This window comes from Erythrolamprus reginae, chromosome 1 (genome assembly GCF_031021105.1).
Source record: "Erythrolamprus reginae isolate rEryReg1 chromosome 1, rEryReg1.hap1, whole genome shotgun sequence".
NCBI classification, from domain to species: domain Eukaryota; kingdom Metazoa; phylum Chordata; class Lepidosauria; order Squamata; family Dipsadidae; genus Erythrolamprus; species Erythrolamprus reginae.
In genome coordinates this window covers 225,524,329-225,643,740 of record NC_091950.1, presented here as the reverse complement: position 1 = coordinate 225,643,740, position 119,412 = coordinate 225,524,329, and the positions used below count along the sequence as shown (strand labels likewise).

The window sequence follows — 119,412 nt, the reverse complement described above, 5'->3', positions numbered from 1 at the left end:
TTGTATATACAAACCTTACCTTATTTCACAGCAGAAAGGCCAGTCTGGAAGAAAATGCTGCAGAAGAGTATCCAAGTGTTCTCTTAAGAACAGATGACATCATAATTGTGTAGAAACATTCTAAGCTTCATAATTTCCTCTGAATCTCTTGAAACACTGAGGTGACCTGTCTAGTCAAGGCTGTCCCTAATAAATTAATCCTTCCTCACCAGTGAGGAAGAGGAGGATGACAGAGGAAAGAGAGTGGATAAAAAGAATTCAGGAAGAAAATGCACATCTCAAAAATCAAATTAAGCTGCTCAGAGAAAATTATGAATTACGCACATTGTTGAGTCAGCAATCTGAGAACAACATTCAGCCCCAGTTAATAGTATCTCAGATTTCTCCTTCATATCCTGAAACTGGTTCATCAGTAAAAACAGGTAAGTAACATGCCAAGTGAGCTTGTTAAAAGCAATTGCTATATAAATGTTGTAAATATGTTTCATTTGTATCCAAATTAATACTGTATATACAATTCAATAGGATGTTTGTGAATTCACCTATTGGAGCACGACACTTTGGTCAAATCTGTATAATGGGAAGTATATTGGGCCAACGAGGAAAGGCTAAACATGATTTAAATAGCAGCAAGACAAATTATCCTGATTTGCTCATTTATGAATGTGCATATGCACATGCACACCTTCAGGATTTTCACAATTTTAATTTCAGCATTATCATAGTATTCATTTTCAGGGTAAACACCATTATGGAAAGCATAACAATGAAATAAAACATTGTAAGCCAAAGAAATTAAGGACACAAAATAAGGCAAGGAAGAAATTGCACTTATACTTCCCACATCTTTTTATACTTTTCTAAGACATATTTCCTGTAATTGGGTCATATATTACCTTTCTTTGGGCTTTTCATCTCTTTCTTTTTGAGGACTATCAATTACTGTACATCCAACCACAACTTTTTTGGTATTCTCTTCCTTTTAAACCATTTACTCTTCCTTCATTTTTTGCAGGTAAGACCCCATCAAAATGGGGTTAAACTTGTTTAATATTGGTCTGTCACTTTGGCATTCAATCAACATTCATCCAGCATCCTTTCATTCCTATGGTCCATGATACCACCAAGTTGTCCTTAGGCCAACTGATACTTTCACATAAAATGTTTTGATAAAACTGAAAAAGTGTTTAAAACAGCTTCTACATACATACATACATGCTACATGAAGCATTTCCTGTGAACAATATCATTTTCTTTCATACTCATAAAGTTGAAATGTACCTTGCAGTAATCTTATCCAATCCACTTTCCATTATAGGATATATTACTGTACATCATATCTGACAGTTGGCCATCCAGTCTCTCTTTGAAGGTTTCCAGTGAGGGAGAACTCACAACTTTGTGGGACAGCCTGTTGCTGCAGTGAGGTCTTGTGTAGTCCAGAAATCGAACTGATCAATAAGAACACCTGGATCCCCTTTTACACATACTACTGTCAAACTAGTTCACCTAATCCTATACTGGTACCTTTCCTTTATTTCCCCAGTTTTGCATTTCTTTCTGTTAAACTTATAAGGCAGTCTCCAATTTAGGACAGCTTATTTAGTGACTGTTCAAAGTTACAACGGCACTGAAAAAAGTGGCCTATAACTGTTTTTCTCACTTACGACCACTGCAGCATACCCATGGTCACATGATTAAAATTTAGATGCTTGATGGTTAATATTTATGATAGTTGCAGTCTTCTGTGACCTTTTGACAAGCAAGGTCAATGGGAAAGTGCTTCACTTAACAACCATGTTACTAACTACACCAGTGATGCACTTACCAACTGTTGGAAGAAAGGTCATAAAATAGGACAAAATTCACCAAATAAATGTCTCACTTATCCACATCAATTTTGGGCTCGATTGTGGTTGTAAGTCAAGAACTACCTGTATTACTGATTCCAACACACTGTTCAAGACAATTTAGTTCTATTTGAATGTTCTCACTTTCTTCCAAATACTATCCATCCTTCCCAATTTTGTATCATCTGCAGACTTGGTATTTCGTCCTTAGTTCTGACAGAAGTCCATCAAGGTCTTGCAGAACTCTGATCCAACCCATTTGTTGCTATTTTATTTTATTAAGGAATATCATAAGGTACCCTTGCCACAAGCTTTGCTGTGGACCAAGCACACTGGATCAATGGCATTATTCTGCTGGTAATAATTATTACCATAATTTGCTTTATCAAACTGGCTAGCTTTCATTAATTGTAGCTTTTATCCATGTGCTCAACATGCATGTTGCTAGACCTAAGCTTTTCCTGATTTTTGAATTTTTTTTTCCACATTTCTGTCTGTTCTGGAGAGCTTCAACACTTCTATTTATTTATTTTATTTTTATTTATTTATTTTGTCCAATATACAATACACATTGAAGAGAATAGACAAGTAGTAATATATATAAAGAAAAGGATAGAAGAAAAGATAAAAATAGAGGAGAAGATATATGAAAGGAAGAAAAGATAACGGAGATAAAGGAGAGACAATTGGACAGGGGATGGAAGGCACACTAGTGCACTTATGCACGCCCCTTGATCAGGACTTTCCTGATGCATTTCAGTAGACCAATTATCTCCTCAAATCTCCCACTTGATGCTCTTGCCAAACTCCTATTTGCTCTTTCTGTTGGTTTGCTCAGAGGGCTTAGGGCAACTTTTATTTATTCATCCATCTCTCTCTCTCTCTCTCTCTCTCTCTCTCTCTCTCTCTCTCACACACACACACACACACACGCTTCTCTCCCCACTCTATACAAAAATATTAAAAGTTCCCAGATAAAATGATGATAATAATTGCTTGTAGTAATGTCCTTGCTTTAATCTGCTGTTCAGTTGGGATACAAAAGTCACATTCAATATCAAAAAGAATTCAATACAGCTTATTGATGTTCAAGAAAGCATGTTTGGACTGTGAAGATTATTTCTGCATATATTTTGGGAAGATATTTTGAAGCATTTCAATCAGTACAGATAGACCTGTTATCTCAATTAATTTTCCAAGGACAGGTTTATCAATAGACACCATACTAGATATGTTCATTGATAATGTTTTCTAGAAATAGCATACGCTCTGATGATGTCAAAAATGTTTTGCTAAATCATGTCAATTTCTAGATATGTTCATGATATACATGACATAAGTGTAACTATTTCTATTGTTTGTTTTTCTTTTCAGCTCAATCTGTCAGAAAAGATTATAATTATTCTCCCCACATTCTTTCCAAAGAGGCCAACATGTCCTATCCTAGCACCCAGTCACCAATTAAATTGTTCCACGTTGATCCTGTTATTATTCAATCAAGAAACGAAGATAGGAAATCGGCATACATCTCAAATATACCGTATTCTACCATGCCTGGAAAACAGCGTGAAGAACCCACAGACATGTCAATGTTAAGGAAATCTTGGGCTGCAGATGCTCCTTTCCCTAGTGGTGATAAGGTTCAAACATTTCCATTTAGCGTTGGTGAGAAATTATATTTGATGTCAATCAAATTGTATGTGTATATTTTAGGTACATGTTTGCAGAGTTAATGGGATAGAGTTTGTTCTAGAAGCATCTGAATGTTTTCCACTTTCAGTCCATGAGAACAAATGTATAGTGTCAAAGTAATTATCATGAGTGACTAAGTTCTATCTGTGGACAAATCTAAGCATCAGCTACCCAACTCCTTATTTTAGTTGCTATTTTTTAGATCTTCATGATACAATTTAGAGATGAGATAACCTGAAATATTAACACATTCCAATTATGGTTGCTCGAGATTTAACATACTGGCTGTGATTTTCAATTCTTTATCTAAAACTCCTAGAACAGCGATGGTGAACCTTTTTTGGTTCATGTGACAAAAGGGTGGGGAGCATGGGTGGGGGAGCATGCATGCATGCCTACACACATAATTCCATGCATCCCCGTGCATGTGTGTGGGACCTCCCTCCCTTTATTCCTGGCACGAGTTGGCACATCTGTTTTTCGCTCCCCCCAGGCTTCAAAACTTTTCTAGAAACCTGGAGAGGGCAAAAACGACCTTTCCCAGCCCCCCGGAAGTCCTCTGGAAGCTGGAAACTGCCCATTTCCCAACTTCCAAACAGGGTCTCCGGGGGGATGGAGAAGGCCATTTTCGCCCTTCCCAGGCTCCTAGAAAGGCTTCTGGAAGCCTGGGGAGAGCAAAAAAAAAAAGGGACTTCCGGTCCAACTGGAAGCCGGCAAACAGAACGTTTCTGGTCTCTGAGGGGCCTCTGGGGGGGATGGGGAAGGCCGTTTTTGCCCTCCCTAGGCTCCTAGAAAGGCTATGGAGCCTGAGGAGAGTGAAAAATGGACCTTCCGCACCCCTTCCAGAAGTTGGAAACAGTCTGTTTCCCAACTTCCAGTGGGTCCAGAAGGCCCAAAAATCAATTGGCTGGTACCTGACCCGAGCTCATGTGCCAACCAATATGGCTCCACGTGCCACTTGTGGCACATGTACCATAGGTTCACCATCACAGTCCTAGAAGTAGAACTGGTGTTCACATCAGATAAACACATCAAATTGCTCTGTCAAGGTATCTTTAAAACATCAACATTCTGTCAGTCACATTTAGTATACATTTAATTATGAGCTTTCCTCTATAAATAAACTTGTTTAAACAGCTTATATAAAGCTACATCTACAATATTCTTTCCTTCTATTTGGAAATAACTTTTTGAAGGTCTTCATCATTTTTAAGTAATATTGGACTTTTAATTGCTTAATAATAAGCTATCAATTTTAGTAAACAAATATGTTAAAAGCAATGTCCTGATGTTTTAGGAATTTCACTATTTGACCCTTTATTGTCAAATTTATCCATTCATTCATACTCTGAACTTAAAAAAAAACCATGTTCAGATTGCACAAGAAACTGTAATGCCTCACCACTCAAATCTTTTGTCATAACTTCACAAGGTTTAAGCAGTCAACAGTCCAATTTTTTTTAAAGAGCCCTAATGAAAATGAAAAGATCTATTTCATTTGAGATATCTTATAAAGAAAACCTATCAGATCAAAAAGAAATCACAGCACATGCCATCAAGTCATTTTCAACCCCTATCAAACACATAGATAGATTTTCTTCATTAGGTTTTTCTCCAAGATATCACTTCCATTACATTGGGCATTCTCTAATAGATAAATGTGAGATTTATGCTCTATGAACGGCACACTGTACTAATAACAATTTCAACACGAGCCACCTCTTTCTCTCTCTCTCTCCCTCCCTCCCCTCCCCTCTCCATTGTAATTCAAAGAGGACAACAGGACACAGCCTTTATGAAGCCCCGGTTATTTATGGCCTATTTTATGTGATGGTGAACCACCTTTTCCTTGGGTGCCAAAAGAACATGTGCGTGCTCTATCGCACATGTACGACTGCCCACACCCATAATGCCTGGGAAGAGCAAAACCTGCTTCCCCCCACCCCACAGAGGCCCTCTGGAGGCTGGAAAAGGTCTGTTTCCCAACATTTACACAGTAGGCTCATGTTTCACCCTCCCCAGGCTCCAAAAGCTTCTCTGGTGCCATGGGAGGCTCTATTGAAACCAAAAACATCTTTCCAGAACCTCTGTGAGAGCCAAAAATAAGCTGGCTGACACACACATGCACGTTGGAGCTGAGCTAGGGCAACAGCTTGTGTGCCAGCAGAATGGCTCCGCGTGCCACCTGTGGCACCCGTGCCATAGGTTCGCCATCACTGGCCTAACTATTCACAGAAGATATGGAGAACAGTGAGAGGGAAATATTTATTTGGGGTTGACGTGCCCAGTAAAACGAATTTGTAAAAACCATTTGCTGTTTTATTACTCTTGACGTAACCTGTTGCTAAATCTGCTTAGCTGCAGCTCATTACAAAACAGGAGGACTTCTGAATCCGAAAGAAAAGCTTAATTCCTCAACATTGTGGCCAGAAGAGTCACCTTCTTCAAGGACATACAAAGAGGATGCCCAAGCACAGACCACATTTTCTAATGATGCAAACACCCCAAAAGGAAGGTGTCCTGAGAGACAGCCCTATTGCTTAGGAGGTAATGCTATGGAAACCAGTACAGACAAAAACCAGCTTGAATCTCAAGAGATGCCTCGGAAGAAGAGAGTCTGGTTCTCCGATTCACCTGCTACAGACAAGTTAAGGAAGTTCCATACGTTCTACCTGAATGGTAATACGGAAACTTTGTGGTTGTTTCATGTTGCAGATGTTGTCAAGCGAAACCCTCACTCCCCTGCCAAAATCCTTTTAGAGTTTTCACATCTCTGTGTGGTATAAGAGAATAAGAAATTTGAGAATTTAAATGTTAATATTTTATTGCTCATTAGACATTTTAATTAATTAATTAATTAATTAAATATATACAGTAAAACTACTGAATGAACTCTCTGTGGGAAACAAAATAAGAGACTATACAGAAAAAACAATCATTCTGATGATTAGAGAAATTCAATTTAGTAACTGAATTTAAAATGATAATCTATTTGAAAAACAGTATGATAAACAGTTTTATAAGCAGTTATCAGTTTGATAACTGTCCTGTTTTCATTCTGATGATTAGAGACTTTCTAATTCAATTTAGTAACTGAATTTAAAATGATAAACTACAATGAGGCACCAGTAAAAACTCACGGATCCATTCACCAACCATCCATGTCAGATGTATAATTATTTTCTTGCTTTTTAAAATGTATTATATGCAATTTAGGTATACATAAAATGCTGCTTCCAGAAATAAATAGGGAATCATGCAGCTTTTCTGAGCACTTTAATTCATATTGTCCTTAATTCAATAGAAAAATGATCTTATCATGCAGAGCCACTCTAACACACAGTCTCTCAGACTATCCCGTATTTGGCATTATTTATTTAGAGTATAGTATATCATACATGGACTAGTGATTTTTTAAAAAATTACTTCTCTTTTCCTCCCCAGCACTCAAGATTATAGTTTGCTTTGTTTATGTAACAATCGTTGCATATTTTTGTCATCTCCTTTACTCACTGTAGATGGTGACATGAATGTGCCTGAATTTGTTATGTTATATTATAGTTATTGTATTGATATGCAGTGACCATCAGTTTAAAGTTATGATTAAGCAATTTAAAAAACTGTCCTCGTTTCATTCTGATGATTAGAGATTTTCTAATTCAATTTAGTAACTGAATTTGCTTTTTGTATTTTTTTTTTTAAATCCTGGAACTTTTTTTTAAAAAAGAATTCGATTACTGTACCTGTATTTTTCAGAGTATAAAATGCACCAGAGTATAAGACACCCCTTAGTTTTGGGGGAGGAAAATTGGGGGAAAAAAATCTACCTACCAGGTATTCTTCTGGCTAGTGTCCTTAGTCTGATCAGCTTCAGCACATTATTTTATCCCCTGGTTAGGGTTGGAAAAAAAATCAACTTTGGAGGGAGTAGCAATGAAAATAAGTCTGCAAAGATTTAGGGCTGGAAAAAAACTTATTTAGGCTAGTAATGAAAAAATCCTGCAAGCCAGGAAGATAATTAGTGCTGGGGTGGGGGGGGGGAGCATCAAAAAAGAGCTACATTCGGAGTATAAGATACACCCAAAATTTCAGCCTCTTTTAGGGGGGTGGAAAGGTATGTTTGCAGACATTCATTGTATCTTTTATTGGGAATCATTCTTCAACATTATAAATAAATGCAGGAATTTTAATATGTGATTCAACAGTTTACATTTCTGAATGGTCCCTAAAATATTCCATTGTAGGTAGATGTGCAAGTTAATTTCTCTCTCTCTCTCCATTTCCCATTCTAGCATTTACAATTAAAAGTAAAATAAATAGATAAGTAAATGTAAACTGATGGCAAACACACCTTGTGAATTCTTGATATTCTGACTTTTATTTGGGTCATATTAGGAGTTTTCCCTTCTGGGGGAATGCTATGATGAAAAAGAAGTGGTGTTCCTTCTGCTATAGGTTATATTTTATACCCAAACAAGCAGGATCTGACCATTGTTATTTCCCTGGATATCGTTAAATTTATGATATATTGGTTGACAGGATTATTACCGTATTTTTCGGAGTATAAAACGCACCGGAGTATAAGACATACAAAAAGTATTCTGAACCAAATGGTGTAGTAAAATATTATTTAATAAAATACCAGTGTAGCAGAATACTTTTTACAACCACATACACTTTTTACAAACTTCAAACTTGACAGCTTTAAGGCTTGTGGACTTCAACTCCCACAATTCCTCTTCCAGTCATGGTAGCTCAGGAATGGGAATTTAATGTCCACATGTCCTAAACTTGCCAAGTTTGGATACCCTAATGCCAGACTTTTGAATACCCTCCCCAGACTTCAGGAGCCTTGGGGAGAGCAAAAACAGTAAAAAAGAAGGCCGAAAATCAGCTGGCCAGTGTGTGCATGCTCACTGGAGCTGACATAGTGCAACACCTCGTGTGCCCTCAGATATGGCTTTGTGTGTTACCTGTGGTATGTGTGCCATAGATTTGCCATCACTGCCGTATACTATTTCAGACAAATGGTTGTCCAATCTCTTTTAAAAAACTTCCAGTGTTGGAGCATCTACACTTCTGAATGCAAGTTTTTCCATTGATTAATTGTTCTAACTATTAGGAAATTTCTTCTTAGTTCTAGGTTGTATCTTTCCCAGATTAGTTTCCATCCAATGTTTCTTGTCCTGTCTTCAGTTGCTTTGGAGAATTGACTCCCCCTTCTTTGTGGCAACCCAAACATGGGTTCCTCCTGGTTCGGACTGGTTCACCTGAATCAGTAGCAAGCCACAGGTGATGTCATGAAGATGTGACTGAACCATTTCTATTGGTGCTAGTTTGTGGGTATTACCAGTAATTGGCAGCCAAAATTTTTACTGCTACACTGTGTGTCTGGCTTTTTTTGTGGGTGTGGCTTAATGGTTATGTGACTGGGTAGGAGTGGCTTGCCGGCCATGTGATCAGGTGAGAATGGCTCAACATCGTTCAAGTGAACTGTTAAGTTCTCGACTTACAACCTTACCAGTGTTGCTCGCTGGGGTGACAATTTGATTTGTGTTTCCCGCGCTCTCCATCCTGGGTCACCCCCCACCTCAGGCTGGGTAGCTAGGCGAATGGGTGCTGCCAGAAGCATAAATGCTGCCAGCGCCCCTTCCACCCATGCCTTCTGCTTGCACCTCAGTGGGAGGTGGCCGCGTGAGGCTGGAGGGGAGGCAGGCAGGAGAGAGGGAAGCTTGTTCAAGGCCAGGAAGGAGGAAAGAGGAAAAAAGCAAGGAGTGCAGACGCAGCAGCAGCAGCAGAGAAAAAAAAGGAGAGATGAACTGAAACCAGTAATCCAGGAAGTGACAGCCGCTGATCAGTTGGAGCTGCACATGCATCTTCATTTCTGCCAGTGGAATTGCATTCCACCCCATTCTGCCTGCTGCCCATCCCTGTGTACCACTATCTTAAAAAAAAACTTTTAAAAAATTATTATTTTTTATTATTTTAATTTATTTTTTTCTTCTGTGCATGCTCAAAAGCAGAGTTTCTGGCACTGTGCATAGGTCGCCATCTTGTTTTTGGCATTTTTTTGGGGGGGGGGTGTTTGATATTTTAGCACCGTGCATGTGTGCGCATGCAAAGCGTGTGCATGCCCACAAGGTGCGGCAATGCGGCGTGGGAGGAAGTGAACTGGCAGCAAGGTAAATTAGAAGCCACCCCTGTTCTTTATATATTAACGTAATAATGTATTTATATATTTATTGATATATCAGCCATAATTTATTATAAGCAATATATATATTCTTTCTTACATTGAAATGAATGCTAAAAATATATGTGATCTCCTTACTTCTTCAATATGATTTCAGAATTGCTTTCTTCTACCATTAATAACATATTATTAATGAGAGCCAAATTTGTGTGGTGGTTAAGCTGCTGTTATACAAACTGTTGATCATAAGTTCTAGTCCTACTTGAGTTTATAAAAAATAGACAGGATAAATCAAATAAATGAATAAATAAGAAGTATTTATTACATTTCAGTGAAATTAAATTATTTAATAGAAATCTGATTTTTATTCTGCTATAAAAACAAATATAAATTATTTTTGATGCCATTGGGCTCCAGCAAGACTATTGATGTGCTCAAGATTTCTGGTTCAAGTGATTTTCTCTCTCACTGTCTTTCAATATTAATGTGATGATGAGTATTTATTTTAATCTAATAAGGGAAAAGTTCATTACAGACAGGCTATTTCATAGAAGTGTTTTGGCCATTCCTAGCTAAGATCATATCTATCTCTATTTTTTCCCTTTAGATATAGAAATTGCTCAAAACAACAAGAAAAATGGGCGCATTGTGGGAGAGATTGCTTTCCAGTTAGACAGGCGTATCCTTGCACATGTGTTCCCTGGAATTACACGGCTCTATGGATTCACGGTATCCAATATCCCTGAGAAAATAAAGCAAGTAAGTAATGTAAAGTAAAAGTGTTTTATCCGAACACTTAGAGATAAATGGATATTTTGTCAAGATTGTAGACCTGGATAAAATTTAGAGGTCTAGCTTTTGTGCCACTTGGCAGCATTATTGAGTAGAAGAAGGCAGCCTCTTAAGGTGTCAGAGAAGAGAACTCTGGTCATAATAAAATACTGTTACCACAAAGAAGAGGGTCGGTCAAATTATTCGCCAAAGCACCAGAGAGCAGGACAGGAAATAATGGTTGGAAACTGATCAAAGAGAGAAGCAATTTGGAATTAAGGAGAAACTTCCTATTAGTAAAGACAATTAACCAGTGGAACAGCTTGCCTTCAGAAATTGTGGGCACTCCATCACTGAAAGTTTTAAAGAAAAGACTGGACAGTTACTTGTCTGAGATTGTATAGTTCTCTTGCTTGAGCAGGGGGAAGGATTAGAAGACCTCTAAGGTCCCTTTCAGCTCTATTCTAATACTAATCAAACCTTATTTCTCTTCTTAACCAAATAACTTTCTAAACTTTGTATGAATGTTGATTTAGGTAAAAGACAATTACTAATTAGAACTAAAATAGCATGTTTGCATTGTGATAACTAGTGTTTCACTTGCAAAATATCCTTTAATTGTCTAGTAAAACAGGCCAGCAATCTCAAAATGAATTATTAAAATATAACCTAAATTATATAAAATATAACCTAATCTAAAAACATAACCTGTGTCATATGTATTGTGAATGATCCATGTACGTCTTAGCTGGTCACAGATTTTGAAGATCAAGAGACGGATGAGTACTGGCATTGCAGGCCACTGAGGCCAGTGTTCTTTTCACCCAAGTCAGAGAGTGAGAGTGAGGAAGAGTTAGGGACTGGAGGTCAGCCAGAGACTGTAAAACCTCCAGTTAAGGAATGGACCGAGTCAGAGAAGAATGGGGAATTAGGAGGAGGACCCCCTGTTAGATGCAAGGGTCAGGAGAATGTGATCTGACATAAATATCTGAAAAAGGGGGTTCTTGGCATTAGTAGATCTATGGGACAGTGGTACTTCTACTTACGAATTTAATTCGTTCTGTGACCAGGTTCTTAAGTAGAAAAGTTTGTAAGAAGCAATTTCCCCATAGGAATCAATGTAAAAGCAAATAATGTGTGCGATTGAGGAAACCACTGGGAGGGTGGAGGCCCTGTTTCCTCCCAGAAGATTCCTAAAGAGGCCTCATGAGAGGCTCCACGGAGGCTTCTCCCTGCCTTTTCCAGCCCTGTTTCATCCCAGGAGATTCCTAGAGAGGACCCACGGAGGCTTCTCCATGCTTTTTCCAGTTACAGTTTCAGAGGCTCAGGTTTGTAGGTGGAAAATGGTTACTGAGAAGAGGCAAAAAAATCTTGAACACCTGGTTCTTACCTAAAAAAGTTCGTAAGTAGAGGCGTTTGTAGGTAGAGGCACCACTGTATAAGACAGTGTTTCCCAACCTTGGCCACTTGAAGATATTTGGACTTCAATTCCCAGAATTCCCCAGCCAGCTGGCTAGGGAATTCTGGGAGTTGAAGTCCAAATATCTTCAAGTGGCCAAGGTTGGGAAACACTGGTATAACAGACAGCCAAAAGGAAAGTGGGTGTGGTGAACAACGTTCCTCATCATGGCTGCTGGAGAATCAAAGCTGAGAGGACTTTCTGAGTTCAAATCCTTTTCCTTCATGTCTGTATCACGCTTTGCAAAGTTTTACTGAACCATAAGTTTTGTCCAAGCTGCCAGAAATACTTCAAGGACTAAGATTTATAGCTCTCTGGCTCACAGCTGGGCTTTCTTATCTCCAACTCATTAGAGAAAAACCCTGCCAGTATGAAATTCCTGAGAATTAACTAGTAGATAGATTTTGTCTATGATCAAATTTCGAACAGTGTGCGTGGCTCTGTATTTCTGATCATTGCCCTGCCTGGACAGAACAATATGAAAACTTTTTTCTATTTCCATTGAAGCCACCATTTCCAACTCAATTTCTATGCTTTCTATGTTTCTAAACTAATCATTAAAACTGTGATATTCAGTTCTTAATTTTTATTTTGGTCACTGATCAGCATAAAATATGTGTATAAAAGGAGTGCATATTTCAAATTTCAGTAGAGAACTAGAAAGGCTTTTTAATGCATTTTTAAAAACAAATATACCTGAAAAAAATCAGAAGAATCAGGATTCGTTGCTGCTACATTAAATTTTTAGGTCCAGCTACAAATCTGAATCTTCTGAGTCTTGGCTTTTCCCCAAGGTGCATTGTATTATTATGAATAAACATTCATTCATATTCATGCTATAAGTGACTATAATGATGTTGCAATGATGTTGCAATATAGGATTCTGAGTTTATGTATGTGTGCAGGGGTTGTCTGGTGTGTGTGTGTGTGTGTGTGTGTGTGTGTGTGTGTGTGCATGGATTTAGACAGAACAATCTTTTCTGCATTTATAAGAACTTTTCTTGGACTATCAAAACTGAAGGTTTGGATCATGCTTGCATGGGGAAGCTTACACCAATAGTATAAACATCCACACAATTGCAAAGCTTCAGAGTTGTATCAGGGGAATAGCCAACTTAAAAATTAAAATATTTCAGAAAAAATATTATAAGATGTAGTTTACAATTTTTTTAAAAAAACTGTACAATTGTCAATTTTTCTCTCCTGCTTCTATTAGTATTATGCAAAATTCAAGCAGATTTACACTTCCATAAAATATTAACCATAGGTTTATATCTGACAATTCTTAGGTCTCCACGAGATCTTTAGATGGTTCTCTAGATGAGAAAAAATATCGAGCTATAACCCAGCGTTATCATAACCTGATTACCCACTTGGAGAAAATGGGCTACCGCACCGATGTCCACCCAGTGTTTAGTGAATTTCTTATCAACACATATGGGATCTTGAAACAAAGGCCTGACCTCTGCTCTAACCCTATGAATGACAATCCTAATGATCTCAGAAAGATGGTGATAGACATTGTCCCAGCTAAATTCCTTGGCGATACTTTACTGCTCTTGAACTGTTTGTGTGAACTTTCCAAAGAAGACAACAAGGCCCTTTTTGCCTGGTAATGCCTCCTGCAACATCTCCATTTTTAATAGAAAGAGCACCTAAGCACAGCATATATGTAATAAAGAATGCTGCTAAAAGAGGGTGTGGGGTAATACGTGTATGATTTTTTAAATTAAGCTGTGGCTGTCCAAATTACTGCTTCATGTTGTATGTAATTTGGTTTTGGCAAAGTTTATATTTCATGATATTTTTGAAAAACTGGTGATGTATTGATAATGTTTCATTGGTAACTGCTATGTCAGGTATATTTTGATGGGAATATCAATAAAGTGGAAGTGGTTGTTTGTTGCAACAGTTCACAAATTCCCAATTAAATCCTGCATTATTTCTGTGTGAGAAAGGAAACGCCTGTCAGACTATAATTTTATTTTGCTTGTTCCACTATGAGACCTATAAATCTCACATGACTTACTGTAAAATTTAAATGCTCAAAAAACACATATTTTTGTCATGTCTATAAAAAACCTGGGACATTTTGCTTCAATGGGAATAAAATGTATATACCATAGCTTCCTTTGGGTTGATAATAGCACTGTATATCACCATTTACCAGCATTGGTGGTACAAAACATTTCCAGTAGTACTTCCAAAATATTGGATTCAGGAATCCTGTCACTTAGTATGGCAAATGTTCATTCAAATGTTTGTCAATGTATTCAAATGTTTGAAAGTATAATAGACTTTCTTAATTAGTTTTAGACTGACAGAGAAAGGATTGACTTTTACCATAGGCTTAATTCCAATAAAAAGTCTGTGCATTTTTTCACAATGAACATAACTGCAATTTCAAATGCTATTGCAAAGCTGTACTTAGCAGAGTGGTTGATGGTTATCAACATTCTGTTTATGCTTGTAATTGATGATTAGGCCCCTTTTGAGGCTGTACACCACTAATGGAGGGGCGAATATATGGCTCCCCACATGCTGTTAAACCAGATGTTCCCACCACTTCAGCCAGGATGGCCAATGATTGGAAATGGTGAAAGCTGTATGCAACTACTCCTGAAAAAGCCAGGGATTCCCTAGACCCTAGACCTTTCATCAAATTTTATTTTCAGAAATGCTAGGCAGTTATTAGAATAATTTGTCTTGTTTTTCTTCTTTCTTCAAAGAGTTCTTCCCTCCCTTTACATATTATTTATGTGCCATTTATCTATTTAGTGAAGCATGAATTCTGCACAATTTTGGAAAGGATGAATTATTGTTGAATTTAATCAATTATTTCAGTCAAATGACATTAGAATGCTATTATATCTTTTCAAGGGAGACTCAGCTTTAAAACTATACTTAGCCAAAGAAACACGTTGGGTTCCTTTTGCCCACTCATTCTCTCTCAGCCCAGTTTACTTCATAGGGTTGTTGTAGAGAGAGTGCTATGATCACCACATTGAGAATTAATAAGGAAGTAAGTTAAGTGTATTCTAGAGAGCAAAATCTTACCTTGGCAAAAGTGTGAGGGGTCAAGAGACTGGGCAAAGCTTAGCTCTGAGAAGGTACATAACCTTCTAGGCAGAACAAGACACGGGCATTTGAAAGGAGCAAGTGAGAAAGTGTATGCTGCAATAAGTAAATTCTGCCCCTTGCTTCTTTTCATGTAATATCATACAAAAGGTAGAGCTTTTTTCCTCTACTGTGATCACAGTTCATTGTTTGACATTTTGGTATCATCATGTTGATAAACTAAGGCCTGTGAAAAGAAAGCAGGAAATATCCTGTCATTTAGCAATCTCACAAAGAATAGGCAGAGAGAAGGGTAAAGATCAAGATGTGTGACCCCATTTCATTGATGCATATATTTCTAAAGCAGGTTGTAACCCTTCTATTGTTACTTTTTTGCTCCTTTTTAGACTTGTATTTTTTCTCTTGTCTTACTGTTTTTTATTTATGTGATATTATGTGCACTGTCTAGATTTGCTAAGGTAATAGAGGCAATTTTGAAGTTGATTAAATAAATAAATAAATGTAAAAGAGAAAATCCCTGCTTATTTACATTTCAAACCTTGTGGTCAGAAAATTGTGAGGTGCTAAAGAGTCACATTTCCAATAAAAATACGGGAAGATTCTAAAAAAAATGTGTTGTCATGCATATTCTAAGATAGGCTGATTTAAACAAGGCCTAATTGAATAATACTGTAGTGCATTGCCTCTAAAATTAGCACACCTTTCCTGCTAATTAGTGCATGGAATCTGTTCTATTTGTAACTTTGATGGGGATAAAGTTCCTTTTGTCAATCAGAAAAATTACGAATTCTATTTATCTCCATTCAATTTGTTTTACAGAGCAGCATAAATGTATATTTTTAGCAATACTCTGCTTTTTCTCTGCTGCCCAACCTCAGCATTGATGAACAGGACTAGGGCTAAATTTTTTTTAAAATAAAGGTCAGTCCAAAGTGCCAGCAAAATTCTCTGTAGCTGGTGTGCCTTGGTTAATGAGAAACAATGAAGATTGAGAAATCCTGTTAGATACAACTTATAAAGACTCAAATCCTACCTTACTTTAACTTTAAAACAAAAAAAGCAGCAGGAAAAATACATCCAGGATTCTCATAACTCTGAAACAAGGATAAACTTCCAACTAGAATAATGTCAAAATTAGTGGAATGTGTTCCCAATTTTTCGGAAGGAAACAATAAAAAGGTAAGTTCTACATAATTTTCTTTATAAGGAAACCTGTTGTGTTGCTGTGTAAAGAACTAAACAATTATGAAATCCATTTTTATAAGAGATGTTCATAGTCCTGAGCTATTTGAATAAACTATAAAGTGAAAGAAAATGATCTTGACAGAGTTATACAGGAATAAAGGCAAAAGACAGTGAAACATTTTTAAGATCCAAAATAATTAGATAACATTTGAACGTGACTCAGCAGACACCTTCCTAATTCAATGAGCTCTAAGAAGGAGGTGGCAACACAACACAATCACACTTGCAAGATTTTATTATTACAATCAATCACAATAAAATGTCATTCTGGTCTTCCTGTGGAGTTGATTTCCTGATCTGCTTCATCTAGTGGAGCTGACAGAACCATACCTATCATCTCTATGCGATCAAATACACTTGAAATATTTCACAAGTCACCTAAAATAGGCTGTCTACATCTCTACACAGAGATAGCTGTGCAACAAGATTTTAAATTAGCATGTGTTAATAAATTGCATATACCATGAACTAGCAAGTGGGTGAAAGCTAACTGCTGGTAAACTGCCCTCCAGCATCATCTTCCTACAAAGTTACTATGAAAAAGACTATGAGGTAAGATTAAACTTTTGATTTTTGTGTAGCATAAATATTTATTTATATATTTTTCAGTTAAACAGAACACAAAAATAGAAATCAGCCTTCTCTTTAAAACTATCCAGGGGAGAGATACCAAACTAGGCGATCACTGCTGCGCACAAGAAACAGGTTCATTCACTAGATTAGGTAGATTAGGAACAGCTATCTTTTGTAAGAGTTCCTCAACTTAATTAGTTTACTCCTGAATTGAGTCCTAATCAGTGGGTTCTACTATAATTGTTTGAAGTGATAAGGGAAAGTTTGTTCCTAAGTCCTTCAGGGTAAAATGAGTTAGAATAATTGTAAGAGCATGGAAATCTAGTTCCCAATTAAGGCATATGATTGGAGTTTACTAAAGTATATCAACATGTGCTTCCTTTTCAAGTTCTCTGTCTCTTCTCTGCTACAGGTGATAGATGAGATTGGCAAGGCCATCTCTCAAACAAAGGGTTGCCTCCTCTTGGATGTGGATGCAGGCCCTTCCACTAATCGGACTGTTTATACCTTTGTTGGAAGTCCAGAGGATGTTGTTGTGGGTGCACTGAATGCAGCTAAAATTGCTTTTCAGCTTATTGACATGGCAAAACATAAAGGTAATCAGAGAAGAGGAGACAAATATATATAGGTGCAGAAAGGTTTGGGATATAGGTAATGCCTTTTAGATAATGCCATATGAGGGACCAGTGATCAAACTTTTGGAATCCAACCTCAAATCACTGCTCAGAGAGGAATCTTGAATAGTTGATGAATCTCATGAAAATATTGTAAAACTAAAATGCAGCATTATACAGATTGCTATTTGGAGGTTTTGTAATAAGATAAATATAAGATTTTATACAATGCGTCTTTATATTTTTGGAAAGATTGGAAAGTGCCACACTTACAAATATTGACCAAAAGGTGGATTGACAGGCGTAAAAGGAATGTGGATTTGTGTGGATAAACAATGAGACTGACCACCTCTGCCTGGCATGTATGAATGTGAAAGAGACCAATGCAGAAATATAGAAATTTATATCATCTCCAATTTGGCCAAATCTTGCCTCAAAAGGGCTCCGTCAAATTTCAGAAGAAAGATATCCATGCTTTGCTTCTTTTAGTAAGAGGGTATGGCCCTTAACAAGCTACATGCTGCCTGGAACTAATGTTTTTGCAAGCAAAACACAAAGATTAATCAGTTACTTTTCTCAGACCTCAATGATCCTCAATGTTAACTTAGTCCTTTAGTAGAGCTTAGGGGTTCCCCACCCCTGGTCTGTGGCCTGTTAGGAACTGAATCATGCAAGTGGTGAGCAAGCAAGTGAAGCTTCATCTGCACATGTGTGGGATCTAAATTGGGTGCAAAACCACCAATACCTTGGTCAATGGAAAAATCGTCTTCCATGAAACTGGTCCTGGTTCCAGAAACCCCCTGGTTAGGGACCACTAATGTGGTTTACTCAATATTTCCCAACAAACGAAAACAAAACAAAACATGCTCTATATTTTATCTGTTTTATGACTACATATTCCTGATATTCCTTTGATTCTGTTATACATTTTAATGCTTTGCTTTTATATATAGGTGAGCACCCCCGAATGGGAGCGCTCGATGTTTGCCCATTCATTCCTGTGAGGAACGTTACCATGGAAGAATGTATTTGTTCTGCTAATCTCTTTGGGAAATACTTAGCAGATGAACTTCATGTGCCTGGTGAGCCAGCCTTGGAAAAATAAACTGGGTCTGAAAGACTGCAATAACCAATCAATTTCAGTTTAAAACTCAGCTTGACCATTCACAGAAAGGAGCCTTTGTTCTAGTCTGTGATCTTCTAGTCTGTGACAACATGCCTATCAAATTTGAGTAAAGGTCTTGATACACTCTATGCAGACCTATTGAGGAAGTCTCTTACTCTGCTGTGATGAAGTTCTGAACAGACTAATAAAACTTAGTTCCTTTTCCTATGTGAGCAATAATTAGTGCTCAGTTTTATTCTGAAGCTGTCACTAAGTGTGAAGCCAGAAGATGGCAGTAAAATTCCACTTCTACATCCATAATAGGCAAGCACTCAGCAACCAGCCAAAGAAGGACATTCCAATTCATGCTCCCCTCCCCATTTCAATCCACCAATTCCGTTTCAGTGAAGCAGTTCTGTTTTCCCATAGGTAAAATTATTTTAATTTTCAATCTCTAAATCTTCTCCAGGCAAGGTCTAGCAGATGGAATCCCTGATTGTTTTTTTTAAGCTTTGCTCTTTCCTGTAAATTATGATATGCAGTTGTAGATAGAAGCCCAGGGAAAGCAAATGACAGATATAAAAATGATTAAAAAAAGGAATGGGATCCTGAGAGAAAGGAAGGCCCTCACTATCTTAACTGGACTATCAAAGCCTAAAGCTAGCGCTAATTATGCAGCACAGGTTTGTACAGCTACTAGGCCTTCTATTCATTCTTTTGATTTACCATTAATTTCTTGCAAACTGGGCTCTTTAGATTTCAAGATTACAACTCTCAGTGAATTTAGCCTTTATTTGCAGTGTACCTATATGGTGAAGCAGCTCTGAATGAGAGCAGAAGATCTTTGCCTGCTATCCGAGCAGGGGAATATGAAACCCTGCCTGAGAAAGTAAGATAATAATAGTATTTTTAACATTAGCTATACCAGGGGTGTCAAACTCAATTTCACTGAGGGCTGCGTCAGGGTTGTGGTTGACCTTGGGGGCCTGGGTGGACATGGTTGGGGTGGGCTAGTCAGCTCATCATTCATGTTTTGGGGCGCCTGTAGACAGTGTTCCCTCTAATTTTTTTCCGGTGTGGGCGGAAAAGTATAGTGTCTGAGTGGCAGTCCCTTCGGGACTGGGCGGCATAAAACTCTAAATAAATAAATAAATAAAAAAGTGTGGGCACACGCTGTTACGCATGCGCAAGTTCTGACATCCATAATTTGCTACCCCTCCTCTCTCTCTTTCTCTCTCCTCCTTCCTCTCATCTCTCTTTCCTTTCTCTCCCTCCCTCTTTCTATCCTTTCTATCACTCACTTTCTTTCCCCCCCTCCTTCATTTCCTCTTTCTCTCATTCCCTCTTTCTATCCTTTCTCTCTCTCACTCTTTCCTTCTCTCCCTCCCTTTCTGTCTCTTTCCTTTCTCTCATTCCCTCTTTCTCTCTATCCTTTCTATCTCTCACTCTTTCCTTCTCTCCCTCCCTTTCTGTCTCTTTCCTTTCTCTCATTCCCTCTTTCTCTCTATCCTTTCTATCTCTCACTCTTTCCTTCTCTCCCTCCCTTTCTGTATCTTTCCTTTCTCTCATTCCCTCTTTCTCTCTATCCTTTCTATCTCTCACTCTTTCCTTCTCTCCCTCCCTTTCTGTCTGTCTCTTTCCTTTCTCTCATTCCCTCTTTCTCTCTATCCTTTCTATCTCTCACTCTTTCCTTCTCTCCCTCCCTTTCTCTCTCTTTCCTTTCTCTCATTCCCTCTTTCTCTCTATCCTTTCTATCTCTCACTCTTTCTTTCTCTCCCTCCCTTTCTGTCTCTTTCCTTTCTCCCATTCCCTCTTTGTCTCCTGGTGCTACCTGCGCCCCCCACTGCGGAGGGAAAGCATTCGGCATCGGCACCACCAACCCCCCCTCCACAAGCAGCAAAAGCCTCAGCGACGGAGCCGAAAGGCAAACGGCGCGCCCCGCCGCTTAGGCTTTTGCTGCTCCTGGAGGGGGGGGCGGATTTTCTCCTCCCCACCCCCCGCCAGCCAAACATTGCTGAGGCTTTCGGCATCGGCGCCCACCCCTCCAGGAGCAGCAAAGCCTCAGCAACAGAGCGCGCCGTTTGCCTTTTGGCATCAGTGCCCCCCCTCCACGAGCAACAAAAGCCTCAGCGACGGGGCGCGCCGTTTGCCTTTCAGCATCGGTGCCCTCCCTCCATGGGCAGCAAGAGGCTAGGCCACTTGCCTTTTGGCAGCCCGTGGTCGCCCCCCCCCCCACAGACGCTTAGAGGCCTAGCGCCGGCTGCGCCACTAGGACTGTTAACTTTCCGCGGCCACCAGTCGTGGCCCCCAACCTCAGTGCCCCACCCCACGGATGGTTAGAGGAGAGGCCTGGCAGCGAGCTGCACTGCCAGGCCCAGCCCCCCCCCCCCGGACGATTTTCTTACCTTACTCGCCGGCTGCTAAACAACGTTTGGCTGCCGGGGGGCGGGGAGGAGAAAATCCGGGATTTAAGGGGCGGAGAAGAAAGCGGGCCTGCAATTGGCCCCTTTGTTTCCCGCCTTTCCTTAAGGAACTGTTGCTGCCCTATGTTTGTAGAGCAGCAACACTTCTCATTTCAAATTCAAGTGCGGAGGTCAGTCCTCCGCGCTGAATTTGAAATTTCCTGGGCTGAGAGGTAAAAACCTCTGCGCCATAGCACACTGCGCAGCTTAGAGGGAACTATGCCTGTAGAGGTGGGGCTGGGGCAGGATTGGGTTCTAACTTACCTCACTGCCGGTTCATTTTCTCCCACGCCTCGTGCCTGTGCAGCCATGCCTTGCAGCCACTCACTGCCCACACATGCAGAGTGCTGAAAACTCGGCTTCTATGTATGTGTAAAAGCAAAAGCCAGGAAAAAATAGCAAAAAAAATAATAATCTGAAAACAAAGTGGTGGGGCATGTGCAGTGCTGAAAACTCGGCTTTTGCGCATGTGCAGAAGCAAAAACTCTCCTAAGATCTCACAATTCAAGAATACCAATGTTAACTTGGATTGCAAACGAAGTCCTGTCTGTGACCAAATCTCAATGGATCCAGGACTGATCTGCAGATCTCCATGAACTGGGGCATCTCCAACCAAATTGCCTCTCCTTCCTTCCTCTTTCCCTCCCCCACTTCTCTGCATTTCTATCTCCTCCCTCCCTCCCTCCTTCCCTTCCCTGCTTCTCATTCCCATCTCATAATAAACTGATTCCAGATTTTTAAAAAATGATTGTAAATATCAGCGGTGTGTCTTCATCTTTGATGATTTCCTCTTCATTGTCTATGCCAGTGTTTCCCAACCTTAGAAACTTGAAGATATTTGGACTTCAACTCCCAGAATTCCCCAACCAGCCAAGTTCAGCAGTCTGTAGAAAATATATTAAAATCTTCTCGGTATATTTCTTATGAAGAATCAAAGTATAACAACCATAGGACACATTCAGTCTAGAATTCTAACACCTAAGACTTGATACAATATATTGTTGTCATCCATAGAACAATAGTCTTTTGCGATTTTGAAATCACTTCAATGTCAAATCAATTCCATAGAATGTTATTGCCCAGCAAATTATAAAATTTGACAAAGAGTATGTTCATAGTATTAAAGTAAAAGCACTCTTTACCTTCTTTCTCTCAAGCTAAAAAAGGCAGAATGGACTCCTGATTTTGGTCCTGCAACTTTTGTTCCAAGATGGGGAGCCACAGTAACAGGAGCACGAAAATTCCTCATTGCATACAACATCAACTTGCTGTGCACAAAGGAACTGGCACATCGGATAGCACTTAATATTCGGGAGCAAGGCCGTAGTAAGAACCAGGTACTCAAGGGAAGGCTTCTAGATCTTCCTATTCTGCACTCCAATAAAGTCTCAATACAAGGCAAGGCAGACATCAGATTTGTGGGTACTGCTTTTTTGAAAAAAATATTAGCTCAACAAATTGGAATCTAGTACAAAAGGCTGAAGTTGTTTGCTTTTCAGAGTCTTCTATGTTCTCACTTACAGCCTGGGCGATTGAAACAGGTGCAAGGCATGGGATGGTATTTGGATGAGGAAAACATTGCTCAAGTCTCTACAAATCTGTTGGATTTTGAAACCACCCCTCTTCATGTGGTCTATGAAGAAGTTTGCAAGGATGCCAAGGTGAGTGGCACAAAGATGATCAATTAAATGAACCTGAGATTGGGCTGAAGTGGAACAACCTCTTGGCAGAGGGTAGCCCCTTGAAATGGACTTGCTTTGAGAATAAGGGGTCAATCAGGAGTGGGATTAGGGGGTTCTATGAACTGCACAAAGTCATAGCTAGAGGTTCTCCTGAACCCCTGTGAGCCCCCAGCAGCCCACCCCTGGATATACAGCTTGGTTCCTTTCCAGGCCAGGCCATCTTTAAGGATCATGACTTCCTTGTTGTCATTGAACCAAGGGTCTGTGGAGAGGGCTATCTTCAGCACTGCTGTCATCTGATTGCCTTCTGTCGATGGTTGTCACCAGGCTTGGCCTCAGTTGGTGACTTGGGCTGCTGGCTGGGAGGTGGGGATGACAGAGTGGATGACCTCCTCTCGGCAATTAATGAATTGTGGCTTTCTGGACAGAGAATCAGCGAGTAGGTTACTCTCCCCTGGGATTTATTTTATTTTATTTATTTATTGGATTTGTATGCCGCCCCTCTCCTTAGACTCGGGGCGGCTAACAACAATGATAAAAACAGCATGTAACAATCCAATAATAAAACAACTAAAAACCCTTATTATAAAACCAAACATACACACAAACATACCATGCATAACTTGTAATGGCCTAGGAGGAAGGAATATCTCAACTCCCCCATGCCTGGTGGTATATTTAAGGGATGTATTTAAGGTTGAAGTTGAACTATTTGAAATACTACTATACAGTCCATAACTGTTTCTTCCCATGGCCAGCTGTACTAAGCTACATGTTGAAGCAAACTGGGGGGCTTCCCCAGTCTTATCTAATTTGTAGCATACGTGGCACAACTTTTTATATCAGCTTTCATCTTTTGGCCACCAAAACTGCCTTCTAGTCAGATGAAGAGAAATCTGAAGAAATCTGAAGTGAGCAGCTAATTGAGAATCATGGCTACTCTTGAGCCTCAGAAGTCTCATGCTGTTGGGGACATAAATCTTTAAACCTTTCCAGTCTAGTCTATCCCAGATCATCAACGTATCTTGATTGTTGGCCAGACATTCGGCAGGAGACAGTGCTTCCTTCAAAACATCAGTTAGCTTTCCATTGATGGGATCAGGCCTGGCTCCTGGTAGTGACTTGTGCCACACTCTGTGTGTCCAGGATGGTGGTGTGGATGACTTTCTCTTGCTGGCTGTCACATTGGGATTTCCTTGACAGGGCGTGGGCAAGCAGGTACTTCCCCCCAGGATATATTTCAGCTTGAAATCAAACCGACTGAAGTAGTGCGTCCAGCGGATTTATTTGGGGGAGAGCTTTCATGGGGTCTTTAAGGTCTCAAGGTTCTTATGGTTAGGCCAGGCCTTGAGAGGGATCTTGGCTCCTTCCAAAAAGTGCTAGAAGAGCCCAATGAATGGCAAAGGCCTCATTCTCCTTTACTGCCCTCCTCTGCTTGATGTTTGTGAGCATTTTGGACACATATGCACAAGGCAGCAGCTGTCCATGGGGTCTTTCTGGAGGAGCAGAGCTGCCACTGCCACATCAGTGGTGTCGCCTTGGACAATGAACTGACTGTCTGGATCTGGGTACTGAAGAATGGACTGTTCTGCAAACAGCCATTTCAAGCTTTCAAACACTTTTTGACAGTTTAGCATCCAGGCCAGGGGTTGTGTTGGCTGCAGCTTTGCAGGGGAGGAGTCTTTCTTTAACAGTTCCATAAGCAGCAGAGCTATTTTTGTGAAGGCTGGGATGAATTACTGAAAGAAGTTAGTGAACCCCAGGAAGCTCTGCAGTTGTTTTTGAATGCAACGGAGTTGCCAGTCAAGTACAGTCGACACTTTCCCGAGATCCATTTCAGTTACTCGTGTAGCAGGGCTGCCACCTATTAAAGTCCCATCTACCAACTCAAAGTATATGGGGTGGTTTAAAATATGTGTCTTTATGCCTAGCTGTTTAACAATGGAGGAGCTAATCGGGTATCGGGTACAGCTGGTACAGCTTTATTACTGCTGCTACCTCCCCTTGCAGCCCTATTTCTGGCACTATCAGTTTGACCTTGACCTCAAATGGGCGGATGGTTTCACTTACCATCGAGACATCTTCACCACTGCTACTGCTGGCCAGCCTGGGCAGAAGGTCTTTAGCCAAGATCTCTTCACTCTCTCCAGGGTGTAGGGAGGACCTCCATTGCATGCTGGGTGAATCAGCCAGCATCTGGAGGCTTTTGTGGAGCCCTTTGGCCCTGGGTAGTCATGGTGGGACTTTGCTGTGGAAGTGGCACAGGTGCTAGGCATTCAGAGACCTGATGACCCCCTTGTCTACAATGGTAGCATTTGATGGCCCCTGTAAGTTGAGCAGAGGGAGCCTCTGCAGGTTTAATCAGAGGACATCTGGCCAAGGTCCTCCTCAGTGGTTTCTCAGTAGAGGGTCTGCAACATGGATTTCTCTATCCAGAGCTTTTGGCATGGTATCTCAGTCTTGTAGCTGCTCTGCACCTATCTGATGCCATAGGCCAGTGATGGCGAATCTACAGCACAGGTGCCACAGGCATATCTGCTGGCATGCAAGTCATTGCCTTAGCTCAGCTCCAACATGCATGTGTGTGCCAGCCAGCTGATTTTTGGTTCACACAGAGGATCTGGGAGGCATTTTTGACTTCCAGAGAGCTTGGGGGGGGAGGGCATTTTTACCCTCCCCCCGGCTCAAGGGAAGCCTTTGGAGTTTGGGGAGGGTGAAACACGAGTCTACTGGGCCCACCAGAAGTTGGGAAACAGTCCATTTCTGGCCTCCAGAGGGCTTCCGTGTGGTGGGAGAAAATATTTCCACCCTAACCAGGCATTGAATTATGGGTGTGGGCACTCGTACATGCGCACTAGCATGCACCCACGCTCTTTTGGCACCTGAGGAAAAAAAGGTTAGCCATCACTGACATAGGCTATTATGATCTCTGGATAAATGGCTTCTTTAAAATAGTGCAGAAGTATTCTGTCTGGCCAATGCATTAGTTATCCTGTGACTTATCTAAAGTCCCATATAAAGTATTTTATTGATTGATTACCTTGCTTCATCACCTTTATTATGGCCTCATTTTCATTTATTTGGTCAGGGTTGTCAAATCTGGAGCAGTTCAACAAAACCATTGGCATCATTTAGCTCAGCAGTCCCCTCATTGTGTAGCTGGGCCACCCAGTCTGCAGCATCTCCTTCATTCATCCCATCTGTAATAGCAGATACCAAGTCATGCTCTGTTTTGTTCTGTTCTTCATTCTGATCTATCTGAGCCCAGACATGGATGAGAAAGTATGCTAGCTTGGCAGGCTTATCATCAAAGGTTTCCCTGAGCCTAGACGGCAGTGGCCTCACTGGTGGAATCACTACAGCAACTGGCTATTGGGCAGGGGCCTGTTAAGTTGCTGCAGCGGGCAGTGCTACTTGGTTGCTGGAAAGTGGCTGGTGTTAGGACTGGGGCTGGCCATTGAGCTGCCATGCTAAATGCTAAATGTCAGGGGAAAGGGGGGCAGGGCTCCAGCTGGCTGCTGGCTCAGACCCTTCTGCTGTGTCAAATTCATTGAGACATATTGGGCCCATGAGGATCCCAAAAAAAGTAGAGCAGGAGGTGCTGGTGTCCACTTACATTGTACCCATCTGTGGCCGAGATAGAATCCCCAGCCAGAGGGAATGCATTCTGCAGGGGGCAACAGGGGGGCATTGTTGAGGAGGGGGGACTGGCAGTTGTAGCATTCCTCATGCTGACTACATCTGCTGACCCCCTCCTGTTGTTTGACCCTGCGGTGGTGATCTGATCTCATGATTACCCCTGGCTGAACAGAAAGGTGCTGACACCATGCTAGTTCCATTGCCAAGTCCTGGATCAGGAAAAATGAAGGTGGGTTGATTTAAGCTCCATTTCATTTGTGGGAGCTGCATAATGTCCCATTTCAAGCCGTTCAAACTATTCCAGGAACCTGGATAATGATTGACTTTGAGATGGAGGCAACAGGTTCCAGCCTTGTGATATTTGTCCCCACCTCTCTACATTCTGGCTCATAGAGTGACTTCAGGGGGCTGGCAACGGAACAACACTCAGGCAGTCATTCTCCCGGTTCCATCTCTGAAGTTGGATCAGACTGGCAACTCTTCCAGAAATCCATCTCTTTGGGCCAAGTACATAGCCCTTAGACTGTCTCTGCAGCCTCAGGGGCTTGCACCACGTCTTCATAAGTAGAATACCAGGTCTTGATAAGGTTCTCAGGATCCACTACCATGGCTCCTTAGACTTTCTCCACCCTCTTCTCCATCTTCCCTGATTCTTCACACTACGAGGGGGTCAAGTCAGTGCTGGAGATCAGCTCTCCAAATAGTCCCCTTTTGGGGTGCTGCTTAGTTACCTAGGGATTCAGGTTAATGTCAGCATTCCAGTAAACACACACAATGAACTAAAACTCCAAGGCTAGAAGTTCCTCAAAGTTCCAATTTATTAGAGATATCATGTTGCCACATCTGGAGATACTCGAATCTGAAAGCTTCCAGGCAGGGGCAGGTTGCTCTTACCTGCCTATCAGTGCACTGCGTGCGCATCATGATGATTCACACTTGTGCACGCATGCCACGCTTGTGCAATTTTGCTTCTGTGAATGCAGGAGAGTCTCCTCATGAGATTTTGCTTTTGCACAAGGAAGCAAAATTAAAAATTTTTTTTTTTTTTTTAAAGATAGCACTGTGCGACAGACCAGCGAAGACAGCACTGGAGCCGTTGTGTGCAAATTGCACAATTCATAGGGCGCTACCAGAATGGAGCGCTGGGGTGCACCAGTCAGAACCCACCATTGCTTCCAGGGTTTCCCCACCCAGCTGAAAGTTCACAACCCACTAACTCATCACGTGGTCCAGTAATGGCAAATCTATGGCATGTATGCCACAGGTGGCATGGGGAGCCATATCTGCCAGCACACGAGCTGTTGCCCTAGCTCATTATCATGCTGGCCAGCTGATTTTCGGCTCACATGGAGGCTCTGGGGGGGAGTTTTGGCTTCCAGAGGGTTTCTGGGAGGAATTAGGGAGGGCATTTTTGCCCTTCCCTAGTTTTCACTGAAGCCTCTGGAGCCTGGGGTGGGCAAATAATGGGCCTGCTGAGCCCACCAGAAGTTAGGAAATGGGCCATTTCCAGCCTACAGAGGGCCTCTGGTAGGAGGGAAGGGGAGGCCGTTTTCACCCTCCCCAGGCATTGAATTATGGGTGTGGACACTCCTGCACATGCGATAGCACTTGTACATGTGCTTTTGGTACCTGAGGAAAAAAAGGTTCACCATCACTAACATAGCCCAATCAAATAGCCATGCTCAAGTTGATACTGTCTCCATGGAGGTGCAGGCACTTTTGTCCTTGAGTAAAGAATTTTGTTATGACTAATTTTCTACTACTCCAACAACAACAGAAAAAAACCCTTCCAATTTTCTAGGCTAAGATATGTGGCAGTTGAAGCAAACAGAAATAATTGCTTCCAGAATTGATATTAAGATTTTTTTCATTTCTTCTTTAGGGGAAATATACCATTCTTCCTTTTAAAAATATTTCTCAAATATTTCATTCTTCTTGGGGTGGGGGTTTCCCACAATTATGATAAGAAAGAGGTGATATAAACTAAGCTACTGGTATTAGTTGAACGTAGAACTCATGCAGCATTTCCTGAATAGTAAAATTGTAACACCAGAAAGTTCTTTTGTCTGATATGTTCCTAATGCAGTGTCATTGAGAGTGTGGCAAATACAAAATGGTGCTTGTCGATGTGAGACAATATTAGCCGCTCCGAGTCTACAAATACAAATCTAATAAATTATTATTATTATTATTGTTGTTGTTGTTGTAGGTCCCTGGAAAAGAGAATATGGAGGACACCATCTTTAAAAATTATATTATCATGTTTAGGACCTTGAGGACATAAAAGTATAGAGCAAAATAATCAATTCATATTGCAGATATACAAGATATATACATGAGTCAAATATTCTGTTTTCCAAAGGAATGTATGTATGTATGTATGTATGTATGTATGTATGCATGCATATATGTATGTATGTATGTATGTATGTATGTATGTATGCATATATGTGTATGGAGAAAATGGACTTAGTAAACATGTTATTATTTAGTTTTAGCTACAAAATCTATAAACCATCAATGGAAATTTTTAGATAATACTTGAAAAATGGCATTCAAAGGTATGCCACTATGGCAATAATATATAACAATGTTGTGGTAATGATCTATAAAGTATCTGGTTTTATTTCTAGGATCTCAATCTTCCAGTGGTAGGATCTCAGCTAGTGGGACTGATTCCTAAAAAGGCCATGTTAGATGCAGCAGAATTTTATATCAAGAAAGAAAATATCTTCATCCTTGAGGAGGAACATAAAATTAGACTGGTAACTTTTATATCTTGGTTTTACTGTATATAATAGAAAAGTTTTTAAAAACCTCATATGTCCTATAAAATGTATTAAGTTGGATGTTCATTACCTTTTCAAAAATAGTTCAAATTGCAGTGAATGGTTTTTCTTTCATTTCTCAGGACAGATATTTCTAAGCTCTGAGTTTGAAGATACTTTTTATTCCTTTGTTATTACTCAACATACCTTTCTGGAGAATGGGATCTTGCACTGTAGTAAATCACAATGTTGTTTGTTTGGTTTGATCATGTTGTGTAAATCTAGTCAACTGTGATTTATCTAGTATGTATGCTGGGAACCCATAGCTCTGGAGCTGCATGTGGCTCTTTGACCCCTCCTGTAGCTCCCTGCTGACCTAGTCATGTGACCTGCTCTCCACCCTGAGACACTGGCCCAACCCAACTGTGGCTGATGCCAACCTCGCTAACACAAAGGCTGACAGGGTGGGAATGGGATACAATGGAAAGGGGGACTGAGGAGCGAGCAGGAGTTGTGGCAGTTTCCCTGAAGATGACCCTCCTCCTTCTCCTCATATGACCCCTTAGCCAGCTGTTGTGGGGCTGGGAGGGCACGCGTGAGCGGGTATACCCTCCTCAAGTGAGTGACCGGGCTTGGCCAAATTGCAGCGAAGGTGCACAGAGTGAATGGGTTAACTGGCTGACAGGTGAGTGTCTTTGGTGAGGGTGCTCCGGCTTTTTCTGAGCCTGATCCCCAGGGTGAGCATCCGAGATTTGTCAGGGCCAGCCCCTCTTTTCTGCTTGCCCTAAGGGTTTTTACTCCTCCAGCTGAGTGGTGTTGGTTGATTGAAAAGCATGATTTGAGTGGCAAAAGTACTCCATGCGAGATTTAAAGCCATCCAGAGGACACTTTTCAATCAATTCAGAGACAGATGAGAGAGAGAAATGAGAGAGAGAGAGAGAAAGAGAAAAGAAAGAGAGAAACGGGGAGAAATTATGGAGGGAGAGAATGAGAGAGGAAAAAGAGAGAGAAACAAATGGGAGACAGAGAAGGGGGAGAGAAAGAAAGAAAGACAGGGGGAGGGAGGGAGAGGAAAAAGATAAAACTAGAAATGAGAGAGAGAGAGAGAGAGAGAGACCCATTTCTTACAGAAAATATTGGGAGCCACAAAACATGGGTAGGTGTGGCTGGGGTACGTGTCATATGACTGGGTGGAAGTGATGTTGTTGGCCATGCCCAACCAGGTTTTTTGGTTGCTGGTGTTTTCTTCTCTGTGGCAAACAGGTCCAAATGGCTCTTTGAGTGTTTAAGGTTGCAGATCCCTGATCTATTAAATCTTTATTATGAGTCTTGGCTTAGGCTTCGAGTAAACTATATCATCATTCTAGTATGTCACATTTTGATATTTCATGCAGAATAATTTAAATCTGTTAAAGTATTTTTTGTAGTATGTTTACAAAATCCATGTGTGCTTTCCATGACCCTATTCATAGATCGCTGTCACCCGATATTGTTCATCCTCTTGCCTATGTATAATTGACCTCACTTTCTTTGGTTTTAGGGAAGAGATAACTTTCATTTTCTGAAAAATTTATTACTAGATTTTTCCTGAAAACCATCAGGCCATCTGAAAACAACTTGAGATCTTAGCAATAAAAAGAGCAAAAGTGGACTATTCAAAGCAGCTATTTTCAGAGGATAGAAATTTTCATCCTATTCTAATTCTAACATGGTTTTTGAACAAGTTAAGAAAATAACCAGCAATCTCATTTTTTCTGAGTACAGTGGAACCCCGACATAAGAGCTGCTCTACTTAAGAGCAACTCGAGATAAGAGCTGGGAGGGGAGAGATATTTTTGTTCTACTTACAAGCCCAAATTCGAGATACAAGCGCCAAGGAGCTGTCTCCTGAAGCCAAACGCTAACTTCCGCGTTCGGCTTCAGGAGACAGCTGCGAAGCGGCGCGCGTGTTTTAAAAGGTTGCAGCCGGCCTGGGGGGCTCGGGGGGGTGCTTGCAGATTTCTTTCTTGCTCTTTTTCTTTCTCTCTTTTACCTTCCCTTCCTCTATTTCTTCTTTTCTTTCTCCTTCCCACCTTCTTCCCTCCCTCCCTCCCTTCACTCATTCCTCTCTTACTCTCCCCTTTCATAAGTTTCCTTCCTTCCTTCCTCTGTTCCTGTCCCTTCCCCCTTTCTTTCTTTCTTTCTTTCTTGCTCTTTTTCTTTCTCTCTTTTACCTTCCCTTCCTCTATTTCTTCTTTTCTTTCTCCTTCCCACCTTCTTCCCTCCCTCCCTCCCTTCACTCATTCCTCTCTTACTCTCCCCTTTCATAAGTTTCCTTACTTCCTTCCTCTGTTCCTGTCCCTTCCCCCTTTCTTTCTTTCTTTCTTTCTTGCTCTTTTTCTTTCTCTCTTTTACCTTCCCTTCCTCTATTTCTTCTTTTCTTTCTCCTTCCCACCTTCTTCCCTCCCTCCCTCCCTTCACTCATTCCTCTCTTACTCTCCCCTTTCATAAGTTTCCTTGCTTCCTTCCTCTGTTCCTGTCCCTTCCCTCTTTCCTTCCTTCCTTCCCACCCTCTGTCCATTCATTCACCCATTCCTCTCTTGATCGCTTAAAGCCAGTCCCTGGTGCAAAAAGGGTTGGGGACCTCTGTCCTACAGGATTGGGTGGCAGAGAAGTTGAACATATGTAAATTTAAAAGTTTAAGAAAGTTTACAAGTTAAGTGAAAGAAACTTCATTATTCATTTATATGTACATGTACATTTCTTCATTAAAAACATGTCTTTCTGCATAATTTAGACTAACTTTGTGAGTTTTTTGAGGGCTGGAACCAATTAAAATTATTTACATTAATTCCTATGGGGAAAAGTCGTTCGAGATAAGAGCTGCTCGACTTAAGAGCCCAGGTCCGGAACGAATTAAACTCGTATCTCGAGGTACCACTGTACTGTATTTCTCACAGTCTAATGCTAGTTTTGTTTATTTGTTTCTTAGTCAAATGATGAAGAAGAACTAAAATATGATCTGTGGTAGAGAGATCAGCTCTGAAACTTGTATTTCTGAGCTCTTAAGACCTTCCTTTCCTACCTATCCATTCTGAGTTTCCATTCTATATCCGGAGCATAAAGGTTGCTAACTATGCTCAGGAGGGCAATAGTTATCAGGGTGAATACATTGTGATTTTACAACTATGGATTACTTGCTTGTCACATGGATTTCATGAAGAAATGAAACAGGTTGCACTGGACTGATTCAGAAGAATGAAATCAGTAGTTACCGATCTGCAACATCCAGGCTACTGTTCCAATATCTGTCCTGATAGCGTAATGTAAACTGAAAAATAAGGAACAGGAGACACACATTTGTTTCAAATGCTAATTTCTATTTAGTAATATTTGTATTCTTGAATCTCAGGTAATTAATCGATTGGGCTTGGATTCTTTGTCTCCATTCAGTCCCAAGGAGCGCATAATTGAGTATGGATATTTTCATTTTCTCAAGAGTTGGTTTTATGTTGATAGTGTATGTCTGAAGACTTTGGCTGCATGGGTGATATATGGATTTTTAATCTATTGAAGTCATATTTTATCAATTTATATTGTATATAGCTAAGTCTTAAACTATGGAGCCAAAGATAAAAGTGCAATTTGGAAAAACAAACACTGTCTCTATTCCTTAACTTTTTCAGAAAAATGGCCAAGTTTCCAAAAAAACATATCGTGTATCTTAAGCACAAATTAAAAGATGAAAATCATTCCATTTCCAGTTTATAATTATGCAAATGTGTTACACCTGTTTAAGATTTAATTAAATAATTACTGGTACTTAATTTAATTAAGTACTATTTAGTTCACATAACGCTATGATCCCAAGAGATCTGCTTTTGTTTGGGAAACTCAAAACCATATTCCAAGGGAGCAAATTTTTTACATTTTTCTGACTCACATAATGTCTTGTTACTTTGGATCATTTCCTCATCCAAAAATCTCTATTCCTATATTTGGCAAAGAGATGTCTGAGTACACTCATTTCTTGACTTCATAATCAGCAGCATTTTATAGTACCAACAGAAGAGAATACAGTATTTGTACATCAGGGTTGAACTGTAGGATCCTCGGTATCCTCTAATTTGGTGGTTTTCTTGCAGTCATTTCTTTGTCAGACTAGGTGCACTTATGACGTTGCCTAGTCTGGTAATGAAATATCTGCAAGAAAACTCCCAAACTCAGAGAACACCAAGGACAGTGTTTCATAGTTTGTGAAATTGATTTTTTTCAAATGCTTTTTACCTTCGGAAGGGACATGGTGGAGGATGACAGAGAAAAAGGCTATCTAGTGTCTTTGCCTCTTCACAACTTTGTGCAAAAAGTTGGTGCAAGATCAGCTGCTCCTGGAGGAGGATCAGTATCAGCAGCAATATCATCTCTGGTATGTAGCTACTCCAATGCCCCATTTTAAAAGTACTATCCTAAATAGTGATTCCATACAAGACTTCTCCTGTAATGCTGATATACAGTAAGCTCTGTCAGCAAGATGTGAAATTTGAAAGTAAATTGCTCTCAGCTAATGTTGAGTGAAAACGTTTTCTGTTTTTGATAATCCCTGGAAATACTTATTCTGTATTTTTGGTTGAATGTAGTTAAAAGGTTTCTTCTTGATCTGCCAGCCAAATGACATTGAAACCAGCACCTGAGGAATCCAATCAATTATGCTGTAATTATGCTTATGCTCTTCCTTCAGCTTTTCTTTACTTTACAAACCTGTGAAGGTAATAATAAAGTTACTTTTTCATCATCATTTTAACTCTAAACTGTTGTTAAAGGGTGCATGCATAAGCACACCAGTGTGCCTACCTTCCTTGTCCTACTGTCCCCATTTATTTGTACTCATTTCCTGTGTTTCTGTCTATGTTTATACTTATATCTGCTATCTCATATATGTTTGACAAAGCAACTAACTAACTAACTAAAAATAAATTCCGCAGTTGCTAAATGGGAACTATATGTAATTAAAAATAATATGAATATCCAAAATATGTATTAATATCTCAAAATCAGATTGTTACATGCAGATATTTCTCCCCACAATTTATATGATAGATAGATAGATAGATAGATAGATAGATAGATAGATAGATAAAGACAGATAGACAAACAGACAGACAGACAGACAGACAGACAGACAGACAAAAGACATTCTGGTTGAATAAGATATTAATTTAAAATCTACTGAAATGTGTCAAATGAGGAGAATTTCAATTCCAATTTATAACAATGTCAATAAAATTTTATTTGGAGTAAAATAAAGCATTATTATTATTATTATTATTATTATTATTATTATTAATTAGATTTGTATGCTACCCCTCTCCGAAGACTTGGGGTGGCTCACAGGATATAGTATAAAACAGTGAATACAAAACAAATCTAATTAATTAAAAAACTATGTAAGCTAAAAAAAGAGTATAAATAAAACGATCAAAAATTCAGTTGCAGCCATACATCACATTTATTGGCCAGGGGGTCTAGATCTAATTGCCCCCAGGCTGGCGACATAAGTGAGTCTTGAGACTCTTGCGAAAGACGAGGAAGGTGGGGGCAGTATGAATCTCCAGGGGGAGCTGATTCTAAAGGACGGGGGCCCACACAGAGAAGGCTCTTCCCCTAGGCCCTGCCAAACGACATTGTCTGGTTGACGGGACCTGGAAAAGGCCAACTCTGTGGGACCTAACCAGCCGCTAGGATTCATATGGCATTATACAAGTTTAAACAAAGAAAGTGGCCTTGTTCTTCCAAATTTTAAACTGCATTCTAGAACAAGCTGTTTGGCAGCAGAATGTTACTAATGGAAGGAACTGGTCTAGCTAGTGGGCTCCATATGGTACAGGGACACAAAAGAGGAACACAATCTGAAAAGCAAATTATAAAATAAAGCCTAACAAAAATACAGAAAATAATGCCCATTAATTTTACAATTAGCCTTTTGTGAGAATACTATTTGGATATGACTTGAGTTAGAAAAGTATAATTACATGTGCAAACATGCAATAGGCTAAAGAAAAAGGAAGAATTTGATGTACCTACAAATTGCTGGAAGAATAAAATCTGACCTCAGAAATGAGGGACATTAAGAAAATGAAAGAATTTGAAATCCTTATCGAAAATCAATATCACCTATATATAACCTTCTAATTAATTCTGATTCGATTGGATGCAAAGTTGGATGCAAAATTTCAAAGACATTATCTCTACACAACAATGGGAAGACTTAATGAAGAAGGTATGATTTGAGAGAAAACTGGTGTAAAAAAATTTACAGATCGTATACAAGTCTACCAACAATGGCCAAAGCAATCAAATTATATGGTAATCAGTCCTGGAAATGCCACAAGATAGAAGAAACATTCTGCCATATGTGGTGGACGTGCAAAGCTTTAGAAAGACACAACAGTCAGGATCAGGGGTGGATTGGGGAGCACCCCCCCCACTCTTCTTCCCCTTCCTCATCTCCTTCTCCCTCTCCCCTGCAAGCAGTTTTTCTCCCCAGTATATTGTTGCAACATGAAAAATCCCTGCTGCCTAGTGATTGGTGAAATTAGGAAAGTGTAGACATCTTGTTTTCCTCCCCTCCTGTGTGACCAAGGCATCGCAGAACATCAGATCTCTCCTTCTAGGGAGCAGCACTTAGTTGCATGGTGGGATTAATGACATATGGAAAACGTCAATTTGAGGACCTGGACCCAGTTATGAGGCAACTCATACCTCCGTTTCATCAGGCCATGAATCAGCTAACTGCTATAATAGACAAGGATTCCTTGGCATTCAGCAGCTACATGGTGAGTGAAGTGTTCATGCTTTCAGCAACACTGTACTGTATTTTGTGCACCTTGTATCTTTGGATAAGAAAAATGTGGGATGGAGTTGGCGAGTTTTTTTATTTTTGCTAGATGAAGACAGTACTTTTGGGCAAAAGGTGGAGTGCATATGAAAGGTCAGGTGAAAATAAGTTCTGGGAATCTATCTTACAGGCTCATTCTCCAAGCCTTTTCCCTAGTATAATAGCCTAAATATGTGTTTGTGTTCTCTACAGGATGCTATGAAACTTCCTAAGCAGACCCCTGAGGAGAAAGAGAGGTATTACTGGGCCTTTTGTTCACATGAAACAACATTGCTCGCTTTCATAGCAGTTCAGAACTTGCTCGAAGTGTTCCAAGATGTACATTTTGATGGAATTCTAAGGTTGCTTCTTAAAGGTTCTAAGTACATAAATCCTAAGTGATTTATGAGTGACTAAATCTTAGTTCACCTCATAAATCCAGTCTAAGGCTGTTTTAAAAACCTGTTTAAAGTGTAGCAGGAGAGGGAGGGCGATATTTGGCCAGCTGCTTGCAGATTAGTTGATCAGCAGAGAAATGCAAGGTTCTCCTTCGTTTCCTTCTCTCTCAGTATTCAAGTTTCCTGTGTGGATGGAAGTAGAAATGGACTTTGTTCCCTAGGGCTGATGAGAAGAAACAAAAAGCCTTAGGCTTCCTCCTTCCTGCCCAAATTCAGGCCACTTTAGGAAATAGTGCAAATGATTATCTTGGGGTGGAAAAAACTCCATGAGACCGCTACTATTGAATATTGTAATCAATGTGATATTTGAAGACAAAACCTTTTCTATCCTACTCTGAGTGTCAGATTGCCTTTTATTAAATTCTGTAAAGAAATTCTCAGTGTGTAAAATGTTTGTTCATCCGTTGATCTAATACATTTTATGCTGTATTTGGGACTAATGCTGTGGTCTCCCGTGTTCTAGCCTGGTGTTTCAACCATTGCACCAAACTGGCTCTCATGTCCCATGTAGGGCCATGCAAATTTTCTAACAAGGAAGAACTGATAATTTAGCTTCATGTGTAATTCCTACTTTGCATGATAATTTAAAAAAAAAACAATGAAGACAACAATAGGAAAATCTTATAAGGGTGAGCAAATGAGGAGATCTTGCTTCAAAGAGGGGAGAAATAGTCACTGAAAGATGTAATGGCTGAATGGATTATGAGTTTCCTGACACAAGGATGGCTCAGACTACTGTTGCATTAATTGCACAATTATAAAAGAAAAGAAACCAAATAGAAAACATAGCTGACCTTCAGCCCAGGAGGAGACAACTGCATAGGACAATGACCTAGAGCCGGAGCCAAGGACAGGCGAGGTCCCCTAGCCAATCAAAACTGGGGCTGTAATTAGAATGGAATGGAGTGATGAAGACTATCTGCTCTGAAGGATTTAAGAGCTTCGATTGAAAAATAGCATTTTTGAAGTGAAGCTGGAGAAATGGCTGTGGATGCATTGCAATGGGCAGAGAGGTGAAAGAGGATGAAATCATCCATTTCTGCACCACGAAAGTGGTGGGTGGCCTGCCCTGGTGGTAGCAAAGCAAAAAAATATGAATCTGCCCTTTTAAATTGGGGTGGGGGAGAGAAAGAGATATTGGCTGACTGAACATCTTTGGCAGGTATAGTGAACCTGGGTCTATTATTACACTACCCTGGCTTTGCTTAGATGGTTGGCAATCTATTTTCCCCCTCTTTGTATTGAATACATTTACATTTTAAACAGAGTAAAAGAACATGGCAAAAGTAGCCTGGTAATTCTTAAACTGTTTTTATTGCAAGATACTGTAGATGCTCTTATAGCTGCCTCTTTTTGGGATTCCTTGGGTTGGGATTGTCTTCCCAGATTTCTTTCTTTTCTTTTCTTCTTATTCCCTGTCTGCAGGCGTACAGCAGCTATGCAGTTAAGCCTGAAGAATACTGTTGATGTCCCTTTCTCTTTGGCAGAAAAGGTTAACTCTTTATGGCCTTTTTTGAAAGAAATGGCACAGCATGGAAACATAGCCTGCAAATCAGATATCCAGGTATTTGTGCTGCCCTGTCTGAAGACAGAACTGATCTTCAGTTGTGCAACTAATTGTTTCATTGAACTGAACTCTTGACACAAATTGATTGAGGCCATAATTGACCGCATGAAGTTGCTAGGTTCCATTTCCCCTGGACGCCAGCATCTCTTCTCCTGTTACTGTTTTTAGGTGGCAGCTAAAGCTTTAGAAGCAGGTGTGTTTGGGGCCTATTTCAATGTCATCACCAACTTGAAAGATATAACAGATGAAGATTTCACACAACAGGTAGGAATTGTTCACATTTGCTTAGAACTCTGGGCAATTTAGCAGCTGTGTTAAGAATGATTCTGTGTGGGGTGAGTTGGACTGAGGGGCTGGTGACTCCCTTGCTAAACTCTGGGTTTTTTACATTTTTCTCCAAGATAAGAAACACTTAACAGAAGGTGTTTCTCAGACGACTTTGATCAGGGGTGTCAAACTCATATCGTCATGGCGGCATCATATGATGTATCATGACTTCCCCCCCTTCCCTAAACCAGGCATGGGTGTGGCTGGTGTGTGATGCATCCAGGGCCGCCATCAGGAATTTTGGGGCCCCATACAGCCTAAGTGTCTGGGGCCCCCCTCCCTTCTTCCTTCCTTCCTTCCTCCCTTCCCTTTTTCTTTCTTTTTTCTCTTTTGGTTTTTTTCCCCTTCCTTCCTTCCTTCCTTCCTTCCTTCCTTCCTTCCTTCCTTCCTTCCTTCCTTCCTTCCTTCCTTCCTTCCTTCCTTCCTTCCTTCCTTCCTTCCTCTTTCTTTCTTTCTTTCTTCTTTTTCTTTCTTTCCTTTTTTCTCTTCTTTTTCTTTTCCCTCCCTCCTTCCTTCCTTCCCTCCCTCCCTTTTAAATTTTCAAACTGTCTTCTTGATATTCCTGGCTGAGGAATTCTGAAAGCTGCAGTCAACTGTCTTCAGCCATTGTCCAGCCCTGTGCTACGGACCCCTCCCTCCACCCCCTGAAGAGGCCGGGGGCTTCTTTCCAAAGCCAGTGGCAGTGATGCCAGAACCCCCTTCCCTGGGGATGAGAGCGGGGGGGGGGGCTCCACTGGTCTCCCTCGACAAGACCTTCTGCAACACATCAGCCCTGCTGGGCAGGCCTCTTAGCCCCACCAAAGAAATGGGGGTTAAGGAAGACCCTCACCCCCCACCTTGCCCCAAACACTGGCACTCTGCATAACCCATGCGGGGGCTTTGGCTTCCCCTCTGCAGAACAGAAGCTGGGGACCTCTCCCTCCACATACACTGGATCCCTATGGCCCATCCGAGGGCTGGCAAAATAGATGTGCCCCCCCCACCTGCTTTTCTATCTCTCTCTTTCTCTCTTTCTCTCCCTCTCTTTCTCTTTCTCTTTTTGTCTCTCTTTCTCTCTCTACTTTTCTTTCTTTTTCTCTTTTTCTCTCCCTTTCTCTCTCTTTTTCTCTTTTTCTCTCCCTTTCTCTCTCTTTCTCTTTATATCTCTTTCTCTCTTTTTTCTCTCTCCCTCCCTCTCTCTTTCACTTTCTCTACCTCTTTCTCTCCCTCTCTCCCCTTCTCTCTTTCTTTCTCTTTCTCTCCCTCCCCCTCTCTCTTTCTCTTCCTCTTTTTATCTCTCTTTCTCTCTTTTTTCTCTTTTTTCTCCCTTTCTCTCTTTCTCTCTCTCTTTCTCTCCCCCTCTCTTTGTCTCTTTCTATCTCTTTCTCTCCCTCCCTCTCCCTTTCTCTTTTTATCTCTCTCTTTCTCTTTCTCTCTCTCTCTTTCTCCCCCCTCTCTCTGAAGTGGGGAGGGCCAGGTTGGCACCAAGGGAGCTCAAGACGGGGTGCAAAAGCAAACTACTCTGCCGGCCCAGGCCCACATCGGAAGGAAGGAAGGAAGGAAGGAATGGTAAAAGGGGTGATCAAGAGAGGAATGGGTGAATGAATGGACGGAGGGTGGAAAGGAAGGAAGGAAAGAGGGAAGGGACAGGAACAGAGGAAGGGTGCAAAGGAAGCAAGGAAAGGTGTGAAAGGGAAGAGTAAGAGAAGAAGGAGTGAAAGAAGGGAATGAGGGAGGAAAGAAGGGAGGAAGGAGAAGGAAAGCAAGAAATGGAGGGAGGGAGGCAAGGAAGGAAGGAAAGAAAGAAAGAAAGAAAGAAAGGGGAAGGGACAGGAACAGAGGAAGGAAGCAAGGAAACTTATGAAAGGGGAGAGTAAGAGAGGAAGGACTGAAGGAAGGGAGGGAGGGAAGAAGGTAGGAAGGAGAAAGAAAAGAAGAAATAGAGGAAGGGAAGGTAAAAGAGAGAAAGAAAAAGAGCAAGAAAGAAAGCAAGAAAGAGAGAAAGAAAGAATGAAAGAGAAATAAAAATAGAGAGGGGGAATGAAAGAAATGGAAGGAGGGAAGGAAGGAGAGAAAGCAAGAGAAAGAAAGAAAGCGAGAGAAAGAAAAAAGAATGAAAGAGCAAGAGAGAAAGAGAAAGAGAGAGAGAGAGAAAGAAAGAAAGAAAGAAAGAAAGAAAGGCAACTTCAAAGAAAGGCTCACTGAGCATCTCTCTCTCTCTCTTTCTATCCCTCTTTCTTTCTCTCTCTTCCTTTCTATCTCTCCTCTTCCTTTCTCTCTCCTCTCTCTCTCCCTCTCTTTCTACCCTCCTTTCTCTCCCTTCCTTCTCTCCCTCCCTCCCTCCCCTCCCTCCCTCCTTCCTTCCTCTCCATTTCTCTTTCCCTCCCTCTCTTTCCCTTTTCTTTCTTTTGGTCCACTTCTCTCTCTCTCTGCTTCTCCACTTGCCTCCCCCTCGCGCCTCGCCCTTCCCACCCGGCCACCCGCGCGCGCTTACCAGCAGCAGGAATTCGAGTAAGCCCAAAAGAAGCCATTGGCTCCGGGCGGCATTCATGGCCCCCCCGAACCCCTGGCCCAGCACTTCCGGAAGCCGAAAGGCGCGGCTCTCTTGCCCTTGCAATCCTTGGGGGGACACAAGGCCGGCGGAGAAGCCGGCGGGGCTCAGCCCTCTCCCGGCTTCCCCAGTTCCACTTCCCCAGCAGCGCGGCTTGGCTTCCAGAGGGCTGAGCCAACCCCGCGGTCTTTCCTCCTTCCGCGGCTGCCATCGGGGCTCCCTGCCTCCCTGCCAGCCTCCCTGCCTTCTTTCCTCGTGGGGGTGGGAAGAAGGTGCGGGCCGCAGAGGCAGAGTTTGTCTCAATCGGAGTTGGGGAGTTTTTGGCGGGGCCCGGGACGCCGCTACCAGTAATACCCGTCTATCGGCGGCCCTCGATGCATCCAGCCCACAGTACATGAGTTTGACAGCCCTGAATTAGATGATGACATTCAAGGGTTTCAACCAGTTTCACACTTAAGGAAAGTCTAAGAGATAATATATGATACAATTTTTAGACAAATGTCTCTAGGTCTATCAGACATTGTCCCCTCTCTCAATTTTAGCTTGAGTTCATGCCCGAGAACCTATTTTTTACTGTGTCTTACTTAGTTCAAGTATGGTAGGGAATGACTACTTCACCACAATGTGTCAAGAATTTCACTAAACATCCCCCTATGAAGAAGACCTGACTTCCCCGAGCACTGTTTCTCTACTTGGCAACTTTACTTCAACTTCCATAATTCTTAAACCAGCAATACTTGGTTGAGACATTCTGGGAGTTGAAGCCCACATATCTTAAAGTTGCCAAAGTTGGGAAATCGTGCCTACTTATCAGGGATTTGCCAACTTTAGCTGGTCTTTCGAGTCAAAATAGTTTTAAAAGGGAAAGTTCCTGCCTCATCCTGTTATTGTCTCCTTCCTCATCCTCCCCATTTTTTCCTGGCTGTTATTTTGCTTTATTGCTTCACACTGATTGGCTACTTTTGAGATATAAACCGTGCTTAAGCCATATTCTATGCACAGTAATCACTATGGCAGCTGACCATTCCATTCTGAGAATCTGATTTTCCATTGTTTATTTTGCTGTACTTATGCATTGATACATTTATCCTATAGTTTTTGCAAAATCTTATCATATATTATTACTGTTTGAAATCAATCCACTAAAAATCCTTTCCTTACTGCATGTGTCAACTGAGTTGCAGGGTCCTTACATAATGTGTCCAAATAGGATAATTTGAGGCTCACTATGCAAAATACCACTCCTTCATGAGTAATTCAGGACTAAAGTAATTTATTCTCTCTCTCTCTCTCTCTCTCTCCCCCTCTCCCCCTCTCCCTCTGCCTCCTCCCTTTCTGTCTCCCACTCTCTCTTTCTTTTGCAGATCCATAAGAATATTTCCTACTTCTTGGAGGAAGCCCAAAAGAATACAACAATTATCCTAGATCATCTGGACAAGCGAGCAACATGAAATATTGTATCTAAAACCAATTGTTAAACATAAAATTCTTATCTACAGTACTGTTCAGCTACATTCAGACAGATTTGACACTTTTGAAAAAAAAAAAGGAGAAATATATAACTTACTTTCTATTGTATACATGCATAAATTTTGTTAAAAATCCAGAGGTTTTCTGGTGTGACTAAAAGGGATATCTTTTTGCTGCCTGTTATTCCATATAATTCTATGAAGCAAGATTTCAATGCCCCATCAATGTTCAAGTCTTCTGTAGTAAGCTTTAAATCTACAAAATATGAGCTATATAGCATATTGTTTCAGCCATTATGCCAAGATTGTTAAATTAAGCAAAGTTACTGGTAGGAAAATACTGAGCCCTCCAGCACAATCCTTTGGTTCATTATTTGAATGACAAGTGTATCTTGAGGGGAAGTTTGTAAAATGGAAATAAATTATGTCCTCAATACACACCAGCTGTGAGGAGGGTTTTTTGTGACCTAATACATGCATCAATGCTTAGATATATATACTGTAGTGCAGGGGTGGTTTCCTCCTGGTTTGGACCACTTTGACCAAACTTCTAGTGACTCACTGGTGACATCTCAATGATGTCACTGACCTGGTTGCATGGTGCTGATCCCTGGGAGCTGCCACTTAAAACAAATCTGATTGTTTTGGAATTTTCTTTTCTTCTGTGCATGCACAAAAGCTGAATTTTCTGGCACTGTGCATGCAATCACCATCTTGTTTTCGGCATTTAATTTTTTTTTTAAAAAATGGGGGTGGGTGGGTTGCACTGGGCATGTGCGCGTGTGGCCACTAGGCATGGGAGGAAGTGAAGCAGCAGCAAGGCTCCCTTGTGCTCGCCAAGAGGGAACTGAATGCTTATACCATGCACGTTGACTCCAGGATGTTAGAGACTGTGAAAATGGAAGGTCTTGATGCAAGCAAGTGGAATACAGTGATCCCTCAAGTTTCGCAATCTCGATCTTCGCGAAACGCTATATCGCGATTTTTTCACCCGATGATGTCACTCCCTTCCTTTCTCATCTTTCTTTCTCTCTCTTTCTCTATCTTCCTTCTTCCTCTCTCACACTCTCTTCCTCCCTCTCTCATCTCTTTCTCTCTCTCTCTCTTTCTCTATCTTGCTTCTTCCTCTCTCACACTCTCTTCCTCCCTCTCTTATCTCTTTCTTTCCTTCTCTCTCTTTCTCTAGCTCTCCCCCTCTTGCTCTCGAGCGGCGGGCGACACCCAGGGAAGGTTCCTTCGGCCGCCCAGCAGCTGATCTGCTCGGCAGCGCAGTAGCAGCGAGGAGCTGAAGATGGGGTTTCCCCTTTGCGTGGGCAACGGGGAAACCCCATCTTCGGCTCCTCGCTGCTACTGCGCTGCCGAGCAGATCAGCTGCTGGGCGGCCGAAGGAACCTTCCCTGGGTCTTCAACTCCCAGAATTCTCCGCCGCCCACGCAAAGGGGAAACCCCGATCGTGCACCGAGCGGCGAACGAGCGGCGGCCGGACAAGCGGCGGACAAGCGGCGGGCGGAAAAGCGGCGGGCGGAAAAGCAGCGGGCGGACAAGCGGCGGACAAGCGGCGGGCGGACAAGCGGCGGGCGGACAAGCAGCGGACAAGCAGCGGGCGGACAAGCGGCGGGCGGAAAATGGGCGGGCGGAAAAGTGGCGGCCAGACAAGCGGCGGCCAGACAAGCGGCGGGTGGAAAAGCGGCGGCCAGACAAGCGGCGGCCGGACAAGCGGCGGACAAGCAGCGGGCAGAAAAGCGGTGGGCGGAAAAGCGGCAGACAAGCGGCGGCTGGACAAGCGGCGGACAAGCGGCGGCCGGACAAGCGGCAGCCGGACAAGCGGCGGCCGGACAAGCGGTGGACAAGCGGTGGGCGGAAAAGCGGCGGGTGGAAAAGCGGTGGAAAAGCAGCGGGCGGACAAGCGGCGGGTGGACAAGCGGTGGGCGGACAAGCGGCGGGCGGACAAGCGGCGGGCGGACAAGTGGCGGCTGGACAAGCGGCGGCCGGAAAAGCGGCGGACAAGCGGCGGGCGGAAAAGCGGCGGGCAGGCGGGCAGGCAGGCGGCTCCTCAGCTGCTGGGCGGTGGAAGGAACCTTCCCTGGGTCTTCCCAGGTGCGGAAGTAAAAACACCATCTGTGCATGCGCGGCCATGGAAAAAGGGGCACGCATGCGCAGATGGTGTTTTTACTTCCGCACCACTACATTGCGAAAAATCGAGTATCGCGAGGGGTCTTGGAACGTAACCCTCGCGATACTTGAGGGATCACTGTATTTACTACGACTCAGAAAGCGAGCAGACCAGGGGGTGGGTGGATGCTATCAGTGACTGATATATGGAAGGAGCCCCATAGCTGCCAGCACTGCAGCTGTCCCCTCTCCTTGCAGCTCCAAGTGGAAGAGATGCTCGGCTGTTGTGAAGAAGCGGCAGTTCTGGGTGTGCTATGCTTGTTTGTTGTCTTTGAGAGCCGCTTTGCAAAGCAGCTCTCAAAAAGAATGAAACTTCTTTACAAAAGCTGATAGAGAAATTCCCCAAGACTTTCCTGGAAATGGGAAGCCCTGTGGCGCTCAGGAGCAATCAAAGGGGTACCCGAACTAAGGCCTTGGTTGGTGGGTGGGGGAAAAGTGGCTGGGAGCAGGTGGCAGGAGCACCACAGGGGTCAGCAGGGTCCTATGAAGGCCAGCCAGGCCCTTCAGGTGAGGCAGCTGAGACCCTCCCTGCCTCTGCCAACCTCTAGTTTTAGCAATCCCGGAGGCAGATGATAATGGGACTGGAGGCTCTGCCTAGCTGGCAGCTCCTCCAGCCCTGTGGATCTGGCTGGGGGGCTGGGTAGCCTTCCACCCTATGGGGTGCTTGTCATCGTCCCATGGCCCTCCATGTAAGCTGCTTGGGCTGCCAGGAAGGTGAGGATCTGGAGTGCTGCGGTTTTCATGAAGGTGTCCTAAAACCCAAGTAGGAAAAGGAAAAGGAGCCTGAGTTGAGCCAGTACTTTCCAGCCATAGCCTGCTGCCTTGGGCACAAAAAGATTTGCCACTGTTGCTTCCTTCCTAAAGTGGCAGGGAGAGAAGAAGGGCAAAACCCAAAAGGCAGATGGGCCATAGTCCTTCACATGCATACTGGCAGTCCAAAGCCTCTAACTCCACATGATGGCTTTCGGAGATGGCTCTCTCTCTTGAGAGAGAGAATTGGAGTGGAACCTGATTTATTTCTCAGATGCTATTTGGGGCATTGACACATACTGTTGCCAACTGTGCACTCCCCTAAGACCAACAAGGTGCTGCTACTGGGGGCCACCAGCCACTACCTGGGTGAAGAGGAGGGTGAAGAGCCAGTAATAAACAGCATGGAGATAGAAAGGAAGAGCTTTATGCGCTCCCAGCTTGTTTGCTGCAGAAAGCAGGTGCTTGGAGGAGTGGGACGAGTCTTTGCTGGTGCGAGAAGCTTCCAGCCACTGAAAGGAAAGGAAGGTAAAATCAGAAGGATGGAATGAAGGAAGGAAGGAAGAAATCAGGATGTGAATGGAGTTCATGCGACTGGATGGGAGTGCGTGATGTTGGATTGGCCATGCCCACCCAAGTTTTGTGGCTCTTGGTGTTTTATTTTCTGTGGAAAATGGGTCCAAATGGCTCTTTGAGTGTTTAAGGTTGCTGACTTTAGTTTGACCTAAACTAACAAAAAACAAATAAACTGTCAAGGATTAGCTCAATTCTAGGTGATATTCCATTATGTTGCTATATAAGGTAAAACAAGATTGTAAGCATGTTAAACAGTAATGAATGCTGAGTCATAGGGAGTGAACTGCAATCTGATTGGGCCAGAGCATGATAAAATGTAAAGCAACTTTACAATGGGTGTTGTGTTTTAGATGATTGCCAGTTGGCTGCGTGAAGCAGTTTTGAGCGCAAGTTGAGTGCTGAGAGTCAGAGCTGTGGAGAAACCTGGATTGTTTTAGTATCCACATGTAAGTAAGGTTTACTGCATATAGCTAAAGTAAAGTTTGTTCCTGTAAATAGAAGGCTAAAACAGAAGATATTTGCTTCCACTGAAGAATAAAACTGTTAACTAAGTTTTCTACTAAAGTGTCTTCATTATTTATCTGTCTTCATTATTTATCTGAAGTGTCTTCATTATTTATCTGAAATGATTCCTGAATTGCTCCACTATAAATTCTGTTATCTAGACAAGTCCTATCCAGCTGCTGCGTATCACAATATGTCCAGACAGGTTACGGACCCAGAGCCAGGTCAAGGCTGAGGTAGCCAGAGACTGCCAGACTAGAGCTGGATCAACCAGACAGAACCAGGCTAGCCAGGAGTGGCAGAACCAGAGCTGAAGTAACCAGTATTGGAATAACCAAGATTAGTAACCAGTTAGGAAAGAAGAAAGATGAAAGCTGTGTTGAATTAGGCTTCTGATAGCAAAAAAATAAACAATAAACATGGCATTTTCAGCAGCTATTTTTTCTTTTGAGAAACTGAATGTAAAACAATTATCACGCCTAGAATTTGAAGATACAAAGCTTGTTAGTAAGAGAAGGGTTATGGGACATTGTTGTAACATCAGTCTACGGAGAAGGGCGGCATACAAATCCAATAAATAAAATCACCTGTGGATGGGGATCCAGCTCAAAGAATTTTAAATGATAAAGCCAAGGCCACATTGATGTTAATTCTGGAAGACACTCAACTTGTAAATGTAAGACCGATGGAAAACCGAGTCTACGGGGAGGGGCGGCATACAAATCTAATTAAATAATAATAATAATAATAATAATAATAATAATAATAAAACACCTGTGAAACGTGGCAAAGATTAAAGGAATTGTTTCAAAGAGAAACGGTCAGAGCAAAAGTAATTTTAATGAGGCAATTATACAATTTGAAACTGCAGCCAAACAGGTGTGTTTGTGAACATGTAAATAAAATGTTTGTTTGCAGAGTTGGAAAGCCGTGGACTGACATTCCCAGATGAGCAAAAGACATATCCTGTCATCATCTTTAGATAAGAGTTGGGAACCATTTGGCTTAAGCTTGCAGAGTATGCCAGAAACAACTTTGAATTTAGATTTTGTAACCTCAAAGGTTTGTGCAAAGCAGAGACAGTGTGATAAGGAAAGTCAGTTAAGCAGTGTAATAAAAGATGAAAACACTGGAAATACTTTTGCTGTTATACGTTGCTAGCATTGTGGAAACAGAGGACACACTGCAAGGAATTGTCCAAATAAAAGCAAACTACAGTTTAAAGCCAAGAAGGGGGATGTTGGTGGACTTAAAGTAAATAAAGATGCAGCCTTCATGGTGTCAGCGAAGAAGAAACAGGGCAAGGTAATTTGAATTCTTGATTTGGCTTGTTCAGAGCACATTGTGAATTGCAAGGATTTGCTTAACAATGATGATATAAAGGCATCTGGGTTAAAACATGTCAATGGTAGCAGATGGAACCACTTCTAATATACAATTAGACATAATCATGGATAGCATCCACCATCTGGTTTACCTGGGGTGCCTGGATATTACCCTTCTGCAGTCTATGATCATCCTACAAGTCACCCTCAACATCTTAAAAAGAATAAGCATTATAAGGAAAACCATAGAAAATAACAAATGGAAATGAAACAGTTAATACAGAAGTTAAATAAATAAGGAAAATCGATGCAAAATAAGCTTTAATAATTTCTTTTCTTTCAGCATAGTTGCAGTTCCAGCAGCAGTTCAAATTCAGATTAAAGAACTTTCACTGCAGCATGAGTACAAGCTCTTCAAGAACTCTCATTGCTCAAAAATATTTTAAATTTTTTCCAGTCTTTCTATTGTACATTCTTATGTCCATGAATCATAAAACATGTAAGTTAGCTTATCCCAAATTGGTGAGCTCTAAATGTGCTGAGCTACCATCCAGCAGAGCTTTTGAATTAAAGGCAACATCTATATTCACTACAGTGAAGAAGCCTGATATGATATATTGTTAAATTCATAACATTCCTGGAAGAAATACTAATGAAAAATATTTTTTGCATCAGCTATTCGGTTTATCATTTATAGATAGTATAATTATTAAGAGATTATCATTGAATCCAAAGGTATGGACTAGATGTCCAAGTCTAAAAATTTAGACAACTATATAAAGTGTCAGTAGCAAAGTATTTCTGTATTTTTCTCATAATATCAATGGAACTTGTTCTTATAGTAATCAGGAACTGAGCTGCACTTGAGGGAAGCAAAGACTGTAGAATAGCACTTTGTGTCAATTAAAAAAAAAGCTTTGTTTAATAGGAAATTATGATTTAGAACTTATATTGCATAAACATTTGTTTTACATTCTTGTTTATTAATTCTAATAATTAAGAAAATAATAAAAACAAGCATATATGGTAAAAGAGCTATATTGGTTCTTCCAACACTAAAATTGTTACAAAATGAACGACATTAATATTAAGATATTGTGAAAAAAGTTTTTATTTTCAGGAGTGCAATTTTGGCTCAAGTAAGGAAACAGTATATTCCAGAAACAGTATATCAGGAATATATTGACATCGGGTATTCATTGCTTCTCAATTAGTATGGCTTTGCACAGTGGCCCTTTGGATAGCTCACACTATATTTCAGAGAAAGTATAATCTATGATTTATGAAAGAATGTGATTATTAGTAATTAGAAATAAAATCAAAGATATATTTTCACTAGAAGTCTCTGTGGTGTGGAAAACAAAACAAAACCCCCAAACTACAATAAAATGTGCAAACCAGTAAAATGTTCTCCATGTTAATAGGGCAGGATTCAGAATTAAAACCATGTTGGTAAAACCATATTTTTGATTCCATATGTTCATAATGTATGGAATTTTTATATTCATCATCTTTGTTATGTTACACTTCAATTACCCTTCCCCAATCTCTTTAAAAATGTTGTCATGCTTTCTTTCATTTTTTCATGTAAATTTGCAGGCTTTAATGCAATTTGATGGTTGTTATGCAATTTGATGGAACTGTTTATTCTAAAAAAGACCTAATAAAAGCAGAATGCTCAAATACAGTTCCAATAGACTCCTTTATGTACACAGTAGCACACTTTAAATTTGCATTCAGTTCAACGGTGTTTATCATTTTTACTGTGAAAAAAATAAAAATGGTCTGCTAAGTCAAGTCAGGGACATTCCAGATTTATACATGGGACATTGAAATCTGTTGGCACTTGGCTTCAATTAAATGTAGCAGGAAATCTAGAAGAGGATCCAGTAGAATCTTTTTAGATTATATTGATGTCCCCTTTCAGTGACTCTTTCCTTAGAACAGTACTGGCACAGGAAGACTGGATGCCATGTCTTATCCATACAAGTACAATCAGTTACCACAGACTGCCCAAAAGTGACTTACGACCAAGTTTCAAAGTCCAATCTCACCCCTCCCCTGGTGCTTGTGAACTAGTGCATTTTTATGACTATTTGTAATACACTGCAATTTACCTTTTTGCCAGAAATGGGCTTTACTTCCAGTTTCCAACAAAAACTACCTCATAGATAAAAAAGTTTGCTTAAAGGCCATGGCACTCACATTATGACTGATGTATTCACTTAATGACTGCCATAAAAGGTAGTAAAAATGGGTAGGTCACGTAGTGAGTTATTTTACAACCATCATGACTTATGACTATAATTGCTAGACTTAATCATAGCCATAAGTTGATGACTACCTGTGTAGGAACAAGGCTTCTTTTCCTAGACCTTTCTAAGATGACATAGCGACATGTATCTTTGTGAAGTCCATTTATTACATGCATCATGATACATGGGGGACCATCCAGTGCTGCAACCCTGAAGCAGGTACATGGAAAGCAAGCAAGGAATACCAGGTGTTTACTAATGAAATAGGCCAAGTGCAAGACTCAGTACTGATAAAATATTTCCTGTTCTTGTTTCAACTGCAAAGTATCTCCTTGAAAGCAGAGGAACTGTTAGCATCACAATCAAGGCACAATGGAATTACCCGTCTACCAGTAAATGGATGAGTGGGAAATAATGAGAGAGGAGGGTTAAGATGGATCCTTGGGGCAGCTGGAGATGATAGTTCTTTATGCTTTATGTTGAATGCACAGTTCCTCTATTCAGCACCAAAAATATTACAATATAAAGATCTTAAACAATGTTTTAAAGCATGACAAATGATACTGTGGTGTTCTTTGGCCTCCTATTATTTCATTTTTAATTAGCACCATAAACATTATTTGAAACGAGCCTACCAATTTGGAATATAAAAATAAATTCCCTTGAAAATTTGTGCCTGCTACCTTCTGGCAGCATACTTTTGCTAAAAAAAACCCATATAACAATATCAGAGTTTAAAAGCTTTGCTGTGTACCTCACAACTAACAGATCCACTTAACAAATCTATCAAAGAAGTTAGGCTGGGAGAGGCTTAGGTAGTCCTTCTCCCGGAAAATGGCTGACCGGTCTCCTAGACTGATTTTTAGCAGGACATCCATGTCTACATCACTGCCTATGGCCACGGCTGTGGGCATAATATTCTGCTTCTTCATGGAATCAATAGCCTCTTCCAGGTTTTTGTTGCTTGTAATACCATCTGTAATGAAGACAAAGGACAACTCTGCATTACGCCGAGCTGCCTTTTGCCTGTCTTGTGTGTTGATGACAAGGTTGTTGACAGCATATATGATGGCAGACCCAATGTTGGAAGAGGAGTCCAAATATTTGATCTGGGCTAAACGATCTGTGATGTCACTAATATTGTATGACAATGGGAAAACTATGTCATGTTCATCCTCATTTCCATATTGTAGCAGGGCAACGCGTGCATTCATGTCATCAGTGTCACTTCTGGCCAGGATAAGTTGATCAGCCACTGCTTCTATAAAACCATGGGCCCTGCGGAAGTTCTGGCTGCCAATTCTTTCAGAACCATCCAGGAGGAAGACAAGGTCAACTGGACGCTGTGTGCACTGGGCGACAGAAAGCTCTATGAGTAGGGAAAGAAAAAAAAACACCAATCAGGACTCTAGGATACATAACTCAAAAAGCTGGGGAAAGGCTTTCATTCCATTATGAGATTCTAAGACTGGAGATCAGCTGGGGGAATGTTTACTATTTTCTCATTTTCTTCACACTATAACATAAACCCATTTCTGTAACTCCATAGGGGACACTGAGACATTAAACTCTGAGAATTGCAAAGTTTTAAAATCAAATGCTGTATGGAGTGGAAATCCATGCAACCAAAAAGAAAACTACAAATAGAACAGAGAAGTTGTATAGTTAAAAAAATGATTTTTGGGGGGTTGGGCCAGTATATTTGTGGTAAACGTTGGTATTATTATGGCATAGAATCTATAAAACAATTCAAATGGTAAAAATACTTAGTTTTGATTAATTTTGTGGTGTGCGGCATTTATCTTAAAAAGCATTTAAAAAAGAGGAGGCTTGAAGACAAATGTAAATACTACTCAGCCATTAAATTCTTCACTAAAACCTCTGAACTCCCCTGGGTTTAAAGAGTGAAACATATTAAAGGGGCATTGTTTAAGAGGGTGGTGGCTATATTGTCTAAATGTTTCTTTAATGTGATGAATTTGGAGAAAGTTTCTCAAATAAGAAAGGGATGTATGGGGAGAGCACTAGAGTTAGTCCTTGTTTGCTGTTGCCATTACAATGGTAATGAAAAAGTAGTAACCTTGAGACCAATTCTCACATTCATGATTTTCACATGTCTGTACAGCAGAGGAAAACTGAAGGAAGATCATAGTCAGTTTCACTTAGTGACTACTTTAGTTAATGGCTGTGTTCAGTGAAGGGCTACCAAAATTTTTACTACCACATCGTGGGCATGGCTTATGCAGGGTGCCCTGCATTTTCTTTCAACATCTTTCAGTGCAAATTGGGTGCTCTGGGGTGCAGCTCCATTTTCGCTACCCCACTGTTTTCCCCTCCATCTGGGCAGTTGTCCACCCCTGGCTGTGTTGCTGGTCTCAATTGTGGCTGCTAAACAAGGATTATTGTTACTTAGAATAAGGCCTAAGCCTAGCTAGATTATTGTTTGAAAACGTATATTAAAGTTACAATAAATAATACTCTATTAGCCAAAGTTTGCACTTTTTATTGAGATTTCATCTCTTTTGCTTTCACATATGAAAGCACATTGCACATATTGCTATTGACAGGATTACCAAAAATGACAATAACAAAAACAGAAAACATATTCATATAACATTTTATGGAAAATAAAACTTTTACTGCTAAATAAATTAATTGCAAACTTTTACCTAAAATAAAAGCATTTTTTTACACCAATGTCTCCTTGGAAAGAGCACTGTAAAAAGTTTCTAAATCTTTCATTTGTTTTCTGTTCCATCACAACTAAAACAGATTTACACAGGGAATAGCGAGCTTTGCTGAGGTTTCTTACCACTGGCCATGAATTGCCAAAAATGAAATAACAAGAAACAATTTCTATTAACTTCTTAAAAAGCAGTTAGGATTAGACACATGGTGCTCATGCCATTGTTTCAGTAGAGAAAGAGACACACATTAAACACAAACAAATACATTCCATATAGCAACTTAATTGTAAACGCTGTGTTCTAAATACAATTTGGGAAGTCAAAGAGCAGAATGTTGTCATTCTTCTTAATTTGAGTAAGAGTAATGATGTAAAATGTTTTCTGAAGGGGAGCCACCATTGGTCTATATTCCAAATAGAGCAAGCATTTCATATGCCATATTAATTAAAATATAGGTGGCCCTTGCTTAACTTTGGTAACTGGGACTGTTTTACATTTACAACCACATCATTTAGCTATGGTAATTGGGGCTGGCAATTCTATTGCTAAGCAATGTAGTTGTTAAGCATGACATCACATGACTATGCCAATTTATGATGACAGTTGCAACTGTCCCAATTGCTGTTGTCAGGCAAATCCTGCAAAGTTGCAGCATCCTGTTGCCATTTGATTGCCATTTGTGATCTCCTGTCAGCTTTCCCATTGACTTTGCTTTTTGAAAACTGAAAGTGAAGGTCAAAAATGAGGATCTCGTAACTATGAAATGTTGTGACATCATAATTGTGAACCAGTTGCCAAGTACCCGAATCACAATCATGTGGCTGTGAGGAATACTGTAATGGTTGCAACAACGAGAATCACTGCGGTCATTCAGTGTGGACAACCTATAAAAATTAATCTCCTTTTTCTCTGGCCATCTCTTTAATGCTTTTCCTGCTTCTTGCCAATTGGTAACAATCTCTTGGAACAGACAAGAAGATTCTTGCAGAAGTATGTTTGTGTGTGTGTGTGTACATCATGATCTTAGAATCTCTGATTTATCAAATATGCCAATCCCTCAGCCCAGACAGGTTTTAAGGGAAGAAATTAAAGGATTACACTTTCCTGCCTTCTTTGTGTCTTTGTTTGGAGATGCAGTGGCTGGAAAAATGTCTTGGCCAGGGCCAGGGAGCTGGTTATTAAGTTAAGCTGCAAGTAAGCCTTAGCCACACCAGAGCAGACATTTGAGAACATTCCTATTCTAGAAGCTTCTTTGTTATAATCTGGAATTAATAAAAAAAGTAAAGGAGAAATCCTTCAACTCAAAAGGCTGTCCTTTTAAATATCTTTAAGTTCTGAAGGCCAAACCATAAGTTTATTTTTGTCTTAGAGGCAAAATAATCATTTCAGCAAAGTCCTATTACAGTCTCTGGATCCCCCACAATTTCTCTGTGCACCATTTTAAAAGTATCAATGAATAAGTCCATCCACTCCTGCCGCTCATGTCCAGTGGCAAACTTGGCTTTTTCGGCGGTATAGGCCAAGGTGGCCACCAGTTGGGTATACATGCTGGGGTCCTGGATCTCCCTCGTGGAGTTCAGGAACTGGGCGATCATAGGTTTGGTGCTGGGTAAAGTTATCTCGACCTCCACAGGGCGGAAAGTAACTGCGTACCTCCCATCTGTAAGTGAGTGTCAAAAGAATATTTTCAGGGCTATGCTCGGATTTCAGATTCTGCTGGTTTTATATACTGATACTGCTGCTGAATTGCTGGCCAGTGAGTTTAAATATGGTAGTCTCTGGATAATATCTTCCCTATAGCCCTGTATGCTATTGTTTGTTAAGGCCATAAAAAGTCCTTTTATATCTTCCAAGGCATTTTAACATATCTTTAGTGCTTTTAAAACTTCATATTGTTTATTCTGCTGCTGGCTTTAATGTGATTTTATGTGCTGCATTTATGGTTCCTTTGAGATTATGCAATTATTGGAACATTTAAAAGTTAACAAACAAAAATAACATTTCAAAGTAGCCAAAATTTCCATTACTATTTAAACATGAGCACTACAAAAAGATATTTAACTAGAAATCCAAATAGGCAGTAACATTAGTCTGTATTGCAGCACACACAATTAAGAATGTTGTAGTTCCTTAAAGATTATCAAAAGAGTGATGGCATTTTGTGGACCACAGGAAATGGACTCTAGCCCACAAGCACCCATGTCACAGGTAGGCAATATGGTTTCTATTGGTGCCAGGCTGCCTACAAGACCCTTTAAGAGACCAGCAGACTCTCAATTTCTAGAAAGTTCCAGAACATTCAGGTTCAATTCAGTTTGATTTGATTTTTACCATGGATGTGTTAATATGAACTTGTTGTTGTGAGTCTTTTTAGTTACTGTATTACTACAGAGAGTGTACATGATTATGACAGGCATTAATATGGTGAGTAAACAATGCTGAAAATGTGGTAGTTTTTAGGAAGGAAAAAAAATCTTGCCCAGTACAAAGCCCAAATGACAATACAGCACATTTTTCTCAGTATCAACTGAAAAACATTAATACACTTAATATCCTTCTTTCTACTTTTCATCCAGGCATTGTTTTGATCAGGCTAATATATTTGTTCCCTGACCAGCCTGCTTTCTACTGAACCCATACTTTTTTTTCACTCTACAGTGCTGAATCCCTTGATCCAGATGGGGAGAACCTTATCCTTCCCCTCTGATGCTCCATCAGTCTTTTCTATTCATTGCAAAGAGATGGAAATCCAGTATTTTAGGACTAAACTGACCACAACACGTACAAGTTCTATCATTCCTTTAAATCAGTGGTTCCAAAACTTTTTCAGTCTACCCCCTGCCCCCTTGATGCTACAAGCACATCCTCAGTGTTCCCCACTCCCACCCCCTATAAATAGCATTATTCGGAACAGCAGTTTGCACAACTCACTAAAGAAGAGAACAGTAACATTTAAAACTGTAACAATTAATTGCACATTTATTCAAAATCCAATTTAAAAGTGTTAATTCAACAAAATTGTTGAACATGATCCAGTGATACCAGGTTTTTAAAGTCTGATAGTGATTTATAAAGAACCTTAGTAACTACTAACTTAGTAAACTCAATAAAATTTAGTAACTACTTCATTGTTCAGTAAATTTGTAATGTGGTGGATGGGCTTGCCTTTCTTTTTCTTTCTTTCTTTCTTTCTTTCTTTCTTTCTTTCTTTCTTTCTTTCTTTCTCTTTCTTCCCTTTCTCTCTCTCTTCTCCTCCCTCCCTCCCTTTATTGTGTTTATATTGCCACTCATTCTGAAGCAGACTCAGAGTGAGTAACAAGTGGGATAAATACAACAATATTAAAATACGATCAAAATACACAGTGAAATCAGTAATACAGTGATACCTCATCTTACAAACTTAATTGGTTCCGGGGTGAGGTTTGTAAGGTGAAAAGTTTGTAAGACGAAACAATGTTTCCCCTAGGAATCAATGGAAAACCGATTAATGCATGCAAGCCCAAAACTCACCCCTTTTGCCAGCCGAAGCACTCATTTTTGCGCTGCTGGGATTCCCCTGAGGCTCCCCTCCATGGGAAACCCCACCTCCGGACTTCCGTGTTTTTGTGATGCTGCGATTTCGCTGAGGCTCCCCTCGCTGGGAAGCCCCACCTCCGGACTTCCATTGCAAGTGAAGCCCCCGTTTTTGCACTGCTGGGATTCCCCTGCAGCATCACAAAAAGACGGAAGTCCGGAGGTGGGGTTTCCCATGGAGGGGAGTCTCAGGAGAATCCCAGCAGTGCAAAAACGGGTGCTTCTCTGGCAACAGAAGTCTGGAGGCGGGGCATCCCAGTGGCGGCAGCTTGGGTTTGTAAGATGAAAATAGTTTGTAAGAAGAGGCAAAAAACCCTTAAACCCCGGGTTTGTATCTCGAAAGTTTCTATGCCGAGGGGTTTTTAAGATGCGGTATCACTGTATAATAAAACAATTAAACAATATCCTAAAAGAACTATACATACCCAGCAGTCCATCTAATTCCAGGCCTGCCGGAAAAGCCAGGTCTTAACGGCTTTCTGGAAGACCAGTAGGGAGGAGCTAGTGTGAATCTCTGGGGGTAGTTGATTCCATAGGGTCAGAGCCGCCACAGAGAAGGCTCTTCCCCGAGGTCCTGCCAACCGACATTGCTTGACGGACAGGACCTGGAGAAGGTCAACTCTATGGGCCCTTACTGGCCACAATGAGGTATGAGGTCGGAGACGGTCTCATAAATAATCTGGCCCTGAGCCATTTAGGGCTTTAAAGGTGATAACCAACATCTTGAATTGCGTTCGGAGACCGAGTGGCAACCAGTGCAGCTCGCGTAAAGATGGAGTAATATGGGCATACCTTGGTATACCTGTTATTGCACCTGCAGCTGCATTTCTCACCAGCTGAAGTCTCTGAACGCTCTTCAATAATAATAATAATTTATTAGATTTGTATACCTCCCATCTCCCATGTAACCAGCCAGGAGGGACAGGGTCCAACAAACAAGTGGAGGCACTCTTCACTCCAATGGCCTTGTCCACTTCATCAGGGAGAAGGCCAGAAGGCTGGCAGATGGGTGTGCCAAATGGTCTCCAAGCCTTGCTAGGAAGGTAAGCCGAGTGCTGGCTGGGCCATGCACCTACCCACTCCTCACTCTGGCCATCTTATAGGAAGTTTGCTGGAAGTGGTGGCAGGGGGAGCTGGGCAGGGTGGAGCCACCAATGCAGCAGCACTCTGCAAGGAAGGCCAGGCATGTAGGTGCAGCCTATTGTTCCCTTCACAGCACCGTGGGGTAGATGGGCTGGAAGAAGCACAGTTGAGCAGGGCTGGGGCAACACAGCCTATTGCGCCTTAGCTCAACCTGCTCTCCATCCAGAGCACCACACCCCAGCCAATCCTCTGTACAAACTGCCCACCCCATTTCTGCAAAGACAGAGCCCTGCAAGGCGATCTAAAAAGGGGAGAAGGATGCTGTAGAAAAGGCCACCTTCCACCCATGCCTCCCTTGCCGGTTCCATGGGTTTTGGGGCTGTGAAGTAGCGCCCTGGCTTCCAACCCAGCACCATGGGCCAAGTTCTCAGAGTGGCGCTGGCAGTCAGCCAGCCGATCTGCAGAGAGAGCAGGTAGGTGACCAGGCAAGAAGCCAGTGGAGCCAGCACGGGTAGAAGGCCGTCTGCAGCATCCCCCTCCCCTCTTTGGACCACCCTGCAAGGGATTGGCCTCTGCCTTTGCAGAAATGGGGTGAGGGCATGTGCAGCAGCCCCAGGACATCTGCTTGTCCTTCTGCTCCTCTCAATGTCTGCATTTCCACCATTTCCCCAAACAGGATGCTGACCTCCGAAGGCAAGTGGGTGTGGGGGACCACCGGGAAGACCATGTGGAAGGCCACCAAGCATGGCAGGACTGCGGGGAAGGGAGTAGGCTGCCCCCTCTCTTTCTGGCCACCCTGACACGCTTTCTTGCCTTCCACATGGCTTTCCGCTTGCCTTCACACTGGCTTGCCTTGAAGACAGAGCTCCAGGCAGAATTGTGCCCTGCAAGGGGCCCACCTCCAGCAGTCCTCTGTCATTCCCCTTGCCTCTTAGTGCCCCCTTGCCTTTTAGCACCCCCCCTGTCATTTCACTGCCCCCAGGGGAGGGTACTGCCCACTTTGAGAACCACTGCTTTAAATGAAGACATGAAGGAGTAATATCAACAATTTATGGTGTGTTATTAAAGGTTTCTGGAATGCAATTGAATTTATGCGTAGGTAGCCAACAACACCCACCCACCCCCTAATTTAAAACTTAGAAGCTCTGTGTGGCAAGACATCTTAATCTCTCATCTGGCATAGTTCTTGCTCCTGGCGTAGTTTGAAAAGAGCATTTCTCCAGCCAGGTGTTCTGTATACATCCTCTGGAAAGCAGCTGTATTTTTTGATGAGCCTCTGCCTTCTGTTCCCCCACCCCACTCTCCCTTATTCCTCCACACTTTTCTACTCTTTTTTCTTCAATGAGCCTCTGCCTTTAACATAAATGCTAAACACATACCAAACCCAAGGTCAGTTAAAATCAGCTTAAAATCAGAACGGGTGGCAGAGGCACATCAAAAAATACAGCTGCTTTCAAGACAATGTATACAGAACACCTGGCTGGAAAAATGCTCTTTTCAAACTAAGCCAGGGTTTGTTTGTTTGTTTTTTGCTACCTACACATAAATTCAAGGTAATTCAGGATGCAAGAAAGAAACGGGACAAAGCAGAATTATTTCACACAGCTCAACGACAGGTGGGGTAAGAAGGGAATGCAGAGGCTCATTGAAGAAAAAAGAGGAGAAAGAGGAATGGAAGGCAAATATTTACAGGAATAATCAATAATCAGAGTGGGGTGGGGGAGAAAAAAAATCCTGGAAACAAGCAAGGAGGAAGAGGGGAAGGCAAAAATATAAAAATCTCACTTCTTCTCCTAAAAATGCTGCTTCCGGACAGGAGGGCAGGCAGAATGGAAGGGAATGAAAAGTGACGAATCCTCTAATTGGCTGGTGGCTAAGTGTCCCCTGCGTCCAAAAGGCCAGGGCTAAAGTGCTTTTGAGCCTGTTTGTTGAAAGGACCAGGGAGAAAAGGCAGAAACCAATGGCTGTGGGGCGGAAGGCTGGGGATGGAACAGGCTCGGCCAAGTGGAGGAGGCTAAACGTCCCATTCTGCCTGGAAGGGCCATGCATGCCCCCCTCACTCCATTTTCTCTGGCAGAGGCCAGATGAGGTGGCCCTTCACTGTTTCCATGGTGGCCCCATGAGCCAAAGCTAAGCATCTCATAGGCTGAATCCGGTCCATTAGGCTTGAGTTTGATACCCCTGTCATAGAACACAAATTGCAGGAGAGGAAGCATAACAAATCTTTTAAACTTTTATGGTTACTGATTAGAGTTGACAGCATCATGATTTTCATCACCAGTTTCAAATGTGTCAAAGCATAAACCAGCATTTGATCACTGATGATTAATGACAATTTTCCCAAGTACTTCTTTTAAGACCTTCAGTTTCTTATGGTTAGTCACTAGGCCAGTGATGGCGAACCTATGACACGCGTGTCAGCACTGACACATGTAGCCATTTTCGGTGACACGCGGCCACTGAGAAAAGGGGAGCTCTAGGGAGTGGCCAAGATGCAAATCTCCCCGCTTTCCAATTTCCCACCGACTGCAAGCAGGTACAGCAGGGCCGCCGATAAGCCGGTACTACCAGGACTGGCGTCAGGGGCCCGGCGAAACTGAAAATTGGGGGGGGCCAGCCCGCCCAGGTTTTGGCCCGCCACCGTGTGCCGGCCCCCTGGCGCCCGCAGCAGTCATTGTGCCACAACGTTCGCTGTAGCCTGCGCACGCCTGCGCCAGCGCACCCCAAAACGCCGCCCACCCCGCGCACCCCACCCCCCCATGCCTCTAGCCCCCTCACGCCCCTGGCTACTCGCCGCTGCCCCCTGCCTGCCCGCCCGCTTCGCCTCTCTTTCTCCTCCGCTGCAAGAGAGGCGCGGCAGGCATTCTCACAGCGGGGGCCGGCGAAGGTGATTTTCAGTGTCGGGTGCGCGACCTGGCGTGCGCTCTCCCCATCGCCCTGCCAGCCCGCCAGGAACATTCAAAGTAAGAAAAACCTTCGCTCTTACTTTGAATGTTCTGGGCGGGCTGGCAGGGCGATGGGGAGAGTGCGCGCCGGGCAGGGGGCAGCGGCGAGTAGCCAGGGGCGCGAGGGGGCTAGAGGCACAGGGGGGTGCCTCTAGCCCCCTCGCGCCCCTGGCTACTCGCCGCTGAATCTGACCAGTTTGGGGGGTCGCCCTCCCCCAGGAAAGAGTTGCAGCAGGATAGCAGCGCATATGAAAAGCGCGCTGCTTTCCTGGAAAGCCGGCTTTCCTGGCTGGCACAGGGCTTTCTCGGGCAGCTGGCTTGAGCCTTGTGCCGGTCAGCAAAGCCGGCTGCCCGCCGGAGACGTGGAGAGAAAGAAGGGAAAACGAGGGAGGGAAAGAGGAGAGGAAAGAAGGAGGGAGGGAGGGAAGGAAGGAAGGAAGGGAGAGAAAAGTGAACGAGAGGGAGAGAAAAAGGGAGGAAGAGGAAGGAAGGAAGAGATAAATATAAAGGGAGAGAGGGAGAAAGAGAGGGAGAGGGAGGGGAAGAGGGGAAGGAAGGAAAAGAGAGAGAGAAAGAGAAAAAAGTGGAAGGAAGAGAGAAGGAAAGAAAGGAAGGGAGAGAGAGAAAAAGAGAGAGAGAGAGAAGATAGGAAGGAAGAGAGAGTGAGAGAGAGCAAGAAAGAGTGAGAGAGGAGAGAGGAAGAAAGAAAGTGAGAGAGAGTGAGAGTGTTTTTTTCTCAAGGTGACACACCACCCGAATTATGCTCGTTTTTTTGGCGAATTTTGACACACCAAGCTCAAAAGGTTGCCCATCACTGCACTAGGCTAATATTAGGTTGCTATTGTCAAAGGGGGCATGTCAGAAGAGATTTTTGTTACTGTTACTGAAGAGGTTACTGTTTCAGAAGACTTGGGATATTTACAACATATCCATAAAGCATTGTAGCTATAAGAATGTACCTACCTGTAGAATTAAACATTAGGAAGAAATAACATTTAGAAATAATGTAAAAATATGAGTTAGAATGCCATTCTTTGTTTAGCTCAGAATTCTTTTACATATTACACTTAAATTGGAGTGGAAGGGGAAAGAGGATCATAGTTAAAATTATTTTTGTTTTACCTGTTTGGCAGGGCAGTTCAGGGCAAACAATCTGAGGATCTGAAAAAAGAATAAAAAATACATTCAGATCACATTTAGCTTACAATTACACCAATATGCAACATATACAAATCAACAATTAGGTAGGATGTTGCAAATACTAAATTTTAAACTAGTGCAACAAAGAGAAGCTAATTAATCCTTTTCCTTGGGTCATTTATGATTCAAAATGATCTTTCATGTAGGGCCTAGAAACTTTATATACTCTTTTAATCCCTTTTCTTCACTTTCATACCAAAGGGGGGGGGAGTTTCTAGGCCTTATGTGAAAGATAATTTTGAATCATAAATGACCCAAAGAAAATGATATATATATATTTGTTTGTTTGTTTATTTGAGTTGAAAGCGACCCTGCAAGTCATCAAGTCCAACCCCTACTCAAGCAGGAAATCCTACACCTCTCCAGCCAGATGGCAGTCCAATCTCCTCTTGAAAATGCCCAGAGTTGAAAATACTCCATCATTAACAAAAAATCAATTGAATCTCATTTTCATTGAGGATTGTCAGAATGTAGAAATGGTATTCAAACTCACTCTAAGATTGGCAATGTCTACATTGATCAATTTTTGAAAACTGTCCTTTAAGATTTTACTAATGGTACTAATGGTACTAATGGGTACAAAATATGGTGAGTCTGTGCTTTGTGCTGCACAGGCCTTTTTAATTAAACTGCATGGGCACTTTTCTTAATAGTGAACTATAAATGCAGTTGAGTATGAATGTTAACTTATTGAAACAATGCAATTTTCTCCCACACAAACTATGATTTAAACTTTCAGTCAATAATTGAAAACGAAAGCCTCACTACTGGACCAGAGTATACTGTACTGGCCATTCTTTCCAATTCTGAACATCACTAGACCTTGACAGTTATACTTTTTAAAATGGAGATGCCATGAACATAATACTTAGTCCAAATATATGAAAACTCTGATATGCCATATTACTTTCTTGCAATTAGCCTTAGTGAAGCTTGCATTGACTGACCTGGACAGAGTTCAATCTCTATTTTGTCAAGGAACTCTTCAGCCACTAAATCAGTGAACACTTTCATTCTTTGGACTCTCCCCTGGTCATTACAAGCAATTGCTTTCAGAGTCTCCGATTCTTCATCTACATTGAACATGTCTCCAATCCCAATGGCATTGACCACAACATTTCCATCACAGAGGGCTTGTAGGTTTGACTCTTTATCTCGAGGATCATGACGTCCATCAGTCACCACCACAGCAAACACCCGGGCTTTATCTCTCCGGCTTTCTTTAATGAGTGTTTCGTAGGCAAACTGAAGTGCAGAGGGAGTCCAGGTGCCCCCTGCAATCCACTCTAGTTTTTTCACTGCTTCTTTGAAACTAGAGAGTGAGTCAATGCGCTTGTCATTGAGCTGGATGGCTTCAAAGGTTCCCTTATGACTGTACTGTACCACTCCAACACGGGCACCTGCCAGGAAAATAAACTCAGTCATAATTCCTAGATTTTGATATTTTATATCCTCTTCATCACAGTGATCTCTAACCCCCAAGTCTATTTGAATGCAGATTCGCATACTGTTAGTACTGGACCAATGGTCTGAAATCATTTTTAGAGATCATTAATACTGTAAAATAAGAAAAAGTATCATTTTTGATCTTTAGAGAAATGGATGGTTTCTAAGTCAAATAACAATTGATACTGACATAATGTCACATCCCAAGTGGCGGCCACAAAGACATCAATTGACATTGATATTTCCCTCTAGAACAGACCTAAAAGGACATTTTGGAGAATCTTCTCCAATCTTCTCCAAATCTACTCCAATGAAGCTTCCAATGCATGTAGACATTGATCAGAAAGGGCTCTTGGTATGTTAGAGAAAACTGGGTCCAAATACATCTTTTTCTATATATCCTTTAAAAAAAATTAGACCAGTGTGGAATATTGTGGGTCAAGATAGCAAATATTTGCAAATAGTGACATGGGTCAGATATTGCTTCCTACGTTACAATTAATTAGTGCTTGAAAAAAGGCATGTCATCATATAAGTATCAGACACCATTACAGCTATGGAGAATATTCAGCTGTAAGAAGAAATCACCAGTCACTCACCTGTCTCAGATTTTGGATCTTTGGCAATGGATCCTAGCCTGCTCACCACATTGATAACAAAATTTTTCTCCAGGGAAAAGTTGGTATAGCCGATACTCTCTGAACTGTCTATGACAAAGACAATGTCCAATGGACCACACCGCTTCTCACAATCTTTGAAAAAGGAAGACAAAATTATTAGAAGTTGTACCATAAAATGAGTCTAGAACAATAACAACAATGCACTGCAAATAACTGAGAAGTATTTAAAGTATGGAGCCTCCTGAAGCCTATTCCAACCTTGCACATGTGAACAAACCAGGGGTTAACATTTTAAGTGGTTGCATACATTATGCTAAACTATCATTTCCCAACCTGGCATTCTCTAAATATATTGGCCTGTTCCCCCTATTCTCCCAGCCAACATGGCCAATAAGAATGGTGATAGTGATGTGAGGGCACTAACATACAAAATGCAGAAAGTCAAGCAATACCATAGATTATCCTAGGCCATATGTTCCCAGGCAAAGCTGTGCTTCTAAATTATCCCTTCCAACATAGTCTGAAGCTTGGCATTTGGAAGCTTAAACTTCTGGTACAACTAAAAGCTGGATTGCATTAATTAAGCAGCTTGGTCAGCCATTGTTAGTTCAGAGTGAGTAATAATGTAAATCCAGATCCCAGAAAAAATATAGTAAAAGTACATTCTTTCACTTCCAAATGCATCTTTTCTAAATTAATAGCCATTAATTTTAAAGGAACCAACAAAACAAAAAAAATATCCGTCTGGGTTATTTTCCACCTTAGACACACATCCCTGGTAAGCTGTGACTATTTCTGCCTATTTGCAATGAATTAAAAACAAATCTACTGTTTAGAGTCATCTACAGTTCTGCAAATCCTTTTTGATGTAAGGGCTACTAGTCCTACCTTAAACTATCCAAAAATTAGCCTAGCCATCAAATAATAGAAGAACACCATGATATGATGGCAACTTTCCCCTATCAAATTGGTATAATTTCCCTTTTCTCAGAGAACCCTTCTGCTCTAAATGAAGATCATCCAAAAACTCAGAACAAACCGCAGCAGCCACAGGTCTCTCTGATGTAGGTCATCACGTCACAGTCCTATCAATAAGAACAACAGGAACAATTATCTATGTAAGAGATACATGGACATCAGAAGAGTATTATAAATATCATACAGTAATGTACACTCCAATCAGTGGTGGGCTCCCATGGATACGGTCAGGTATGCAGAACTGGTAGCAAAATTTTGGTCAGGTATGCAGAACTGGTAGCAAAATTTTGGTCAGGTATGCAGAACTGGTAGCAAAATTTTGGTCAGGTATGCAGAACTGGTAGCAAAATTTTGGTCAGGTATGCAGAACTGGTAGCAAAATTTTGGTCAGGTATGCAGAACTGGTAGCAAAACTTTGATTTTTTATTTCTTTTTTTCCCTTCCAGGCTTTGGGTATGTTTTTCCTATCACAGTAAATGAGTTTGAATGTGTATAATTTTAGAAGAGCTGTGCATGTGTGTGTATACATACACTTTATATAATAGATGGGGTGGGTAGCGAAAATGGAGCTTCACCCCAGAACACCCAATTTGCACTGAAAGATGTTGAAACAAAATGCATAAGCAATGCCCACAGTATGGTAGTAAAAATTTTGGTAGCCCATCATTGACTCCAATGTTCCATTATTGTAACACTATAAGTCCACAAATATCTGCATAACTCAACAAAACATGATCAGAGAATACATGCATTAAGATATATATGAAACAAAATCAGCTTCTGAATATAATTTATATTATATCAAATGATGTGAAGCAGCATTTGCTGTGCTTTTTCAAAGCTCAAAACAAATGATCACTGATACCAGAAGGGCAGCAAAATGACCAAAGTATAAGTATGCGGTATAAGAAATGTTCTTGACTTACAGTTAGGCCAGGATCTCCAGGAGGACCAGGGTCACCCTAGAAAAAAGATGATGGAATTCACCTTTCTGAAATTTCAGGATGTAAGAAAAATAATATATCCACTTGCAATATATTTTTAATACGCACTAGCTTTTGGAAGTGTAAGTGTTGTTTTAAATAAGAAGTAGAATTAAGGAAGGAGGGCATAGAAAGCATGTCATGGCATGTATAAAAATGCATCGTTTGGAGACTTAAGAATGACTGTGAATATGTCACAATTTGTTGATTAATTACTTAGGAAAAAAGTTTATTGTTTTGAACATGGACATGTGGTTTAAGCAAAAATTTATTTCTCTGCATACTTAGCAAACAGATAGGTTTAAAGTCTCATTGATTTGATTATTTTTATACAAAAGACCTGAATGAGACACAGTAGCAGATCTCTGAGTAATGAGATGGTTCTGATTGAGGGACTTGAAGGTGTTTTGGTACAGCCAAAAATGGTTTTTGGGAATAAATTAGATATAAATTGGAACAGAATAACAGAAATGTGACAAAATGACAGAGTGCTTCTAATGCAAGGTTGTGTTCAAAGGACAAGGAAATGGGGGGAGGGGGATGATCAGCATACAATTTCCTCTCCTTGAAATCCTGAGGTAAGCACTAAATTAAAGAGAAAAGGACTCCTCCAAGTGGCTTGCTTTTTTACAACCTACAGAAAGTAATGGATATTACTTGTGATGCTGGCAGCACCATTACCAATCTCTGCAGACATGCAGTAAATGGACTGCTGTCAGTGCTTAGAAACTGAAACACTTTCTTCCCATTTTAGGGACAAAAGCACATGACTGGGGGTATCAAGGTAGTCACTTCTTTTGCCTCTTGCTTCTCTGGTTTGGGATTGCTCAAAGCCTCACCCTAAGGGAAGGGAGCCATGCAATAATGTCCAATCTGATGCACAACTAGAATACCTCGGGTCCAGATTCACCAGCTGGTCCTCTAGATCCAGGTGGACCTGGAGGGCCGACACTTCCCTAGAGAGACACAGGAATGCAGTTAAAGGCCATGAATGAAGAAGGTTTTACTGGAGAGTACAGAAAATAAATGACAGCTCTTTGTTTTTATTTTATTAATTAATTTATTTTGTCAAGCACATATTGGAGATATGAAAAGATAATAATATTCATATACATGATACTGGTAAAAAAATAAAAAGAAACATTCGATATAATAATATTTGTATACATGATACTAGTAAAACAAATAAAAAGAAACATTAGGACAGGGAATGAAAGGGATGCTGATGGACTTTTGCACACCCCTTACTGACCTCTTAGGAATTGGGAGAGGTCAACAGTAGATAGTCTAAGGGTAACGTTTTGGGGGTTAGGAGACAGATTGTTTCCGAGAGGGTTGGAACAAAGACAGATCTTTGGAGACAGATTGTTTCCAACGGGGTTTAAAGGGGATTTATAATTCTCTGGGTATATAATTACAGTGATACCTCATCTTACGAACCCCTCGTCATACGAACTTTTCGAGATAGGAACCCGGGGTTTAAGATTTTTTTGCCTCTTCTTCCGAACTATTTTCACCTTATGAACCCGCCGCCGCCGCTAGGATGCCCTGCCTCCGGACTTCCGTTGCCAGGCGAAGGTTCCCCTCGTTGGGAAATCCCACCTCTGGACCTTCTGTTGCCAGTGAAGTGCCCATTTTTCTGCTGCTGGGATTCACCTGAGGCTCCCCTCCAAGGGAAACCCCACCTCCGGACTTCTGCATTTTTGTGATGCTGCAGGGAAATCCCAGCAGGGGAATCCCAGCATCGCAAAAATGGACGCTTCGCTGGCAACGGAAGTCCAGAGGTGGGGTTTCAAGGACTTCGGTATTTTAGCGATGCTGCGATTTCGCTGAGGCTTCCCTTGCTGGGAAACCCCACCTCCAGACTTCTGTTGCCAGCGAAGCACCCATTTTTGTGATACGGGGATTCCCCTGCTGGGATTCCCCTGCAGCATCGCAAAAATGCAGAAGTCCAGAGGTGGGGTTTCCCATGGAGGGGAGCCTCAGGGGTATCCCAGCAGTGCAAAAACGGGCGCTTCGGCTGGCAAAAGGGGTGAATTTGGGGCTTGCACCTATTAATCACTTTTCCATTGATTCCTATGGGAAACATTGTTTCGTCTTACGAACTTTTCACCTTATGAACTTTTCACCTTACGAACCTTGTCCTGGAACCAATTAAGTTCGTAAGACAAGGTATCACAGTATTTCTCTCGCTGCCCCCTTCTCTCCCCCCCCTTTCTCTCTCACACACACACCATTTGGTATTTTTAAAAAAAACTCCTAAAAGATCATTTACAAAATTTACAAAAAGACCTTGACTCTCTGTCAGAATGGTCAAACAATTGACAACTCCAAATCTCAACCAAGAAATGTTCTGTCTTACACACTGGCATAAAAGACGGGCTACAAGAATGGTGGAAGGTCTTAAGCATAAAACTTATCAGGAAAGACTTAATGAACTCAATCTGTATAGTCTGGAGGACAGAAGGAAAAGGGGGGAGATGATCGAAACATTTAAATATATTAAAGGGTTAAATAAGGTCCAGGAGGGAAGTGTTTTTAATAGGAAAGTGAACACAAGAACAAGGAGACACAATCTGAAGTTAGTTGGGGGAAAGATCAAAAGCAACATGAGAAAATATTATTTTACTGAAAGAGTAGTAGATCCTTGGAACAAACTTCCAGCAGACGTGGTAGAGAAATCCACAGTAAATGAATTTAAACATGCCTGGGATAAACATATATCCATCCTAAGATAAAATACAGAAAATAGTATAAGGGCAGACTAGATGGACCATGAGGTCTTTTTCTGCCGTCAGACTTCTATGTTTCTATGTTTAAAAAAAATTCAAAACCTAAAATACAAGCTGGGTGAACATGACCTTGTAGACGACCTTTACTCTGTCAAGGACCTTGGAATACTCATCTCTAAGGATCTAAGTGCCAAAACTCACTGTAACAGCATTGCCAAAAAAGCATTAAAAGTTGTTAATCTAATCTTGCATAGCTTCTTTTCTGGTAATATTGAACTGCAAACTAGGGCATACAAAATTTTTGCTAGGCCAATTCTTGAATACAGCTCATCTGTCTGGAACCAGCACTGCATATCGGACATTAATACAATCGAACAAGTCCAGAGATATTTCATGAGAAGAGTCTTCCACTCCTCTGCTCATAACAGAATATCTTATGCCACCAGACTTGAAATTTTGGGCTTAGACAACTTAGAACTTTGGCACCTTCGGTCCAATCTAAACATAGTACATAAAATTATCTGCCACAATGAATATTTCAGCTGCAACCACAACAGTACACAAGCATATGATAGAAACAAACTTATGATAAACCACACCAAACTTGATTACAGAAAATACAACTTCAGTAACACAGTCGTTAATGCCTGGAATGCACTACCTGACTCTGGTTTCTTCCCCAAACCCTCAAAACTTTACCCTTAGACTGTCGACTTCACCCCATTTCTAAGAGGTTTTTAAGGGGTGTGCATAAATGCACCAGCATTCCTACCATCCCTGCCCTAATGTTTCCTTTCATTTGTATCTATTTCATGTATTCATAGTTATGTTTATACTTATATCTGCTATCTAATATATGCTTGATTAAAAAAACAGAATAAGATAAAATAATAAAATAAAATAAATAAAATAAAATAAAATAAAATAAAATTTCAGCCAGAAGCAGAAATGGAACCAAGAGGGAAACAATTCCCAACCAGTACAACATTTAAATTAAGTTTTGGAGGTTCCACCTATAATTCATTAAAGAATCCTGAGAAAATTCAGCAGGCTTCAGATACTATTAGCATTGCAGGAAACATACATGGCACCCCAGGAAACTTTGCAAGTTTACTCCAGTGAACTTCTCAGGCCTATGGTATTTTAACCAAAGCTCTCTGGTATTTAAATCTCCTTGTCATAAGTATATGGTATACATATTATTCACATACAATACAATAATTATAACTGTATATTTTCAATTATATACGAGATATAAGGGATGTTCTAATTCTTAAGATTACATGGGCAACAATATAATTTAAAGCCTATGAAAGAAGCTGTAAATTTATAAAACATATATGTTTACTATTATGAAATATCAGCTTATCAATAGCTAAGTTCATGATAAGCAAAAGAGCAATGGAAGAGCACACTGCAATGCTTTTTAAATCAGAATATTAAATTAGTCGTCAAATGGTTAAAGTTCTTAAACAGTTTAGAGAACATAAGATCAAGAATCTACTTACATCATCTCCTGGCCCTCCTGTTTCCCCTTTAAGACCTTTTGGTCCAAGGTCACCTCTTGCACCCTGTCTCAAAAATGGTATAAGAAGAAATTGTTTTGTATTTTCCTCTAAAGCTCACCATTTTCTTTTCAATACTTCATTTTCCTCCATTATTCTTTCAGAAAGAGGGTTCTGCCTTATTCAGTTAAGGGCTTAAGCTAAATTGAAATAAAAAGAAATTGTGAGACGAACCTCTCAGCAGGAGGTGATTTCTGAAAGGTGAAATCCACACCTCTTAAAGTTGCTGAGCTGAGAAATATTGGTATTAATCTTGTGGCTTGTTTTGTTATCCTACTGGCAACTCAAGACCCCCCAGAACAACTCCATTATGGATGCCACCTATACCTTCCTCCTGCCAGTTCTCATAGGTGTTTCTGGGATCAGTTCTTCAATGAGTGAAGGAAAATAATCAGACACCATGTAATATAGCAAAAGCAAGTACATAAGTGTACAATACCTCTGGACCTGGCTGGCCCTTTTCACCTTTGTCACCCTAGAAAGAGAGAAAAGTGTTCCGGTTTTCATTTTGTCTTGCCATAGATTTATTCAAATATAAGAAAGTATAACATAAAATTTCATATGTTGATCGATAAATTAGTTAGATTAATTAACAGACAAACATATTTTTGGAAGGTCAAGAGAATCAAGCAATTTCCCTTGGTTTCAACAAAGAATGAGAGTAGTAAAATATCTGATGAGCAACATTCAAAAAACCCGAACCCATCACAATACATTAAATCACAGTTAATAATCACTGAATAAGACACAGTTGCCTTGGTTCACATAACATATTATTACAACATAACTTAGTCGTAATAGTCATACCATTACGAGTAAGTATGATCTGTCAGTGTTTTCTCTTTCAATGGACATTGAATTGAATGTATATTGCTGAAACATTCAAAAAATATATTCTTTACCTCACAATAACAGTTTAAAGTATACAGTATTCTAATTGTATATAAAACATTTTCTTAATTCCTCTTTTATTTACGTTTTTTTTTGCAATTTTTAAAAATGGATCTGCATTTAAAATAATCTATTGCAGAGATAATTCCTTCATCTACTGTACTTGTAAAGGAAAATCATTGTAAAACTGCTTAGTTTACAAAATTATTTTCTTTTGTATGTTTTTAATCAATGCTTTGCTATATTTTTTACCTCAAAACAAATTCCTTGTGAGTCCAATCACACTTGGCCAATAAAAAATTCAATTCTATTCACTCCTTTTACTTATCCATGATATGAGCAAAAGAGAAGAGATGATTAATTTCTTTATAAAATATTGGGAGGCAGCAGGGGAGAGGTGTGTGTTTATTTTAGTAAATGTTTAAAGAAGGATAGGGGCTCACTTGTGTTTTTATGTTTCACAATAAAAATGCTGACAAGGACATTGTTTTTACAGCTTTAAATTTGGCAGCATTGCATGAAATGCAGAAGACCATGCTCCTCCAGAGAGAGAGAGAGAGAGATCTTTGTTTTCTAAACTAGCCAGGAAACCACTGTTCATGGAAGGATTAAAAATATAAGTTGGTAAAAAAACAGAGAGAAGAAACTTTTGCATGGATTGTTCTTCAAATGAACCTTTCCAATGGTGCTTCTGCTTTGTTCTGGGAAGCCTCTTCACACTACGAATTGATATACATATGCCACACCATAAGAACATACCCGGGGTCCCCTGGGACCAGGAACACTTAAACCAGGTCTTCCCCTATCACCCTATGAGTAAAAAACAAGAAAATAAACATACAATTCAAACATTTCATGTATAAGACTTCAGAAATTTGCTTCTTACTAATTTGCACAACATTTTAGCTTAGGTCTTATTATTTATATATTACAATTATTTGTATACCATCAACTCTAATGACTCTGGACAGCTTGCATAGATTTAATTATATTGCAATATACATAAAATCATCAATTAACTCCCAAGCTTTCGTTTAAATCTGAAAGAAAGTTAGTGCTAAGTGTTTTATACAGTTCCATCAATAATTTCCACAATAAAGAAAACATACAATAATAGAAATTGAAATGTCTGGAAACAAAAATAAAGTTACCAAAAGTGGAAGACACATTTTTTTTTTAAAAAAAATCAAAATTACTGGAACGATATTCATGTTACAATGCAGAAAACTTAATTCAAAATGAAATCACAACTTTCTTACTCGATATAATCTTGATAAACCTCAATAAGTAATGTAAAATCTAACCAACTCTATGCTTATCAGCATTAATATTTTAGAAATCATAGTTAATATTGATATAAACATTTTTACAACTTAAAAAACTGTTCATGACCTCCATTAATAAATAACTGGCTGACCTTCTCTAAGTGTGAATTCATATGTACCTTTAAGTCAGCACTAATTCCTGACAACTGCCTGGAAAAGTGCCTGGAGGTTTCTTGGCAAGGTTTTTTGGAAGTGATTTGCTATTGCCATTGCTTCCTTCTTCCTAGGCTTCAGGTGACTTCATGCCTAAGATAGGACTAGAATTCACAATCTCCTGGTTCTATCCTGAGTCATTATATTTAACTGGGTTTCCTTTTAAAGTTTAATAGGCCTTTAATGAGCCGTATAGAAGAACCCAACTCAGTTGGCAAGAAACACCAACTGAAAAATAAAGAACAATTTATTAAAAATGCTTTGAATCTGAATTTTCAAGAAAGAGATGAAGAATGACAAAAACATCTCCTCTGTCTTGAACAGTCTTACAACAAGTCTGCCTTGGTTGACTAAATCAATTTAATATTACAAAGCAAACCAGAGCAAACCTAAGTCTGTTCCTGGTAGCTACAGGCCTTACCTCTGGTCCTTTAGGCCCCATGTCGCCCCTTTCACCTTCTCTCCCAGGAGCTCCAGCTGAGCCCTGCAAACAGGAAGTGGGGAGAAAATAAAGAGATGGGACATAGAAATGAATGATCAGGTGTAGCATTTTGAATACCATGACTGACATCCTTTCCTCCACTTATGAGGGGTTCTCTAGAATACCTTTTTTCAAATATAGCCAGTCATGTTTGTTCCTTCCATCTGTTCTCTGCCAATCCATGTCAGGCAACAGAATTGAGATGCAACCACTCTAGATTTTCAGGAACTGCTTCTTTGTCCATTTAGAGACTGCAGTTTTATATACTGTCGTGTCAAATCTCAGGCTAAAATTCCTGGCTTAACCATTGAACTTTTCTGATTTCTTCAATCCCTTGCTATTTGCATCACTTTTTCTAATGAAGACTGCATTTCTCATTATAATATTATGTAATAATTAAAAATTATAATCAAATTACCATATACTCAAATCCTAAGTGTGTGAGAGAAATGCACATTAACAAAAACTAGAAAAACACTTTCCCCAAAATTGTAATGCAGATACAATACATCATTTGAAGTGCTATTATTTATTCTCTTGAGTTGGGTTGTCTTGGACAATTGTAATAAATAACAAAAGAAGAATATTAGATTTTGGGTACTCCAGATGTTGTGAACTTTGGTAACACTGAGCTGGCACAAATAGGGAAAACTGGGCAAGTGAAATCTACAGCAAGAAGCAAAGAACAAGGGTTTTAATCCTGACTGAAATAATTTGTACATGGAAAAAATGTATTGTTTTCTTATTTTGCTGCTTCTTGGAAAGTAACAACATAGGAGGTTAAGATAATGGCTGTATCCTGTAAATTTGCTTAGATAAACTTACAGGTTTGCCTTTTTCTCCTACAGCACCCGGTGAACCACGCTGGCCTGGTAATCCTGGATCTCCCTGTGAAGCATAATGTGAGATGAACAGTCAGAGCTATCCCTCACTTCAGATACCACTTCAAATGCATATATAGACTGGGTGAAATTAGACTTAATAGCAGTAACTGTGAGAGGGATCTTGGAGTTTTGGTGGACGACCAATTAAACCATCCATCTTTCGGTGCAAATTGGGTGCTCTGGGGTGGAGCTCCAAATTTTGCTACTGGAACTGTGTTCCTGACCGTTCCCGTAGGAGCCCATCAATGGACCACATCTAGAATACTGCATTCAGTTTTGGTCACCACATTATAAAAAGATGTTGAGACTCTTTCTAGAGTGCAGAGAAGAGCAAACAAGATGATTAGGGGACTGGAGGCTAAAACCTGATGGTTGCAGGAACTGGGCATGGCTAGAGAAAAAAAGGAGCAAGGGAGATTCAACCTAGAAATAACGAGATTTTTTTCTGACAGGGAGAACAATTAACCAATGGAACAGCTTGCCTTCAGAAGTTATGGAAGCTTCATCACTGGAGGCTTTCAAGAAGAGATTGGACTGCCATTTGTCAGAAATGGTGTAGGGTCTCCTCTTGGGTGAGGGGTTGGACTAGATGACCTATAAGGTCACTTCCAACTCTGATAATCTGCCTGTCTCTACTGTAGACATATAGAGACTTCCCTAGACAGTAAGGCCATCTTAAGTCACAGCATGTGAAAATTAGCCTATTTATTGCATTATATATAGGCAGTCCTTACAACCATAATCCTCACAATCACAATGGAGCCCCAAATTCTTGTTACTAAGCAACTGAGTTGTGTTCCATTTTACAACCTTTGTTGCCACAGTGAATGTGAAGTGAATCACATTCACTGCAATTAAGTGAAACATATGGTTGTTAAGTGAATCTGGCTTTCCCCATTGACTTGGATTGTGGGAAACTTAGGAAGGTTACAAATGGAGATCTCATGAACCTGGGGCAGTGCAACTGTCATAAATACATGCCAGGTGTCAAGTGCTCAAATTCTGATCATATGACCATGGGGATGCTATAATGGTCATAAGTTGAAGACTGATCATAATTTACTTTTTTCATTACCACTGTAACTTTGAATGGTCACTAAATGAATGGTTCTAAGTCAAGGACTACCTGTATGAGAATATCACAGAAACATTTTGCTTATATGTTGTCAATCTTATTTTAGCCATAACTGATTTCACAGATTTATTTCTATCAAGCCTGAACTCATTCAACCATATGTCGACAAGCAACTGACAATCAATCCTTATAAAATCAATTTGATGATTATTGCAAAACAGGAAACAAAAGCATTTATTGTTCATTAGAATTCGATTTTCCTGCTTTTCAAACTTTGTGTTGTACCAAAGTTTGAAATGCCCCTCACCAAATCTCATTGCAACAACAAATAAGTAGGAACTATCTCTATTAAATAACTTTGCAGTCTTTAGACTATATTTCCTTAAATGCACACTATGAAAGATGTACAACAGCTATCAGAAACTATTAGCACACTTTCATCATTTTGAGGTTCTTTAATCATATGGAATGTATACATCACAGTATTGTATATTCTTTCTTTTAACTGTGTTAAAAGATAATTTCTTTTAAGGTTAGCTCTTTAACTGTAAGCTACTTAGCCCCAAAATTGAAATATTAAACATTAATATTAACCCAGTTAGAAAGGAGACCCAATCTCAGAAAGTTGTATGAGCAAGGAGGCAAGACTTTGGGGGTGAAAGTGAAGAATCTATAGAGGACAATTTTTAGAACACAAAAGTTAGTTATTCAGACAAATAAAAATTATCCATACATTTTTTAGAGGACAAGTTATGCAGAAAAAGCTCCAAATTTCTGTTTCCCTTCAACTCTATTAAGTGGTATAATTAATAGTTCTGACTTATTGTCTCCCTTCCCTCTTTCTTTGCTTCTGTCAGGAATTGAGCATCAAAGTTTTTTATATTTAACATAATAAAGTACCATTTTGCCAGGGTATTTCAGCAGTCTCACAAATTCTAGTAGTATATGTAAACCAATAATATGTAAATATCTATAATAACAGGAAAACATTTTTTCAATCTAGTTTTAAAGTAGTGGCTAGAGACATCTAATGGGGGGGGGGGATTCTATCATACATTTCTTCCTTTCTCTCCAACTTCTCCTGGTAGACCTCTTTGTCCCTCAGAACCAGGATCTCCCTGTGAATAAAGAAATAATTCATATTATTATTATTTAGATTTGTATGCCGCCCCTCTCCGCAGACTCGTTATTGCTTTCAACTCTATTGTAGCTTACTGTGTATAATAACTGGATTTATGATAGAAAACTCCAGAAGACATCCAACCATCCATAAATATAATATTTGAACCCTGATAAAAGGTAAACATTGGGGACCTGGCTTAATATTTCACTACTTTCTTATTGATCTCTAAATCTGTTTATTGTCCTATTTATTGCAAAAGGTAAACATAACTAAAAATAGCAATAGCAATAGCATTTAGATTTACATTATATACTGCTTCACAATGCTTTACAGCCCTCTCTAAGTTGTTTATAGAATCAGCATATCGACCCCAGCAATCTGGATCCTCATTTTACCCAACTTGGAAGGATGGAATGCCGAGTCAGCATTGAGCCAGGGAGGCTTCCGCTGACTGCCAAACTGCTGGTAGCTGGCAGTCAGCAGAAGTAGCTTGAAGTACTGCATTCTAACCACTGAGCCATCATGGCTCTTAAAAAAAATGAAGTCAAAAGCCTAAAAAGGGCTTACAGACATTTGAGTCAATGGATGTACTTAAATCTTTCAGAACATATAATATGCCTTGTCAAACACAGTGAGCATGGCCAAGTATAAAATGCTAATTTGCCAGAAGAGATGTGCCTCTTTCTCCTGTCCCCTATTGGCTTCTCCTTATCTATCCTTTCCTTGTTTTACGACTAGCTGCCACCATGCTCCATTTTTATTTCCAAAGAATGCTTATGGAACTCAGATAATTCTGAAGGCTGGAACTTTGCTTTTCCGATATTATGTTGTTAATCTTTAAAAGTCAAATCAAGCAGACAGCTGCCAAAAAATATACTGGTAAATTGACTGAAGAAATAAAATTCACCAACGTGTCCAGAAAATTAATAAAGGGGGAAAAAATCAGCTCCCTTTATCTTCCTGGACTGGGAATCAAGCTATCCCTTTAGGAAGCAAGGAAAAACTTTTCTCAGACAGCTTTTGGTTCTTTTTGATAGCTTATTTATTTCCACTAAAAATCTATATGTATCATTCTCTTTCCCAAGAGATTTTTGTAAGCACTAGCACTAGCATTCAAAAAAGGTTTATATTTGTTGTTTTGGATACTTGATGAACTTACTTTTTCCCCTTTGGATCCTTGATTTCCAGGATTTCCTATGTCTCCAGGATCACCACGACGACCCTGAGCAAAAAAGAGTAAAATCATTTAAAAAAAAAATCAAACTCCAAGTATGGATTATTTCACTGAAATGCTAAACAGCTGCACAGAATACCTATTCCATTTTAAAACATAAAGATACTACCAGGAAAGGAAAGCCTGCACTTAATACAGCTTTTGGTGGATTAGTTCTCAAAGAGGAAGAAGACAACATATTTATTTTAAAATTAAAACAATTCCTATTTGCTTTTTCTGTGCATTTCATCTACTAATATGTGCCAAGAGGAGACTTTATTAAAATTTAAATATTATGGCACGAAACTAAGGATCAGACACCAGAGTACATTTTTACATTATTACATTTAAATGTCATAAAAAAAGAAATTGGAAGCTACAAATTTTCATATGATTGATACCATGAATTTTTTCACAAGGTATTTTTATAAAGAAAATCAACCCTAAAAGTCTAGCACTTGCAGACTCAGTATTACCCTTCTGAGTGTCTTTTAAGACTTGTAATGCAACCTGCTTTTGAAAAGCATTAAAAAAAGCAAAGTTAGAAAGCATCAATGGTCTTACAGGTTCTCCTTTTGGTCCTCCTATTCCTTTGGCACCTGGACTTCCTTTGAGACCAGGAAGACCAGGTTCTCCTTTGTATCCTTTTGGTCCCTTTGAAAATAAAAGAAAAACAATAGAAACAAAACCTGTTAGAAAAAGGCTTTTGGACAACAAAAGGTAGTGTTTCAGAGGATTATCTGATTTGATCATATAAACCACACTTTGGAAATGTTAGATTTTTGCAAAATTGTTTCCTGTCTCTTGTAATACAGATCATTATTTTATTATCAGGATGGAAGTTTTAAGGGGTCTATCTAGATTTCTTTAGCCATTTTTTTTCATTTTTACTTTTTGTTGTGCTAAATACAGCTCTGAGGATAGTGGACGTCTCTCTAAGAAAAGCATTGCTGGAAAACGCTTATCATCAGATCATCTGCCTACAGATAGGTTCAAGCACAGTGTTAGAAAATTCAATCAATAGATTGATTGGATTATGAAATTTGTACTGGAGGGACTGCAAATGGTGCAGAAAATCTTGGATTTTGCTATTTAGAAACACATACTCTCTTAGGTACTTCATTTCAATCATATTTGTAATAAGTAGTTGTCCTCAAATACAAATATAAGTGAATGTTTCCTTTAACATTTGGAAACATTTCCTTTAACATTTACTAGAGGAGTTTAGTTTTAAGTTTAGTTCAGTCTAACTAAGGTTCCTATTTTCCTAACTTTTTACAGTTGCTATAAAAGGAACATTGTTAGATATATCATATCCACATTCTGAAATCATGCTACTGATGCACTACAATCAGTTTGTGACTTGAAGTTCAAAGAATTTAATTATTTCAGAAAAGTCATAGGGTTACATACAGAAGCTCCAGAATCCCCAGTGGGACCAGGTGGGCCATGACTGCCAGGTCGGCCAGGATCTCCCTGAAACAAGATGTAGTATATTTATTTATTTATTTATTGGATTTGTATGCTTCCCCTCTCCGTGGACTAGGGGCAGCTAACAGCAGTGATAAAAACAGCATGTAACAATCCAATACTAAAACAAGTAAAAAACCCTTATTATAAAACCAAACATACATACAAACATAATGCATGTAAGTTACAATTTAATTATAGTTGTTACAATTGTTGCAATTACAGTTGTTATAGTTGTTTTAGTTACATATGCATGCATGCATACACATATACTGGAATCAGAATGAAACTATTTTATTTATTTTATTTTTATTTATTTATTTTGTCAAGGGAGAGGAATTAAGGAATGTGCTGGAGCGAGAGGAACTGAGTTAAGAATGGTGCTGGTGAATGACTCAGCAAACTGGAGCTTGGATTGATTTTCTTGAAAAAAAATGGAGAGGAAGCAACTAATTGGCAATTGGATACAACAGCAAAAAGCTTCTGGAAGGACAATAAAAGCTTGAGGATTTTAAAATTTGTTCATTGGATTACTGAACTATTTTTTATGAATTTTAGCAAATTGGTTTCAATCAGCTGAGAAAATTATTTTTTTATTATATAAATAATAAATTTTTTTTTGTGGAATTAATAAGATGGTTGAAGGAGAAGACAAGAGAAGATTTGTTGGACATACAATCTGTTTTTCGACCTTGGCTCCGGAAACACCTTATCTATGCTGATTGTGACTGTGAATTTTCTTAATTATTTCCACCTGGAGGCTACAACATCTTGAAAAGGAAAATTTCTATTGCTCTACAAGAATTATTTTATAGAACTGCAGAAACATGTGGAAATTACAAATTTTATTTGCAGCACAGAAATTGAATTGAGAAAGGGGACTAAACATTTTAAAATAATTATAAAAATAAAAGCAAGAAAATAAAAAAAGAATTGAAATACGAAGGAGCAGATGGGAGAAGATTTGGACAGTGATAAAACTACAAATTTACAAGACTGATAAATGGTCATTTGATTATTAATTGAACTACCAATTGAAATGTGAGATAGCTTATATTTGTAATATTGAAAGGAGAAGAAGCAGATAGAAGACTTAGATAATGATAAATTTATAACTATAAGGTTCTTAAATGGATTTGTAGAGACAATTTTGAACTTATTGATTATCTGAATTATAAGATTATTATGTGAATTATAATGGTAAAGAAAAACAGGGGGAAAGGGAAAAGGGATATAATAAAGCTATGATTATTAAAGGAGGATTGGGAAAAATAAATAGTACTGATTATGATTAATATATTTTTTTGGAAGTACACTAATACCTTGTCTATGAACTTAATTGGTTCCGGGATGAGGTTCATAAGGTGAAAAGTTTGTAAGATGAAACAGTGTTTCCCATAGGAATCAATGGAAAAGCATGCAAGCCCAAAACTCACCCCTCTTGCCCATTACTGTCGGCATTCGGATCTTTGTTCGGGGGTGGGTGGGGGGTGGGTGGATGGGACATTCCCGGCGCTGCTGCTGCTTCTGAAACGAAAACCACTGCCACCGCCACTATCCTCTTGTCCTGGCAAGAGGGATGGAATCCGACGTGGCAGCCCCACCCTTTGGGAGGGCGGGGCTGGAGCAGAGGGGCAATTGCGAAGGGACTGGCTCAGTGAAAGCGCTCATAGCGAAGGGGCTGTGAGAGAGTTTTCTCCCGAGCGCTTCGAGAACGCCTGCCCGCCCTCGCAGCCCCTTCGCTGGGAGCGCTTTCATCCAGGGCTGTCAGTGAAGGGGCTGCAGGAGGCAGGGCAGGCGTTCCCAAAGCGCTCGGAGAAAGCGCTCTTGCAGCCACTTCGCTGGGAGTGTTTTCTCCGAGCGCTTCGGGAACGCCTGCCCCGCCTCTCCTGCAGCCCCTTCATTGACATCTGGATGAAAGCGCTCCCAGCGAAGGGGCTGCGAGAGGGGCGGGGCAGGCGGCAGGTAGCAACAGCAGCAGCCAGTGTATGGGAGGCAGTGAATGGGAGGGAGTGTATGGGAGCCTCGCGCCGGGTGTATTGGAGGCGCGTGCTCCTCCTTGCTGCCTCAGAGTCCCTCTTTTTTTTTAAGCCTTAAAGTTTTTAATTTTTTTGATTCTCACCTCACCTTCTTCCTTCAGCAACGACTCTCCTCCTCCTCTTCTTCCTTCTCCTCCCACCCAAATACCAAGCTTTTATTTTTTTCCTAACTGGTTTGCACGCATTATTTGCTTTTACATTGATTCCTATGGGAAAAATTGCTTCTACTTAAGAACTTTTCTACTTAAGAACCTGGTCACGGAACGAATTAAGTTCCTAAGTAGAGGTACCACTGTACTTAAATTCTGGGCCATATCTGAATGATATCTTCTGGGAGAATGTTTCGTACAGTGAAGTTGCGAATGCTTGGGATATCAGGTTCGTCGATGACATTGAGCCCAAATAGAATAGCGTTATTATGTTGTTGTTCGCATTCAAGGATGTCTTTGATGAATAAGGATAAATTGCTTGGATGGTTGCTAGATGTTTGAGATGGTATATGTGGTTGAGGCTGTTACATAGAAACATAGAAGATTGACGGCAGAAAAAGACCTCATGGTCCATCTAGTCTGCCCTTATACTGTTTCCTGTATTTTATCTTAGGATGGATATATGTTTATCCCAGGCATGTTTAAATTCAGTTACTGTGGATTTACCAACCACATCTGCTGGAAGTTTGTTCCAAGCATCTACTACACTTTCAGTAAAATAATATTTTCTCATGTTGCTTCTGACCGTTCCCCCAACTAACCTCAGATTGTGTCCCCTTGTTCTTGTGTTCACTTTCCTATTAAAAACACTTCCCTCCTGGACCTTATTTAATCCTTTAACATATTTAAATGTTTCGATCATCTCCTCCCTTCCCCTTCTATCCTCCAGACTATACAGATTGAGTTCATTAAGTCTTTCCTGTTGTGGTTGTGCACGTGGTTGAGGTAATGGTACTTGAATTTGAGGTTGACGTAGTGGTTGAAGTATTGGAATATGATTTTGAGCAGTAATCCCCCCCCCCCCCAAAAAAAAATATATATGTGAAGCATGCTTCAAAACGAGCATCTATGGAGTCAATGAACTGTATGTTTTTGTGCTTTTATGGTTGTTTCTAAGGTTTGGAATTTATCAGGCATGGTAATCAGATAATCCAGTATTGGTAGACATGATGGACAGAAATGAAGAAATGTGGAAGTTGTTAAAATTGTTGAAACTATGTTATGGTCACATCCAGAAGTAGGATGTATGGTGGAAGCTGAGAAGTAAACTGAAAGAGAGAAGGGAAATTGAGCCAAAATTACATGGTAAAGAAAAGAGAGGAGCAGAAGGGACTAACATGGGACAGACCAGATTTAAAGCCAGCAGTAAAAAAGACGCTCCAGCATGACTTGGTTAGAAGGAAACGAAGACATTATAAGTAACTACTATCTAAAGTTGATATAGTGAAGTCCTCTATCTCTATGTTTCTCTGTTGCTAATTTTCTGATGGATGTCCTAGGCCAGTGATGGCTAACCTTTTTTAGCTGGATTCCAAAGGGGTGTGCGTGTGTGCGATAGCGTGTGTGTGCATGCACACACCCGTAATGCAATGCCCTCTCCCGTGCATATGAACACAACCCCGGAACTGCTCCCTGCCCCTTGCACGCACCAACCCCTCTTCATTTATAGATAGAAGACTACAGAGATAAGAAAAAATAGAGGAGAATTAGGATTAGGCTAATAGAGATATAGATATAGAAACAAAATAGGTAATAAGATTCCTCTCCCATTTCAGACACTGTCCAATAAAACATTCCCTGGTAGAAAAAAGAAATCAGCCCTGGCTCATGTCACCCTCAAGGAATTCATTAGAGATGTTTAGTAGAAGCCTGTTTTATTTCTCTTGCCCATTTCCCAAGCATCCAGAATTACTGAGAAGAATCTTAAGCAGCTTTTCTCAATTTCAAGTCATGCAGACTTTAAATTAGGCCCTCCTAAAACAAGTTGCAACCCATTCTGATAGTCATGGAAGAGCTACAAATAAGCGACTAATTTTAAATGTAATTTATTGGCAGTGATGTGTATTGGGGCAGAGGGATTCAATGTGCTTTTCTCTTTTTAAATCATCCCTCACTTTCAAGTCTGCCAACTTCAGTATATCCTGCTTTGCTGGCATCTTGCCATAAAATGCAGAAGTGGGGGGTGGGAAAGGAGATTGGGGAAGTAGGTAGTAGGAAGGGTGAGAATGACATGGTGACAAGAACCAGAGATGTCAATCCAGAATGAACCGGCTGATCAAGGATGGAGCATGAGAACAGAAGGCAAAACTCCACTAAAGAGCCACCAAATCTCAAAGCCAATCCCAAAACATCTAAAGTGAATACTATTGGACACTGATGGATGGTCAAGGGGAGAGGGCCCAGGAAGTAGGAAAATTGCAGGCTTTGTGCAGAACTTTCAGATCCAGCTTTGTTTACACTGTAACCACTTGACTCTAGTAAAAGTAAACCTTTCACTTTAACCATGGAGTGGTCTTTCATTCCTAAATGCTCAAGTCAGGACAAGCCTGCCATTAAACTGGATTTGAATTCCCAATTAAACAGTTCACCCATGGGAAAAATTAGCAACCATGAAATGAAAAGAGACATGCAAGAAAAATTGGCTCTTACTGTTCCTACTGATAACAGCATTTTCCTTACCTTAGTTTTCAGAATTTCCAGTTTCCTTTACAAATTAAAACTCATCATAAGATTTGTTTTATTATAAAGGTAAAATCAATTGAACATGCAGTTACTTTGTGATACTGCAGAGAAGCTGCCTGTCTTCTCACCAGGCTTGCCCTCTGAAGGTGCTCTATAGTCGAAGAAAAGTGCCTGTAAGAGCTCCTTTAAGAGGCTACAAACAGACCATTGGTATTCCCACACTTTGAGAGTGTATTCCAAATCTCAGCAGAGCCCTAGGATCCCCTGATGGAAAAGTGACTTCCTTTTGTTTTCTAACTTTGTAACCTAAAGTTCTAAAAAACTTTTAAAAAACAAATCTCTACCATGTTCATTTCCTTTTACTATCGTTTTTCTAAACTAAATACCTTGAAAAAGTTTCTCAACTGAGAAATCAGCCAGATTCATGTACTGCTTTTGTTTGACTCTACTCTTCCTGACTATATCATGCTGTCTTTAGTCTCTGCCAGTATGGAATTGAACAGACCTTTATTCCTTCCTCTCCCGATAGTCCTCGTTCACCAGGGTTTCCTGGGTAGCCATCGGGACCCTAAAAGAAAGAGTGGGAGTGTGGGAGGATTTAGTCAGAAACCATTTCATTTGGAAAAGTAGAATGTAAACAACTGGAAAGTATGTTGTGACTGTAGATATCATAATGATGAAAACATCTCATGATAGCCATCCTGATGCTTGGTTTTTTTAATGCCTTAAATAGATGGCATTTTAGAAATGTATCTGAGAGAATTCAGACAAGATCTAAATGGAATTATTTGGTGGCAGTATAATAGAAAATATGTAAAATGATTCTGCACAGATATTTAGAAGTAGATTTTACCCTTCCCGGAACTTATTATGTGCAAATCTGAATGCTGAAAGCAGTGTACTACTATACTGAATGTAATTCAGTATAGTAGTAACCATGGTGGCTTTGCTCACATATCATTTCTGCCAACAACCAAAAGCATGTTAAACTTTTTACTTTCCAAAGTAAAGCTAGATCCTATGCCTTCTGTACAAAAGATGTATAAAAGTTTAATAGGTTTTATGAACTTCAATGAAATTCAGCGTTTCTTTTGGTGTAAATCACATTCTGGTGTAAATCACATTCTGAACTTAAAAAGAATGCTGAGAACTGGACACACTAACAATAGATCATTATTCTAGAGTAGAAGTGGAACAGATGGTAATATTTATGAACTTGAGCAGAACAGACTTAAGATCAAAGCAATTGCTAATATTATGTACCACTCTAGTGTTAGTCACATAACAGAGGTATCGATATGTAATACTTATTGTTGTGTTATTTTTCTTGCACTTATAATCTGCTTCCTCCTAAACATATCCCAGTCAGCTAGCACTAAAGCAAAAAGTATAAAAATATTATCAAATCATGCAAAAACCAAGTAAGTATGCACATTGCTTCTAAAAAGAGAAAACAAGTCGTATCTCACCCATGGTGACATACTTGAATTTGTACTGCATGGTACAAGCAGTTTGACTAATGTTACTGAGTGTGCTGTATAGAGATATGATTGTTGATGGATGTTACAGTATTATGATTGAATGACTACAGGCAACTGAAAAGATGCATTAGCTAATTATATATAATCCATATGCATTAAACACTACTAAATCATTTTTCTTAAAGGATTTATCTTGGTCAGCCTTTTTTTCTCTTTCTGCTATTAATTCATTGACTGATTTGCTTACACACTCTGAAAGTGCTCTTTCAGAACACTTTGTATCACTGTACTTTATTACTCACCTTGAAGAGCTGCACAGAAATTGTAAATAAAAGTCACCTTCTTGTTTCAGGTTTTCATTTGTTTTATTGATAAAGAAATGACATTCATTTAATTTATTTTCAAGATGTGTTTTTTATAATATTTTTTTATCATCCATAAAATTCCCAAGACACTTTGAGTATAATAATTTCCTTTGCATACAATTTATAAGAATATGAAAAAAGAGTTGACATAGTAGAGAAAGCATTCCTACCCTTTCGCCTGGGTCTCCCTTACAGCCAACAGGTCCAATCCGCCCCATCTTGCCCTGAAAGCATTAGATATAAAAGGAGTGATTGTGAGCAACATTAAATAGGGGTAAGGTGGAAGAATCACAAAGGCACTTAAATTTCTTGTTCAGCTGTCTCCACCAGCAATTCAGGGCCTCTTTAGTGAATGAACTGTGGACTGAACCAGGAGGAATGAGCCGCATTTCAGAATAAATAAAATAGAATAGAATCACAGAGCTGGAAAAGGGACTTTCAGGTCTTCTAGTCCAATCCTCTGTACATGGCAGGAGACCTTAAAGCAGGATTTCTATTTTTTTTCATCCTCCCAGGGGTTACATAAGTGTAAAACATCTATGCTAAATCTTAATTCATTTTAAGAGGTTTTTTTTAAAAAACAAGTTATTGTAATAAAATTTGTCATTTTCCCACTGAATGCTAATAAGCGCTGTCCTGGTAAACTGCAAAAATAAGGCTGGGAAGTTGCCTGAGGCCTGTTTTCCACGAATTGCCCTACTTTGATTTACAGTAGCAGCAAATGATTACAGGCCAAATGCCAAGAGAAAAGCAGTAATTCAAGTCTAAAAAGGTGTGGGCGATAAGGCGATAACTCATAGGGGCTCCATTAATTTTGGATGCATCTCAACTATTCAGGATCAATACACAACATGATGTTGACAAATTTTCAGACAGGTCAAATTACTATTTCTGTAAATTAAATAGTTATTTTCTTCCAATTAAATCTAATGAGGATGTGGATATTAGAGTACTTCGGGAACTACTGCCTGACTAGTGGAACCTTGGCTGTACTTGGCTCCATGAAAAACAGCTGTTTGTTGGATTGGGAAAACAACTGGCAGCAAGAAACTGGAATGGGCAGCTAGAAGTGTGGCTGGACTGTAGAAGCTGTCTAAGCGGTCAGTGGGAGGGACGGGGTACACACAGGGGAGGTGGAGCACAATATAAGGGGTGGGTGCAGCTAACTAGGGTAGCACAAACTTTGATTCCTTTTGTATGGTCGCTTTGTGCCGGGTCCGAGTTTCCAGAAAAAGAGACAAATATCAACTTGTGTTGCTGGCTTTTCTTACGCGGGACACTGGAATGTGACAGAATATTCAGTTACAAAATGAAAGTGAAAACTAATGATCTGTCTGGGCCACTCTCCTATTTTAGATTGCTAATTAAAGCTTATATTTAGGGAGCTTATTCTCATTTATAATGAATTTTATCAATGTAAACAAAAGACTGACATTATACTGCTGAAAACAACATTACCTTCTGTCCATCAGTGCCATTTCTTCCAGCAGTACCACTAGCTCCCTGAAATCAAAGATCAAAAGCATTAGAGACAGCTTTTTCCATCAAACCAATAGTGAAATAATGTCTAATTTTCCTCTGTCAAACCTTACCTTCCGTCCATCTGCTCCAAATTCTCCCTACAAAGGATATAAGAAAACAAGATGAGTCAAGACCTGCTTCCTTTAAAACAGCCATAACAGTGTGGCAGCTGGTTAAGAAATTATTTGGGACAGAGTGAAATAATTTTGTGTCACTAAATATTATCCTAGAACAAATGACATGGAAGATCTTCCCCACTCCTACACCCACCACAAAACTTCAGTTGCAATGTTAAGCCCTGTCTGCCCAATTGGGTGAAAAAGAATTTTTTTAGGGATAGAAGTTTTACCAAGGTGGCTCACAGTAAGAAAGTCACAAATGATAACATAAATAATACCACAGCAATTAGCCAGGCAATATTAAAATCAAAACACAACTGCAATTTAAGAGCATTTCAGTAAGGCATAGGATCACTGCTTATCTGGTAGTGATTAAGACTGAACAGTGCTTTCAACATGAAAACCAAAAGTACTTCAGGCATATGGGGGGATCCTCAAACTTTTTTTTGCCAGTCCTTCAGTAGCTCCCTCTTTTCCTAGGAGCTCCATAGCACAAACCAGTAACAGCCCAATCCAGAAAAATCTGCATTGGGTTGAAAGAGTTGTGCTAGAGAATATATTACTGCTTCTCAATCCAAAGCATTGCTCTGTCCACTGAGCAAAGGTTCTTCTGCATTCTAGGAGCTTGTTTCAGCCCAACCCAGGATTGAAAATTCTGCATGCAGGTGAAGGGCTTTTGCCTCTATCTCCAGGAAAGGTGACAGGGAACCCATTGCTCAGGGCTCTCTTTGAAATGCAGAATTATACTAAATAAAGTATTCCAGTTATAAAGCACACTTCTCAAAGTTTTCTGAATGTGTAAAACTACCTTACCTTTTCTCCTTTTATACCAAAAATACCCTGGAAAAGAAACAAAAAGTACTTTTAGTCAGTGTTTGTGGATATAGTATAGTCTTAGTTCCGACATGCTATTCTGACTAGAGTGAATTGACTTAGATTTGTTAATTAGTTGATTTAAACAAATACATTTAAGTAAATTATTAGTTTGGAATTTATGCTCTCCCAACTTGCCCTCAATCTGTCTTCTCGTATGTCTTATCCTCCTGTTAAGTCCCTGACTTAGAGTATACGCATAATGTTGTTTCTGCAGGCTATCAGTTACTGAGGAAGAGTCATGCTTTGCAAGCAATTCCCACCTGACTTCCACCGTGTTTTCATATTTCCATTTTTGTTTCAGTGCTCAGAAAATCTTTTCTAATTTCGCTACTGAATTCACACAACTTTTCATTTTCTTTCTAGTATTTCCCTCAGTTGGTGGTTTTGGGAACATAGTTCATGTCTTTCATCAATGTTATTAGGGGGGGGGGGAGTTTCACAACTTGTTCTTCCCAGGCCACAACACCTAAGATGAACTAATTGTTCCTAATTCAGGAGTTTTTAGATATTAAATAGGGTAAAGGAATGGTTATCTCATCAGCCCAGCAATCATTTTCTTGAGTTAATTACCGGTCCTATTTTGAGAATCAAAATAAATTTGGGTTCTGCAACTTTAATAATTACTGGTTGCTACCAAAATCTTTCTCTCCCCCTCCCATTCCCATTATTTATTTGTTTGTTTGTTTGTTTGTTTGATTTATATGCCGTCCCTCTCCAAGGACTCTTCCTCCCCCTCTCCTTCTCCCTCTCCCCCTCTTCTCCTGCCCCTTCTTTTTTGGTCAAGTTCTAAGCACAAGAACAAATGCTTAAAAGTGAGACACAAAATTATTTACCTTAGGCCCAGGGTGCCCAATTGGACCTTCAATTCCTGGATCACCCTATAGGTAAAAAGAAAATATCATTATTAGTTGACATAATCTGCATAGTATCTCCATTCATCTTAAACAGGCAATAATATATATTACTTACATTAATTTGAACCAGGTAATAGTCGCATTATGCAATATTATTAATTGTACCCATTTTATAAATTTACATTATGGTTGCAATTCTATATACATTTACTTGTGAATGTAAAAACCTGTGGCAGCTACATTTGGAATAGTAATATATTAGTGACTGTTTTTGCTTCTAGACTCAATAAACATACATGACGATAATACAAAAATATTTTAAAAGAATTGAAAGAATTGTGTTACAGTTTTTATAAGCACTGATGAATATACTACTGCATTCAACTATATGAAATGTTTTGTTTATTTGAGGTCAGTGTGGAATGAAATCAAGCAATATGAACAAATTCTACAAACTGCTTTCACACATTATAAAAAAGATACAGGCTTGGTTCTGGTGTATTGTTAAGCTATGTTGAAGTACATTAGCAAATTGGAAAGTGAAATGTACACTTTCTTCTCATTTTCTCTTTCCATTCACAAGTGCTGATTGCCAGAATTATCAACCAATGTATGATAAAGTGTTTGAGACTAAGTCACACCATGTTACAGCATAACATCTGGGTCAAGCCTGTTCTTCATTTTGATCCTAAGAGAAGGTAGATATGGATGGAAACCTAATGAATGAGTGGAGGATGCACAAACCTCTTTAGATTCCAGTTGCCTTTTATGTGCACACGTAATATATAAATAAATACACATATATCTTCAGTATCAGAACTAATATTGCTCTATATAGGACAGGCATATTTTTGCACTGAGTGGAAATGTTAATTAAGAGCACTGTTAAGAGACTATAGGCTGACATCAATATAATAACATGCCTATCACACTGTTGAAGTGATTCTGGGAGGCTTACAAAATGATAAACAGAAAATATAAAAAAAAATAAAACAAACAAAGATTAGAATTAGAAACTAAACTAAAAGCCAAGAAGATGGATGGCTCATCAGCCACTCTCAGCATAGAACATCCCCAGCAAGATCTTCAACCATAATGATATGAATCTTTAAGAGTTTATTTGGGTTTAGGGAACCCTAATCTGGAAAGTGCCCCCATCAGCACGGTTAAAATGGGCTTCAGTGCTTTGTCCCCTAAAGAGGATTTAATATGCATTTAGAAATCTCTATCATTCAACTTAAACTTCTATTATTAAAGGAAAAAAAGGGGGGAGAGAAAATCTGTAGGACAATCTAAAATGAAAATTAAATGGAAACTTTTGATTTCTTTTGTGAATTAGGGGATTAGAGCAGCATGATAAATGAATATACACAGATTATATAAATAAATAAATTCTCATTAAATTAAGTTGAACATCCTATGACCAAAATCATATACTGACCGAACATTCTCAAAGGAATTCAGATACTGATTGAGCATCACAGGCTAATTTTAGAATTAAATACCATCCTAAAGCTGGCATGTAGATGAGAGTCTGATTCAATATGGTGGTCAAGGTTCCAGGTAACATCCACATTTAAATCAGAGTCCAAGAAGGCATTCCTCAAAGTTCCAATTTATTTCCAGAACCATCCTGGCACCTATACTAGGGAACTTGAATCTGAGCTTCCCACCCAGTTGGAAGTTCACATGCCCCCCCCCCCCGCAAGTTGTCATTTTGCCCACTCAGGTTGTATCAGTGTGGCAACTCCTTCTTCCGCTTCCACCCAGGTGGTAGGCATATGCTGGCCTTGAACTTCTCAAAAGAATGCTTTGTGGCTGCATCTGCTCCCTCATGAAATCACCCCCTCCCCAAGTTCCCATAAACATCAGGCCTTCTACAGCTAGTGTGGCAAGCCGTTGAGGGCCTCCCCTCAAGAAAAAGTATCCTACAGTGGGGAGAGAGAGATCACAAGCGATTAACTGGTTTAACCACCCCTCCCTCCCCCAGGGGGACGCTTGGGCTTATCTGGGTATTTGTCATGGAATTGTTTAACTAATTTGTCTGCTTTCACTTTCCAACTTTTACACATATGGATTCAGACAAAGGGTGCCCCTTCCAATGAATGAGGCATTGTAACTGGCCTCTAAATACTCAGAAGTCTAAGATTTTTTTTCACCTCATAATGTGTCTTTCCTTGTATTACAGGGGTGTGGGGAGGCAGTGGCTGGGTTTATGGCCTTAATTCAGCTAAATCCTTGCATGGATCCAATCGCGTGTATGAACTCTCTCCAAAACTGGTCGGTGAACTGTACGCATCTATTAGATATGATCCTCTTGGGCACGCCATGCAAGCGGTAGATATGCTTGATGAACAAATTTGCTAAGTGTCTGGCAGATGATAATCTGGAGCAAGTGACAAAATGAGCTTTTTTGAAGAACAGGTTAACGACCATCCAGATCACAATGTTGTCCTTGCTGCTCGGGACTTTCACTATGAAATCCATCATGATCTCTTCCCAGGGTTTACTGGGATCAGCCACTTGCTGTATGAGTCCGGCTGGCTTTCCTGGCCGGTGTTTCTTGGTGGCACAAGTAGCGCAGCTTCTCACATCGTTCTCCACCACTGATTTCATTTTTGGCCACCAAAATTGTCTCCATGTCAGGTGGAGCATTTTCAGAAACCCAAAGTGTATTCCCAGCTTGATATTGTGATTCCGTTGGAGCACTTAAAATCTGAGGCTGGCAGGCACATATAATTTGGACTCTTTCCACGCCAACCCTTCTTTCATGGTTAGGATGTCCTTGTTATCATTAAGCCAGGGACCGCTAAGCAGAGCTGCTTTAAATTTCTCAGTCCATTCTCCCTGGCCTCGGCCACTCGACCATCGGGCCTGGCCTCTGGTGAGGAGAGGGGCTACCAGTTCCTCCTTTGATGGGGGAGTGCCTACTGCTTCTTCTGGTGAGGCGGGAATCACAGAATGGAACTCTTCTTCTCTTCGTCATAATGCGGTTTCCGGGACAACATGTCAGCCAATAGGTTCTTTTTTGCGGGGATGTGCTTCAGTTCAAATTTGAAGCACCTAAAGTACTGTGTCTACCTGTGCCTGGAATCCCAAAGCTAAGTCATCCTCTGCTGGGTCTCCAGCAGCTTGCTCCTTCTCTTCCAGTTCCCCCCCTTCATTTCCCTCAGTTTTCACACTGCTTGGTGCCAGGTTGGATATTGGGGCTCAGGGCTCTGAACCCAGGGTAGCTGGATCAGATTTTTAGCTTAGCATAGCAATTTGGGTTAATTGTCAAGGTTCCAGGTAACTTTAAATCATAGTCCAAGTCAAAGTATTCCTCAAAGTTCCAATTTATTCTCAGAGCCATCCTGGCACCTACACCAGGGAACCTGAATCTGAGCTTTCCACTCAGTTGGAAGTTCAGTAGCGGGTTGCTACTGGTACGGATAAGGACACTGCATCGGTAGTGAAAACTGAGCTGCATACACAGCTTCATGTCCCTGGCATGCATGCACATGTGTCCGAGCAAGATTTTGTTTCCGCACATGCACAGGAAGCAAAATTTTGCAAGGGGATGTGTGTGTGTGTGTGTGCGAGAGAGAGATTTTGGCAATTTTTTTGCTTCCGTGCACATGCATGAATGGAAACAAAAAAAATCACTGAAATCTCGCACACGTGCGCATCCTCTCACAAGATTTTGCTTCCAGCACATGGGCAGAAGCAAAATCTCACTCGGATGCATGCTCACCAGAGACACGAAGCTGTGCACATAGTGCACCTGTAGCAGCAGAAGCAGCATCCCTACCTGCCCCCACTCACAAACTTGTGACATTGCCCACTCAGGTTGTGCCAACATGGCAAGTCCTTCTTCTGCTTCCACCCAGGTGGTGGACATCTGCTGGCCTTGAACTTCTCAAAAGAATGTTTTGTGGCTGCATCTGCTCCCTCATGAAATCATCCCCCCAAGTTCTCATTAACATCAGGCCATCTACAGATAGTGTGACAAGCTATTGATTTATCATCAACTTCTGCACCGTCTTGACAATGATCTTATGTACTCCATGTTTAAAGAAATAGCAATTGTATATTACTTATTATAATTCTCCCCTTTTCCAATTACTTACTTGTCGTCCTTTTTGCCCAAGCAAGCCTGGACTCCCCATGTTTCCTTTAGCACCCTAAAAGTAAAATAAAATAATTAGTTCAGAGATTTCCCATGAAACAAAAAGCTGAATCCACTCCAATGCTCATACATCATTTCACGTGGCTTGTCGGCTCAGGATTTTCATGTTGTATCTTCAGAGACTGTCCAATGCCATATATAATAATAATAATAATAATAATAATAATAATAATAATAATAATAATAATTTATTAGATTTGAATGCTGCCCCTCTCCGCAGACTCGGGGCCAGCCTAAAAATCTGGAAGAAATCCTACCCACATCTAAAGGCTAAAACACTGATAGCAATAGTTGCCACTCACTCAAGGGATCAACCTGAAAACAGGGGATTACTGAACCTGGTTGCTGCTAACAAGGAACCATAATTATATATATGACGGTCTTGGTATATTCGGGTTTCTTCCCGTGTAGGATTTGGAAATTTCTGGCGATGTTTTGACGAGGTCTCACTCATCATCTTCAGGCTGGTGTTTCTGTCCTTGTTCTCAGACAGAAACACCAGCCTGAAGATGATGAGTGAGACCTCATCGAAACGTCACCAAAAATTTCCAAATCCTACACGGGAAGAAACCCGAATATACCAAGACCGTCATACCTGTACCCGTGAAAATCTATGAAAACACACACACACACACACACATATATATATATATATAGATAGATAGATAGATAGATAGATAGATAGATAGATAGATAGATATAGATATAGATATATGGTTACATATTTTTTGCTGATAAGTGAAAAGGAAGGGAGCTTGTTATATATCTATTTTGACCTTATTAGATCTCATCAAACAGACATACCCTTACAAAAGTTGCTTCCTCCCATATTTAGGAATACCAGGATTATTTCGACAGACAAACAACCATAAAATAAAGGCTGATCTGGAGCCGAGCTTGTGGCTTAGAGGTTAATATCCTGCCTTGCATACAGAAGGCTACAAGTTCAAATCCCAGTAAGGGTATTTCTTAAAATAGATCTCTAACAGGCTCCCTTCCATTTCACTTATCAGCAAAAAATATGTTACCATGTAAATTATAGTTTGTCGACTATAAAAATTTATCTGCTTTGGAAATGGCCTCTACATGGGGCCGAGAGGCAAAAGGAGAGCAAAAGTTGCTTCCTCCCATATTTGGGAATACCAGGGTTATTTGGACAGACAAAACAACCATATATATACATACATACTAGAAACAGAAACAGAAATAGAAGAGTTGGAAGGGACCTTGGAGATTTTCTAGTCCAACCCACTGTTTAGACAGGACACTTGGGCAGGAAGTGTGTGTGTGTGTGTGTGTAACTATAATTGATTCCATATGCCCTCTGTTATTTTATGAGTGAGTCCAAAGTTTTCTGGCCAATTTCCTAAGCTTCTTGAAATGTCTCGGCAGAGGATTTCTAATTTTTTAATTTTAAAAATGCCAAAGAACATTGATAAGAACAGATGTGAGCCTTTGGAAGCAAAATTCAAGGTCACTTGTTCCAGAAAAGAGAATATAGCATTCTAGTCTAGGGCTAAGAGATTTACTTTTGCTTCTTTACATACTGATCTTTGCAAGTATGTAAGAAGCTGAATTGCCAATAAATTGCTTATATTCTAAATACAGCAAATGTGTCTTCAAATACTGGAGAACTATGCAGCTGTAGAGGAGGCATAATTTATAGGGAATAACCTCCAATTCCCAGTTATTCAACTGTCTAAATTATGTATGTAAAAATCTGGTAAAATCATTTTAAGAGCAAAAGTTGACTCATTAATTGTGGCATGAGTCTATTGTACTTGGCTCAAGAATTTTATATAAAACTAAGTGAACAACATATACAGCATTACAGAAAGTTGTATATTAGAAGAATGATTATTATACAAATTTGTCTACCAATCCTTTTTCTCTACAACCCAAAAACAAAAAGTAATATCAGAAGTAGTAGTATTAAATGAAATATTATCAGGAAACGTTTACACAGAAACATACATCTTTGTGCTATATATCATATTCATAAAAATTGTGATGTTAAGGGAACGTATATTAAATAAAACAAATGTATTTTCTCCTGCAATTTTCAGGACACAGAATTCAGGTCAACCTGTATGTACATAGTCTAAAGATAAGTGACTGTGGTGAATAAGTCTACGGAGAGGGGCGACATGCAAATCTAAATAATAATAATAATAATAATAATAATAATAATAATAATAATAATAATAAAAATGAATTGTGATTATTGTATAGACCAGTGATGGCGAACCTGTGGCACACGAAGCCAAATCTGCTGGCACGCGAGCCAGAGCCCTAACTTAGTGTGCATGTGTGTCCCAGCCAGCTGATTGTCAGCTCACACGGAGGTTCTGGGAGGGTGGTTTTTTCCTTCCAGAGAGCCTACGGGGGTGGGGGAGGGGGACGGCATTTTTACACTTCCCAAGCTCCAGGGAAGCCTTTGGAGCCTGGGAAGGACGAAATATGATGGGCCTATCAGAAGTTGGGAAGCAGGACGTTTTGGCCTCCAGAGGGCCTCTGGGGTGGGGGTGGGGAAAGCTATTTTCACCCTCTGCAGACATTGAATTATGGGTGTGGGCACTCACACATGAGCAATAGGGCGCACGCGCAATCTTTTGGCACCTGAGGAAAAAAAGGTTTGCCATCACTGAAGCATTACACCACTTCCTTACTTCACTTCCCCAAAGCTATAAGTACAACCCATGGAAGCGTGATAGTCACACACTTGAAACTGTATCATTGGTATTTTTAAGCCATCAATGTTGGATTTCTGTTAAACTCCTTAGCAGGTAGAATACACAATCTGTTCTTTCTTCTTACATATTTATTGGCCCTTTTTGCCCTTATATCTTTACCTTTTGTCCTTGAAATCCCTTTGGACCACGCGGACCTTGAAGTTCAAGGCAGCTCATTTTATAGCACTAAAAGAAAAAGAAAATATAAGTGAAGATTTCATAATGAACTGTATGGTTTCTGTTTCATTTCTAACAAGGATTTCTTGGAGCTGGGGGGCAAAGTGGGGCAAAGTTATATTTAAAAGGAGGACCATCATGTTTAATCAGCCTCATTAAATAATTCCACCAAAGCATTTTTTTCTGCTCCTTTTTTAATATATTTCTTGAAGGAAGGCTGTCTAATCTAATATCATGCACTTGTGGGTCGCCTTCTGGATATGTGAATTACGCATCCTTTTGTAAAGAGTTTGCGATGGGAAAATAATTCAATTTCTGTATATTTTGTATTCTATCCCTTTGCTAATATTTCTGTAGACAAATTCATAAAATAATTAAGCTGGACTGGATAGATTTCTATGATATTGCAACAGGCCAGAATTTGTTTTCTGAGAAAGAAGTCTCTCGAAGCATCAGAATGCACCAGTTGGCAATGATTCAAAACCTGTAGCTGCTTATGGTTTACAGAAGTTCCTATTCATAATATTGTCGTATGGACACAACTTGTACACTTACCTTTGCAAAGGCATCATGTTTCTGTTAGGGAAAGAACAAAAATAAAAGAAAATTATAAAACTGAAAAAAGAAATCAGCATAGCTCTTTCTTTTGAATCTGTGTGGTTCTACCAATGTACTCCATGCAAACATAGGTTAAAAATACACACTTTCAAATAAAGCAATAGTTAGATGGAAAGATTGGAGGTTGAAAGATGGTAGTATTAGGTATGATTAAATAATAGGATGATTGGTACTACAATGGCATACTGAGATTTTGAATAACCAAATAATGAAGGACTATGTTTTGATATAAACGTGTGTATTAACACTAGAGATAGTAATGGTGGCCTGACTAGAAACTAGAATGGAGGTAGAAATAAGAAATAGGAGGAATATTAAGAGATATAATTTTTATATAATATAATGTAAGTAATAAGGTTGAAAGATGTTATTACTATGTATTCTTGAATAATATCATTGGCATTAAAATCATGTACGTATATCGATATATAAGTTTGATTAATGTAACAACTATTATTATTAATTATCATTGCTGTTGGTATCAAAATGAATTATACCCAGAGACCACACTATTCATGTATTGATATTGATGTATATTTAAAAATATATTAAATGTATATTTTATCAATGCTCGAGGCAGGAGGTTTATGGGGAAGAAAAGAGAAATTGGAAGACATAAATAATCATGGCAACAATGTAAATCTTTATGATGCTTTCAAGACAGGTTAAAAAATCCACTGGTATCTATTGGAAACTAAAGCAACTAAACATTTTCTCTCTATATGCTGTTACATATAAGATTGCTAGAAGTGATGAAGAACAATCAGACAATAAATCTTTATTTTGGTCAAAATTCCATATAATATTCTACCTATTGGTTTTAATTATTTGTAAACAGCCTAGGAACAACAACCACAACCATTAGAATCACAGATCTGGGAAGAACCATGATGAACATGTTGAAACCAAGATAGCCACCAATGACTTTCATCCAACAATTATAAAAATGTTTGAAATGCTATTTCTCCTACTTCTGAGAAGAAGGGAGAGCTACATGCTCATTTTCTCCAAGGGGATTGATAGAGGGGGTAGTCAGAGTTTTGAAAAACGAAACAAATTTTGGGCAGAGTGTACAGTATACACAAAATCCGGAATAGCCACTCTTTTTTTTTTTTTGGTATCATCTAAATACAAAGTCAAGCGTCATCTTAAATTCTAGAGCAAAGGAAATTCCTCTTTTCAGGTAGCAGTGATAGGAATAACCTGTGGGGTTATTCCTGTTCATTTCTCTCTAAAATATTTTGTTTCTAATGATGGCCCGAAGTATTTCCATACAAATTAAGTCAATTACTACTTGTTTTTTAGAAAACCATACCTTGCAGCTCCCACCTTAACAGACAGTCAATTTACTAAAGGATCCAGACAATTTAGGTATCAATTCTTACCATAACTTGTATAATCTTATCCATGGTCTCAGTATCTTCATCAACACTGCCTTTCTTTAGGGTGGCATAGTTGTTCCGGAAAAGCTCATGTGGAAGGCTGGCAATTTCCTGGAGACCATGCTCATAGATTTTCTGGCTGGGGGCCACTGCAAAGAGCTTGATCCCTGCATCTCGTGCTCGATCAGCCTGATGCTTCATCCCTCCACAGGGATTCCCTGTCACGTGGCCATCAGTGATCACAATGGCATAATTTGTCCCCTGCAAATTGAGAGGCATCTCTTCCATCATCTTGGAGAGAGCACAATCTGTGAAAGTGCCCCGACCAATGTAACGGATTTTTTCCAACCGTTCATTGAATAGCGCCTTGTCTGGGGTTACAGAACTAAAGACTTTCACTATATCTGAAAAGTGAAGTCCCCCAATTTGCCAATTTATGGTTATTTGTTGTTGGTAGACCTCTTTGGCCAGCTTATTGACAAACTGAGCAACAAACTTCTTGCTGTGATTCACTAAACTTTCAATAGGGTCAGTCTGAAGGGCAATGCTCTCAGATGTGTCAATGACAAAGTATACATTGATAGGACAGTCATCTAGATCTGTATAAAAAGAAAAGGAGAAAGAATGTGATAAGAATACATTCACATCTAGAGGCTTGCCAGGCATTCCTGGGGAATGAAACCCTTGGAGTTTGTGTAGGTTTTCATTTCTATGGTGCAGTAGCTGAATGAATTGGCTCTTACAGCTTCCTGAAGACATGAAGTCTCTCTCTCTCTCTCTTTTCCCCAACTCTTCTCCAAGAAGAGATGATCATTCTGATCTCCATTACAGGGTTAGCATCCATAGGTAACATACAGAGAACCAAGATGGTGAACCTATGGCACGCATGCCACAACTTGCACCCGGAGCCATATTAGAGGGCACGTGAGGCGTTGCCCTCGATCAGTTCTAGTGCACATGCTAGCCAGTTACCTTTTGGCCTTGGGAAGGCAATTTTGCCCTCCAGAGGCTTTAGGGAAACTTCCCTGAAGTCCCGGAGTGCAAAAAATACCTCCCAACAGGCAAACCAGAAGTTTGGAAAACAGACTTCTGGTTTCCCTGTTGTGCTGTTTTTCGCACTCCGGAGGCTTCAGGGAAGCCCCGGAGTGCAAAAAAAAGCACAACAGGCAAACCGGAAGTCTGTTTTTCTGAACTTCTGGTTTGCCAGTTTGACCATTTTTTTCACTGTCCCAGGTTCAGTGTGCTTGGGGATGGGGAGAGTCCTCGGAGAGGGGCGGCATATAAATCTAATTAATAAAATAAATAAATAAATTATGCACATGCACAGGGGCAGTGCGGGGGTTGCATATGTGTGGGGGGAGGGAATGGGTGTCCTTTTGGCATGCGAAGCAAAAAAGCTTCACCATCACTGTTATAGAATATTGCATAAGCCTTTTTTATTTCCACTTAGAACATATATCCCTTAAACTGATGAGTCTAATCTAAATTTACAGACAGTGAGTAGGTTTGCTAAATATAGTTTCTCAGCCTAAAGTAATCACATGAATAAACATAATAAATTAGTAGAGTCTGCGGAGAGGGGCGGCATAAAAATCTAATAAATTATTATTATTATTATTATAATTATCAGAAACAAATATTTTGTTTCTGATAATCAGAAACAAATATTATCAGAAACAAATATTTAAACAAATATTTACTGGTTATTTTAAGCCATTTTTCCACTCCAGGTACATCTCCTATTTCCTTTCCCAAACCAAGTTCCTAGATATGATGTCCATCTTTTTAAGCAGAGATCCCCAGTGTCTGAAGCATACTGAAACTGCATTAATATGACACACAGGCAGCTACATCATGCAAATCTTGCCCTTTTGCCATTGCATCAAACATGTGATGCAATTATAGAAGTCAATTATTTCATCATGCCATCATAATGCATGCTTCTTCTTTCCCAAAGCCTACAAATACAGTCTAAATGCAGTCTATGCTGCTTTCAGTAACAACTCCTTGCTTCATCTTCGGAGGATAAGTTTCAGATATGATCAGAATTCAAGCTATAAAGATATTAATTCCATAATGCTAATCTTCATCTTTATACTTCTTAATTTGAGAGGAACTACATAAAGTTCATTGGATGCACAGACGTACTTATAAGTGGCCACCTTCACATAAGTGCTTGTCCGTGTTAGCAGTAATATACAGGTAGGAGCCCAAAATTTCTGTTGCTAAGTGAGACATTTGTTAAATGAGTTTTGCCCCATTTTATGACCTATCTTGCCACAGTTATTAAGCAAATCACTGCAGTTGTTAAGTTAGTAACATAGCTGTCAAGTGAATCTGGATTCCACATTGAGATTGCTGGTCAGAAGGTCACAAAAGGGGATCACATTTCCATGGGGACACTGCAACCATCATAAATATGAGTCAGTTACCAAGCATCTGAATCGGATCACATGACCCTGGGGATGCTGCAAAGGTGGTGAGTGTGATTAATGGTCCTAAGTCACTTCTTCTGGTGCTGCTGTAACTTTGAAGAGTCACCAAATGTAAGTTGAGGACCAGCTGTATTGCCTTCAGCTCACTAATTTATCAAGATCTTGTTGCCACAATGGTTTTCATGAATTTATAAAAGTAAGAAATGAATACCCTCCACATTTATCTCATGCTTCCTCCCAAATGATAGAATTCAGTGCAGCTTGAAGAATGTCTCAAAGTGATCCCCACTTGACACAAAACTATTTTCTGGGTTGTTGTCCCAACTCTCTGGGATATGCCTGAGGCACTGCATGCAGGCAAGCATCCCCCTTTGCTCTCGACCCTCTTTTCATCTTTTCTGCCATGTCACAAGAATCCAAAAGTACGATGACTCTCAGCTTGGAATGTTTGTGTAGGAAATCCTAGCAGCTTATCGCTCCATAACTTTTCAGAAACCCACTTGGTGCTAATCCTTTTGCTGAATAGTATTCAATTCTAGTACTATGAAGGAGAGAGAAAGAAAAAAATAATCACTAGGCTTTTTTTAAAAGTAATACATTCCACTGCTCCCAAACTAAGAAACAACTCTTTTCATAAGGAAATCTTTTTTCTCAAATTCAGAAATAGCTCTCAAACTATCTAATGGTTTACAGAAAAGCAGAGTTGGAAGGGACCTTGGAGGTCCTCTAGTCCAATCCCCTGCTCAAGCTGGAAACCCTATACCAGTGATGGCGAACCTATGGCACGGGTGCCACAAGTGACACGCAGAGCCATATTTGCTGGCACATGAGCCATTGTCCTAGTTTAGCTTAAATGGGCATGTGTGTGTTGACCATCTGATTTTTGGCTCGCACAGAGGCTCTGGGAGGGCGCTTTTGGCTTCCAGAGAGCCTCTGGTGGGACGGGGGAGGATATTTTTATCTTCTTCCAGCTCCAGGGAAGCCTTTGGAGCCTGGGGAGGATGAAACACTACTGGGCCCCCCAGTAGTTGGGAAACAGACTATTTCTGGCCTCCAGAGGGCCTCCGGGGAGATGGGGGCAGCTGTTTTTGCCCTTCCCAGGCATTGAATTATGGGTGTGGGCACTCGCGCATGCCCAATAGCTTACGTACAAGCTCTTTTGGCACCCAATGAAAAAAAGGTTTGCCATCACTGCTCTATACCATTTCAGACAAATAATTATCCAATCTTTTGTTAAAAACTTCCAGTGTTGTAGCATCCACAACTTCTAGAGGCAAGTTGTTCCACTGGTTAATTGTTCTGTCAAGAAATTTCTCCTTAGTTCTAGGTTGGTTCTCTCTTTGATTAGTTTCCACCCATTGCTTCTGGTCCTGCCTTCAGGTGCTTTGGATAATAGGTTGACCCCCTTTTCCTTATGGCAGCACTTCAAATATTGAACAATAATAATTTTGGTTGTGCTTTTTCTACATTTTTTCCACCTTTTAAAGCTGAGTCAGATAATACAAATACATAAGCTCCAGCTGGAGTGAGTGTGTGTGTGTGTGAGAGAGAGAGAGAGAAAGAGAGGCTGTACCATTTTCACTGGAGTTTTGTGACTGCCGCAGACGACAGTCACAGAATTCTAGAAAAAATGTAACTGCTTTAAGGAGATATATGAGTACACTGGTAACACTGTTTTGGTAACACTGTTTTGCCTTCAGACTCAAAGCACTACAGAATCCTAGATATTCAAATATATGATTTTGCACATGGATTGTAATCATAGCACATCTTCACAATAAGATCTTTAATTATATCTTGTATTAAACTTACAGCTTTACTTATTTTCAGAAGGCATGACAGAAGGAAAAAGCATAAATAAACAACTGAAGTAAATTGAGAAACTATGTTTTTTACCTGAACAAGTAGTTCCTCCATCATTTTGAGCATAGAGGGGGATGACAGTTGTGCAGAGCAGAACAGCTAAAAAGGCTTGTGCGAACATCTCGACAATTCTCCCGTCTGCTTCACGTGCTGCTAGAATAGAGTCAGCACAAAAGATAAAACTTTTTGAATTGACTAAGACACAAAGTATTGGATGCTGGGAAGGTGCCTTACACAGAGTGAAATTTTTAGTCCACTAGTCCAACAGAATTTATATGGCAACAAAAGCTGGACAGATTGTAAAGGGAATAGAATAGTGCTGGAAGAGACTTTGGGGGTCTTCTAGTCCAGCCCCCTACTCAAGCAGGAGAGACTCCTCAGTAGCCTGTAAGCTCAACCACCAGCTCTATCCACGCCTCTCCCAGCATTTAAACCAGTTCAGGGGGATGTTGTGTGAGAGGGTTCTTGTAGTGATTAATTCTTCTTTGAGGGAGGGGTTGTTCTTTACCTCTTAGAGAGGTCATGTTTCCCCCTTCTCAAGAAGCCATCACTGGATCCCAGCATACTGGACAATTTTCATCCAGGATCTCACCTCTTTTCAGGGGAAGGTGGTAAGGAAAATGGTTGCACAACATTTTAGAGGGCTTTAGAGGAAGCAGATTATCTGGATGGAAAAGGCATTGGTCACACTGTTGGATGACCTCTGGCTTGAGTGGGATGGAGGTAGTGTATCCATCCTTGCCCTATTTGACTTCTTAGGTTTTGATACCTTCATTCATGATGTCCTTCTGGAAGAGCTCACAGAATTGAAGATAAGTAGCATTATGTTGCTTGTTCTCCTTCCTTTTGGGTTTGTTCCAGTCAGTTGAAGAAGAGAGGTCTGGCCCTCAGCCCCTACGATGTGAGGTGCCACAGAGTTCAATGCTTTCTCTTCTCTTTTTAACATCTACATAAGGGTGGGTAGGTGAACTCATCTGTCATCTTGAGATGAGGTATTATCAGTATGCTGATGTTACCCAATCTTCACCTTGGTAAATTAAGCAATAATGATGTTGATATATTATCTCACTGTTTGGAGGCTATGAGTGTCTGGATGGGGAACAAAGACTTCAGCTGAACTCTGATAAGACTGAGTGCCTTTGAATTTTGGCCCCACAGATTCCATCTTTGGTGCTAGATGGGATTGCACTGTCCCAGACAGGACCAGTGAACAATCAGGGGGTCCTCTTATACTCTAGACCAGGGGTAGGGAACGTTGGCTCTTCTGTGACTTGTGGACTTCAACTCCCAGAATTCCTGAGCTAGCATGATTGGCTCAGGAATTCTGGGAGTTGAAGTCCACAAGTCATAGAAGAGCCAACGTTCCCTACCCCTGCTCTAGACTCACAACTCCTGCTTGTTGATAGGTGATAGCTATGACAAGGAGGTTTTTCGCATAGGTTTGTTTTGCAGGCCAGTTTTAGCCATTCTTGGATCTGCAGCCCTGCTCACAGTCATTCACATGCTAGTTACTTCCAGACTGGACTATTGCAATACACTCTGCATGGGGCTGAATAATTCCGAAGAGAATATCTGGAAGCTTCAACTGGTACAAAATGCAGCAATGTGGGCAATGTGCATTCCTAAATCAGCATGGGTTACATCTCTGCTCTGCCGGCCCTTGGGTGGCCAGTTTACTTCTGAGTCCAATTCAAGCTACTCATTTTGACCTTTAAAGTCTTTCATGGCAGTGGATCAAGCTATCTGAAAGACCAACACTCTATGGCTATATCAGTCTGCCCCACTAAAATCCAATAAAGAAGACATGCTGTGGTTGGGATCAGTTAGAGATCTACATTTGGTGGGTCGCAGGAGTCAAGCCTTTTCTGCTCTGATGCCACCTTATGGAACCTGCTTCATTTTAAATCTCCTACCATAGATTTGTTTCTTTCCCCCATTCTTGATTGACCTTGTTCCATAATTTTAATATAGTTTTAGGAGAAATCATAATTAAATGAGAAAAAAAACATTCATTGAATGAATATGGAGAAAGAGATGGAGATGTCTCATTAATTATTAGTCTGAAATTTAAATTGGAATATTCATTTCAACAGTCTTGGGAATATCTTGATTTTAGTGGAATTTATCTGGTACAAATGCAATAAGAAAGTGGCTCGATGGAAGGACTATTTTATTTATATTTATTTATTTAATGAACATATACAGCCAACCATTGCCTAGAGATTTCTGGATGGTGACCAAAATAAAAATATTAACCAAATTACATAAATCCATTAAAAAGAAGGTGAGCCAATGTTCTAAAATCCCATTACATCTAAAACAATTATATCCATACCAGAACTCCATCAACACCCTGGCCTAGGGGAAGAGACAAGTTTTCACAACTTTCTGGAGGACTAGCATGATTGGGGTGTCCATATCTTACTTTATCCCAAGTTGTACTAGTAATAAAATAAATAAAACAAGGACTCCCTCATACAAAATATATTTTGCATGAAACATTGGGGTGCATACAAAATGGCAGTATATATAATGGCAGACTTCGTGTGATGACATCATGGTACAGATTTCACCATTTTGGTGTCTATACTTTGTTACAGATGGCAAGAAAAAAAAGGATAATTACTACAGAGTGGTGTAAATTCTCTCAATAGGAGTTGGGGAGAAGGGAGGTTTTCTATAGCAGATATGGATAACTGGGCAAACTATCCAAAGTCCTATATTAAGTGGCTGTGTTTGTTTAGAATAAATTTAAGGCTCTACATTTGTGGGATTCTGTAAATCTATAACAGTATTTTTCATCCCAGCTGTACAAACAACAGCAATAGCACTTATACTTATACGTAGGCCACTTCATAGTGCTGTACCACACTTTCTAAACAGTTTACAGAGTCAGCATATTGCCCCCAACAATCTGAGTCATATTACCTACACAAAAGATGTAAAAGATTAAATCATGGCAACTAGACCAAACTTTATTAAACTGAGATGTTTTGTTACTCATCCAAGTAACTTCTTCAGTCAAAATGACCTTTTACATGCTTTTGGCCTGGATGATTACGTCTACATTTACATACCTCCACACAAGTTCTACATGGCAGTGAGAGAGTCTGGCCTGATTCACTGACATTGTAATATATTCATTGGCATTGCTTCTGGAGTGTACCGTCTCAGCATTATTTTTTTCCTGACTATATAAATTTATTTATATTTTATTATTTTCATGAGTAGTATTAAATAAAGTTCACCCACCCTCCCCAGAGAACAATTCCCTTTGTATGTCAATGGAATGAATAGTATTTGTTTGGAATAGCATCTCATCATGCAAATGATCTACCTGCTCACACTAAAACCCAATCATGGATTTCCCCAGCTCCCCTGTTGTCCTAGCCTCATCAGGAATCAGCCCAATGACTTGCCACAGACCATCAGTGAACCCTGGAGGTGAGCAGAACCTTCCAACAGCACAACCCCTGCATCTCTGCCCCGGCCACATCCTTTTCAAGAACCACCTCCCAAGGTTGTCCTAAAAGTGGAGTGGATACCCACAATAGAGGAGGTGGAACCATGCATTTTCCAGGAAGCCTAGAAGTGCAGTTCTCAGCAACGTCTTTCTGGTTTCATCAGATTTTAGGAGCTTCACAGGTTGGGTTTAAAACTTTAAAATCTGTACCTGAATTTTAAAAAGCACTGAATGTTCCTGAAGTATTTTACACTTAAAAAATGAGGTCATAAATGAGTGTTTACCTGTTAGAAACTCTGGTTTCTATATCTATTTGTATGTATTTATAATTTATGAGTATATGTATATATTCATGCATTATAAATACATTCTTCTAAAGTTCAACAATCAAGAGTATTTTGCAGAGACATTTCAAAAGAAAAGAAAATAATCAAGATTGCAAATAATTCCCTCCCCCCAACTCTAATACTAAAAACAAGCAATGGACAAAAAAAGCCCTTTTCAAACAAAAATAAATACTGGGCTGCATACTGAGCTGTGTCTACTCCCTATAAGTTGGCTCACAAACCTTAGAATTGAAGAATATAAGCTGTTAATGAAAGTAATATTTTACCCCTACCAATCTGATTTGATCAGCAGCCATTTTAATAAAGTCAGTACACTCTCAGTTTTTAGGTTTACAGTGCTTATATTTACAATTAAACACATCAGGCATTTTCAGGCCTGCAAATCAAAGAATTCCAGCTGTAGTTTGGGTCTCTAAATTACATTGTCTCTTTACATGGAAAACAGTTTGTATAAGACAGTTAACTCTCCTTTATGTTTAATAGTGGGGCCCACAAAATTTCAGAAATAAGTGGTACTTCAAACAACCTTTCCCAGTATGCTATAGTAGATTACATTTCTCTGCTGAGCAAAAAGCATAGTAAGCACAGCAAGCTGTTATAGGTGCCTAGAGTGGAGATACTTTTAAGTTTTCATATTAACACCTAGTTTTGATTTTGTTTTCTTAACAAAAGGAGACATTGGATAGTTCCTCTAACATTGACGATTATTATTATTATTATTATTAAGAATCTTCTCTCCTCTCTTCCAAGTGCTTTGCATGCATTTTCTCACTGTATTTCATATTGTTGCACTAATGCTCTCTTGAACCAGATGACATTCAACCTAAACCTGAACATAACTTTTCTTACAGCTTCCAGATCATTCAGCAGAATAGCCTTATGCAGAAGAAGAGTATGTTCTGTGGTAGGTCTAGGCATTTTCTAATCCAATCCAATCTAAGACATTGATCCTTTCTAAAGAACCATGCAAGGCTGGGCCTCTCGTGACACTATGGCCGCTTCTGGTGATACCTTTGTTAAAGGAGCTGTTTTTTGACAGAAACATTCTCAACTAATAAGTGTAGAGATGTTCTTGATGAGTAACTGCTCAGAATGTTCTGCCTGCCTGCATTCACGTCCTTCCAAAAAGCAGAAGGTTGGGCTGGGCTGATTTCTGTAAGCTTAGAGACCAAGGTTTCAATTCTGAAGCAGTGGAACCAAGTATAGTTGCTGAAGATGCTACTACTTTTTTTTGTCAAATGATACAAAATAGGTGGACAATGTTGATGAGTAAATTATTGTTCTATCAAGTTCTAGATACAAACAGACACAGAAATCGCAATTTGTCAATCAAAGTCACTAGTGAATTACAACAGGTAAATCTGGAATTAAGACAGAAATTTAAAATAGTCAGTGAATTTTGCACTTTCCTTTGGGACACAGTGAAAGCAATATATCTAGAATGGCAGGATTAAAGGAAAGAAAACTACCCAGCTTTTAAAAGTTAAAATCATTGCAGCATCTAACTGTATTCCTTGAATATTAGAAAATTAAAAGTCCTACAGACCAAATATTCTACAGCTTCTTAAACAGAGTTAAAACAGAGATATGTTTTTAAAAATCCAAGAGTGATTAAAAATAACCCAATTATCATTTGTGCTGATATGACCCCACAAACAATACATATTCTGATTAATTATCTCTGTATGTTACACCCCCATCCTCCAACTTTGGTGGCTAAAAGAAGAGTACAGTACAACTGTATTCTGAAGTCATTTTTCTGCAAGCATAAGAACTTCTGCTGAGAAAAAGGCTTTGTGAAACAAGGAGGGTGCATAAAAGGATCGGCTTTGCTTCCCTATATGAACATCTAAGCAAAAAATTCAGCAAAATCTCCCATCTGTTTGTGCCGAAATAAAATTTACTTCTATTGATAAATAGCAGTGTTTCTAAACTTCTTTGTCCTCTGATAATTATTAAGGTAAAATTACAAAATGGGCAGGAATACAAAGTTGTAGTCAGCTTACCTGCAAAACACTGAGCTCAATACACTTTTAGAGTGAAAAGAATAAAATGAAGATTGTTATCCTTTGGTTTCAAGAGGGGGTCTGCATCTTGAGGGAGAAAGGGTCTCTTTCTGTTTCTCAGTTTTTGAGTGAAGGGAAGGAGCCAATCGGTTGTGGCGGCGCTTTCTTCGGCTCCAGACTGTAACTTCTCTGATGGAAAGTAACAGCCTATTTCTTAATTCTCCTCCTTCGAATCTTTCCTTGAACGAGAGCTCCGAGCAGCTTAGTCACTTATCCGTTATCCACCAGGTGGTGCTGTGGGTCTATCAATCCCACCTCAGGAAAAGGGCGTGGTGCGCAATTCCTGGATCTCCCCTCTTCAGAGCTGGAGTTGGTGGGACGTGAATGAAGGCTGGGGAGGGTGGAGGAGGGCTGAATTTTTGAGTGAGTTACAAAGCCACGACAGGAGGGGTGACCGTCTTCGGATGACAGAGGCTTGTGAAAGAGTGGGTTGTGTTGCTCTCGTTAACTTGCTTGCTTCCTACTATGTCTGTACTGTATAGTATTCCGACCCCCCCTCCCCCACTTCCCGCTGAATTCACTGGGAGGAAAAGAGATTTTGTAAACTTGCTTAAAGCGAAGTCTTAGACTTCAACGGCAGCCTAACTTCGCTATTTTTCAAATCAGTTTTTCTTGTTCTTTCTGATTCCAGAAAGTTTAACTGGTTAAACTGATTCCAGTTTAACTGGTGTGAAAGGGGAACGAGGAAAGCAAAATAAAATGAACATCATCAACAATAAAGAATAATAAAACAGGCAGGAAAAACGAGAGCTTCTTTGCAGGCACAACCTTAGGCGATGAGTCCAATCCAGTAAGGTGGAAACCAAGCCTCTGTCTCAAATTAGTGACATAGTTGGCAAACCGACCCTTGTCTTCTTCATTTCCCTGCCATAAATTCTGTGGCGTTGTTATTTCCAAAAAGAACCCTTGCACCCGTTGTTCAATTCCACTCTTAGATATCCTAGTTCTAAAATACAGGATTCACTTCTTTTCAATTTCAATTGAAACAATTTCAGTCATTTATCTTTAATTTGTTTTGCTGGAGTTTCTTTAGCTCTCTTCAACCACTGTCAAAACAATACAATAGTTTAAAAAAATAACAAGAATTGGAAGAGACTTTGAAGTCTTCTAGTTTAGCACACATACACACACGCACACACACACATACAGCAATCAGGAGACCCTATATGCTGGGTGTCAAACTGGATTTCTTCAAGGGCCAGATCAGCATTGTAGTTACTACTACTACTACTACTACTACTACTGATGATGATGATGATAATGATGATGATGATAATAATAATAATATGAAGAAGAAGAATAATTTATTAGATTTGTATGCCGCCCCTCTCCGAGGACTCGGAGCGGCTCACAACAGGACAATACACAATATACAAATCCAATAGTTAAAAAACAATTTTAAAAACCCTTATAAAAATAGTCAAACTCAAACAAACCATACATAAATTATAATAGCTAAGGGGTATATTAATTTCCCCATGCCTGACGACATAGATGAGTTTTCAGAAGTTTACGAAAGGCAAGGAGGGTGCGGGCAGTCCTAATCTCTGGGGGGAGTTGGTTCCAGAGGGCCGGGCCGCCACAGAGAAGGCTCTTCCCCTGGGCCCTGCCAGACGACATTGTTTAGTCAATGGGACCTGGAGAAGGCCAACTCTGTGGGACCTAATCGGTCACTGGGATTTGTGCGGCAGAAGGTGGTCCTGGAGGTATTCTGATCCAATGCCATGTAGGGCTTTATATGTCATAACCAACACTTTGAATTGAGACCGGAAACTGATCGGCAGCCAGTGCAAGCCGCTGAGTGTTGACAAGACATGGGCATATCTGGGAAAGCCCATGATTGCTCTCGCGGCTGCATTCTGTACAATCTGAAGTTTCCGAACACTTTTCAAAGGTAGCCCTATGTAGAGAGCATTGCAACAGTCGAACCTCAAGTTCTCCTTTGTGGCCTGGCATGGGGAGACAGGACAGACACTTCCTGCAGTCCTTTACCAGCCAAAATGGGGCACTTCATTTTTGCCCTCCATGGTCCCCTGCAGCACTTTGTCAGCTGAAAATGGGCCACATGGAGGCCTCCGGAGGCTCCCCTGCAGCCTGTTTCAGCTGCCCCAGCCGCCAGCAGCATTCGGTTAGCTCAAAATAGGCCACACAGGGGCCTCTGCAGTTTTTGTCCAGGCAAGTGCTGCAGGAGGCTGTGGAGGCCAAAAGCAGGCCCCAGTGGGATCTCATGCAGCCCATTTTGGCAGGCAGAGGCTTCATGGGCCAGTCATGTGATATTTCTAGGTTAGCCCTATGGGCCAGATTGAAGCACTCTGCACCCTGCCCTATATTTAATTTCAATAAAAACACTCTGCATTTTCTCTGCCTTTTAACACTTTATTTTGCTATTGACCACATTTCTTTTATTACTGAGTATTTTATACAGCAGGAGTCCCCAACCTTGGCAACTTTAAGACTTGTGGACTTCAGTTCCCATAATTCCTCAGTTAGCAAAGCTGGCTGAGGAATTCTGGGAATTGAAGTCCATAAGTCTTAAAGTTACCAAAATTGGAGACCCCTGTTATATAGTATCTTTGTTTCAGATTTCTTTTTCTTTTTTTGCAGCAGCAGTCACTCTATTCTGGCCAAAAAGTGAAGATGTGGACATCTTCACATCCATCACTCGGAGTAGGGGGAACTTTTGACCCCCTCAGAGAGGATCCATAACTTGGGCATCCTCGTTGATTCACAGTTGACTTTGGACCATCATCTTTCAGCTGTGGCAAGGGGGACCTTTGTCCAGATTTGCCTGGTGTACCAGTTGTGGCCCTATTTGGAAAGGGCAAAATGCATCTGAGTGAGCAGACATTGGCCTTCCGAGGTATGCCCATGTTTCTCCAACACTCTGCAGACTGCATTGGCTACTGATTGATTTCCGGACACAATTCAAAGTGCTGGTAAAGTTCTACCTGGCATGAGGCCAGATCACTTTGCGGCACCGCCTTCTGCTGTATGAATCCCAACAACCGATTAGGTCCCACAGAGTCAGCCTTCTCCAGGTCCCATAAACAAGAAAATGTAGCTTGGCGGGGCCTAAGGGAAGAGTCTTCTCTATGGGGGCTCTGGCCCTCTGGAATCAGCTCCCCCCAGAGATTTGCACTGTCCCCACCCTCCTTGCCTTCCTCAAGAGTCTTAAGACTCATTTATGCTGCCAGATCTGGGGCGATTAGATCTCAGCCCTCTGGCTGACGAATGTTTATATGGTTGTCGTCTGAATGGGTATGATTGATTTTTAACTTAATTGGGGATTTTAGATTTAGCTATTGCATTCTGTTGTTCTTTTTATATGTTGTAAATTGCCCCAAGTCCTGAGAGAGGGGTGGCCTTGTATGCGAGTGAGCAAGCAAGCAAGCTTGTTACTATTGGTTCCAGTGAACTGAATAGAACCAGGAGCATTTTGCCCCTGGTTTGGTTCCAACTTGTGAAAACTGGTATGACATTTTTTTTCAAGGATAGGGTGCTGGCTGCTCAAACTATACCAGGAAGTAATGTGCAGGACAAAGGGGCAGCAATATGTGAAGGAATCTGATGACAACAGCCCAGAAGTACCAGGGATTAAAAATGAAGTGAGATATCCCAGAATCTGCTATTGTTTAATTCAAATCATATTGCTGGCGTTTGAACTGAGTTTTTGTTCAGATAAAGCCTTAGGAAACATTTTCTTCTTTTATCTTAAGAGAATCAGTTTTATCATGCAGAATTGATTATTGGTCTGGTCCTAGAGTAAGATAGGAAGGCTAATTATTCCTCCATAAAAATATATATATTTTAAAATCCCATAATAGATAACCTTTCTTTCTACCTTTTCCATTGCCATGCAGTAGAAATAGAGCAGAAAAAATTAATACAAACTATACGTTTAATATATTATTGTGCTTTTCCATATAATATTAGTGTGGTTTGTGGGATATCGTCAGGAGTCAGGATTGGAAAATCCAGCTGTATTTGCTTATTGTTTTCTAGTCACCAGAGTAACCAGAAGAGACTAATTTCTCAAGCAATATAGCTGAGTGTAAGCAGCAAACATGGATTCTCCTTGTGCCATGTTCAAAGATGTCCCGACACAGGAACATTTTCCTTAATAGCCTCTTTGGGCAACTCATTCAAAATATACTTTTTACACATTTTTCATATTTTTTCCTTTATCCAAACATCTTATTTTGTTCTGCATGACTCAAATAATATTTCCTGGAGAAAACTTTTTGGCAGAGAAGAGACAGTTATGTTCTCTTTTAAACTTTATTGGTTGAATGAGTAATGTTACTTTAGTACACAGTAGTCTCTGGCATACATTTATTTATTTATTTTTATATTTCATGGTTCTTAACTGCCTCAGATCTCTGGGCGGTCTATATGTGTCTCTTTATGTTGGGTGACCTCACATTAAACAAATGGTCATAGTTCAGGGAATATAACACACACACACACATACATACACACATACGCGGGTGTGACATAGAGTGACCAAGAACAAATGGTCACTCTGACTGAGCTCCAGAGATCCTGTATGGAGATGGACAGAGTGTCAATGGTCCAACTAGTGTACCCAAAATAAGGAAACACTCTCTGGAGCTTTGAATTCCCAAAAGTAAAACTTTATAGGATACACCATTTATTCATTAATTCATTAATTCATTAATTCATTTGAGTTGAAAGAGATCTTGCAGGTCATGAAGTCCAACCCCCTGCTCAAGCACCACCCCAGCCAGATGGCAGTCCAATTTCCTTTTGAATGTGTTGAATGATGGGGCGTTCACAACCTTCGCTGGCAGGCCGTTCCACTGGTTGATCACTCTCACCATCAGAAAATTCTTCCTTATTTCCAGGTTGAATCTCTCCTTGGTCAGCTTCCATCCATTGCTCCTGGTCCGGCCCTCTGATGCCCTAGAAAATAGTATAACCCCTTCCTCTCTGTGGCAACCCCTCAAATACCTGTATACTGCTATCATGTCCCCTTTGGCTCTTCTTTTTGCTAGACTATCCATGCCCAGTTCCAGCAACTTCTCTTCATGTCTTGGTTTTTAGCCCCCTTATCATTCTGGTTGCTCTTTTCTGCACTTTCTCTAGAGTTTCAATGTCCTTTTTGTAGTGAGGTGACCAAAATTTAATGCAATACTCTAGGTGTGGTCTGACTAAGGCATTATAGAGTGGTATTAGTACCTCTTTAGTCTTGGAATGTATCCCCCTGTTTAATGCAGCTTAAGATTGTGTTGGCTTTTTTAGCCATCGCTGCACATTGCTAGCTCATATTTAGTTGGTTATCTACCAAGACTCCAAGATCTCTCTCACAATTACTTGTTGAGTGAGGCTTCTCCCAGTTTGTATGCGTTTCTTACCTACCTGTAAGATTTTGCTTTTTTCAACATTGAACTTCATTTTGTTAGTTTGAGCCCACAGTACTAATCTATCTACATCTTTCTGTATTTTGAGCCTATCCTTTGGGGCATTGGCTACCCCCGCCAGCTTGGTGTCATCTGCAAATTTGATTAGTTCTCCCTCTATTCCCTTGTCTAGGTCATTGATGAATATGTTGAAAAGCACAGAGCCAAGGACTGAACCCTGAGGTATCCCGCTGCCTACCTCCTTCCATATGGATTTAGATTTGTTGAGGACTACTCATTGGGTGCAGTTGGTCAGCCAACTGTTAATCCATCTACATGTGTTGTAGTCTACCCCACTTTTTTCCAATTTGTAGAGTAGTAGGTTGTGGTCTACTTTATCAAAAGCTTTATTAAAGTTCAAGTATATTATGTCTATTGCATTACGTTGGTCTACTGATTTGGTTATGGTGTTGAAAAATGATATGAGATTGATTTGGCATGATTTATTCCTGACAAACTTATGTTGGCTGTTGGTTATTATCATGCTTGTTTCTAGGTAGTAGCAGAGCTGTTTTTTTTTTAATTATTTCCAGGTATAGATGTCAGACTAATTAGTCTGTAGTTGCCTGTGTCTGCCCCCCCCAATTTTTTGTAGATGGGGACTATGTTGGCTCATTTCCAATCTACCGGTAGTTCTCCTGTGTTCCATGGTGTTTGGAAGATAAGGAGTAGTGGTTCTGTGATGATATCTGCCAGCTCTTTTAGGACTTTGGAGTGTAGTCCATCTGGTCCTGGTGATTTGTACTAGTTGAGTTCTCGAAGGTGGTCTCCTACTATGATTTTAGTTATGTTGAGTTCTGTTCCAAAACTGTTTTTGTGGCTGTGATGCTGGTTTCTTGTTTGGTGGTTTCTTTTGGTGTAAAGACTGATGCGAAATAGGTATTGAGCAGCACTGCTTTGTCACTGTTGTCTATGATTTCTTTGCCGTCTTCTCTTTTTAGTGTACTGACTGTTTCTTTGATTTTTTTTCTTGTTGCTTATATGTTGGAAGAAACTTTTTTTGAGAGAAACTATATTGATATACCGGCATCAGAGAACGTGGGGCAAAATGGAGAAGGAGGGAAATTTAAACACCAGGGAAGTGATGGCGAATCTATGGCATGGTGCCATAGGTGGCACACGGAGCCATATCTGCTGGCACGTGAGCTGTTGCCCTAGCTCAGCTCCAACATGCATGTGTGTGTTGACTATCTGATTTTTGGCTCATACAGAAGCTCTGGGAGGGCATTTTTGGCCTCCAGAGAGCCTCCGGAGGAGATGGGGAGGGCGTTTTTTCCCTTCCCCGGTTCCAGAGAAACCTTTGGAGCCTGGGAAGGGCAAAACACGAACCTACTGGGCCCCCCGAAGTTGGGAAATAGGCCGTTTCAGGCCTCCAAAGGGCCTCCGGGTGAAGGGAGAAACTGTTTTTGCCCTCCCTAGGCATTGAATTATGGGTGTGGGCACTCGCGCATGAGTGATAGTGCACACCCACGCTCTTTCAGCACCTGAGCAAAAAAAGATTCACCATCACTGCCCTAGAACATCTGTAACTGTGCAGAGAAGGTATCACAAGAAGGAGTCAACTCAGTATAAAGGATGTTGCAATTGAAAATATGTCTAAATTTTTTTCTGAAGCAAAATTGTACCTGCTCATGACAAGCTGGCTGGACTAAGGAAACGTACTCTCCAAGAAGGAACGGCTGTTTCCGATGACTAAGTCATTGTGTGACTTTTCCACACTTTTGGAGAAACTTTCCATCATCCCACACGGAAACACCGCCCCCCCCCATCTTTGAGTTCTTGATTCTCATCTTAGCAGGCTGCCTCGCCCTTCTGAATTAAAGTTCTTAGTGAACAGAATCTGGCAGATGGCAAAGGACATCCTATTTGCCAGGATCTCTCTCTTTTCCCAGGGACAGGACTATTCAACACCCAGCAGGGAATACATGTACTAGAGGGGGAAAAAAACCTCTGGTACAAAAATAGAGTACTCAGTCAAAGTCTCCATTACAGGGGGGAAAAGTGTTAGGAGATCTTATAACTCTTTTTATATTGCACAGGAAGATGACTCATGCCCTCCCCAATAATTATGTGTGAATACAGGTATGTGGGGGCAATAGGGAGGAGAATGTGTACTGTGCTTGCATGTTTTGATGGGTTTCTCTGTATGAAGGCAGTTCATATGTACGGACAGAAAATAATGGTTCATAAAGATTCATTTGTTGGTGGGGCCCTTATTTTATTGGCAATTAACTAGTAATCATTAATTTAGATTTATTTTTGTCCCGGCCATAGAATGTGAGTTTGACATATGTACCCACCCAACATGTGTGTGTAAATGCAGACTTTTATAGGAGAAAGAATACCCTACTATTCAACTTTCTCACAATATATCTGAGCATGTCCTATGAAGTTAGTTGGAAATGGTCTTTAAATTTAATTTATTTAGTCAAGAAATTATCTTCTTTTAAATAATAATACACAAGCATAATCCATTTAAGTATATGAAACATTCTCTCTTTTCTTTAAGTAAACTATTTATCCAGTTGAAAACATTAATAATTTTGGGAGTTCTTTTTCTGGCAATGAAAATGTAAACTTTCTCTCTGTTGATTTAAAAATAAATAGCTACTCTTGTGACTGCCTTTTCTTCCATTAAAAATACAACTGTTAGAGCTTTATCAAACTTGCTGACAATCTATTATTGTGTGGTTTCTGATGTGATTTGCACAGATTGGAAACTGTATGCATATGAATGTCTGTCTGTGTATTTATATGCAATTTTGCAACTTTGGCTCAGAGAAGCAAAACCTCCTCCCCCCTTGAAAGCCAGGCCTGCAGCGTGGGATGAGATGGTCATGTCAGGAGCTCGGTCTCCTGCCATGTTCAAGCAAAGTTCCAGTGGGGCTTGAATCTGCATTGCAGGAAGACTCTGCTCTTGGGGTGTGGGCACTCCAGGCTGCCTTTGGAGACACCTCCCCAGCCTTCCTACAATTGCCGGGGACATCTTTCTTGGTCTACCAGTGCCCCTTTGTCTCTTCCCATGCCTGGGTGGGGGAAAAACACCTCAAGGCACCCTGATCCCTTTTCCTGAACCAAGAAGATCCGCTCCTCCCCAAGTGGCGGTGCTCTTGGAGGACGATATTTTGCCCAGTCTGGAAGTTGCTTCTGAAGCGCAGAGAGACTTCGCTTTTTCTCCTCTTCAGGGAGTGAAAAGCTGGTGGGGCAGAAGCCCACAAGCCCCCTCTGGCCCTGGTGCAGGAGCAAACCAAGCCAAACAGAGTCAGGCTGACTGTAGCTGGCTGCCCAACCTGAGGAACAGGTGAATTGAATGGCAGGTAAGACCGCAAGAGCTGATCATTGGAAAAGAGGGAATAAAGACCACATTTGTGGAAGCCCAGTAGGCTAGGTTGGGAAACATTTTGACAGAAATGAAACATAACCATTCTGGAAAGATTTAAAATTAACTTTATTGTACTTATATTACAATTCTTCAAGGATGCAGTAAAACCTGACTCCCCTCTCACCAACATCAAAAGATAAAAAATGAGCGTTGACTTACCTGATATGCCTGTTCTTGTACTATTGGACCTACCATTCAGATAGGGTTCTCTTCATCCAATTATATTGAGGACTGAGCCTGCCAATCACTTTGAAAGACAACTCTGTCCACCATCATGGAATTTCCTCCAGTTTAGACGAAGCCAGAAAGACAGACTCGACATGGATCAAGGAACCTCATCAGATGCTTCATGTAGGTAAATTGTCAGTCAGAAGGTAAACAACTTGATTCTGGAAAAACTAAGAAAATGATGATGCAGAAGAGTATAACACAGCAACCAACAAGAAGAGTTCTATGAAACGAAATAACCATCAGGGTGGGGCTGAATTCTAGGTTCAATGGTATGAGAATGGACGTATCAGGTAAGTTAATGCCCATTCTCCATATGGATTGGACTTTGTATTCAGATAGGGACATACCAAAGCCCCACCAAGTCCCTAGGGAGGTTGTCAATATGTAGCTTCAGGACATAATGGAAAATCTGGTACAATTTGCTGTAGAACATCCAAAGGCAGCTTCAGACAAAGCAAACGAGTCAATTTTATAGTGCTTAATTAATTGAGAAAGAGGTGCACACATTGCCGCATGGCAGACCTCCTCCAGAGACACCTGAGTGGTCCAAGCAGTGAGGTAGTAGCACTGTGAGTGGAGTAGGCTACAATCTTGGAAGGGACTGGATGGCCAGAGATGGTGTAGGCTCTAGCAATAGTCACCCGAATCCACTTACTTATGGTTATTGCTGATACCTTGAGCCCTTGTGTATGTGGAAGAAACCTCACCAATAAGGACTCTGAGCCTCTGAAGGAAGACTTTCTATCTCTATATATATCTTAAGAGCCTGCCTGACATGCAGAGAATGTCACAATCGTTCATGGGGATGACGAGGGTGAGCATAGAAAGAAGGTAAAATTAGTTCTTGTGAATGGTGAAAAAGGGAATTACCTTTTGGTAGAAAGAAAGAACCACCCTGTCAGCATGGAACACACAGAGGTCTTTTTGAATATATAAAGCCAAAAGCTCAGAAATACAATGAACAGGCATGATAGTCAACAAAAATGCAATTTTATATGAAAGAAATGTCAAAGTTGCCTCCCACAAAGGTTCGTGTGGAGTCCAGAACCAGAGGAAGGTCCCAAATCAGTGAACTACTGGAGGACTGATGTTAGATGCCCTGCTGAGAAAGCGTTGAATTGTAGTATAATGCATTAGAGATTGGTAGTGTTTGCAGGAGAGCACAGACCACATAGCTGCCACCTGATGCCTAAATGTTTTAGGTGACAGACCCATAGAAAACACTCATTTCAAGAACCTTAAAATTTTTGGTATTGGAATCCACAGGGGAGAAAGCCCTTCTGAGTCACACCAAGCAAAAAAGGCCTTCCATTTGGCTTGGTATATACACAATGTGGAGGGTCTTCTGGAGGCCTGGATAATGTCAATGACATTTCCATCATATTGTTGATGTGTGAGGGGTTCCCACTCAATCGCCACATGGTCAAATGTAGCCAACAAACATCTGGGTACAGAATTTCCTCTTGGCTGAGAAAGTCCCACCATGGAGGGAGCCTGAAAGGAGGTGCTATGGACAGGAATTTGAGATCCCTAAACCAGGCTTGTCAGGACCAATGTAAAATGATCTCTGATGAATCTTGTAATACTTTCTAAATTACCTTGGGCAGCAGTGAAAAGAGGGGGAAGGCATAAAGAAGAATCTGTGGCCAGGATTTCCAAAGGGCATTGACTGCTTCTGCTTCCTGGATGGGAAGCGGGAGAAGAACCTGTGGAGTTGGGAGTTCTGTGGAGTTGCAAACGAATCAATTAGCAGTTGACTAAAACAATCTATTATAGATTGAAACACCTGAGGATGTAAATGCCATTCAGTTTGGTCTATTCCCTGTCTACTAAGAGAGTCTGCAGTGGAACTGATGTACCGGTGCCTGGAGGCTGTTGGGGTCTGGATGGGTGTCAACAGACTCAAACTCAACCCTGATAAGACGAAGTGGCTGTGGGTTTTGCCTCTCAAGGACAATTCCATCTGTCCATCCATCACCCTGAGGGGGGAATTATTGACCCCCTCGGAGAGGGTTCACAACTTGGGCGTCCTCCTCGATCCACAGCTGACATTAGAGCACCATCTTTCCGCTGTGGCGAGGAGGGCATTTGCCCAGGTTCACCTGGTGCACCAGTTGCGGCCCTATTTGGACCTGGAGTCACTGCTCACAGTCACTCATGCCCTCATCACCTTGAGGTTCGACGACTGTAACGTTCTCTACATGGGGCTACCTTTGAAAAGTGTTCAGAAACTCCAGATCATGCAGAATGCAGCTGCGAGAGCAATCATGGGCTTCCCTAGGTATGCTCATGTTACACCAACACTCCAATCTGCGTTGGTTGCTGATCAGTATCCGGTCACAGTTCAAAGTGTTGGTTATGATCTATAAAGCCCTTCATGGCATCGGACCAGAATATCTGCAAGTGGCCGGTTAGGCCCCACAGAGTTGGCCTTCTCCAGGTCCAGTCGACTAAAGGCATGGAACTGAGATATCTCTCCTTGCCTATGAATTTTTATGTATGGTATGTTGTATGTATGATTTTTAAACAATGGGGTTTTTAGACTTTTAATGTTTAATTTATTATTATAGACTTTTAATATTAGATTTGTCATTGTATACTGTTTTATCACTGTTGTGAGCCACCCCGAGTCTGTGGAGGGGGCGGCATACAAATCTAATAAACAAACAAACAAACAAACAAACAAACAAACAAATAAATAAATAAATATTAGCTTCTCCCGAGATATGTTCAGCTGATCAAGATAATAGATAACTCTCAGCCCAGAGACCTAGATGCAATGCTTCTCTTCATAAGGCCTTTGATCTGGTCGCCCCTTGTTTGTTAACATGAGCCTTAGCTGCAACGTTATCAATGA

At 40.4% G+C, this 119,412-nt stretch overlaps 3 protein-coding genes across 6 annotated transcripts; 2 read left to right on the top strand and 1 right to left on the bottom strand.

Annotated features, from left to right (window-relative positions):
- The first annotated feature begins 226 nt into the window (after positions 1-226).
- Positions 227-13,581, top strand: SPATC1L (spermatogenesis and centriole associated 1 like). Of its 2 annotated transcripts, none has more exons than XM_070737902.1 (5): positions 227-422; positions 3,225-3,482; positions 5,907-6,221; positions 10,343-10,494; positions 13,255-13,581. In XM_070737902.1, exons 1-5 carry the CDS (start codon positions 227-229, stop codon positions 13,579-13,581), a joined length of 1,248 nt encoding a protein of 415 aa, XP_070594003.1. The 2 variants fall into 2 exon arrangements, with proteins under 2 accessions (XP_070594003.1, XP_070593994.1); XM_070737893.1 differs by having other exon boundaries at positions 3,225-3,515.
- A 2,440-nt stretch (positions 13,582-16,021) lies between these two features.
- On the top strand, positions 16,022-42,773 carry FTCD (formimidoyltransferase cyclodeaminase). Its single transcript, XM_070732306.1, has 14 exons — positions 16,022-16,222; positions 17,274-17,457; positions 18,429-18,557; positions 19,381-19,469; positions 22,200-22,379; positions 22,566-22,703; positions 28,997-29,128; positions 32,523-32,584; positions 33,407-33,536; positions 35,782-35,943; positions 36,198-36,241; positions 37,868-38,006; positions 38,178-38,273; positions 42,231-42,773. The coding sequence occupies exons 1-14, from the start codon at positions 16,169-16,171 to the stop codon at positions 42,315-42,317; spliced, it is 1,626 nt and encodes a 541-aa protein (XP_070588407.1). The 5' UTR covers positions 16,022-16,168; the 3' UTR covers positions 42,318-42,773.
- A 5,982-nt stretch (positions 42,774-48,755) lies between these two features.
- Positions 48,756-107,705, bottom strand: COL6A2 (collagen type VI alpha 2 chain). Of its 3 annotated transcripts, none has more exons than XM_070732302.1 (28): positions 107,463-107,705; positions 101,680-101,799; positions 97,352-97,947; positions 95,904-95,924; positions 95,292-95,357; positions 92,381-92,434; positions 88,251-88,295; positions 87,355-87,381; positions 86,494-86,520; positions 86,360-86,404; positions 85,072-85,125; positions 83,561-83,623; positions 78,288-78,350; positions 77,439-77,528; positions 76,821-76,883; positions 75,594-75,656; positions 73,405-73,467; positions 72,520-72,582; positions 71,380-71,430; positions 70,169-70,204; positions 69,673-69,735; positions 66,326-66,388; positions 65,376-65,411; positions 64,511-64,556; positions 63,451-63,603; positions 62,353-62,805; positions 61,328-61,366; positions 48,756-51,286 (listed from the first exon to the last, which is right to left on the bottom strand). In XM_070732302.1, exons 2-28 carry the CDS (start codon positions 101,765-101,767, stop codon positions 50,679-50,681), a joined length of 3,039 nt encoding a protein of 1,012 aa, XP_070588403.1. In that variant the 5' UTR covers positions 101,768-101,799; positions 107,463-107,705; the 3' UTR covers positions 48,756-50,678. The 3 variants fall into 3 exon arrangements, with proteins under 3 accessions (XP_070588403.1, XP_070588404.1, XP_070588405.1); XM_070732303.1 differs by having other exon boundaries at positions 101,680-101,796; positions 107,463-107,696; XM_070732304.1 differs by lacking the exon at positions 48,756-51,286 and adding an exon at positions 52,403-54,264 and having other exon boundaries at positions 107,463-107,554.
- Positions 107,706-119,412: the final 11,707 nt, after the last annotated feature.

Coding starts and splice junctions, on each gene's coding strand:
- SPATC1L (XM_070737893.1), top strand. CDS start 227: ATGACAGAGGAAAGAGAGTGGATAAAAAGAATTCAGGAAGAAAATGCA. Junction 423..3,224: donor TGGTTCATCAGTAAAAACAG/GTAAGTAACATG, acceptor TTTTCTTTTCAG/CTCAATCTGTCAGAAAAGAT. Junction 10,495..13,254: donor TCCCTGAGAAAATAAAGCAA/GTAAGTAATGTA, acceptor GACAATTCTTAG/GTCTCCACGAGATCTTTAGA.
- FTCD (XM_070732306.1), top strand. CDS start 16,169: ATGTCAAAATTAGTGGAATGTGTTCCCAATTTTTCGGAAGGAAACAAT. Junction 29,129..32,522: donor AGGAACATAAAATTAGACTG/GTAACTTTTATA, acceptor CTTGAATCTCAG/GTAATTAATCGATTGGGCTT. Junction 36,242..37,867: donor ACCCCTGAGGAGAAAGAGAG/GTATTACTGGGC, acceptor CCCTGTCTGCAG/GCGTACAGCAGCTATGCAGT.
- COL6A2 (XM_070732302.1), bottom strand. CDS start 101,767: ATGTTCGCACAAGCCTTTTTAGCTGTTCTGCTCTGCACAACTGTCATC. Junction 97,948..101,679: donor TGGAGGAACTACTTGTTCAG/GTAAAAAACATA, acceptor CTTTTTATACAG/ATCTAGATGACTGTCCTATC. Junction 95,925..97,351: donor ATAAGATTATACAAGTTATG/GTAAGAATTGAT, acceptor TTTCCCTAACAG/AAACATGATGCCTTTGCAAA.